The 127663-nt window shown below is 40.9% G+C and overlaps 1 long non-coding RNA gene across 1 annotated transcript; it reads right to left on the bottom strand.

The window, feature by feature from the left end:
• Positions 1 to 7759: 7759 nt before the first annotated feature.
• LOC134550571 (uncharacterized) lies at positions 7760 to 92374 on the bottom strand. Its single transcript, XR_010080359.1, has 3 exons — positions 91391 to 92374; positions 10584 to 10699; positions 7760 to 7878 (listed from the first exon to the last, which is right to left on the bottom strand). It is a non-coding gene; the product is annotated as an uncharacterized LOC134550571 (long non-coding RNA).
• Between the last annotated feature and the right edge of the window lie 35289 nt (positions 92375 to 127663).

The following is a 127663-nucleotide window of genomic DNA, read 5'->3' as shown; positions in this document are numbered from 1 at the left end:
CAAGCTGAGTTGAGACACTTCAATACATACCCAGCTATGAGTATGGACACTGATGAGAAAGTTTATGTGTGCCTACTCGCATTCATTTCATTCGAGTAGACACTTAGCTCATTCAAAAATACAGCTGGCATGATAAGCCTTTGAGAGTACAAAATACATATGAGGGTGTTCAGTTTTCAGTCAGGGTTATGCCATTTTTAATGGCCATATCCTTACCCTGTCTGGTGCATTTATTCATTTTTGTGCCAAACTAGATTCAATGATTTTCATCATTTTTTTTCACCTCTGTTGACATTGTCTGACAAGACTGTTCAGACTCAGACTGCTTAGGAAAAATAAACTTTGGTGCCAGATTTTGAGCCATCAGCAGTGTTCACTCTCATCTTTATTCTATTATTCTGTTGCAAAGGAACTTTCAGCTCAGGAGCCACAATGGAAAGAAAACAACTCCAGCGCTTTTTTTTTTTTCCTTCTCCTTTTTTCCATCTTGTGATCTTAACCCAGCTGGTGAGGGAGAAAATTCCCATGTGAGGCATGTGGGTGGAGCACAATTGTGTAAGCTCCATGCTTGCAAAGTGCTTGGCATGGATCCGCTCACTGGCTTTGTTTTCCATGGCCGGACACAGAGGGAAGCCACATTCAGCACATTAACAGCTGCCACCTGTTGCTCTGTTCTACTTCAGAGGAACCCTGAGGCTGAGGAATCTCACTGTGCTCTGGCCCTTGATCTCCAGGGAAGACTGATATATCTGGGATGTGCATTTGTCCCCACATTTTCCTTGCTTTTGCAAGACATGATGCTGGTGGGTTTGGGAGTCCAGATGGAGAAGAGGTCCTTGGAGCAATTTGAGCTGTGCTTTGGTGCAAGTCACTGGGAAGGACTTTCAAGCTCCATTTGATGTGGTTCTCCTGAAGACAAACTCTTCTTGGTTAATTCATTGCAATCAGAAATTTCCCTGCCACAGGCTACCCCAAAGATCCTAATTATGTCAAGCCTAAGTACAAGGAACAGCAAGAAAATGCAAAAAGAATTTACTAACCTTGTCATTGACATTTATAGGACCATCACCAGATTTCTCCCCTCTGTGCAGCACAGCTTAAATTGATCTCCATTCCTATGCACTTTCCTGTTCATATGTAAAGCACAAGGAGAAAAAAAAAAACCCAGCGTATCACTAATACAGCTAATTCTCAGTATCTTGAAGCAATTGACACAAGTACATGAATTAACTCATCACTTTATATCACATACTTGAGGCAAATGTGCTATTTGGAGTACCTCTTAGTAAGAATAAGCAATTTAAGATCCATTAGTATTTGGAATATTCTGTTTCATTAAAACCACAGCCATCCCTAAATGCAGACGAGCAGAGAGAAGCTATCAGCGTCGTGGTTGTACTAGACAAACTTAAAAACACTTTCTGTTACAGGGTACTGTGAAAAGGTTTTATTACAAATACAAGCCAGACCTCAGGTTTCCAAAAAGGGGTTCTCTTACCTTCGGTTGAAGTTTCTCATAGCTTTCATAGGTTTGAAAATTATAATGTGAGCTGGAGGGAGACAGCAATTCTGGTGAACAGATTTTAAGCTTTTAATATAATACCAGAGTAGTTTTGCAAAACACTATCTGCTACTTGCATACCAAAATTCATTCCCCCTTATAATGGCCTCAGAGCCTAAGATTATGGGAGAGCTGAAATTATTTTTCAAAATGATAAATACCAAAATTTCCAAATAAATCAGGGCCCCTTTGCCCTGGGCTTGACCTGTGGAGCTTTAAGATCAAATCAGTTTCACTCATGATACTGTGTGCTAAGAAGTTTTATAAATAATATAAAAGCAGTGGCTTCAGATTTTAATTAGACTTGTAACAAATCTATAGCACATTAAACAAAATATATATTTCAATGATTTTTTAAAACGTTTACTGTACAGACCAAGGAAAGAATCCTGGAAAACTTCTGGAAAAAAAAGAAGGTTCTTTTTTCCTCAGTTCAGTCACATTCAACCCTCAAGAAGTTCCTCAACTTTAAAAAGCTATTTTTGTCTAAGCCATAAAGGTAGAAGAGTTACAGAAGTCACAGGAACTGCTGGAAAAACTAAATCCTTTCACTGTGCTGCCTAATTTAGTGTTAAGTCTTTCCCAAATGTTGAAATACACTTTTATGGCCACAGACCTTACCATTAATACAAAACTAGACTGCGTGCAGGTAGCGGCCGTCAACTGAATGAGAGATGGGCTCTATTTCACTGCTGAGGGAGGAACCCTTGGGTCCTGCCTTCCACCCTCCAGCAGGGGCCCACTCCAACCTTCCCAGGAGCCACTGATTTAGGAGAAGCTGCCATCCAGAAAAGGAACTGGTCAATGCATCAAGGCACAAAAATGCATCTGTGTTGACAACATGATGCTACTGGGTCAAAAGATTGTGTCTCAAAAGATTGTTGCTGCACAACATTCTTCCCTTGGAAGACAAATCACTTCCTGATTGACAAAATTTACATGATAAGACCTCATGTCCTGGTGAAATAGCAAGGGCTAAACTGAAGTCACTGTTACACTGGCTGACAGGCTTGTAGAATATGTCAAAAAGAGTGGGTGTCCTGGCTAGGCACATTAAGAGTGTGCAATGTATCCCATGACTACTCTATATCCATCGTGTGGCTCAGGCCAGGGCTAGATTGACTCCAAGAGATTCAAAAGCTAGTTTCTATAATCAAACAAAGGCACTGAATTCTGGTGAATCAGGATTAGTGTTCTGCAGCTGTAGGGGAGATACTTTATAATTAAGCTAGCACCCTCCAGCAGATCTCAGTTGGAGGTACCGGCAGTCTCAGGCAAAAACTGGTTTGAAATCAGCCTTGCTTCCGGCTGAATAGCTCTGCTGGTGAAGAAAAGTCTGTGTGTTTCTATGGCTCCCACACAGCCCACCTAGAATACCTTATAATGTGGACCTAATACATCTTTATTTTATTGCTTTTCATTTCTCTGCAAATTTATGATTGTGGGGGAAAAAAAAAAAAAAAAAAAAAAAAAAAAAAAAAAAAAAAAAAAAAAAAAAAGGTCTATTTAATTTACAAGAGTGGCTTCAAAGTTAACCATAAATTTTCTGCTCAAATACATGGACACAGTGGAAAATGATCCTTAAATGGCAGAGCAGAAGCCGGGTTAAATCTGAAATTCCTATGGTGTTCACTTTTCTAGGTTAAAAATCCATGTACAGAGGTAATAACTAGGTAGATCCTTGTCAGGAAGAAGACCTGGCCTGGCTGGATTGCAGTAAGTTTGCAAAAACCATTGGCCTAAAATCTGAGGCTAAGTAGGATCTTCCATCTGACTCATAAGCATTCCACATCAACATCTCTGATAAATGTCTCGAGCATCTGAACACAGAAATAGTACCAAGGGTACTTCCCTCACAGCTGAATCAAGCTGTGACAACAGATCCTGAAAGTGGTTATTTCTATAATATTTTCTCTTGTAATTTTTAGTTGTTTGTTTGTTTGTTTGTTTTTGTTTTGGGTGTTTTGTTTTTTTTTTTTCTTGTTTTTGTTTTGGTTTAATTTCTACTTGTACAGGGAGAAGGGCGAAGTACTTTCATGTTGAACAGGTTTCAGGGCAGTTGGTTGTTTATTTCCCTGAAGCTATGTAGCGTTTCTGCATCAGGGTGAGACTGAGGTTTGTGTCAGGCAAATTCCATGGTGACGTTATTCTTAAAATCATGTCTGCTGTTAGTTTACCCTGGCTGACAGAAATGACCCCCTTTCCCATCCCTGCATTCCTGCACAATCCGGCCAGCAAGAGCTGAAATTTGATAGCACACACAGGTATAAATTTAGTCAACTGTTGGATTTTGGCACTTTCTTGGCCACAACCTGTGGAGTCCATGAGCCTGAAATGAGAGTGATAGAGCAGCTTGCCATTCTTAGAGCTCTTAATTTAGACTCTGTAAAATCAAGTGCACCTTACCTTGTTGCTTCACACTTGGTTCAGATTTGAAAGAGATTTTGGCAACTCTAAGAGCCATGGAACATTTTAAAGTGATTAATAAGACTGCACACTTAGAGCAAAGGATGACTCCTGCAGGACTCAGCCTACATTTCATATTAGCATCAGATAACAATTCATTTAAGTAAAGTACATAACTAGCAGATTTTTCCTCTGCATCCATAACAAAGTCTAAACAGCAGGAATAATAACAAAGTGCTTAAACATGCAATATTTTCAGAACAAAACAGATTAAAAGAAACAGTCTCTTAAAGAAAACAAACCTATGAATATTATAAGTCTCTGCTTAGGTCTCCAAACCACGATTGTGCCTGTCTAAACACGTGCAACATTAAGCTGTCTTTTCATTATCCCATGATCTCAGCTGCCTCAGTGACACGTACCCTTCCCACTTGCTCTCATCCTGAAGGGCCCGTCCCCTGTATGTCTCAGTGCCATTGACACAGGAGACTGTGCTTCTTCAGGCCCCTCCCAGGGCTCTGGGTATCAAGGTGTCACAGCCAAGCCTCACAGTCGTCTCTGGTGCTGTAACCCTGTCACCCTGGAGCTGACTCGGTGCCAGCCCGTGTCCGGCAGGTCCCCAGCGGCGCCGCTGCCCAGGCAGAGCAGGGGGATCCTGTTCCCTCACAGATGGCCTGTGCTGCTGTGTGCAGCCAAGGGACGTGTACCACTAAAAGGCAGGATGTTTGGCTGGAGGCTTGCAGGCTGGTACAGCCTGATCAGGCTGGGCAGTGCCACACACGTTTGAGCTGTTTGCAAGGATCGCTGCTGTGGATCTGAGATGGAGGCTGGCCCTCCCTTCTGTGACCTGTTACAGCTGTGTTGACGCATTGCCTTTTCCCATTTTTACGTCCTCAGCGTCTTTATTGAGAAAACACCTCTGTCGGTTTCCATGCCATCTGTGTAGTTTATAATTTTTCCTCTTCTAATGCATTTCTTTGCCGTAATTTTTGATAAATTTTCTCCCTTGCTTGTCTATGTTTTTTACCAGGGAAACCCTATGAAGACAGTCCTAGCCACTAGAGGCAAAGCTGTCCTTGTTTCCTTAGAGCAGAAAGCTGCCTGTGCTCACACTGGAAAAGACTGTTTCGTCAGAAATCCATTGTTGCTTTTGTGTCTCATATAGCATTTCTCTTTCTTCCCTTTGGGAACAGCAGGCACAATCAGCAGTTTTTTGGCCACAGACCTGTGCAGCCCATGGGCCTGAAGGAGACGAATAGAGCAGCTTGCAATTTCTAGAGCTCCTGTTTTAGACTCTCTCCAAACTCAAGTGGACTTTCTTACTTTGTCACTTCACACTCAGTTTTGAAAGAGATTTTGGCAAGATATCTTGCATTCCCCTCACTGTGTGTGAGGAAGTGAAAACACTTACTGTGATAACAGCACTGCCTTACCCAAACAGGCCAACAGGGAACTCTGAGCTAGTCAAACTGCTGAGGTTGAAACAGATTTATGAAAATATCTGTATTTATTTATTTGTATATATATTTCCCATCCTCATTTCCCCCCACCTCTGGTAAGATGATATTCATGCAAGTCTATTCCTTTGTTGCATTTTTGCCTCACTTCCTGTCAAATTATTTCATTTTATTTAGCTTCACCTGTCAAAATACATGAGCTAATTCTCTCTGTGATGACCTGCCGCTGCTTCTTAGTCTCCAGTGACAGGACGCAGCAACTGCATGCCTGCAAAGCCTGTGCCATGGAAATCACCTGGGCATCACACACAAGCAGAGAAGACAAACCCAGACTGAAATGTCTTGAACCACCTTAGCTCTACTCTCAGGTGCTGCCAAACAAGAAACCTCCCCTGCCCACAAATATGGTCCTTTCACACCTTTCATCTCTGGGTTGCCAAATATTTATGTGTAGAGTTTAATACAACAAATACCACCATCTCTCTGAGTTTATCCCTCACCTAAAACATCCTCTGGGGAGACTTGTGGAGGGTTTTTTTTTTTTTTTTGGGGGGGCGGGGGGGGGGGGGGCATGAAACAACATTCTGGTATAATGCAATATGTTCTGAAACAATTTCTTATTCTTTGAATTGACTGCATGCTACCTGACCAACAGCAGCTGCAAAGGAAGGAACTCTGTAATTCTATGTATTTTTTTGTCATTTTTACGGCTTTGATGCTGATAGTTATAATTTGTCTGACTTCTCAATCAATGTGCCGAACTACCATGGCCCCATGCCACCTTCCAGCACAGGAAGCCCTTGCTTGGCCAGTCTCATGGCTGTCCAGCAAGTCATTACTTGCACTGGGAGTGGTGAAATGCAAAGCCAGAGTACCTTGAGTAAACAGATCCTTCTTTCATCTCCTCTACAGAAGTGGGTGAGTGAGAATTGGTGTTACACAAGGCTGCGTTGATGCTGTTCAAAGTGATGATTTTTACCCTTAATGTTATACTGAGGGAACCCATGTGGTGGCCAGTGATTGATTACCTTCACAAAGCTCATTTTCACTCAGCAGTGGTGACTTTCAGAAGGGTGATAATAACAGATATCATTGCCTAAGTTCTCTCTCACAGGTTTTCCACTGTCCCGTGGAAATCAAAAGGTGATTAATTCCTCTAACAGCTTTTGTGGTACTCTGGAAAAGTTGACATAAATTGGAAGATACCGCATATTTACCTTTAGGAGCCAAAGCCCATTAGGGGTTTTTAATAATGGAAGCTGAGGATACTACACCAGCAAAGAACTGCAAGCATGTCTGTAAAGAAATAGGAACAATACTGTCAGCAGGGATGCAGGACATCCACAGGACCAGGAATGAACAGGAAGCCTATGTCTACCTGTGAGCTTGTGTGCTTGAAGAAAAAGAATCAGAGCTAGAGGCTTTGGAAGGATGCTTGTCTGGCCTTGGAGAGGCAGGTTACATAACCTGAATAAGAAAAAAATAGATGGTTCATATTACCTGTTAAAATAGGGAAATGCTCCTCTTCGGGAGTTTTAGCTGAGGTTCTTCCAAGCATGAACCTGCTTAAAAAAGGACAAAACATGCAGATTGCCAGACATGCCAAAGGCGTGAAGGAAACACCTGCTGGGGGCAGTTTGTCAGGAGTGAACCATCCTCTATGCCAAAGGCCCTGTGGTGGCCGAGGCAGGTGCATGGCCCTGTCTAAGGGGGTCAGATTAGCAGCTCGCTCCTCCTCACAAGCGGTACCAACCACAGAGGCAGCAGTGCTGGGTGAGGGCACTGCTATCCCTCATCCTCTCTGGCTTCCATGCGAGCAGCAGCAGCTGTTCCACCCCCTGCCCCTGGTGCTTGCCTGAGCGGCGCCTCATGGGGTGCACAGTGTCAGTAGGAAATGGAAGTAATGAGCCTCAATTAAGCAGCTCCCCATACAGCCATGGATGAACTTGTCCCAGCAAGAGTACCCAGGCCCAGGGGCTCTGCAGGGTGGTTTTGTGATGTGCAGCTGGTTCAAAGCCATTTGTGGAACGCTGAATATTCCTCCTCCCTGTGGGACACACTTGCCCTTTTGAGTACCACGCACATGGGGTGGAGTCAAAGGGGGACACAAAACAGAAGATATGAATGCCATCCTTTTTATATAGGCCTGTTTTTATACGTGCCTATTTACCAAGGAGTAAGAATAGACAAAGGGGGGAAAGGTCTCCACTTTCATAAAAATCATGAAGGCTTTAGCTGACATAACACTGGTTTGCTCCTGAAACAACATTTGGGCACCATTTAGCTTTGCTGTCATTACTGTTAATGTAGGACAACACTTACCTTCACTGAGAGAGCCAGCACATTTTGTGTCTTTTCTTCTTCCCAAGTGAGTCTTCAGTGTGGGATTTACATGATGGCCAGAAACTTATGCAGCCTTTTCCCAGCGGGATATTTCTGCAGTAATATACAGATCTGAAAAGATAAACCATTTATTCCCATGAAAAGTACTTAGGGAGTAAAAAAAAAAGAAGAAAAAAATCTTGTTACATTACATTTGGTATGTTGTTTTGTTTTGTTTTTTCTCCAGCTTTTGTCATATGAACTGTGCCCCTAAACTTCCAGCCATGATGGAAAGGCAACACCAGCCTCCGCTGTCTCTGAAGTTAGGCCACAGAAACTGTGCTTATTTCTTTCAGGGAAGCAATGCTGCTTTCAGCAGATTTCACACTTTTTGCAAAGTGTGAGTCACTAAGTTGACTTTTGCTAAAAGAGCATACAGCGTTTGCAGAACTGTACACATATAAGCTTGTACTCAGTGATTAGAGGAGCAACATTGTTCACTGCAGAACAACATTCAGCTGGACAACTGCATGATAAAAGGACTTGGGGGTAGCGGATTTTGGAGTGGGTTTGGGCAGAAGGTGAACCCCTTGCATGGTGGCATTCAAAGGAGATGAGAAGTTTAATTAATTCGAGGGGTCCAGGTATTTTAGGAAAGGTTTGTACTGACTGACAGTAGGACAATGTTTGCATAATTGCCCAAGCATGCGGCCTTTGAATAATAATAATATTGCTGTTCTCTGAGATACACTTTGTTTTCAGAAGTGACCTGATATCAGCAGAAGCAAAAGACTCAATTTCACAGTTACTTCGAAACAAAAATAATTATGGGAGTGCATGCAGAAATTAAAATTTATTACTGGCAATTTGTGCTAAGAAACTAAACATGCCCTAAAGCTAGACAATTTCAACCATTTCAGATTGGTTATCCTCTCTGTATCACTATTTAGGCCTGAGATCTCCTCTTCGTCTGCTCTAATCCCATTCTTTCGCTGTCTTCCATCATGCTAGAGATATTCTAGGTCTTAGACAATGTGTATATCCAATAAATGTAATTAAAATGTAGCTACAACTATCTTTTTCATTTTCCTTATCACAAAAAAGAATTACATATTGAACCCTAACAAACTTTATGGATGTGTTTCTCATTTTGAGTCTTGTGCAGTGAATCCGCTGAAGACAAATAGGATAATTTCCCACGAATACAGCAAACACTGGTACAAATAATACAGCAGCATTAAAAAAACCCCACACATTTAAAAATTGCAGGAATGTGAGAATCACTTTGACTGAAGAGGTGCAACCCCCCAAATCACTGAGAAACCTACTCATCACCTTTCAAGCTTCCTGACAACACCACCCAAAGAAAGAGAAGCTTCTTTTCTCTGTTCTATCTGTATTTTGAGCTGCCTAGAAAACAATAACTACAACTTATCTTTCCATACATTTGGTCCTTCCAAAGAGAGCAAACCAGCAAATGGCCACACTAACCATTGTTAAGCCCTGTTAAGCCATTTTGGGGGGATCACCACCAGAGGCTCCTGTGATTTATTTGTTCACCTTATTTGACAAAACTCATCAGCAAAGTATTTCTGAAAGAATGACAGAGCATCTTTTTCTGGTGCTGTAAGTAGGAAAGCAAACCCAGGTACCAGAGCTCTGTGCCTGTTCGCTTTCCTTTAGTGAGTAGTAGTAGCACCACAAGTCCTGGCAGGCTTGGAGAGTGTCACCAAAGTGTCCATTAGGCAGTGGGGAAGGATCTGACAGTGACTTACAGCTGGAGGGAGTGAGAGAGCCCACATTTACCTCGAGTGCTGAGCAATCAGGGCAGATGTGTACCGTAATCCGTGTCTTTGCACAGCTATCTTCTTGGCCACATTCAGTTCCCACTGACACTTCCTGGGCTCCCACCACTGTGACCAAGGGTGGAATGTGCACCTTCTCCACTCCTATTCTGTCCCTATGAAGAACTGCAGATGATGCTGCCCTCTGCCTCAAGGCTGAGGGCCAGTCTGCTGATGCCATTTATGCCATCAACATCATCAAGGAGGAAAATGTTGCAGTAGGTCTGCCCAAACATTTAGTGTGAGGTACCCTGCCAATCAGCTGCTCGGCTTGGTTCCATTCCAAATCAGCTGGTAGGAAATGAGGGAAAAAGAAAAGTACTTGGCAATGAAGCCTAGCATTTTTTCCTCTCCTCTGCATTCCTCACCCACCTTCATTTCATAGCTTTGCTTCAAAGAGCTGAAGAGAAGAAAAAATGGTTTGAATCTAAAGCTATTTTTGATAATGTAAATGCACGACCATTTAAACTTTCAGGAATTCAAACCTGCAATTTCAATATGGAATTATGCCAATCACATTTTCTATCTGGATAATTAATTTTTAGCAAATCCTAAATAAGGATGACACAGGACCACCTAATGGAAAGACACCGCCCTTTCCTCCATGGTTTATTACTATCCTCTGGTCCAAACTGAAGTGAGCTTATGTTCTCAGTTTGTCTCTTGCTGTAAGAAATAGTTTTCCTTTAGAAAAAGGCTCAGAAGTGGTCTGAGGATCTCACTCATTTATTTCTCCTAGGAAATACATTCTCTTTTGGTCTCCTCAGAGGGATGTGTCTTTGTAGGCAGGTTCAGAACTGCCAGGGGAGGGGAAAACCAATCATTTCCAGCTTCATGATCATGGTTTCAAGAATCATCTTGGCTGGGCACTAGCATTAGTCTCTGTATATGTGTCTGAGGGAGGATAGGTTCTCAAAATAAGTAAAAGGCAAATTCAAAGAAGAAAGTAATCTCTTCTTCATCCTCAGTGCATAGGACAAGAAAGGGGTTTACCTGCAGCTAGATGTGTTCAGCAAAGTTCTGTTTGAATCTTCTCAGAATCCCTGAGGAAAACTGCCTGATGAAGTGTGGAGTGCCTGTTGGTCGAGGTGCTTGCCAAGGCACTGTTCCTGGGGAGATGCAGATATTAAGGACAGAAAAAACAACCTCTTGGTAGACATCCCACCCCTGTGAATGACAAAAACATTTTACTCACACCAGGTTTTTTTTGGTTCTGAGATCTTCTAGCACTGAGAGCAGTGACAGAATATCTTGGTTATTCCTGCCACATGTCCCATGAGAGTACACCAAAGGCAGGAAAGAAAACAGACTCAGAAAACGTAGCCTCAGAGCATGAAAAATGGAAAATAAAGATATGCTGATGGCATGTGAGCCATCCTTCAGTCTCCAGGTGAAATCCTGGGCCTTTGCAGGCATGCAGACAGCTTCTGGGTGTGCCTGACACCGGAACAGCCGGTAGCACAACCAGCCAGTGTATCATCCAGACAACTCAGAGGTCTCATAAACTTTATGAGCTATTATCCAGCAACACCTGATAATTAAAAACTAATATGCTGCAAGTAACATGGAGAACAGCTGACAAAGTCCAGGGATAAAGACACCAGCTAAAAAAATGAACACAGCGGGCTGCGAGAGGCTGGAATGAGACAGGCTCCACGTGAACCGGTGGCTGCCAGAGTTGCATTCGTACGCTGAGAACTTCACATTTTAGTGCCCTTTTAGAGAAACTGAAAATATCCACTAACCCTGAGAACAAACATATCATTTTAAAGCAGAATAGGCCTGTAAGACTTTTTAACACTTGTTCGTTGATTATATTAATGCCAGAATATATTAAAGAAGTGCAATATAAATTTGATTTTAATTGTTTTGTACACACGCCAGTGAAAAGGAACTGATTGGATACAGTTCACAGGCAGTATGTTAATACGTTATTTTCATATGATGATAGCTTTGCATAATCTTTCTTTTTCCAAGATTTAGAAGAACCTGTTGTTAACCAAAGCACAGGAGAGAGGAAGAATACAATTTACATAAAATCGGCTACCCTACACATTAATTAGTAATGTGGCTGAGCGGAAGGTGTGTTCACTTAGTAGAAAGTACACTTTATAATTTATACACCAGCTGTTTCAGTGCTTTCTAGTCCATTTTCTTCCCTGCCTGCCTCTAATGAAATCGTGTTACCGGAGAATTGACTGGGGTGAATTGAGATTTTAATCCCATTGACGCTTCTCTATGGAAAGGCACACTGGTGGGAACTTTTAATGGAAGGTCTGTAATCAGAAGACACTTGTATTCAGTCCCCCACTATAATGACTCTCATCAAATGTTAAAGCCCAGGCAGTGTGCAGAAGGCTAGAATTTCAAGGTTTTTGACCAACCCCATTTGAGGCATTCCTCTGGGAGTGTGTGATTACTCAAGTTTAGCAGTTTATTGCCTCATCTTTCAATATCCAGTGAAGCACAAAATTCTCATCTAGGTTGCTCTTTTTACTTAAAGAACAGGCCAAAATAGACTGCAGAGCTACTAGCACTGTCATTGAGGTTAATTCTTGCTTCTCATTTAACAGGAGATCAATGAAAAAGCTTTAAAATATTAGAACACAAATGCTGCTTCGTCTCTAAAATTGCTTGGCAGCCTTTGTAAAAATTCTAGTTTGCACCACACTTTTCCCACACATGCTCACATTTATTTATTACCAATTGCTTTTTTAAAGCTAAGAGTAACATTAATTGAGAGGTAATGCTATTCTGCAAAGAAGGATGTAAACATGTATTAAAATCCAGCAGAGCGAACAGTTTTCCTATTCCCCAAACTTTGCAGTCAAGAAAAGTACAGTCATTAAAAGAGAGGTGGTCAAAAAGCAAGCTGAACTGGGAGTTAATGGGACTCATTATGTCGGCAGCATGTTAGTAATGTCTCCTTCTCTACCAGAAAAACAAGCAGAAATAGACACAGAAAAGCAAAACCCTCTTAAACAAATGCCTGTTAAAATCCCTGTGAGGAGAATGCATTTGCTCTGAACAGACACAAACACATCAATTAATACAGTGGAAGCCACTTATACAAATACATGTTAAGAAATAAACTGAAAAAATGAAGGAACGTCTGACAAAAGATGTCAGATGCTGTTGAAAGGAATAAATATATTTAAAAGACAACATATTTTTCAAATGCAGCAAGTCAAAATAGAAGGAATAATAGGAAGAATGCCTCTGAAGAATTAATGTTAAATAATAAAAAAAACCCCTTTCCTTTCCTTCTTCTTTTCCTCCTACCCAAAAAAGGAATCAAGATGAGAGTTTCTTTAATAAGCATTTCTCTGGCAACTTAATGAATACATTTGAATGATTTTCCCTATTCCCTGTTCCTTTCTTATTGAATTGGTCAGACAAAGGTCTAATTTGGGAGGTATTTTACTTAAAGGAGCTCTTTCTTTCTGATACTTCTTTTGGGCCAGCATGGGTTCAGGATTTTCCACTCCTTATGCAATTCACTCCCTCTGGTCCCCTTCTTATTTCAGTTATTTAAAAAAAAAGTTAGGATCCACTTGCTATTAGAGGTTCCTTTTTTATGGCTTCGAATCTGAATAGGTGCCTACATTCTCACATTCCCTGCAGAATTCATGGCAGTTATTGTATATGTGCTATAATTCATACAGGAAGGATCACAATGCAGCTTTTCACCAGAATATGTTTGTGTTCACTTTTCAGGGGTTGTTGAATGCTTATTTAATTTCGGGGTTTAAATTAATCTGTATTAGATTTTTTTTTCTGTCTGCAAGTGCCTTTCAGGAGGTCCTTCTTTAAACTTTTAGACTTTCCACTCAAATTTGATGGATTACAGCATTCCAATTTGAAGGGAACATCCAAATGTAAGATTCCTTTAGAGTTTCTCTAGCAAGTAATGAATGCCTTTTGTTATATCAACCCTAATTTTTCCAGGCTCTCTCCTGCTTCATTTTACCAGCCTCTTGTCCACTTCTTTGGGAGTTTTCTCACTCTTCACCCTGGCAAGCCAACCTCTGTGCCCAACCAGTGGTGTACTGGTGTCTCTCAGGGGTACCGATCCGTACATCAGTGACCTGCGTGCTCCACAGGCAATAATTTATCTCCTCAGCACCTATATTAGGCATGGAATATTACATCAGTCTGGCAGAGAGAAAGCTGAAACAGGGACAAGCAACTGAGTCACCCAAGGGCACTCAGAGAATTTACTCGAGGGCCAGAAATCTCATCAGGCTCTCATTTCCTAAACAGAGATAGTACTGAATAAGTTTCCTAAGTGGTCCTATTCCACCAAAACGAGCAAAATACTAATTCAGACATTCTGACGTTGTGCCTAACCACAAAATACCAGCATCTTACTATGTGGGCTATCTTTTCTACCTCTCCAGAAGAAAACAGCTTAGCAACTAATAAGAAAGGCCATTAAAACCGGATTAAGTTTGAGGAAATGTGAGAGATTTTTTTTTTTGTAAGGGGCAAGGAGGCTCCTGGGCACAGACTAGCACTCCACACTCACCTTTCTTATTGAAGCTGACCTAGTTATTAACTCTCCATTTTGAAAAGGACACACCAAAGAAAACGTGGAGACTGTTGTGAGATAAGAGCTGGTCAGAGGGGAAAGGAAAAGATGCATCAGCACAATAAAATAATTGGCCAGGCAGCAGCATTGCTGGAAAGGACTGAAAGAAGCCCTGGATCATGAATGGATCAATGAATCAGCAATATTGTTACTAAAACTAGAGAGTGAGAAGATTGCAAGGTGTAAATACAGTTGTCATGTAAGAAAGGAAGGGGAGAAGGAAAATATGTTACCAAAAAAACCCAAAACCAGAAACAAAACAAAAACCAACCAACCAAACAAAAACTTCAAAGAGCCAAGGATAGAAAGCACATCTAATCTTTCAGGCCTCTCCAGCACCATCTCTCTAGGATTTTTATAGCATCTTTCTGCCCTTAGGTAGGTGTTGGTTAGGGGCAATCAGGATCACCAGACAAGGGCTACAGAGAGGGTGAAGAACTCTCTTTTCTGATTAGAATTCAATCATAGGCATCTGCTAATTGCACAATTTCTGTAGTGCCTTCTAAATCTGTCACAGATTAATCTGAGCACATACTTATTCTAAAAGATCGAAAGCTATACATCCAAATATTTTGTTTTGAAAACAAGAAACCCTCAATTTTTTGTTTCCAACCAGTTTATGTTTCTTCACGCTGCTTGCTTCTGGTGGTTTCTTTTTGGCCACATGGAATATGGCAAATTTTCCCTGGAATAAAGACAGCAAAACCCCAAATGTGGTGGAGACAGAAGATATAAAGAACTCAAATGACGGAAATGTGTCTGTCTTAAGCTGGTTCTTCTGACCGTTACTAAGGCATGACTACCCAACTGCTATTTGAGCTGCAAAATAGAGCAAAGAGTCATAGGAATAACAAGACCTTCTCCCTCTAAAATACATTTGCACAGCACTTAACACAGTGAGCCCTGGTCTTCAGTGATACAATGGTAATGACTGTCAATAACACTGTTTATGGACATTTTCTCTTTTCAACAACATAAGGGTGCTTTTCTAATCCACAAAGGTTATAAACTTGAACTATTGCACTATTTCTAGGGGCAGAAGTGAGACCAGAGACCAGGCAGATGAAATGTGTCCTTTGTGATTCATCTGCTCACTGCCACCACCACCTTCTTTCTGCAGTGAAGCCATAAGGAGGGGATCATCAGTGCTTACTTAACTCAAATGTAAATACATATAGCAGCTTCTGGAGGCCCAAGCAATAATCCCATTCAGAAAGACATAAAAATTGGTATGACTGGGAAGTGTAAGCCATCTACACTTCCTGTATAAGGCAGCTTTAGGGCAATTTAACAGGAGAGGTACAGCTCTTGTTCTGTGAAAAATCAACCTAAGATAAACTAGGAAGACAACACAGACATCTATGGTAGGAGACAATCCCACGAGTCCCAGGGGATAGTCCAGCCAGACTGATGCAGCACAGGTCTTCCCCTACCCAGCCTAGAGCAATAGAGTCCGTGGCATTCATGAATTTTTTGGTTTCTGTTAATTTCTAGTAGTTTAATACACCATATGTCTTTTCCCCCAGAGCAGGCTGCCTTCCACAGCATGGTCCTAAGGAAAGGACGAAGAAAAAAATCCAAATCTAGTAGTGCCTTTCAGAGAGAAAAGGCAAGTCAGTCACAGAAGAAAGAAATGTCATTGAAATTTTGTTGTGTTGAATCACTTAAATGAGATCATAAGCTACTATAATATATTGATTTTTTTGCATTTCCTGGGAGGATGGCATTTGAAGGAGACACGGTGCTTACTATTTGCTTTTAGGCATTATTTAACACCAAGTTTTATTCTTCCATGTAAAAACTGAATTGTGTGCCAGTCACTTGATGAGCATACTTTTGCAATATCCACAGGGATACAAAATGGTCATACAGCTCAGAGCTCCATAATGTGCAGTAGGTTTTCTTATAAATTCATGTGACCTACAGAAAACGTTTTTATATGTGAATATCTTCAAAAGATTGATCTAGTTTCCCTTAATATTTTATGACCATGTATGTTTAACAGGGAAGATGCTTATAGTGACAGTATTTTATACCCTTTAATTACACAGTAAATATTCCAAATGCAACTCCATGGCTTGTTACAGGAAACAGCAACAGCAGTGGCAGTTACAAAAGTGAATGAAGCAAGGAACAGGTTATTCATTGCCTGCACAGAACAGAAGACACCCTACCACATAGTCAGTGGAGAAGAAGAAACCATTTTCTTTGAACTTTCAATAATGAAGATGCCCATGCAAGTCAAACACATAGCATAGCAAGTTTCAACTGCTCAGGCTTTTCCCCAGGAGTCTTAGTACCAAAAATATCCATTTTCTGCAACAGTGTTAGTCCAGAGCTTCATGATTTGGTTGGCTTTCAGCAAAGGGTGTTCCTTTACCTGAGCAACACAGCCAAAAGAGGATGAAATGCACGTGTTGTTATTTTCCACATGAATCACTGACACAGTGACTTAATTTTCAAAGAGGATGGAAAAGCAACACTACGGAATCTAGCAATATGGGCAAGGGAATATGAATTTGCAAAGACCTAAAGAATAACCCTTCTGCAGATAGTGACTAGTGCAGGAAAAATCTGATGGCTGATGTTTTGGACCACATGACCTGCAATCATGAATTCACAAAATTACATGCACTGGAGATTTTTATAGCTCTCAGCTGGTAGAGTAGGATAGATAACTTCCAGAAAGGTCTATTTGCCCCAGTACTCCCAAATACATTCAATTTCTTGTTGCTTTTGGGGAAAAAAAAAAAAAAAAAAAAAAAAAAAAAAAAAAAAAAAAAAAAAAAAGAGAGAGAGAGAGAGCTGAAATTGAGTCTTTTGAGAACTTCAGCAAAACTGTATGCAGAATCACTATCCCAAAGTTGAATGTGATCTAATGGGAAAGAAAAAAAATTAAACATCATCAGTTAGCCAAAAGGTAGTTAACCTGTTGAAGGAGAGTTATGTAGAATCACACCCCATTGCAAAGAGACCCCACTGCTCTTGATATTATATCTGTCCCCAGCTGATCTGGGGGATGATCTGATTGCCAGAAAAGCCTTTTGGGTTTTGTCCCTGCAGCCTGGTCTGTGCCAAAGTGAGACTGGCCCCCCCCTGCAGGATGGCTGTGGCAGTTCTGACAGGAAATCTGTGCCCATGTAAATGCTTTCTGTGCCTCCCCCATGGGCCCAGCTGCTGTGCCTGGGGAGTCACCTGGAGCTGACACACCAGAAGCACCAGCATCACATTTTCCACAGGAAGCTGTTCTTTGTGCCCAGATATTTCCTGCTGAGCTCAGCCCTCCTGCAGAAAGCAGTGGCTAATGGAACCAGCTCCTGGGAGAGGGACAGGGTGCAGACTGCTCTCCCAGGAGGTGCCACAGCAGGAGTGGCTCCCAGCAAGCGCCCAAGCGGCGCTGGGCTCGCGTAGCGCCACGCAAGCCTGAAGTGTGTGCTTACACACAGGGCCACGACCGCGGCGTAGGAACCGAGCTACTGTTACATGTTTACACTGGACGGAAAGGGGATCCACATATGTTCGTCTGATAGTCGTTAAACAGGGATTTGACTGCAGATCTTCTGGGAGAAATCTAGCAGGAAAGAGCTGAGTATCTGCCTCAGTCTTGGCATGCAATAGTGCAGCTCCATTACCATTAGGGAACTGGCATATGTCTGGAATTAGGCACACTGGCAATCAAGCCACTTCTTTACAAATAACTAAGAAAAGAGAACAAACTGTTTGTTATCAAATTGATTCAGGCATCTGGGACACAGTGGGTGAATACTATTGATTATTTTCATTCAGGTTTTAAAGTGAATTTACTTTGGCCGACTGCTCTCCTTTCATATTTACTTACCATGAACATTCAAGTGATCAAGTTTTACATGCACAGATGTGACCTTGACCAAGTCCTGTTACCCCTTTGTGCTTCCATTTCCTCCTTTTCTCTCACCTGTCTCAATTACAAACTCAAATACATTGCATCTATCAAGATCTACACCTTAATTTAAGCACATTGGGCCCTGTCTTCTCTGGGTTCACTCCACACAACTCTAATAGAAATCAAAATAAAATAAATTGCTCAAAATGCATTTCCAAGTCTCATATATGAATGATGTTAGTGGAAAAGGAATTTGAAATTCAAAGATGACATTTGAGCCAGATGCACTTGCTTTCTCACTCATCCAAACACATAACCCATCTGCCCAGTGGTGGTGAGGCCATGCTACTCAGTCTGGGCTACTTGAATCAAATTACTTCCCAGTGGGATCAAAAAAATAGGAAAAAAACATTCACAAAAGACTGACAAACTTAAAGCCAGCATCTTGTGATCCACACAGAAAAATTTCAAGAACAGAAAAAAACTTAACTAGTTTTATCTGATATGTTACTTGAACATTATATGTTCAGTTGCACCTCAGTGCTTTTTTAAACTTCTTGAGCAGATAGTTTATAAAAAGAAGTAAAAAACTATAATAAAAAGCCTTTTTTTTATTCATTTTTTTGTGATTACACATGCATGTGGCCTCTAGGTCCCTTGGTTACAAAGAGTTGAATGTGTATGATTTTTGCCTCCTTTCTTCTTTGGCTCCATATTTTTCCACACATTTACATTTTCCAAACATTCCACACAGGAATTAAATAGCTCTGAGATCTCTCCCTCAGCCAGCTTTGCTGAGGCTCTACAAGAGGGTCAGGAATGAGTAGAGAGTAACCCACAGGGAACATACCTGTAGAATCCATATTTCCCAGGAGCTCTGGCTGTGGCCTTGCAGAAGCAGTTCTGCCAAGGGCACAGGGGCAGCACCAGTGCCAAGCACAGTTCTGTTGCCATAGGTGTGGGATGTCAAGCACTGGTATCATTCTTACAGCAAAGCTGCCATCTGCAGCATCCCTCCTCACCACTGGAAAGGTAAGAGGGAGTGGAGATGCAGAGAAAAACAGTAGCTTATGCCTCTTATGGAGCACCAAAAATGTGCTTTTGGGTAGCCCAAAGGGTAAAAGCCCTTCTGCAAAGCAGAGAAGTCCTTGAGCACCCATTCCTTGCCACTTACCACTTCCAGTAGACAGTCAGTTCAGCCTCCTAGACCACAAACCCCAGGGTTAGAGAGAACACAAAGTCCTGAAGGGTGTCTGTCCTGTATTATTTAAACCCTCTACTAACAAGGGCCAGATTCTCAGCTACTGTAAATTGAGAGCTCAAGGCAGGTAAACTTAAACCAGCTGAGGATGGTTTAACCAATACAACTTCTGAGTGCATCTAATCAATAATGAAAAGGAGAGAGAAATGTGCTTGGTTTTGGGGACATATTTGGTTTGTTTGCCTGGGTTCTGTGTTAGCTTTTTCTTGGAGTTTTTCTTTTAGGAAGGAGAAGTGAGATGAGAGGAATTGTGTTTGGCCTGCTTGGGAGTTGCAGAGCTAAAGCTGGGAAGCAATGCAAAAGAGCACTTTAATAAGTAGGGAGTGCCAAATGAAATGCTGGTTTTTCTACTGTGGATGAAGAAAGCTAAATACAATATTCACGTTACTTCAGTTTCTTCCATTGCTCCAGACAAAACCATTGCCAAGACAAAATAACCTCTTCTGCTATTGCATATACTCTTCTTGTGCAGTTATTTGTACTAGCCAAACAGAAAGAAATTAATCCCATTTTGAGCGCTGAATGTGTGGCTAGAGATTTCATTATATTGTTACCATTTGGGATAAATATGCAGGAAGAAAAGAACTAGTCTGCCAGCATTTCAAACTGAAATGTACATTTAAAATTTAGCTCATGATTTCCAGTGCCATTGTGAGGTTTTTTCCCCATGTTTCACCCTGGAGGCATCATGTTGGGAGTTTAGCAGGCAGGATGCTGCCATGACTTATACCTCATCAGATCAAAGGCATTGCATGGAGTGCCAGGGACGGATATGATTCCTTGGACTAATTTTATTATTATAACTCCACTGACTTCAGGGCGTTACACCAATGATGAATTTGGCTCATCATACGGCAAATGAAGCTTAACATCTTTTGTTCCAAGTCTTCCTCTCTATCCACCTCCTCTGCTACCACCTGCTATTACTCTTTGGGTATGTTTACACCACATATTGCAAACAGCCATGAGCAAGCTCTGCCCACGCTCCAATCTGACAGAAGCCATGTGATTGCACTGGCACCAAGCCTGAGCTAATAATCCCTCATGAGAAGGATTTTTTCAGTGAATAGCACGAGCACGATGAGTGTATATCTATCCATACAGTATCAACATGCCCAAAGACTAATCTATGCTGGAAATCTCTTTACAGGTCTGGAATCTTCTTCCCTCTTTCTTTTTCCCATGCCCTATAAAAAGATCTTGTACCTGCGCTCATAATTCCCACAGTCGGAAAAATGCTCCAGAGTGCTACAGAGAATTGCTGTCTTCACTTGTTGGTGCAGGGCCCTTCAGTAATGCTCAGTCCTAGGTACTGAGCTTTCCTCTCTACCAGTTTAAACAGAGTTTTCACCCAAGGAGCTGACGAAACAATCCTACATCCTACTGCATTTTCTTCCCTTTCTTTCCACTGCTGCACTAGTTTCCTTGGCCTTCTACACCAGCATCACTAAGGCTTGCTGATGGTGCCCCTCCTGCACATGGCTCATCCTCCTCTTTGCAGCAATACCTATTGAATTTCCTGGGTTCTTATTTGGCAGCTCCATCTTTTGTTTTCCATGGCAAAGCATTCCTTGGGGTCTCACTGCTCCACCATATCCCTGCCTTGCACTGTGGTGAGGACAAATCTGTAAACACCATGGCTGGGCCTCCACAGTTGGAAGGAAACATGCAGACCCAAGGCCTTGTGGTGTCTGTGAGGAAGAATCACATCATTTTCATCTCTTGAAATTTATTTCCTCCAATGTAGGAGCAGCTGGATGCTTCATATTTTCAAACAATTGAAAGCTACCTAAATTTTTACTTTACTTTTATTATCAGTTCAAATGAATGGCCACAGACCAAGAAATTTCAAGTCATAATCCCACTCCTTGATGGTTTCCTACACAACATTCAGTCACACACTCCTGAGTCAGACACTTTGGATTGCTCTGCAGGTACACAGAAGCAGAATAACAGACCTCTCATGGCTTCAGCACCTTTACTTATAAATTCAGGCTGTGCACATACATTCCCATTTCTCTGCATTGCTCAGTAATATGAAATTCTTTCTTCTATCCCAAGTACAAGGTGGAACCAGGAAACAGTTCCAGGCCAAGAGACGCTTATTTTAAAATCAATTATTTGCATTATTTTTCGCATCAATGGAAGCCAAAAGAGAAGCCACTACTGGTTTTCCATGGGCTTTACATTTACTGATAGTTCTGTAAAAATTTGGCCTGTAAAGAAAATATCCCAAATTAAACAGAAATTAAAAGCAAAAGCATGTGGCTCAAGAAAAAAGAGTCAAGTCAAGTGTGTAGAAGCACATCAAGAAGATAGAAATAAGATAAACATTTTACTTTCCTCAAAACCAGCAATGAAAATATTCTGAAAATTAACAATTTTTGTGTGTTTTCACGGTCACATTTACTATCCTTTCAACATCTCTGTCAATATTAAATGGTTTTAAGTCCAGAGGATCCAGTATCCCTCCATCTTTCTTCAAATCTGAGACTGCTAATGAAAGACCTTGTAAAAGTTATGTGGAGTTTGTATTGGCAAAGGATTACAGAGATACCTTTCCAGAGCTTAGCAGTAGCTCATGAATTGTCCATTGATGCAGCCAAAGGGAGCCAGAGAATCCAAATATCACTCCACACTCTACAACTTGCATTTTTTCCCATGGACTTCTGTTTCCAGTGAACAGCTCCACTTCTCAGTGATGAAGAAAAATTATTTAAAAGCCACTTGATCTGCGTTGTCTCCATTCAAAAAGAATCTAACCTGATTTATTGTTCCTCAAATGGCTGAAACACGACTTTGCTTAATGTCATTAAAAACCTGATATCTGCACCCAGCCCTAATAAAAGCATCGGGAACATGGTAGTAACCTACCCATGGAAGGAAAATGAAGCTGTCATTTTTCAATATAATTAAACCTGGTTTCAAAAATCCAAAGGTCTGTAATATGAATTACACTAATTACTTCTTGTGGTTTAAACATTGATTCCAATGTTAAATTTAATGGACTTAATGGATGTTGCTTTTCCCATCAGACTAGTGGCCAATGTTTGTCTTGTTTCTTGACCACTTATCGATTTCTGTTGACCCTTTAAACATATTACAATCGGCGGCCTGCTCATTCTTCGTGCATGAGAGTACTACTATTACTTTCCGTGGATAATCCCAGCTTCCATGTAACCTGTCTCTCAGAGTTATTTTTGGCAGCCAAAAGCACACATTCCCCAGGATACAGAAAAAGAGATCATTGGACTAAATTTTCAGAAATGTGCAAGCAATTAATTTTGCCTGGGCAGTATGTGAAATCCAAACAAACATTAGGAAATAGCGAAACGTGCAAAAATTCACAGAGCTGAAGTGCTGCTGTTTGCTGCACACCAGTCCCTTTCCTGCATGGCTTCATTGCTGAGCAGAGTCAAAACAGAGAAGCAGGTATGCTGAACCTTGTTCTGAACTCCAACTGGTGTTGGAATCAGAAGCTGTTGGAATCCACAGAAAAAACTTTGGAACCAGGCTCCCTCTTGAATTTTCTGCTCACCCGGAAAACACTAAATGGAGTGCTCGGGTTGAACAAATAAGAAATACATTACAAATAATAAACTGTGGGCTTTCTGTTGACTTAATGACAGAACCCCCACAGATTTCAAGGAGAGTCAGATGAGACACATTTCATGTGAGATCAATGGGAGAAAAGGACCAGCTCTGTTTCTGGGCTCACACCCAAGAGACACTCTGAATATTTGATGCTTTGATTCTCTTCAGGAGCTGGAATTTATCAATGTTGTATCCATGCAAGATGATGTGGCTTGTTCTACTGTTAAGAACACAAACAAAGCCCAAGTTAGATCACAAAGTGTGCCTTCATATGAATTTTTAAGGTTCCACTTGGGAGAGAAGGCCTAACCCTGAAGATCCAGGTGAAAACAATGAGAAGTGCTGGTTTCTTCATATCATGGGAAATAAGGCCATTTTCAAATAAGTCCATAAATAAAGAATTCAGGAGAGGATTTTCAAAGTACCTTGTGTTGAAAATCTTGGTCTCCTAATATATCATAGTTGCTGAGGGCATCCAAGGCTAAGGTTGAAACAACAGCAGAATGCTTGTTTTCCCACCAAACAGTTTTTACATCTGTTTTCCACAGACAAGGGGACACTGATACCAAAAAGGTACCTTGAGATATTTGCACCATTTCTTTTTCTGCAGCAGAAACTCTAGATGGTACATGAGAGGTAATCGATAAGACTGGAAGAGAAGTCTACAGATATTTATAAATTCAGTCTATCAGGACACCCACAGCTGCAGTGAAGTCAAGTAGAAGAGTTTGCCATGAACTGCTATGTGTGGCTCAGGACAACAAAATTATTACACATTTATGTATGCCAGTCTTGTTACAGTTGTGATGTCAACGGGAAATCATCATTCAGCAAAATGATCTTCCTCTTTCTCTGTTTGTGGTACATTCCTGAGCAAAGTTGTGATGCTGTATTTGTCACTGGCTTTGCCTGAAACTGTAACTTGTCAGAGTCCAGGACATCCCTCTGGCCACCCTGGAGGGTTTGGAGACTGGACAGGGGGGTCTGGGATCTGTACAAGGAGGTCAGTCAGCCTCCAGCCTCACACAGAGCCCAGGAGGACACTGCCTCTGATCCCTGGCCATGGGAGTGAATGCCCACATTGTATGAAGAATCACAAGCTGAGAGAATTCAAAATAAGTGGTAGTTTATCACAGAGTGTAAATGTAGAATCTAGGATTTTTAGTATATGGGCTTGAAGAGGCAAGATGGAGGAATTGGGGAGTGGTCCTGTCCTCCTTGTTCTTGTTCTTTTCCCCCATTTTCTGCTGAGTTGTATCACAAGGATTGGTTTAGAGTAGAAATGACATGTTAACATAGTATTGGTAAAATTCTGTGAATAAAAAGTATGTTTTGGACGGTGGTTGGGTCAGATAAATGTACAAAAGGTCCGGGACTCTCTGATCCGCCCAGTCCGCCGCGTGTCCTGCTCTGCTGGGGATGCCTTTCAGAGCTGAGAAAGAACTGAGATAATGAAGAATAAACAACCTTGGAAACATGCACTGGTGGACTCAGCTTGTCTTCTCTGGCTCCGGTGTGGAATTCTTAGGGCTAGAGAAGACGAAAAACCTTATTACCTCGGGGAACAGCAACCCTGAAGAGACTCCCAGGGAACAGCAACCTTGGGAGAAAACCTTATTACCCCAGAGAACAGCAACCCTGAGGAGAATCTCAGGGAACAGCAACCCTGAGAGTAACTGGTATGATTTTTAAAAGAATAGCATTAACACCGAGGAATCCTGCCAGAACCCAAAAGACTATTTCTATCCATGGCCTAAAACATCTGTGCATAAATAAAAAATATATATAATCCATATGTGGATTGAGAGATTTGATAGAGTCAAAACACACAGCTCTAGGAAAACCTTGTTATGTTAAGGGCCAAGTAATCAGCATGTATAAACTTGCGTGATTTCACTGACACCAGCAGTGCTCTGCCGATTCACATCAGCTGAGGAGCCTCATCTCATAAGTAAATTTTTCTTTCTGTATGGGAATTCACTCAGCCCAGAATTAAAGAGTATAACATAATCCTTAAGGAAAAGGGAGAAGATTTTTGGAGAGGTAATTTAATTCTTTCAATTTAGGAATTCAAGTCAAATTAGAAGACACTGAGGATTTCCTACGCAGATCCTACTCAATAGGGAAAACTTTTCTAGATGTTTAGAAAGGCCTTTGGACTGAACTGCCATCACTGGCCTCCTGGCCAGGGTCTAATGAGAGGAGACAGAGCATGACCTATCATGTCTCAGAGTTTGACTGAATGGTGACTTTTGGCAAGTATGTACTGGCATGTGCAGCTCCTATGTAAACTATGCAGTTTTATGATTGCATAAAACCTTTTTATAGCCAGAAGATATTTGAGTTCATAACATGTGCCTTTCCAGACTAGATAGTAACTTAATTCTTGATTATTTTCTATCTCAATATCAAGATGCGAAGATGACAGGTTAACAAATCCTTCTCCTTTCTGAGGTATCTGTAAGAAAATAATTAAGCAATGAAGTAGCTGGAGAAAATGGTCCTGTAGTCATCATTACTGGACACAGCCCAAAGTCAAACATACCCAGCCACGAAAATTCCACTCTTTTTTGACACTGGATGAGGAGGATACATTGGTTTCATTACTCACTGAACTTTCCTTCATTCTAGCACGTACTGACTCCTGCCACTACCTTGCTTTTCAAAACTCAGATAATCTTCTAAGCAAATCATGCAGCTCCATGGGTTTAACCTTCCTTTTCCCCACCTCAGAGCTACATGTTTTAACCAGACCATGGACTTGCCTGGAGTCTTTTCTCTGGGAGGGCAGCAATCCCTCATCCCTGCCAGATCTCCTGCTCAGGGGAGCAGTTCTGGTGCTCATGACCACCTCTTCATGGGTGAATCCAATTCCCATATTACTTCCTCCCCATTAGAACTGCAGACAGGTGCCCAGGAAAAGGAATGCTTGAGCATTCACTTAAGCCCATTCTGAAGTAAAATACATCCCATGGAATAATGTTATTTGCTTTGAGAGGACAGACATTTGATGTGCTCACAGCTAATGGGTACGGTGCAGGCAGCTGAGACGGGGCCCAGGAAATGCTGTGGCAGGACTCCCAGCCCTGCCAGTATTCCAGGAACTACTTGGAGTCAGAGCCCTGCAACTTTCTCACTTTTGTCTTACTAAGGCAAAGTAACTAATACCATGTTTTCTCATCTCCTCGGGCATGAGGGAGGACAGATTCTTTAAAATAATGATTTTAATTCACAGTACTTAAAAATAGGCTCTTAACTGTATATGCTGGCATCTAAATAAAAGCAGCCTGACTTTGAGAGGTGCTAAGCATTTGCACCTCCTAGCAATGTGTACACGAGCTGTTTTAAAGATCTCCAAAGATACAGATTTTCTTCCTTGCCAATACCATTTCTCTCTCCTTCAATATAATTTATAGGCCATCCATTTTGACATTACATCAAATTAACACTAAAAACACACCTACCACTTTGGATAGAGCTTTTGAGAACTCACTCTTCCCAATGCATGAGGCAGGATGCCTACTTTGTGTTACAGACAAGTTCACATTTAACTTTGAACATTTGCACGACTCATGGAGAATTCATTTTGACTTCTGTGTTGTCCTGAACAATGACATTTTCCTGAATCGGGGACAAAGAAAGTCATTGGAAAAGCAGTGACAGCCGAATAGATCATGTTTATGCAGTTTAGCAGGGGCATCTGTTTCTCTAAATGAAACCCCAAAAGAAAAATAATAACCAAGAAAAAAGTTGTTCACTAAGATTTGAAAAAAATATAACCAACCAAAACCAGAAAAATTTCTCCTGGCTCCTCCAGAAAAATTTGCCTATGGAGTTAGGAATGCTAAAGAAAAGGGAGAGTGCATTGCTGTGAACTTGTCTGTGATTTTATATCTCTTCAATTCGGTAATTTTCAAGTAGTGTTGATTTAGCAGTTTCAATTTCATTCAGAAGAGGCTAAACAATGTTAGATGTTGAAGTCTTCCTTTCAGGTTTGCTTTACAATTCACTATTGCTCTTTCTACTCTTAAGCCTGTGCTCCGATATATAACCAGTTATATATTCCTTATTAAAATGTACAATGTTTCAGAAAATTGAAATAGTTTTCGAAATTGTCCCCCATTGGTAATTCTGCATTTGATTGTCAAAAATGTTAATCTTTTCCCAGGCCTGAAATTATGAGCCAGCTTTATTGGTCAAAGGCCATAATAATTTGAGCTCTTATTTTATAAACTCATTTCTGCCGAGTGATATCCTGATAGGAGCAAGAATAATAAATCACAAACATGTCCCCCAAGATTGCATTGTAAATGTCAAACTAGACAGGAAATTGTAATTAAAGAAAGGAAATTGCTACAAAGAAGCACTTGATTTTAAAATGAGCTAAGCACAGAATTTTCTAAGCATTTAATTATAGACCAATTTCAACTGACTGCTTTGCTTTTGCAGTCATATTTCTTATTATAACTCTTCTACATAATAACCAAATCTCCGTGCTTACACTGGCCAGGAGCATTACTACATAACACTGCATAAGCACAAGGATTACCAACTTTACAGGAACCATTATCATGTTTTAGTGTGATGGACAGCAATATCAGATTTTCAAATCAGTGACAATTTGATTTTAACTCAGCAACCGAGTGGATATCTTTTCATAACAGCAACTGCACCTTTTGGCACCTCACTCTTAAACAAGCAGCAGGACCAGTTCTGAAACACCTGGACTGCCAAACGCCTGGATGAGTGAATAATGTGGTCAGGGACAGACTCCACCATCACAAAAAAGTCCCTGTGATCCACAAAGGCTGCTGTGGTTCCTATCAATGCAGACAGAGCCTTTCAGTGCCATGAAGAAAAGGTGCTATTCACTTCCCCTCCAATGCATATAAGTCAGAAAAGAAAGGATTTAGGGAAGAAAACAATATGTTCTAGTAGCACTAGTCTAGCAAACCACTTAAATATATGGGTTGTTGTGCACTGAGCAACTCAGGGCAGCCTTTTTGAGCCCTAAATTCCGCTATTGACCCTTTGTTTTTTACTGATCTTCTGTTTCAAGAGAGTCAACAGGCCTTAAAACCTTTTTTTTCCCCCCATCATCTCAGCCAGACCCAGGAGTTAATCCTCATCTTCCCAACCATCTTTTTCTGCTTCTTGTCAATACCCCAGTGGTATAAGTGGTAAGACTGAAATGCACAGTTCTCTTTTTCTTTAGCATAGCCTGAAACTTTATCGAAAGTAAAATATACTCTATACCAGCACACTGTATCTTTTTTGATTTGGAAAGACAGATATGCAGAAAAACTTTTCTACAAGACTGAAGCTGGAGAAAATCCTGTTACACTGAATCCTCATTAGGACCAAGCAAAATTCACTGAATACTTGACACTGCATATTTCCAGCTAGTAAGGAATAAATCAAGATGCAGATGGGATCATTTGCACCCATAAGCTGACTGCAATAGAAATATTATGCTGCTGCAGGAGCAAGATGAAATTGGATAAAGCCTAGTCAACTGGCAAATACTTACCAACCACAGAATTTACTTGTTGCCTTGTGAATCAATATAATGACCTAGAATTCAACTACTCAAACATTTAGGAGAGCAAGGTTAATAGAAGCATTCTGATCTTTTACTTTCCTAGGGAATAAAACCCATTAGACTGGATGAAAAGAGTGTCACAACAGAAACAACATTTTCTTCAAAGTGTGGATATGTAATTGTAGTGTAATGCAGCCATTATTTGGCACACGGTCTAAAGACCCCTCAACCTAAGTATAACATGCAAAGGAGCACAATCTGTGTCTCTGATAAAATAGATATCCTGCTGTCCAGCACACCTTGCTTTCAGATTTCATCAGCAACCAGAAGTCGAGTGGAATGAGTGGACACAGAGACACTGCTCATCTCAAAGGGAAAATTATGCTAGTTGGCTGGAAAGAGGTGTAAAGAAACTGAGCCCATCAAAAAGATGTGTCTTGGCAAGAGAAGACACAAAAAAACCCCAAAAAACACAAAAAACCCACCAAAATCGGTGTGAAAAAAGGAGCAAATGTTTTGAGGTTGCTTTTCTTGGGAAGAACTATTGAATTCAAACTAAATGAAGATGTTGTGGGTCAACTACTGTGCATCATCTGTGGGACAGGATTGTATGAAAAGTAGAGAATGATGCATCTGTGGATAGGTAGGTGCTAAAAGAATAGGATAAAAGTAAGAGGAACCAATAGATGAAGGGTAAGTTATTGTGAGAGTCTCTGTGGAGACTAGGAGGATATAGATTGAGAAGACCAAAAGGTCCCATAAGGAAGCAGAACCTTTGACAAAAAGATTCCATGGAGAGATGGGAAACACAAAAGGAAAAATGAAGCAGTAGGTGTAATGAAACAAAAAGAGAACAGGTCCTATCCTTTGGTAAGCCATGGTGCCAGCCAGCAGGGCACATGGCAGGGTCAGCAGGAATGACAGGTTGTGACTGAACAAACCCACTCTTTGCTGGAGTCAGTGCATTGCTCACATGCTGAATCTGAGTGTTGGCATAACACATCGAACAACAGTGAGTGATACAGAGGCCACAAAACTTACTTTTGGGTCAGGGTGAATAAATATGTATCTGTTTTAATTGTCCATGATGTGAAGTGACAGGGACTGCAGAGGAGCTGAGGAAAAGGAGGATGAAGATGATGTTGTGATTGAATAAACAGCACAGAAAATAATCATGTCTAATAAAACATGCTCTTACCAGAACACCTGCTTCATACACAGTTTTCCTAATTATTTCCTATTTCTGTTTTCCTTCGTGGTTATGGCTTTTCCACAGAAGTGGCATTACTTACACTATGCTGTAGTTCTCTCAAGTTAGTCTGAAACCAAGAAGAGAGTGGCAGTTTTTTGCAAAATCATAAATGAAGCATCCTAAAATTACTGAATTACTTTGTAGAGCATTTTATTGCCGGCAGAGAAAGGCTGCCCTGGCCAAGCTGTAGCCTGTGTTCAACAGGGCTCAGCCACACTATGGGATTTTACCAGCATTAGGGTCTGGGTGTTGATGAGTTTAGGGCCAACAGTTGGATGCTGCTTCAGATAAGGCTTCCTTCGGCTAAATCCAGCATTTTTGTCATTTCAGCTAATTGCTATTACTTTTTTTTCTTAGGCATTTCTCATTTCCCCTCTACTTGCATTTATATTTTATATCTTCCTGTGGTAAATTTGACCTAAGTCTCCTTTTATATATATATATTTTTTTTTTTTTTTTCCCAGGAGGTGATTACATGTGCTTAATTCAGGCAATACTGTGAATACAACAATTTCATTGCTTACTAGCAGTGGCAGCAGGGCTCAAAACAGGCACGAGCAGTGCTGGGGATGGCAAGCAGAGGAATTCTGGCTGGGGGAATGATGGCACAGAGGATTCACACCGACCAAAAATGGGGCTTTTCTAAGGGCAGGAGCTTCTTTTTGCCCACCCTTGCCTCTTGTACTCCAACACCAGCCACCCTGTGCAGCTCTGCCACCTGATGAGCATCTTATCTCTTTGGAAAGCAATATTTCCTGATTACTGGTGAGCTTCTAGTGGCACGGACAAATTTATTTTGGGGAAAAAGAAATACAGTCTGGCATCCCACTCTTGAAAGGCTACTCACCTCACGCAAGGTTTCCATAACAGTAAGGTCAGGAAAGCAACACATCTCTTTGACAGGAAGATAGCACAATACATTTTCTAGCTCTATTACACCGTCTCCATGCAATCTGGACACGGCACTTCATGACTCGTTTGCCTCAGTTTCTCATTTATAAAAATGAAGACAGAAATCCTTCTTGCCTGTTTGGGCTCTGAGCTCCTGGGTACAGGCACAGGCTCAAATGAGGTTTTACAGCACACAGCCCAGCAGGAGCTATGTCTTACTAAAGGCCTTCTTCCATTTTAATACAAACTGGAAACTTGTGTTACTGAAACACTATTTACATTTGTCACAGCACTCATTAAGTTGTTAGAAATATCAGGCAAGACTATTAGTTAAAAAATTTGCAACCAGCACCTTAATAGCAATATATGTCAAAAGGGGGAGATGTTTAAAGTGTCTCTCAAGCACTTCAGGAGGAACTCTCTTTCTACTGCCCACGTGGAGCACTCTCCCTCCCCCCTCCTTGCCCGCGTGCTGGGATGAGCTGGGGTCACCAGACAAACACATATTTATGTTTCAGCTTAAAAAAATGGCATTTCTTTATAACCTGCAGTCTTAGGTACTTGTCATCAGGAAAGCCTGCTCACAGGGGAAGGATCCCAAATTACCTGGCAGGTATGGCTAACACAGCCCAGGGAGTTACTGGCTGCTGCAGGCTGTTGTGAATGTGCAGAGTCAAGGCAGAGACACAGTAACATATAAAATGTGTATGTACACACACACACAAAATGAGGGCATTTAAAAAGCCAATGCAACACAAAAGCTTCTTCCAGTGCACAGGGAAGGGAATTGCTTTGTTTATTGCCATCACTGCCCCTGTGAATCACAGCCCATATCATTGGAGCAGAGGAAAGGCCACGGCTTCAATTCCTCAGCAAAGTCCCATATCAGAACAGTCAAAATTTCAGACAAAGCAAAAATTCCAACGAATGAAAATATCTAACTATATCAAAGTAACTTCTTAGGATATAGTCCCAGTGCTTCCTTTCAACCAAACACTTTTTATCCCATGAAAGCACTTCAGCCTTATAGAAATGAAACATAACGATAATTTTACAAACATCATGATCAAATCAGCTTGTTCCCACTTTTTTTTTGAGGCTGCTAAGTCTCTATTTTCCATCATGAAGCCTGTAGTGCTCTGTCACTTGTCAAATGCTGTGTCACAAAATATTTTAAAACCCATTTTGCCTTTCCTGAGTTCCTTTTCTTTCTTAATCAGTAACAGAAATAATCAAACTGGTGAGCAAGGCCTGGCTTTTTTAATAGTTCCAGTAAGTCCCTACCAGTGATAAAAAATTAGGGTAAAATTTTGTGTTAAAGCATCAGTTCACACCATAGAGAGATAAGACCTGGGACAGACACTTGGCATAGACAGATCCATAGATTTTGTAGACTAAGTGCTGAAATCACACAGAAGGAAATGCTGTCTTATGAGAGGCTTGTGGGATTTAGACATTAGGAGGAAAATCTTTGCTGTGGGGGGGGTGAGGCATTGGCACAGGTTTCCCAGAGAAGCTGTGGCTACCCTTGTGTTGAAGGCCAGACTGGATGGAACTTTGAGAACCTGTAGGTAGGATAAGATAGTGGAAGGTGTCCCTGCCCATGGCAGGGGGTTATAATCAGATGATTTTTCAACCCAAACCATGCTATAATTCTATGACTTATCCAGGATACCCTGGGAAGCAGGTGCATAACCAGCAGATTCATTAATGCCCTCATTAATGCCAATCTAAGTTATTGAATAGCCCTTATTGTTTCACTTCTATTACTTTTTTCCATGACATGGCTTTATTCTGTGAGTTAAAGTCTCCAGACCCACAGGCTGGAAAGTCACATCACTGTGGTCAGCGGGATATGGACATAATTATCATCTGGGTTATCCCCCACCATCACTAGGGGGAAAATGTGTCATGTGTGTCTCTTTTCTTAGCGGGGGATAGTTGTTTCTGCCATCCTATTTTGAACATTAAATGTCAAGAAATCTAGAAGATCCCAAGCCTGTAAGGGAAATCGCAGTCAGGGTACAGGGAAGCTAGCTCAAGTCTTGAAAGTTCTTTTTCACAAAGCTACTGAGCTCAACTAGACATGAAAAAAAAATCTTGGAGATGATGCTGCCTACATATGCCATAAACAGATGTAGAGTTGGATTTTGTCCACATAGCATGAACATTTAAAACTCAGTAGAGGCAGGATATGCAAACAAAGAGAGAAGCTTTGTGTATTCACTCATACATTGACTTATAAAACTCAAGCTGATGGGTCATAAAAATATTTGAAGATGTTTACATGAAAATTTCACTTTGCTTGCAGCAGTTTCAGCAGCATGTTCTCCCAATAGACTGTATTATTAAGACAACCTTTTTTCACAATGAGCTGCAAAATGACAGTGCCAATTCTCGAATGTCTAGGCTGGTTATGCAGTGTGAGAAGGCTTCATAATCACTGCTCACTTGTTCTTTCTACATAGAATAAAGAAAAATTTGGTATACTCTCTGGCCATAGTAGTAAATAGGCTGGACAAGCCAGTGTTTCCCACCAGTGTGTCCTCATCCTGTAACAATCAAGCAACAGAAGAGTCCTAGCTACTGCCATAGCCCTTCTCAGGAGTCCCTGAAAAGGCACTTCAGTTTCTCAAAAAGGACAGAAGCTGTGCAGCTAAGCATGAATCAAAATGACCATTTTAAAAATACCAATTTCTTATTTTCTTTTCATTCCAGACATGAATGAAGAATCAGAAATGTGAATCTTCCCTAGGACAGATATTTCTAAAAAACTCCCCTTTGGAGAACCCCATCTCATGTACACACGAGCTTGTGGGGATCATGGCAGAGTGTGGGTGGCAGCTCAGCCCTACTGGAGGTTTGGAAGCCAAGGCAGCTCATAGCCCACGAGCCAGGGGGACTGAGGCCATGGAGAGTTTGGGATATGTGCAACTCCACAACCCCAGCAGAGGGAAGGCAGTCTGGGGAGGTCGGCAAACCTCCAGGCAGCCTTTTGGTGACCCCAGGAGTTTGTCAGGAGCTGCTCAGCATGTCAGGCTTTGGCAAAGTGGGGTGGGCGTGTTTGCAGACCAGGAATAATCCCCTAGAACCAGCCTTTTCTAAAGGGAACCCCTCTCCCAGAGCTTCTTTGAGACCCAGGGCCCCAAATGCCCTGCTGTAATCACCATTTCCTGGCCATTCTGCATCATGTTCTGAGCTTTTCCTCATGCTGGAAAGAGAAGCTTTCCTGAGGAGCTTGATAAGGGCCCAGGAGCTGTGGCTGCTCCCTTGGACTGTCCTGTCCTGGGCAACCCCAACAAGAGTCTCATGTCTCACACTGAACGGCCCAGGTTTCACAGTGCCTTCTGTCAGGTCTATAAACACCAGAGAGAGCAGATGTTGCCCAAAATGCACACCTCATCTACACAGAAAAATTCAAAATGAAACCTCCAAGATGCCAGCGCCAGCAGTGATATGCATATCACTAGATACAATCCTGACTATTCCTACAATTAATGAACTGGGAAAATTACAGGTAAAATAAAAATGACTGTGTGAAAAAGACCTTGAAATACATGAAACAGACAATGAGTTTTTTCTACTTTTTATTTCTCTTTCCTTCCCTTCCCTCACTACAGCTTTACGCATAATTGTTTGGTCAGTTTGTTCTTCCCTGAAACTTTTACTGAAATGGATTAGGTAAACCATGCTCTGAAACAGATTGAAAATGGAAAATATGTAAATATATAGCATATAACTTATAAAACTGTATATATATGTGTGTGGGTGGGTGCTGGAATAAAAAAGCGACTGTTACTTGCTGGTAGAACAACATATCAACAACTGTTGGAGCTGACTTGAAGGTTAAATATTAGGAAGGAATCCAATTTCTCTTGTCTATTCAGCTCAGCGGTGTGTTAGATTGCGGTTGGAGTGTGCTTATGGAGTGTGGGATATGAAGTAGGCTAATCAATCCCTGCTGCTTCATTCTCAGGTTCTTCTTATATCAGGTCCCTGCCCTCAGGCAGCCTTCAGCTTTCCAAAAGCCAATTCCATACAAATAAAAATTGCGACCTGCAGCTAGAGGGTGAAGCTGAGTTTCCCCCTTGTGATTAATCTCTTCTTGGGTGGCTTTCAGGGGAAAAAAGAAAAAAGGAAAGGAAAAAAAAAAATAAAAAAGGAAAGGGAAAAAAAAAAGGAAAGAGAAAAACCACGCATGCTGCAGCCCTGTGAGTTTTCCTATTGAATGAGCCCAGTGCTCTGGAGCCAGCTTATCAAATGAAAGAATTCATTTTTTTAACAGTGCCTCGTGTTGACATTGAGAAAATGAGCTATCAAACACTATGATTAAACTTCAGCTGCCATAATTGTCGTCCGAACAACTGCATGGTGGAACTGAAAAGAATTTTTTTTTAACCAGCTCTATATGGTTCACCAGTAATACTCAGTTTAAAAGGTTGTTGCTGCTAGCAAGAGAAACAAGGCTTGAAATTAACTTTTTCCAATCCATAGACAAAATTAAACATAGGTATTTGAGTCACACAAACAACAGGTAAATCAGATGTGCTTTAAATTTCATTTTTAGTCATTTTATCTGCTGTGGGGTAGCTCCAGGGTATTAAAATATGTGAGCATTTTCTTGTTTGACTGCATCTGACTGGATAGGTCCTGCCTTTTATTTTGAGAAAGGCAGACAGACAGACAAGAAGCAGCACAAGGAAGGGTGCCTTAAATACTCAATTTGGTGCAAGAAGGGGTAGATGGAAGGGAATCTAAGATTTGTGGAATGCTTTCCCTGCAACCTCAAGATTTAATATTAGCAGGGGACAATCTAAACCACAATTGCCCCACTGAATGCAATTATTGCTCAGCCTCCTTTTGGGCCTGGATTAGTGCAGTCCTTAACTTGAGGCTTATGGGGATGCTGAGTATTTTATATTACTAAGTATTCTATATTAATTCTCAGCAATGTTTTTACATACATCCTCAAGGGACTGTGGCTCCTCAAGGAGGCTGAAGTCCTTCAGGGAGGGCTATTAAAGGCAGGATACCTCTGTAATCCTTTGGGAAATGAGCTGTTGCACAATTAAAATCTCTGTTTAACTTTGTTAAAAAAAAAATAAATAAAACAGTACAGTCCAGCGAACATGAAGGAAATAATGACAGGGAGTAACTGAGAGCCAAGTTAGGAGGATATAAATGAAATTTCCTTGCCACTTATCCGAGGAGCCTCGGCGCTCTTTCCCGAAGGGAGGGGTGCGCAGGATGGGGACGGTGCTGTAAACCGGGGTGCGGATGAAGTGCCGGGAAGCCGGGATGAAGGGTTTGCATCCCCAGCAGTGCTGCAGCCCCTGTAAGCGGCCGTGCCGCCGCTAGGTGTCCGCGCCGGCCCCGCGGGGACCAGCCCGCTCTCGGCATCGCCCTCCGGCTCGCCGCTCCTCCCATCGCGTTCACATCGCATCCTTCGGGGAACAGAAAGGGTTTGGTTCCCCCCTCCATTTACACCCCACTCTACCTAATCAAGCAAGTATTTTTGCGAAGCCAATTATACAACCTGATTGGCGCTCCGTTTCCTGAACATAATGGAAGTAACATTTTGAAATAACAATTACATTTTCATCATTTTTAGAGCCTCGCAAGCTCTGATCTTCACTTTATCCCTTTCCAGGAGTAAAACTGATAACGTCAAGGGCTTGCTGGGGATTCTCAGGGGTTGAGGCTCTTGCTTGCAAACCGATTTCATGATCTGAAGAGATCAGCTGGAGGAGCAGTGAGGTGCAAGATGACTTAGACATGGGTAAGAGTTAGAAGCTGAGCTGGAGAGATAGGAACAGATTCCAGAAAAACAAGCTAAGCAACAGACTGGATGTTGTTCATGAAAAATAACACGAGTCTACAAAGCTAGGTAATGACAACTGCTCCATGAAATAATAATAATAAATAAATTAAATTAAATTAAAATAATGACAATAATGATAATAATGATGATGATGATGATAATAGAATTTACAGGTGTAAAACTAAGAAAACTGAAGTCACTCAGATCTGTTACTTTCATGACACTTTCAGCAGCTTTTTTATCGACCTAGTTCTGGATGGTTCCCACCTGCTGGACTGCACACACAAAGTGATTATTGTAGGGTTGCTTATACATGCTGAGCTGCATTCCCATGTTTGCTATTTGTAGGGTCACTCAGACATGTTGTCTGGATCATGACTATTTTCAAGAACACTGGGCCACTGGAAAGGACTTATTTAGCCAAAGCAACTGCCAAGATATCTGTGTCAGAAACAAAGATATTAAAAAGGTACTGGAAACCAAATTCTGGGCCAAGCTGAAGAAGAACTAGGCAACACATTATTCACTCATCATAAGCAAAGTTATAATCAATTAAGAAAACAGAGTCTGACACTGCAATACTCTTAGCTTAAGGAAACCAAATAAAAGATCATAGCTTCTTTTAAAAGCTTATTTTTAAATCTTGCTATAAATAAGAGGTATAAACACATCCTTTCAGCTAGGTTTTGGGTGAACTGTCAGATCTATTTGCTGCTGTGCGGAAAGCTAAATTAGCTTTTGAGATGAGTCTTTCCTAAAAGGCCTTGGAATTCTCTTTTATCCCTCATTTCCTACATTTGAAATATTTTGATTTGAAAAATCTAGTCTGGTGTTCCTATAATAAACTTAACAATTCCAAATAAATGAACCTGATATGGTCCCTTTTAGTTAAGGACACAACTTTTATCTTACTCTAGAGGGAAGGTTATTGAATACCACTGCAAATGCCTTCCAGGCAGTATTGGAGATGGGGTAAACATAGTGCACCTGGAGGTTGTTTTGGTTTTAAGCTGCTCTTTGACTAGAAGGAAAATGTGAAGTTTGGATTAGCTGGCGAAGAGAATGGGAATCCCTTGCCCCTCTGCATTTGGAAACTGTTCCTGCGGGCATCAGCCTGCCAGGCTTTTCTCTAGGTGACAGAAGTGCTGGGCTTTAGCACCCACATTGTGCTAAAACACCAATAAAATTGTGACAAACTGACAAAAGCAGGTCAATTCACAGCTCAGGCTGACACCACTTTTTCAGCCCATATTGGTCGATTACCAATCAAATTTCAGGTACAGAGGAGAGAGTCGAAGAAAAAGACAGCATTAAGACACATCAAGATATGACAATCACAGCTCCCTTAGGGACCCAGGCAGCTCCACCTCTTCTCTATTTTTTGGCAGCCTCACCACTGCAGGTACGTGTGTGACAGCTGCTGGGAGAAACTCCTGGCAACACCCACAAACCAGGCACCTTACAGACCCCCCACTCAGACAGAAGTGAGCCTGCAGAGGAGATCCAGGCACAGGTTGTGAGGCCGGGAATGCCAGGACCAGGTTTCTGAGACAACAGGGTTGTGGGGGGCCCTGTGCTCATAACCTCCCCAGGCACCCTCTGGAATGAGAGCTATTAAGTCAGTGCCTGAGGATCTGTCATATGTGGGGCTGTTTTTCCTTCCATCCTTTCCCACAATCCCAAAGAAAGGCAACCACTCACACCGCAGAGTGTCTCTGCTTTTAAGCTGGCATACTCACCCACTGGTAGTTCTTTTTACACTGTGTTCAAACTTTGGTTAAATTAATACTCTACAGTAAAAACCAGAGCTAATCATATCATTGCTGCACGAGAATAGCTGTGACTGACAACCTTTCTGAAAACACAAGCCCGTGACTCAGTGCACACAAGACAATTTGTGAAGGGCAGAATGAAAACTGCCTCAAAAATAATGTCAAGGTAGAAGAGGAAAAATAATACACAGGATAAGAGAGGCAGAAATCTCCCTTAGCCCCCAAATATCATCTATTCTCCCACTACAGATTTTTCAGAGGAAAGAAGGATGCTACATCCTCCCTTTCAAATTTAACTGTGCTCCTATGCATTTTTACTTTTAATGCTTTTTTTTGCCTCACATTTGCTGTGTTGCCTACAGAGAAATTACTTGTATTCATAAAGTATCTTTTCTCCTTTTGCATTATCAGACTCAACTGTCTGTCTTGGCCCTATGAGCTTCTCTTTCTCAAAAGTGTAAGAGTGAGGGCTGGGCCTTGGCACTGAGGAGCAGCCCTGGATCTCTGAGTCCAGCCTGAGTATTGCAGGGTTAACATCACATGAATGTACTTTCTGAAACATGTCACACAATATGGCTGCTGCTATAAAGTAATAACAAATAAATCCAAGCAGTCTTTTGCCTTTTTAAGGGAAAAATAAAACAAAAGTTAAACAACTCCCCTCAATTAAACAATGACTAAAACTCATAGCAGCTTCCTTCATCCAAGCCCAAGGCAAAGTTCAGAAAAGTAGCTTGCTTAATGCAAGGGACAAGATTTACTTATCCTTCCTTCCCTGACTCATGCAAGCAACTCAATCATCAAACCTCTTCCTTTCCACAATGAATTAGTTTGGCAATAGTTGTGGGAAATAAACCTTTATATTGCTTAACCTGATTTCTGAACCAAGTATCTTCACTGGGAGCAACCGTTGTAAAAAAAACCCAGAAGTTAACCTGTTTCCCCCCAAGCTTTCAGTGGTGCTTATGCTGATATTTCTACCAAAATATCAAGCAAAATTCATCTCAGCTCACAAAGAAAAGCGATAATTAGCACTTATATTTTCTTCTATCTCTTTCAGAAAAGCTGAAGCAGATGGAGTCACCATCCCTATAAGAGAGTCCAAGGTCTGGGAGAGGGAGTCTGGGAAATACATCAAATAAAATAGATGGAAAGTTCTCATGAAGGCAATTCAGGCTGCTTGCTGCCACCAGAGACTTCTCATGCTCCAGAAGCTGAGCACAGAGTGGAAAACCAGCAGGTGACTCCTTCCAGAGAAAGCAGAGACATGGATGAAGACCTAAAGAGCCAGACCTACAATTTTTTCGGTGGTATTTACTCTAGGAGTTCCAGGAATTAATTGTGATTACAAATAGTCCTTTTGATACTACTTGGCAGGTATAAATGTAAGGTGAGTCAGTTATTATCTCATAGCTGAACAAATAGCTGAACCAGAAAAAGGTACTAAAGACATAGGCCCAAGTGCTCTGACAGTGTATGTAATGGCAGAACTGGGTTTTGCAGAATTCCACCCGTTTACAGGAGCTGTGTCTAGATGTTCCCGTCCAAGTGGTTTTCCATGGTCAAGAGCCTATTAGGTTTCTATTATAATTGCAGTTGGTAGCATTGCCAACTCCTGATGATGCCTGACGTTTCAGCATTAAAGCAATTCTAGTTGCTTTAAATTTTGCCAAATATTACCAGTTCTGGCTATGTATCACTGTGATGAAACTGTTACCAAACCCAGGTGTCCCTTCCAATGATGACATTAAAGGCAAATACACTGCTTGGCCTTTGTTCAATACATATATATGCTTATCCCCCCCAGTTTCATTTCTGTTTGGTTTCTACCACCCAACTGCAGTGTTACACTCTTTCCACTACAGAAATTTTGCAATTTAGCAGAAGGAGAAAAGGAGGGGATGTCCCACTGTTAAGATGGTGGGTCTTGCTGCCCACTGAAGGGGATTAGGTATCGATCTGCTCCTTATCAATTCTCCTCACACTGGAAGGACTCTGCACCTTATCTTTCCAGTTGGGCTGGATTCCCTCATTTGATCACTGGAGGGAAACCTAGACATGGCCAAGGGGTGGAATCAAGGGGTGGAAAACAAGAACATCTGGTCCTGGTTAGTTGAGGACTGCAGTAAGGCACATCTCAACAGGAGCAGGGTGTCAGGGCCCTTAGCAGACTGTTCATCAGCAATGATTCACTAAGCTGTGTTAATTGAGAGAAATTACAACATACCTGTTAAAAGATCCTCGTGATTGGTTCTGCTATTAGGTAGGCACAATCCCTTAGTTTTGCAAAAGTGTTCTACAGCTCTTATGTGTTTGACTTCATTTTCAAGGGGAGAAGATAAAAATAGATAGGCTGCTAAAACAGATTTTATAATAAACTATTATTCTATAAAGTAATTGTAGAGATTATTAGAGATGATGATTACTTTGCGATTCTATCTAGAGAAACTATCAAGGCCTGTCAGCCTGCTTGATGGGACAGAATTTACACCCTTTTTTGGGAACCATCCAGTATAATGGCTGTGTCAAGTCCAGAGGAAGGCAGGCAGACGTGTGACTTGTTAGCCACAAAAGTCTGACTACCTTTTTAATTTGGACCAGACCACTGATGGTGTAAATTGACATAGCTCCAGTGATGCAAAGTTTCAGGGAGGTTTGAAACAGTGCTACTTCCTGTCCCTTCATCCCAGTGGGGCTGTGCTTACATCCACTGAAGATGTGGAGATTTACTTTAAAACATGCATGACACATCATTTCCTGGAAATAGTTCCCTTTCAATTTGGGAATTTGAAAAAAAACTATCCAAAACCCTCAAAAGGGAAAAGAAAACAAGGGGTGAAGAAAAATTACTTAATTCAGTGATATGACACATAGTGATAAAAGATATCTTCAAAAATGCTTGAGTGGAATTTATAAATAGATAAATCAGACAAATACATTGACTAAGGTATAGTTAACACAGTAATCCGAAATTTCCTGGAGACTTAATGAGTTTGCAGCTACAACTTCTGCACCAAGCACAGGGGACATAATCAGAATAAAAACTGACACAGAGCTCAAAATCATTTGAATTATCTCTTTTACTTACATTAGCTAGAAAAACAGTAAACAATCAATGGCAAATAAGAAGTACAGTCAGGCAAATCAGTGGGGAGCAGCCAAGGCTGGGTCATACAGTACACTGAGAGAGAACTTGACCTTTGGAATTGAAATATAGACATTTTAAGCTCCAGTGGAATGTATCAAAATGGCCTTTTTCAACTTAAATGCATAAAAGGTCAAGGGGAGGTCATATTTGGCTTTGGGTTCATCAGCATAGAGCATATCCCTGCTCTTTCTTTATTCATTCTCATTTTAAAAAAAGGGGTTTCAAACCTCTCTGGCATGGCATAAATATTCATTCTCCCAGGCCAGATTTTCAGTTGGTGTAAAACAGGATAACCACATTGAAATAACAAACCTCTGCCAATCTATATCATCTCAGAATCTGGCCATCCTGTTCACATACTTTTAAGATACAGAAATGGCAATTTTGAAACTTTTCCTGGAGCAAATGCTTCCAACAATAATGATGCATGTTGAAATTTGAGACTCTGACATTTAAATTGTCTGGGGTTTTCTTTGAAAGGCATGGCAGGAGGCATCCTCCAGAAGAGCCAAGGAGAGAGTAAATACCGCAACAATCTACTTTACTGCTTCTCTGTGTGTTTGCCCTTCAATAGCAGATTTAAGGCTTTTTCAATGTTCCCACAATTCTCTTCAGATGGGAAAGAACTTTTCTGTTCCCTTATAAATTGCTTTGAGGACAAAAAAACAAAAGGGCCACTCGCAAATGGCACTGGCACATGAGCACAGCGAGGAGAGACACAGTAGATGCAGCAGGACTATGCATCCATAGCAGGGCACCATCCTCATTCTCCTAGCAAAACGATTAATTACTCAGAAACTAGATGAATGAGCCACCATCCAAAGTCAAGTGGCCATCTTAAAGAAACAAGCATCCACAGTTACTAATTTAAGTATCTATCTCCTTTCTAAAGGAGACTTTTCACATACTACTCTCTTAGTGCACTAAGATAATTTCTAATATATTGGTAAAGAAAACTTGCCTCTCATTTTTAGAACAGAGGATCCATTTGAAGAAATAAAATAATATCAAACTTCTGCAGCCCTGAATAACTATTTTTACCCTAAAATGGATAATAAATAGGAGTTTCTCTTTCTTTATTTGCATTCTGAAGAGTTCAGAAGACATTATTCAACAATGTTCAGAGGTTCTTGGGGAAAACATGGCTCACCCCAGGTGGCACTGGTTTTCATGTGACATTTCTTAGTCTTTATCCAGTTTCACTTCTGTCCCTCAGCATGCAGGAGAATCAACACAACACAGTCAATATTGCTCCATATTGAGAGACAATTCCAAGGAAGAGAATCTCATTTTATATTTTATTTGTCTGTAATATGCTTATCCTTAAACGAACATTTTAGACACAGATTCCAAATTATGCATTCATTGGAAAGATTAACTCTGATTAACAAATTCATGCTAAACAACTGTGTTTAATTGGATTTTTGTAAGTAGCTAAATGTGAATGCTCCTCAGTTCTTCTATGTGGAAAACAAAACAAAAACTAATTTTAAAATATTTAATGAGGAACAATCTCTGTGTTGCTGACCTATCTTCACTGGTGATGAACCCTTCCTCCCTGTATTCCCCTGCATGCAAAGTTCCCCTAATCTAGTCCTAATAATGGTTAAAGTTATCTGTCTAATCAAACTAATTAGCACTGGTGAACAGAGACATAATCATAATAGAAAGCAAATGCCAGTTTTACAAAATGAAAACGCCATATGTGCAGTAATTAGTGAACCACACACACTTTTTATAAATCATATTTATTAGTTCGTAAACAAATCAAATCCTAAATGAAATGAACGTTACCATTACCAAACACCAATGAATAAACAGATAAAATGACTGGCCCTGCTGGGTGTGTTGTACAAAGAGCTGGGGAAGGGTACCCCTCTCCTCTCAAAGTTCCCTTGGAGGTGTTTATGGCTTTTTACAGAGGACTCTGTCCTCTTCTTTAAGTCACAGCATGGATGTATTAGCTGACCTAGGGAAGCTGCATTTTGGTCATATGGGCTGTTCTTGACTGAAGACCAGATGGTCATAAATTAGTATATTCAGGCTACATCCATGATGACAAATGCAGTACTAATAAGTACTCTAATAATGTTCTACAGCATACCAGGTTTCACCAGAAATTTAATGTGGATTTTGTTACCTTGCATAAATGATGATATAATATAAACTATATTTAATGGCAACACCCGTCCAGCAGAAGCACTCTTTCAGCTGCCTTCAGACTCAACATACACAGGGCTCTTTTATACCTCAGACACAGAGCTTAAATACAAAGAATTGGAACAGCCCAGACACACAGTGTTGGAAGCTCAGCCTGAACAATCTGACTCAATACCCACAGGAAGACTTACTTAAAATTAAGAAGGTTTGTAATAAATACCACATATTATTATGTATCTGATCACAATTATCTTTCCTTGCCACAGGGAATACTGGCAGCAGAAAAAATTATGAACAGAGAGATTTTTGAAGGTACAAAAACTACTTCATTCCTCTAACTGTTAAAATAATCTAATGGTTGAGACCTCTTTTTACATTAAGTGCTCATCAGTTTAATCGATCCTGGATATTTCCAAATTTTGGAAAGAAACCAGCTTTCTTTTCTATAGTTTGGCTGAAAAACACTGCAGACTCTGGTCTTTTGGGTTCTTGAGCCATTTTGCACTTGATAAAACGAAGCCTTTGACTCTCATATCTTCTGCAGACCGGATCAGATCAGATCGTGAATGTTCCTATGTCTTCAGATACACAGATTTGAGTTTGAGCTTAGTTGCATCCTCCTTTCCAAGCTGGTCCTATGATATGGTGAATCAATGTTGGGAATGGGTGTGCACATTCTGCTCTGAGGTCATGGCACAATATGTTCTAGAATCGTCACCTTTTGAGGTGAGAACACAGCGGGAACTTGGGAAGCAGAAGCACAAACCAAGTTTTCTGTCAGTGGCAAGTCATACTATTCTCTTTGGTGCTCATTCTGAAAACATTAATTGGAGTGGATATTTAATGTGACTCTCCTGTAGTTTGTACACCAAGCGCTCAAACTAATCTCACCCTGCCCCAGCAATTCCAATGTACTCTGTTACAATGTCTGAAACATTAACAGTGAATTAATTATAATTGTGCAGTGGCGCCTGGCCACTTTGCTTTCTGTCTAGTTTATCCTTATTTTAGACTAAAGAAAACAACAATGAAAGAACAAACACACAATAAAATCTGTGCAGGAGATAGAAAGCAGAGTATCCCCATCTTGGTTCCCCTCTTGGCCATACCCCCATCTGGGCAGGAATCATGCCTTTTACATTTAAAAGTGCAATGCAGAGACAGCAGACCCAAAGCTGCAAGCATGCTGTGCATTTAAATTTGATCCCTTTTTTGTTTGTTTATTTTCCTGTACTTCTTCAGTTTGGACAGGAAGTTTAAGCATTGCAATAAAGAAACAAAGGCCATTTCATTGTATATTTGGCCTGGCCAAGAATAAGAGGTAATACCAATATTGTGAAAAAGCCTGAGCAGGAAGGGTTTTTGCACACAGCAGCCGAAATGAACCCACACAATCATCTGAATAGCTCTGGATTTTTCAAAACACCAACCACACATGGTTGAAAATAGTCACCCAAGATTCCACAAAACAATAATGAAATTGCCTTTCAAATTATTATATTTTGAAATAATAGTAACACAACAGCTTTCTCCCTTTAGTTTCTCTCTTCTGAGCTCCTTGGGCACTTTTATTTATTCACACTTTCAAGCAAAGGTTTCATAAAATATTTAGTTTCCAAGACGTGGAATTCTAGAACCTCTCCCCAAAAGCCATTACAGTCCTGGGATAAAAATCCCAAAAGGTTGACAACCATGCAAAGTCCATGGACACCTCCCAGCTCAGATTGACTCCAATGATTGGCAGAAAATCCGTATGAGACAGCTTGAAAGGCCTCACAAGGGGGGGAATTTTACACTCTGATACCAGCAGGACCTAAGGATAATCCTAGCTTTGTGGGAAGAATTCACTTTAAAAAAAATTTTCTCCCTCAGATAGGGTGAGTTGAGTCTGTTTGTCATGGAGCAGAAAAGTAGCAGAAGGGAAAGGGAGGAAATACCTATGACATGCCAGTGAAAAGGAGGTGTGGGGAGCCTCTCTGAAGGAAGCAGAAACCAAGTCATTCTCACAAATACCTGTGGGCTCCAGCCTGTCAAGCCCCTCCACAGCACTCAAATGCTATCAACCTTCTATTATACTGCTTCAGGAGGGCAATTTTGGCCTCATCACTGTGCAGAAGGCCTAAAGCAACTTGAACTCCCACTGGAAGTGCAAAATCATAAAATAGGATGCCCAGCCAGAACTGTGATGGTTCAGCAGGGCCAGTCCTGCTCCTGATAAAGTCCAATGGGGATTTTTTGGTGAGTAAAGGGAGCAGGCACAGTGGAGATACCTGACTCTGCTACAGCCTGATGAGCGACCACAAGAGGCACTGAAAATACTTGTGTAAACTTAAATAGATATTAACTCTTGGATTAACTAAATGGAATTCATGGCAGCTTCACATTAAAGCTGGTAGATATCAGTGATCTGACCCTAGCATTGTAAACAGCAAGACAGAGCTTTAATTTGCTTGTTCTTTGAAGACTGGCCTTTTAGCATTCTAATAAAGCAGAAGACTAATCTACACAGGATAAACTACAGTACGTTTTAAGTAATTATACTCCATGGTTAAACAGTCCTTACTGCAGGACAAAGACCAAAAAGATTAGTTCATGCTAAATATTTCTCTTAAGTGATGTTGTTTTCCCCTCCTAATTTGGTTTTCTTACAACAAACTTCGCCTTCACAATTATTCCCTTGATTACAGTAAGAGTGCCAACATAATTTAGTATTTGGGGCTGGTACACAGAGCCTGGCAAAAACCTGACTCAAGCAAGTTTTGCTGCAGATTGGAGATTCGGCTTACTGCACAGAAAGCAGTTTTCTATATGAAAACTATTAAACTATATGAAGAGTAATTAAAAGCATCAATTAAGGATGTGAAATACAAATAATTTTATATTAGCCAGAAAACTTATTCTGACATACTAAAATGGGTGCTTTAAAGAAACTGCAGTGAGTGTGGGCTGCCACTTATTCAGAGCTCTAAATACTGCCAAGTTGTGTCTAAATGTATCATTTGATGCAGTATTTATAGGAAAATAATTTATTCTAACAATTTAAATTAGCGTAATACACTGTCACTATGTTCATTTGTATGGAGATGCCCAGAAGTGCCACTGCTGTGCTGGCAGTTATTTTTAATTCTGCAAACAACCATGTCTTCCTATGCATGGAAAGACACAACCAGACATTTTCTATTCTCCAGCTTTCCCAGGCCAGGAAAAAAAAAGGGCATCAGTGTTGTGAGTTGCCCCCATACTTCGTCTTGTTTTCCTGAAATAATTCATTTTTACTATGAAATAGTAACCACAACTATATATAACGGCTCTGTGGCAGAAATTTCTTGGTTTATACATTGTTATTTAGCTTTCTACTATGAAAAGTTACTACAGAAGGTTGGATTCCCTCCTTTCAGCAGAGCTACATTCAGAAAACTTTGCACCGGTCTTTGGCAGAATGCAACAAAACAGTTACCCACTATCTGGCATGTAACTGTTTAAGAAGGTTATAAATGACATTTTTACAGAAAACAAGAGTTAGAACAAATTTTAGTTAAGCTAGCCTCGCTATTAGTTGCTGCTATTCTCTAAAATCTGGTTCTGCATGACAAGATGTTACCTACTCATATTGCTGGCACCAACACAATCCTGGGGAGAAAGATGCACAAAAGAAAATTCTGGATCACTTCATTGCAAAACAAGAATAACCTCTCTTAGCATGTGTGTACAGCATTGGGAGACAAAGAGCTGCTGCTGGAAAGAGCAGGACACCAGTTGTGTTCTGGCACTCACCCTTTGCTAGGGTTCTACTGAACAAAATAAGTTGTCTTTAGCTTGTCTTTGAAAATGAAAATCCTCACTAAAACAAAGAATTCAGAAAACAAAGAATTCAGAAAACAAAGAATTCTTTATGGCAATGAAGCAAAATACTTGTTTTTTGTTTTTGTGGTTGTTGGGGGTTTTTTTTGTGGTTTTGTTTTTGGTTTTGGTTTTTTGGTTTTTTTGGGGTTTTTTTGGTTTGGTTGTTGTTGTTGTTGTTGTTGTTGTTGTTGTTGTTGTTGTTGTTGTTGACACCCTCCATTTGTACCAAAAGACAAAATAGCAATAGCCTGATACACGCACCAAAAGAGGAAGATTACAATACAAAAATATGGGTGCACTGAAGGATTGGTCCTGCAACATACAGCATCACATCCACAGAATGGTTTAAGGATTTGTAATCAATCTATGCAGAAAAGCTTTCCATAAAGTTTTTAACACTTGGTGTGTCTCAAGGTATGGTTTGTGGGGTCTTGTGAACTAAGAAATTACTCAAGGAGGAAATATATATAAAGTATTCCCTCATCTTCATGAGGGAGAACAAATGTTGGGGACCACATACTTCACCCATGGGTGTTTAATAACAGAGAAGAAAGGAAAAAGTAGTAACATCTCTGCTTTTTAAGATAAATGCACAGCTTTCCAAGTGCAAGGTTACACACAGACTTGTAGTCCAATCTGAAGTTTCAGATGAATTACAGCAAACACGTGGTGACAAGCTAGTTCGAGAGTTTTAATTCAAATTTAATTCAATTTAATTCACCTGCTTCTTCACAGCTCACTTTCCCTTTGCACCTACATGTACTGGTGGGCACCTACTTATTCCTCATTTTTACTACATGAACATCCTTGCTTTAAAAAGCCTTTCTCTCACATGCTGAGTTTAACCCTTTACAACACCTACTGTAGCTGTGTACCAAGATGTTGTTGTAAGAAAATTGGGTTATAAAAAGGATAAAATCCCTTTGTCAGCTCATCAAAGGGACAATCCAAATTGTGAACCCAAGCCCTAACCTACCTTTACTCAAATCACAGTAGCAGCAAAGTCCTTCTAATGCAAATCACAATCAATTGTATTAAAATATATTTTAAAAACACACATGGTGGATCACCTGAAGAATAGTAGTCCCAGCTCATTTGTATTTTTAAGCAAGATTTGATGGTACATCTTTCATCCAGAAAAATAATATGTTAACCGAACCTGCCACCTAATCCCTAAGAGTCTCATTTTGATTGTACAAAAATAATTTAGGGAACCTAACAGTTTAAAACTGTCTTTTCTGGTGCCTAAGTGCTTCATTTTAATAGATATTAGCTGTTAAAGATACTCATTTTAACAACGACATTTACAGCTTTAACCAGTCTATCATTGAGCACAGTGCATCACTTAGCAGGATAGCACTGTTTAAAAAATAATCTACTTGCTTTAATGTATATTGGAGTATATTAGTTGATGTTGAATTAGGTCATTTTAACCCTTCAGCATTTTTCAGGAGCATGAATACATTTTAGACCCTTTTAGTTCAAAATTGCACTAAAAGATACTTCTACACTATCAAATTATTCACTTACGTCTCCCCTTCCATTTAAATTCCTTTCCATTAATTCCTTTCAATTAATTAAGCCTTACAACATCATTGCAAAGTGTTTGAGAGCTACCATTGCCCAGTTTGAAGTTTCAGGCCATATCCATTTGAGATGGATGGAATAACTCCCCCTGCTTTGAAGCAGGCCAAAGAGCTGGGCTTTTTCATATCACAGAGAAGACTCCCATCAATTTTGCAGGGACTGGGTCAAGACACAGATGACTGAACCAAAGCCACACACTGCCACATGACATCATAAACCTTCTGAGACATCACAGATGTACAGATTCCTGCATATCTGTAACCACAGCCCTGCCCTCCTTTTGAAACAAAATCATGGGACAGCGGATGATGAAGAAAATGCCAACAGGCTGTATAAACATGCAGTGGAAATCTAAGAAGCTGATTCCTCCTTTGTTGCTAAAGGCAGAAGAACTGCCATGTTAGATCAAACAGCAAATCCAATTAACACAGTATCCTCTCTCTCATGGTGGCCAGCTCTCAGGAAATGATACCAGAATTATGTTATGCCATTTCAGTTTCTTAAAACCAAAAATTCAAACAACTTTCTGAGCCAGACCTTAAATCCAGGTCAAGTACTTTTAACCAAACCTGCAGCCTGTTCAGGCCCATCTCCATTCCTGCTCAAAATGGAGGCTTAGGATATGAAATGAGGGAATGAGTCCCTGAATAAGACAGAGTCTTGGCCCTACTTGGAAGGAAGTATTTACAGGAGGTGATCTGCTGACTCTCTAGCACCCGCAGGGATAGTCATAGTGTCTCCAGAAGCAACCGATGGCAGCTATGGCGCTCCTGTACAAGGCTGTGCCTCTCCATTCCCACTGAATTCTTGCAGGCACTGGAGTTGCTGCCCTCCCCAGGGGCAGATGTCCAGCCCTGTGGGACACTCTGAAGCAGCCTGCGGAGGCCGGGAAGACGTTCCTGCCCCAAAGCCCCCCCTACACCAATGTTGGCTGCCGTGGAGCTGCTGACGGGAGGCATCCCACATGATTTCCAAGCAGATGAATTACAGCAAACACGTGGTGACAAGCTAGTTTGAGAGGTTTAATTCACACAATTAAATTACTGCAAACCGTGGGCTCACCGTGGTTTGCAGGCCCCATGGGGCAGCCACTTTCCAGTAACATCCACACGGGCACGTGTGGAACAAGGGCACGGCGGGATGCAGGGCCGCACGCGCGCCGCTGGCTCCCGCTCGCACCCCTTTGAGATGGCTGAGGAAAACTGCCCTGAAACACCACCATGCCACTAATTTATGTGGTGGAATAAATATTTTCTTCTCTGTTTTCTCTCTTTGCTTAATAATTCAGAAAATTCTCCTTGCTTTCCCAGCTGCTGCTGAGCAATAACTAGCTATTTTTAGAGAGCTAATCACTGCAACTCCACAATATTTCTTCTGAGTAGTAAAAACTCATTTGCCCTTGCTTAAACTAAGGCAGTTTGCTGTGTAGATATTGTCAGGGCTCCCATTTTCCAGTGAGCTTTACTTTGACTATATAGCCACTGAATTTCTCTGCCATTTTAGTTTTCCAGTAATGGGAGTGGCCCAGACATTAGGTAAGGGAATGTTCTTCCACAGATTCTTGTGGCTATTTTATATTTGACCCTCTTGCTATATAGTCATGTTCTATAGATTTTAATGGCTGTGATGTTCAGATTTCACTGCATTGTTTAGGACTTGGGATAAAGAAGCTCTCTGGATGGGGGATATCCTTTGCCCATGTAAACTGTGACAAAGGTGCCCAAAAATTTTTAATATCACATGTCATGTTTAATATCACATGTTCCTAATGAGGAACACAGTATAAACAGTGGTTTAAATACAGGTGTCCAAAACCTATTAGATGAATAGTTAAAATCAGACTTCTATTGTTTTGTCTAGCACATTGCATTTCTTCAGAGGTTCTCAGGTGTGAACCTCTGCAGAAGAGCCAGAGTCCACAGAGTTATTTTTCCTTAGTAACTAGAGGTTAATAAAGACATTTTTTAGGTACAGAATTAAAAAGAGATTTTAAAAAATCGCCTTATCCTGAAAATGATGTTACACTATGTACAAAATTCGGGTTTGTCACATGGGTGCAATCACATATGAAAAGATACTTTATCAAGCTCTGTCGAGAAAGAATGTCCTGTTATAAGAGCACATGCTTCCTTTTATCATCTGGTAAATCATCTCTGCTTTCCTGAATAGCAACAGATTTAAGTGTCTGAATTAGAAGTTCTAATGCTAATTAAGTTCAATTTATTTTGTCTAGGGCTACCTGAAACAAGATGCAAATGCATACAGCAAATGACTGCTTGGGCAGAATCTGCAGAATATCTGCAGAATAAAATGCTAGCCAGCTGAAGGGATACAATTAAGACAAAAAGAACTTGGGGGTACTTTTTCCTTCAGTATGCCATGCAAAATTAAACAGGAAATGGGTTTATATTTCCACCAAAAAGCTGAGTATAGCCCCAGCTAACACATCCATTAGTATTCAGAGGGTTTTAACAAGATTAGAGCTCTCTGCAAGAGAGGCTGGACAGCCATGGATGGGGCTGGATAAAAGAGGTAGGCATTGTCCTCCTATGGAATGCTGAAGAGTTGCTCATAGGAGCTACAGTTCTCTTTGTGAATAGGAATAAATCACCAGAATGGATCATGCAGGAGAACAACAAAGCTATGGGCAAAAGAATATGCCAACAACTGGAAAATTAAAGCACTCTTTGCAAAATAGTATCATAAAGTTCCATGTGTGTGTGTCTTTGTGAAAATGTGTGTCACGTGTAATGTAAATGTGTGAAGTTCTGCTGAATAGATACAAAATTTATTGGGTAAATATATCTGGGTGTTAATTATAAGAAGTTTGTACTATCAAAAGCAGCATGTGCTAAAGAATGTCAGGGACATCACTCCAGGTGTATTAAACCATTGACAAATTGCCAGCTTTTGGGCTAATAACTTTGAATAGACTTGTTTTAGATACAGGGTGTGGTACTGGGTTGCTGTCCTAAGGGGCTGATATCAGACACTACACTCTGAATGTCCCTGTACCTCATCAGGGCAAGGTGCTAAAAACAAAACACATCCAAGACTGACAACTCAGTTTCTGAAGTGTTTGCATTCAGTCCATGCAATTTCCACCCATGTGTGAGAGGGAATGTCCAGGGTGCACAGCTAACAAATGAACACCCTCTCAACAGCCTGTAACATGTCACAGAGCAGAAGACTTCAGGTTAATATGAGATCGTGCAACTTCTGCTTTTGTTTCCCATATGGGTTTTTGCAAGAGAAAGAAAAACAAAAGAGCTGAGAACTGACCACAAGGGATGTCCATGTATCTCTACTAATGGAGCAGCATGGGGACAGGCCATTTCATCCATCTAGCAAGCAAGCTTGAAATCTCAGCCTTACTGACAGCGATCTGGGGTCAGTCACTCTGCTGTGTTTCTCCTCATCCCTTGCCTACTTAGGTAATGAGACATTAACACAGATATTCCCCAAACTGATTATTTGCTTGATGAACAGCATGAACAAAAGCAATCTGTGTGATTCTCTCCCAAAAATCAACTAATGACTTACTGACTTCCTTTCATGGGGATTTCTTGCACAGGCAGCAAGAGCCATTTGAGTCACTCAGCAGTAGGAATGTATCTCACTCTTTCTTGGACCACTTTCTACCAAAACCACACCAAAGCTCTTTCCTTTTGCATTATCTGACAGTGGGATCAGGACTGCCTCCCACCACAGTCCTTCATCTGAGAAACTTTTTGGTTCTGGGATCTTGTAACAGATTTTCCAGGAGCAGAAGCTTGTGTGAATCTGCAGCTCAGACTTCCAAATTCCTCAACATTAGCACACACAGCCCTGTTGATTTGTGTCCCTCCAGTTGTGACACCAAGGTTGCTAATGTGGTCATTCCTGTAGAACTCATACCCGATTAGCCAAGAGAACAGATGTGTTATTTCTAAAATTTGCATTCCCCATTTCCACCTGTGAGAATAATGCCATCAGCTTGCCCATTACTTGTGGAGATTTGAGCTTGAACTCCAGACCCAAATCCTTTTACAAGAGCTAGGTTTAACTAATCAGTAGTGCACTCTGCAAAAATACAACTAAACTGGAGTTGGAGAAAACATCTGTCTCTGATGCACGCCATTGTGATGCTTTATGCCAGTTTGCATCAGTCAGGCTTGCAATTTAACTCTGTTTCGCGGGGTTTTTTTACATGCATCAAAAGGTTTGTCATTTTTCTGTGATTTAGGTAAAGGTAGGTTAGGTAATAAAATTCTGTGGGCTGGCAAGCACTGAAGCAAACCCCAGCTTTTAGCTTTATGTTCCCAGATGCCTACATTTCCAGTGGGTAGTCTGTCATATGTCTAAAGAAAATGAATGCTAATGAAATAGAAAGTGGTGAAAAGCTGCTATAATGGTAGAAAGTTTCTCAGCTAATAGAACAGGTTCTGATAGAGGCAATTGATAAAGGTTTCCCAGAGCTCTAAAAAATAATTACTTAAATATTTATATGAGCAAAGATTGGAGAACTGAGGGTGGAAAGAGTGCACCCATTTGCAAGTCTGCTGTAGAAGGGATCTTCTGGAGGCTACCTAATGCACGCTCTCACTGCCCTGTGAGTTTCCAGGGGAAAACTCTTCCTCTATCCCCAGCTCAGAAGCCAGCTTGCTGCTGAGACACACTTCTGTATTACGTTAGGGACAGAGTAATAGATTTTGAACTATATCTCTTCAATGGAAATCCTTCTGTCCCCCCAGCTGGAAGGCAAAAGTATTATGTCTGCTTCAGCCCAAAACTGTCATCACATAGGAACTGACCCCAGACTTTTCAGAAAATTCATATATTCCGTCAGCCTTTTTTCTTAAAATGTCACATTCTTCCACTCTTAAACATTTCACTAAATGCAGGAGCCACAGGGGGCAATACGTTGACTTTGGCAAAGCCAAGCTGGGGTTAAAGCCCTAGAGCCAATTCAAATCAACAAAACTGTTTCCATTACACTAAGGGGATGGCAATGGGGAGGGAAAATTGCATCTATTTTGCCAATGCTTTTCCTAATTTTTTTTTAATTGAAAACTTGAAAATCTGACTCATTTTCATAACTGACATACACATGAGCATATGGTTAAAAGAGAGTCAACTTTCCAATCAACCCTGCAGGTCTCCAGAGGTCTGCCACCTTCAGCCAGTAGTTTTTGGAAGATGATGTTTCATTAGTGGATCAAATCCAGACTTGAACTTGAATCCAGCTGGCACACACAAGGCCCTCAAGCTGACAAGCTGTTCCTTGGAGCGTTAGCAATTCTTTCCTCTCCTGCCCTAGCTTTAAAGCCAGCCATTGGCAGTGTGATGGACTGTTTCACCATGGTATTTCACAATGATGCCGTAACACCCAGGTTTCTGAATGGGAGCGCATGGAGCTCCAGGGAATTCTGCATCAAAACTCAGCCTGAGCAGTTATTGATAAGCATTTTCATGAGTGAGTCAGGCCCCCATATCCTCTGGGAGCAGGGAACTCCGATGTGCTGCCCTATCCTCCCCCTCTCATTTGGGGGCCTGCTGAATCCTTCTCCTTTCCTCTCCAAATGCCAGCTCTGACTTTTTTCTCAGCTCCTTGACCAGTTTCATTCTGAAAAGCCTCTGTCATCTGGTGTCAAAGTTCACATGTGGATACTGCCCCAGGCAGCTAATAGCTGTTAACCTTCCTCCCTTCTCACACCCTGCTCAAGTGCTCATTTATGACTAGGCAGATCTTATCACAGAATCATAGAATAAGCTGAGTTGAAAGGGACTCACAAGGATCATGGAGTGCAGCTCCTGGCCCTGCACAGGACATGCTCAGGAGTCACACCGTGTGCCTGAGGGCATTGTCCAAACACTTTTTGAGCTCTGTCAGGCTGGTGCTGTGCCCACTGCCCTGGAGGGCTGTCCCAGCACCCAAACACCCTCTGGGTGAGGAACCTTTATGTTCAGGAGACAGATTGGTCTTACTTCATTGCTTGTGAAGCTCCACACCTCTCACTACCTTCAGTAAAGAATAAAATAGACTGAAGAAAAAAAATCTATTTTTTCCACATATTTGGTTTACAAATCACAAAAGTCCTTGCTTTTAAGTACAACAATATATAAATTGTGATGGCCTGTCCTCAAGGTACCACACTGTGTGCATCAGTCATAAAGAAGAGCTTACTCTAACAGAAAGTCACCCCTTGAATGCTTGCAGGGTTTCTTGCCTTAAAATGATGGCACTTCCTGCACTCTGATAACGAAAATGCTGGATTAGAACTGAGATTCAGTTTCTGGTGATAATTGTCCAGTGCCGACCGCCTTCTAGGTCAGCATCTGCCTTCACACTCAAAAAGCAATTCACACAAACACTGGCTTACTCACTGGTAGTGAAGAAGCATTTCATGAACTTTGAAAGTAAAGACAAGAGCTCCAGGGTTTCAGTCTGGGTTCAAAATTTATGATGTTTTCTGTGCATCACAGTGCAAGGGTGTGTAAGCCAGTCTTAATGGAAAAGCTTTGGTGGCATTCTAGTTAGCTTTGATTTAAAGCTTAATTTAGGCCCTGAAAAGGGTTAGTGCATCTTTACAGCCATCTTGTAACTCTCCAAGAGTCCTGCCATGAAGTTAGCCAAGCCCACATTTCAACACGGCAGGGTCACTTTCAGATCAAAGAGGTACTCAGACAACTACCAAAACCCACTGAGAAAAGCCTTACACCTTGTCCAGAACCTACCAAAAAGGAGGTAGGTCATTCACATTACTATTCAAGTGCATTCAAAGGATGTGTAATGAAATAACATGTCGTATACACATACATATATATACATATATATATATAGAGAGAGAGAGAGTCAGTCATGATGTTAAATGAAAACCAAAATTCTAGGTTGGAAGTGGATCTAACTAAATATTTAAAATTCAATATTAGAGCTGAAAGAATAATTGGCAGCAAATAATTCTCACATGAATTTAGCTTCTTTTTCGGCTTGTGGAATGTCTGCATACAGATTGCCAGTTCCTCAGATTTGATCATTACTTTAAATGAGTCTCACTGTTATAGTGTAATTCTTTCCCTGTGTAGGTCAATGGAGAGGAGTCTCCAGTGCATTCCTGACACTTTGCATCTGAAGCCTGAGCTGCAGATGTATTGCTCTGACCCACAGTTTGACATGTGTGTCCTCTTTGAAAATCTGAGCGTGCCAGTGCAGCACTTCATTTTTACAGGCAGTGGTGTGGGTGAAAGCTGACCACTAAAGTACGAAGAAAAAGCAAATAATAAGCAGAAAAGTATGGCAGAAAGGTGCTCACTTTTAAATATTACCAGACCCTCAACACTGGCAGAAAGGGCTGAAGAGGGCTTTTTGCTCTCCTTAGTATAAGCACCTCCAACAATAGCTCTTAGTTCAAAGTAGAAGATACAATTTACTGGAATCAGTACCAAACCCCAAGTATTCCTGCAGCTGGGATGGAAGAAGCACGTTGAGGGCCAAAGGGATAGAAATGAACACACTTTGCAGAAAAGTTAGCTGAAGGCCTGGGGGACAGCCTGCAGAGAGGAGTGAGCAGTGTCCCTTGCAGCCAATACAGCTGGTGGCCCACAGGGCTGCACTTGCAGCCAGCTCTGAGCTGGCCTGTGTCTGCAGGGATGTAGCCAGCAGGACCAGGGAGGTGATGATTCCTCTCTCAGTCAGCACTGTCAAGTCTGTACCTGGAGTCTGATGTCCTGAGCTCCATTGCACCAAAAATAATGCTTATTGCAGCAAGTAAAGTAATGGCCAGCAGTATGACTGGAGAGCTGGGAAACCGTAAGGTGAGGAGCAGCTGAAGCAATTGGGTTTGCTCACTCCAAAGAAGAGAAAGTGAAACAGAGATGTTATTTCTCTACAGTAACCTAACAAGTTGTACAAAAAATGGAGTCAGATTCTCCTTGGAACTGCACAGCAATGACACAAGGGGCTACGGACACGAGCTACGACTTGGGAAAACTCCATTGGATGTTTGGGAAAGCCTTGTCTCCTTCGGGGTGGAAACCACAGGAGCAGGTGGTGCAGAGGCACTGTGGAGTGTCTGTCCTTGGAGACAGCGCAGACCGCTGCTCTCACCAGACGTGCTCGGCATAGGAGGGGAGACTGCTGGACCTCTGGAGGACCCTTCCTACCTATGCGCTTCTGTGATTCCCTGATACTCCAATAAATATTTTTCCAGTCCTTGGAGCAAGTCCAAAATATTTTTACACTCTCAGTCTGTATTTCTGTAAGAACGTAAAGATTTTTATAGCGATTTCTGCCTATGAAGAGATTTGGAATATTAAAATCCAGCCCTACAGAGATAGATTAGTGGCAAAATGAAGGCAACAAAACCAAAGGTGCAAAATTCCTTAATGGTCGGGGTCTCTGTGAGCATATCTCAGCTCAGCACGACTGACTTATGGTCACCCTGATTTACACCAGTAGAGAGCTCTGCACTGAATCTTAAGGCTGCATAAATGAATGTTTCACAGTTAACATAACCTCATATATAGTGCAGCTGATTTAAAGACATCTAAAGCGTGCTGTCTTTCTCACTGTTGTACCATGGTAGGAACCTATGTGCACCTCCTGCCATCTCTGACTCACAATATTGTTGTGTCTGATGCAGAACTATTAGGTACTGAAATAAACCTCTGCTTTTAATGACTAAAAGTCATGCAAGAGGATGCTGGATTGGAAAGCCAGCAGAAAAGCCCTAGGCAGTTTGAGAATTCAGATTCAAATTATTTAGTTATCTCTAGTCCTCTTAGATATCTATAAATATCTACACTCCACAGGGTGCTCATGCAATTTCTGATGATTTACCAGACTGAAGCCACCTCCTCAACTGTAGGTTAGAGTGGTAACTCCTTGATATCGATGAAAAGGCAAGGGACTTAGTTATGAAGGTAATTTTTCAACTGAACAGTTAACTGGAGGGCACCGCAGAATGAGTTTAGCTCTCTTTTGTCTCACAAATTTTGCAATCAAATAATATAAACTTGAACAAAGCCATTAAGGAGACCTCTTTTTCCTGGATGCTATGGAAAAAAATTAACTAACTTCATAAGGTAAAAAATTAGAACATTTTCATTAACACAAAATGTTCTTTTTAATTAGGATTTTGCAAGCTAAGTCTCCTAATGAATAAAGGAATGAAACTTCAAAATGATTTGAATTGCTTATTTTTTTTTCTTCTCACTGAGAAGAACAAATGTAACTTTTTGTGAAATATCTTCAGTTTCTAATTGGGACTTTTTAATTAACTATTTAATGTCTGGGGTTTTCACCAGCCTTTAAAAATACATATGAGATGACCGCTCTCTGAAATAATCCTCAAGAGCTCTGAGTGCTTTGAGAACACAGTGCAAACTGTGCTGAGACACATGTGGTGGGCAGAGCTACAGGCAGCTTACTGCGACAGAAAATGGGTCCAAAACATCTCCAGGGAATATTTTTCCCTTTTTAAGGAAGCAGCTACAGGGCACAAAGGCTAATGAATACAGGATACACATTTATTGGGGAGACCCATATAAACATGGAAGCTGCTGTGGCGTGGCTGGTTTCCTGCTGGGCCCACAATCTGGAAGGTGCCAAGAGAGGCCAGAGAGCTTTAACAGGGATGTGAAGGAGGGCAGCAGCCACAGCGCCAACACAGGCTGGCTGTGCCACAGGATGGAGCCCTGCCTGGTGTCACATGGCCAGCAGGAACATGACAAACCACAAGCAAACATGAAGCAAATTGGCCCAGCTGAACACTTCACATGTGGACACAGCTGGCAGGACCTGGCCAGAGCAGAGAAGGTGTGGAGGGTGGTGCCCACCTCTCCCAACACACAGCGGTGTCTCTGCAGGGCCAGGGTGAGCAGACCAAGCCACAGGCATGGCTCAGCCCTGCACCAGCCCAGCCTGCAGGCACCAGGGAGGTGCTCGGTGCCACCACCCACTACGGGCAGGGCAGCACCTTCCCCAGCACTTCCAGCCCCACAGATCTCTGCCCATGACACATCCAGAGCCAGCAGGCTGATTTCCAAGGAAACACAAGTCAACGGGCAGTGATAGGAAACCTCACCCTGAAATGTCAACAGAAAAGCATAAACTATGAGTTTTCAGTGAAAGGAAAGAAGTTGTCGAAAGCTGGCAGACTTAACAGATCATGGTGCAATAGGGATGAGGTGCTGCTTTTGACCTACTGGTCTGGCTGCCTTGCTGTAACAGCTTCAGAAACCTTTTACACGGGCTAATAGAACCACATTACTGCATGCTGTGCCAGAACAGTCTATAAAACCAATTGCCAGACAGCATCATTAATCAGAGAAGTGCACTTGATCCACAGAGATAGGAAGCTTGAGCAGATGGACTAAGACAGAACATTGTGATAAAAAAGACAGGTCAAAGCAAAGTTGTGGGAAAGGGCCTGAACATTTGCAGAACTACTAAAATCTGGGGTTTTTTCCAAAAGAAAACATTAGCAAGAACAATGTTCAATCAATTATAACTGTAATGCATGGGTAGCTGCTTGTTACTGCTCACTGCTCATGGACTTCAGCCTGACTACACTCTTGTGTTTGTAACGCTAGGTTTTTTTCTATGCATTAAAATCTCAACAGTACCCCTCTAGCTCAAGATATGAAGAAACCTGGGATTTTAAGGCTAGGATGATACTTACATTAATGCCCATCAAAGCACAAATGAGGTCTGTTAATTCCTTTTGTTCTTAGGTGAGATATGCCCAGGTCTTTTTGCACTAAGTGTGGAAACACACACACACTTGTGTTCAGCAAAGAGCTGTGTGTGTTTAGAAGGCAGCCACCCTTCCTAAAGGAGTAATCCTGGTCTCAGCATATGGGAGGGAGGGAGAAAAAACCCAAAAATATTTTAATAAACGGGATACTGGAAAGCAAAGATATACTGAAGGCAAAGGTTATGATAAAACAGAGGTTTTGGTCAGATGTCTTAATCTATTTACACAGCAGGAGGCTTTCAACAAACTGCATTGCACGATTAGAAAAGAATTAGCACATTCTGAAAACACACATTAACATTCAGGAACAGAGAGCAAACACCACACACATCATTTGTACCAAGTACCCAGCACTAAAAGCAAAATCTAAATAGTATTTGATGTCATGGTGGCCACACGCTAAAATAGGACAGAACAGAATTGTTCCAGCCAGGAGGGACCAAAAAAGATTATCTGCTCCCACTATCCCTGTATAGCATAGTAAGATATGAAGTTGAGGGGTGGGAAGGCCCATACAGGGTCTGTCTGAAACTGAAAACATAGATGTCTTAAGACTGTGTAGAAATTACTGAATAACCACAACGCAGCAGGTCTTAAAGAATGTCAGAGTATGCTTTAACAGATTGGAATGAGTTAAGGATATATTGCACATACTGGTATCCAGGTAAGAATACACGCACACATATAAGAGTTCATTAGACAATTAGAAAATATGTTAAATTTGGAAGATAAAGTCAGGTCACATTCAATGTTTGCAGATATAATCTATTTAACTTAAGAGTTCAATCACTTAAATAAATGTCTGAAGATTCAGATCTGGAAGACAGTAATGCTGAGTGCAGTCCCAGAAAGAACAATCACTCTAGTTTCCTGCAGACTAGAAGACTGGGCAAATCCTAGTGCTAGAATTAAATTTAGAAAAAATTATTTACAGGTATTTTTTGGGGTGGTTTTTTTTTTTTTTTTTTTTTTTTTTTTTTTTTTTTTTTTTTTTGGATACCCACTGTTTTACATGATCCGCTTCAGACTAGAAGCACATGAGACACTATTTCATGTGAGGCATTGGATGTGATCATGTTACCCCAGATAAGACCTTGTTTCCTATTTGTCTCATGCCATCCTTGGGCCAGGGAGAGATATGCAAGACAGACTTGGGAGAGGTTTTGTCCCATTCTTTCTGCAGCACAATGTTATGTATTTATGAACAGCTGACCTGAGGTGAGGAGAAACTGCCCCACACATGCAGAACTTGGCAGCTCAGGGGTGCTGGAAAGGCAGATGTAGGAAGCAAAGTGCCAGTCTTACACTATAGGTACTTCTGGGTGTCAGGGAGTATTTCTCTTTTTTCCTTCTTTCATTTTGTCTTTTGTTTACTTTTGTGCGTGTCCTGAAGGCTGGGTGCTTTTCAAAAAATACAAACCCCTCTCCCCAGAGAGCACACCACCCGTAGCACGGTGCAGCACAGTGCTGGCTGCACAACCCTTTTTGTATTCCTTGTGCACTGGGCAGGGATTTTTTCATTTCATGCATCATCCATAACTTGCCGCAGCAATTCCAAAAATCTCTACCACGCTCACATGAATACGAATAATTTAAATTCACATTTTTGCTTTTGGAAATTTATCATCATAGAAGTCAGGCTCATAAAGCAACTGTATTTCTGAAATTTCTTACAGAATAATCAAGTGGTGGCACTGCCCAACTGAAAAGCACCAACTCATTGGTATCATACAGGCACTTTAAGCTATGACTCCATCTCACAAGGTCAGCTGCTGACATGTCACTACCATTAGTCTTCACTCTACTAGGTTTTCTTTGATCCTTCTTAACTTAGACTAATTTCATAAGCCGTTAAAAAAAAGAGTACAGGGAGGTGCATTTTCTCTGCCAATGGCCAGTAGCAAATGTTTTGGACACAAAATGTTTCTGTGGACATCTACTGAAGAATTGGCCTTAAGCCGATATTACTCCTCAGCCCCCATTAGAGTCCTCCGGGTTTTGGCCAAAGGACAAAATATTGCATTTCTTAAGCATAATTGTTAATACAGGTGTTTAATCCTCCCTGACATTAGAGAAATTATTTGCTTTCAGAAAAAGCAAAGCAAATTATAACTCTGCCATAAGCAATGTGTCCAATAGTTTCTCAATTTTAAATTAATTTGCCTTTGAGAAGCAAGCATTTCCTACCACGGGACCTTACCAAGGCCCCACATCTGTCCCTGACCCTACAACTGCCTCACAGCACAGGGGTTATGCAAGAATGAGGTCTCAGGTTTGCCCTGTAAAATAGTTTTTGTGATTAGGAAAACTCCCTTTCTCATCACCTGTTCCTGGTTTACATTCAACTGAGTGCTTCCACACCCAACAGTGCTTACAGGGAAAAAAAAAATAGAGAGAGAGGAACCAGTAGAGAGAAGAAGGGAAGAAATTGCAATGTTTTTTCTGTAGAGCTCACCCTGGCAGAGGGTCTGCTTGGGATTCCAGCAGCTGGGCACTCCAGCTCCCCAAAAGATGCTAAAGAAGTCTGCCCAAACACTTAAAGCAATCTTGTAATTACACACAGAGTGTTTAAGCCAACCAGCTTAAAGTTGAATTCAAGCAAAGTCTCCACTGGAAACGAAAGACATGCACTTCTAAGATTTTCAGAAAGACAGGCAACATTTTTAGGACCTACCCAACTGAAAACTTCAATCAAGTTTGAATGCTGTTATTTCTTTCTTCAATTCTAGAATGAAAAAATCTGATGTTTTTCCAGATACCAGCCTGCTGATGGAAGTGGTGGGGTATCCTTGGGTACAATTCCACGTGGTGTGCCCCAAAGGGGTTTGTCGCAAAGCACACTGCAACTCCTTCCAGCCAGGCACCAAGGCTGCCTGCTGCCTCAAGGAGTTTTATCTAAAAATAGAAGCTGCTTAAGAAAAATGACCACCTCTTTAGAAGAACAGTCAGTTTCTCTCTGAATCAATTTAAGCCTGGGCACATCAATGAGATAGAGCTTGACCTAAAGAGCTCCACAGAGATCAAGACCTAAGGTAAAGGTGTTCCAGTAATATGGAAGGAGATAAGGAGGCTATGGGCCTGATCCAAAGGCCACTAGGGCAGTGGCAAGCTTTAATGTTGATGAAAATGGGCTTTGGAACAGGCCATGCTTGAGAAAAGAGCACTCTTTATTATAAAAATAAGCAGCCATTAGATATGGACTAGATATGGAAGTTACAGGAAATTCTTTGTAGACAAAACTTCCCTCCATTTTTCTCATCATCTCAGCAAAGCATTGGGCCATTTGGCTCCATAAATGAGCAGGAACCAGGTTGCACCCAGTGAGCACCCAAGGATGAGAAGCACATTTGCCAAAGCTTTTTCTGTAGCTGGAACACGGTTGGACACTGGTACAGCTGTGCTTTGCTGCATCTTTAGGTGTTTCTTCAGCACAGCTGGGCACCCAGTCAGCAGCACTGCCCACCCAAATTGCTGCATACATTGACTTTGCATGAGGAATCCATTCCCCACTCACAGGGAGCAGTGATGGTTTGATTAACGAGAGAGGAGCTAGGCAGTGGTAGAAAACACTAAAGTTTCAGCCACCCCACCCCACAGCTGCTGCTTGCCAGTAGTTACAAAGTCATTTTTGACTCAGGTATATTCCTCACTAAATGGGGAGAGAATGCAAATGTTTGGCAATATGTAAAAAATACACCCGTAATTCTCACCCTCTCTGGCCTGTGCTGAATATTCCTCACTGAAGCTGTTAAACTGATAAGGTTATTCACTGACAAGATATGAAAGAGCAAATGCTCTGTAATTGAATACCATATGCCTCACCACAAATAAAAATAACACAGTTGTCTCAGAGATAAAATAAAGGCTGTAGTAAGAGAGTACTGTTAAACGGTGCTAAAACAATGAGGAGAGGGAATATGCAACTCACCCAGCTGGCTGTAATATAATTGGCTCGTTAGGGAAAAGTGCACACATGGACACATGAAGGGAACAGGAGATCACAAAACAGTGACCCACGGACCAGCGTGGACTTTGGGCACAGCTCACTAACAGCGCTGCTGAAATGAGGGGGTTGATGCTGGGACAGAAAGTACTGAGAACCCTGGAAATGGGAGCACATAGCTGTATCCAGCTGGCCCCTCCTGACCTCCCTGTGCCAGCCAAGGCATGCTGCTCCTCTGTGAGCCTGGCAGCAGCCACGCCTCGCCGTGAGAAAACCGCGCTGTGCTCTCTGACGCGGCAGATGCAGTTTGCCTTAAAGTATTAGACAGGCATTATATTGATCACTGCTTAGTATTTGTAGGTCTACAAAATGTCCAAGGAGACACAGGAAAGTTTAGAGACTTTTAATTTGCTGTACCAAAGCTTTTCTGATGGTCCCAGAAGATTACACACTTATGAACAAGGGCAGCAACTATAAAAGCTTATTGTTTGCACTCAGCCAAACTTCATGGATTTTTTAAGTATGACAAAAGAGAAAATGAGTTACACAGATTTTCAATAACTTGAACACCAATCTCTGCTGTCCAAAGGGAATTACTCCAGAGCTCTTTCTTTGTCTACCTTGGCCTGGCTTTAAGGGTTTATCCTTGTAAACGACATCAGTAGTTACAGTTAACAGGCCCAAATGAAGCTGTGGGGCTGAGATCCCTCTTGTCCTGATGTGCCAGGTGCTCCAGGGAGAAGACTAAAGATAGCAAGAGGAACTTTGTCAAGGTAGGCTCCGTGTAGAAGATAGGAGCAAGCACTGTGCATGGCCCTTCCCTTCGCTTCAATGACACTTGAGAGGTAGCAGGAGGATTCTCTCATTGGAGGGCAATGGCACAAAGTGAGATTAAGGCAGAAACCCATTTTGCTTTTTACATGTTCAGCTAAAGAACAAGGTCAAAGACATAAGGTATTAAAACTTTTAATTAAGTGACATTGGAATTATTTGCTTGCTCTTGGATTACGTAGATGCAATACAGCCTGAAAGCTGCTGTTTGACATTGCCCATGATTTCTGCTCCTCTTTGATGGGGTTACACAGTAAATTTTCAATTTTCAGGTACAGACTTGCCATAGCTTCTGAGAGGCATGATACTCCTAAAATCTTACCCACTTTCTGGTCTACTGAAGTGGCACAAAGGCACCAAAGCCATAAAAAAGGAAAATATTACTGCAATACAAACTAATGTGGCTACAGAAAAGAGAGCTGAAAACTGAGGAGAGAGATAAGGCAAGTACAGATATTTTCTTTGAAAACAATGGGTCACAGAAGGATCCTGAGCAGTCCCTATGCAATGGACCACAAGTAGAACCTTTTTTTTTTGGCAATACTGATACAGGCACAAGTACATCAAGTAGCTCTGAACGGCTAGATTTGTCCATGGCATGTAGCCCTAGGACCATCCATCCACCATTCAAATGTATGTGGTGGAGCAGAAGCAGACTCCACAGTCAGGAAACAGAGCATAAAATGCATGGCCACGGTAAGAATCAAACTAAGATGTGATTTAAAAAGAAAAAAAATGGAGTAGTGTTTTGCTTTCTGAGTGCTCTGCTTTATTTTTATTTGTTTTTATGCTCCTGTAAGTAAAATCAACAACTTCTTTTTCCCCAATAAACTGAAATTTTGCAGACCATTAATCCATAATATGGACAAAAGGCTTCGGGTGCGAGTGAAACAAAATGAAAAATGGTCAGTCTGTTTCTTCCAGGAAAAACTGATACTTCACATGAGCAGTAAAGATTTTCCAACAAGCAGCAGCACACACATTTCAGTGCAGACCCACAGTGAGTAGAGGGTAATGGCTGTGAATATCATTTATGCGCACTTAACTACCATTTAGTTAATGTTTATGCAGCATTTTGAAAATGTAAAGTGCTGTAAAGATGCCAAATGTTATTATTATTAACAATCCAAGTGATAAATATGACTCCAAATTCTCTACTTTATCCTTGTCCCTCATGTCAAAGGAGTGTTTGCACATACAATAAGCACAGCGATTCAGCAAGACACTCACAGTGTTTGTGGTACTCTAAGTGCATGAGTTTTACACCTAAGGGAATAAAGGACCAGCTGACTTCTCCCTAGTCTTACTGAGTGTTACACACAAACCCCCAACCCCTCAAATTATGATGGAAGATGATGTTAAAATCCTGCTTTTAAAAAGATGGGGTTATAGCTTTGCTGTAACATTTAAAAGCCTAGTTGGAAAGGGAAAGAGGTCAATATGTTTTAATAAAATGTTTTCCTTGCAATGAATGTAAAAGATGGCACAGGAAAGGACTTAAAGCCAGCAATATGTGGGTATATGCTATCTGCCATGGTCCCACTGCACCTCCCACCACAGCAGTATGGACCACTGCTGGCTGTCCAGATTCAGAGCATACAAGCCCCCTGATCTGTGTCTCCTTACATCTTCACTTTGGCCCTCAGAGGAGGCCATCAGTCACAGAGGCCGATGTCACAGAAACAATTATCCCCTCAGTAATTTTTCCATTTCCCTAAACCACTTCTCTTTTATTTGTACCTGCAGCCCCATGACAAAATGTTGGACAGGAGCCACTCCAAAAGCCACGGAGTTTCCAAGACACAGGTCCACCATGAGTGCTTGCCACCATGGTGGATTGCTCTTATTGCTCTAGACCTCAGCAGGAAAAATAATCCATGAGCCAGGGCCTTTGATCTCTCCTTTTATCCTCAGAAATGAACCTACTGGTGCTCTCAGAGAAGTGGCTGTTATTTCAAGGAGGCGATCAGTTTGTGAAGAAGTGATAAGGGAATTTTTGTTCCATATGGGTTTTTTTCAGGTTTGGAACAGCCTTTGTGATTGCAACAGCTGCACCACTGAGGCTAAACATTAAGTTACTTCTCTGAGTGAATCGTCTACCATTCCTCTTATTGAAAAGCCAAAAAAGCGAGACAGATTTCTAAATGAAGGTCTTTTAAATATCTTCATTCTCTTCAACAAACTGCATTTTCACTAGTTCAGCTCCCATTCCAGTGTTCTGTTACATTGGTTGGATGCTGAACTCTTGGATGCTCAGTCCAGACTTTGTGACTGGGGACACAGGCAGAGAACACATGGCTCAATACACCCTTTGAAGGCTTTCTCCAAGACTTAAAAAAACTATCTTATTTTAAAAAAAGGAAAATGAGGGAAAAAAATCCCACAGAGACAGCCTGATCTTCTACTTTCTCACACTGGTTTAAATCAAGAATAACCCCATGGACTTTGTAGGACTTGCACAAGTATAAAACTGCTAGAAATGAAAGGTTCACATTTCCTAACTGCAGCAGTTGGCTGGGTTTTCTTTAAATAGCTTCATTAATAAATACTTTGAAAAAGGGAAAAAAAAAGTGCTCTTCCTCCCCCAATACTAATTGCTAGTGCTCAGATTTAATCTTCAGCATTTATTGTGCTTCACCAAATCCCTAATAATCACCCCAGAAGACTCCTTAACATTGTTGTATAATGGGAAACAAGGGCAGGGTATTACTTTTTCATGTACAAAGATGTTTCATCAGGAGGCCAGATTTCTTCTATGCAGCTAAAGTACATAGAGCCTGACACTTTTAATTTCTTCCGTAATTGTGTCACAAGAGGGGTTTATGTCACTGTGCCTCTTTGCTGAATTCCAAGAGGCTCAATGCTATTCCCATGGTCATTCCCTCCTGCCTCTACTTTAAAATAATGAAGATTTGGGCTGAAATAAATTTGAAGATATCAAATAAGGACCCCTTGAGTTCCAGGGAAAGAAAATAAAGCAGCTTTTATTAAACTTGTTATGAGACCTTTCATGACCACTATTCTCGCTGTTCTCTTTGCTCAAAGCCTTTAGAGAATGGTCTCACTTTAGCCTAAACTCAGCTTTTTCTCAGCTCTCTAAGCCTCTGTAAAATTGAAGGACATTCACTCCAACACACGCCTTTAATAACTCAGTATGATTTAAACTTTCAATCTGCATTCCTGATTTCTGTAATAATTGAAAGGAATGCATTAGCAGCAGAAAAAAACCCCACTTTTGCTTCATAAACTTTACCTTCATTGCCTCAGATTTTCAGTAGTTCTCAATATGTAAGTTTAATGGCGTGACCCTAACAAGAAACGATCAGCAAATGAAACGAACCAGTGTGTAGCTGCTCCACACGGCTACAAGTGTCAGCTGTGGCCTGCCTGCCATTAATTTTATTGTAACTCATTTCTTCAGGTTGAGTACAGCACGATTTAATGTTCCCATTCTCCCATTCCTGTTCTGCATGACAAATTGTTTTAATAAACATAAACCGGGTAATAATAAAGTAATAATAAGCCTAGCACTCACCTTATATCACTGCAGTTAAATTCTCCCACAAGCCAGCGCTGGTTACAGTGACAATTACAGTCGGGCCAATCCGCAGCCAGGCAAGCACAATGGACAGATTTAATATCGTTTGTAAATATGATTAGTGTGCTGTCATGTTATTGCAGCCTGGTATTTACATTTCTCTCTGGGGTTATTCACTACACCAAATCAACATTAAATAGTGCTCCCTTCTCTTTCCCTTAAATCAAATATACCTTTCTTTGTGCTCCACTCAGAAGTTAATGAAGAAAATGGCATCGATTGTTAATATTCAGGGATCAATCAGTGCTTTACATACCTCTTTTTTTTTTTTTTTAATAGATGTACGTCTGTCTATATAAACCTGGAAGATTTCTTTTGAAATTCATAATCTCCCTGCTACCTCCTCCCCCTCCATACACACCCTTTAACATCAATGTTCGTCTGCTGACTCTCTTATGAAAAATGTTCAAATAATGAATGGCTGTTGTTTACAGAAGTAATTTCATGCTACATTTCCATTATTGCCTGGATTTGTTTAGCTTCTCAAGCTTCCCCATTTCCCTGCAATGAACTTTTAAGGAAATATAACCAGCTTTCACTGTTTATGCCATTATGTTTATAATAGAAGCTGCTCTCATTTGTGACATATTGCAACACTTCGTAACTGTGTGCAAATAAGCATCCTTAAACTTGTTAAGGTCAATTAATCATTGTACAAAAGCTTTTTTAGCCAGGACTTCCACCAGCATAAATCCAGCCACGTAGCAGGGTAATGAAAGGGCTCTAGCGTGGACTCGGGTCCTACATGGCACAATTGTGTGCTTCAGATGTTAATAAAACTGCCTGCAGATGACACAGGCCTTTTTCTCCAAAGTTATTTGGCTCCTGCAGTCAGGCAGCACAGGTTGAATACCCGCAGCCCCAATCAAGAACAGATAAAAATTTATAATGACTTCAACGACCAATTCCCACCAACCCCAAAAATATTCTAAAGCCACTTTTTCCACAACGAAAACAAGGAATCGAGCCGTAGGACATCCTGCTGAGTTTGGCCCCACGTCATTTCACTGGACAGGATTCAACACATGGAACACACCGCAACAAGCTCCTATTTTCAGACATCACAGAGGACACCATCAAAGGAGAGCGCGCTGCTGTCGGCGGCACCAACCCTGGCTGCTCAGGCACGTGGATGGTGTGCCAGCCTGGAGCCCCGGCCTCCTCCCGCTGCTGTGTTCACTGCTCCGGGAGGAAGGGGTCCCTGGGGACAGCAGTGATGGCACCTGGGCCTCAGAGCCACCTGGCACAAACACTGAGGATGGAAAGGGCGCTTCCTAATTAGCAGCAACCTTCTCCATGCAGCCATGGCACACACGGGCTTGCTCTTGCTCTTCGTGCAGTTAAGAAAGAGGAAATATTCACGTGGTTTTTATTTATGCTTCCATTTTCAACAGAGAGGTTCTCATCTCCTGCACTTTTGACAGAATTAAGACCTATGTCTGAAATTTAAGACATGCCTTAATCAGGCTCAATAGGTTTTCTGCATGCCCCAGGCTTACTGATGTCATGGTGCCTGGGTGCATGTAAAATAAGCCTGCTCTGTGTCACTGGACTTGGTCTGATATGTAAAAACAATGACTATGAACACTCACAACAACCTAATTTAAACTTCAATAGTAAAATTCAGTGAAATATTTACTACTAATGGAGAATTAAAAAATATAGGATACCAGTTTATGAGGGTGGCCATGTGCAGGCACATACTTTATGCATTCACTAGCTTTTAACTTGCACTTACTTTTCCATGCAAATAGAAGCATAGAGCTCCACGTTAGAAATCTACCCCACGGGAAGTCTAAAATGCATGACAAAGACGGGTACTGAGGTATCTGTAATAATTACAAAGCTGACTCACACTTTGTTGTTTAGTGCCAGTTAACTATCCCATGCTACAAGTTTAAGTCAAGAAGGGAAAGCAAAGATTTAAAGAAAGCATTATCAGTCAGTCAGAGAGCATAGCTATTTTGTGGAGGATGTAGATAATCTGGAGACCAAAGCAGGACTTTTTTAAAAGACCTATCTGTAGTTGTTGCTTTATTGAAAATGATAGATTTAAGAATGTGGCTCCTGTGGTCACCCAGAGGGCATAGATCTGACTTATTGTGACTTGCTGATATTCTTTATTTAGAAGAGCCAAATGTCACAGCAAAATATTTCTGCTGAAAAGTGTATTTTCTGCATTTTCCTATCAAAGCTCAGTAAGGTGACAGCTGAAGAGGGGTGTCTGTACATGTGTAGAAAAAAAAGAGGGGGAAGAACTGGGGTGTTACTAAACACAAGATCACAGTACTCAAAACATCCTAGTGAGATCAGAAGAATTGTGAAGCATACCGAGGTGGTACTCCAGCTATTCATTAACTGCCTCTATCAGCTGGCCCGGAGATTAGAGCTTAATGCAATGGTGAAGTGTCCATATCACAGTAGCCATGGAGGAATAGCGAGATGTAATGAAACTGAATAGCTAGCCATTGAAAGTTGAAAAATATATTGATTTTTCAGTGCTTGATCACCCAGGAGGCTTTATCAGGTATGAATACTTGGGAACCATCTGCTAACTCTGTAATGGTATTTTAGGATTTGTGACAAACTCCAGCAAAATAAAACTGCATGTTAGAAAATAACACATAGTGAAGCTTGCTTCTCTGCAATACATTCCACTGCTCCACATCTGCTTTTCTCATTCCTGCCTTTTAATTGTTCTCAAATTAGCTATAGCTAATGTGTGAGTACAAATTAAAATTGGTACATGGATTGAATTTCTCCCCACCTTTCACACCAACGACAGCTCAGACATTTATAGCCGCATTTATCTCTACATCAGCTTGCATTACGTGCGTGGTAAAGATTCCTCTCCTCCCCAAAGGAAGTCAGCAAGACCCCAGTTATTGTATTTAGCTATTGAACCTCCTTGTCAACATTTCTTAGCATTCATTTGTGAAAGTCAAAGAACAAAACCGAACAGGAACAGGCTTGGAGGCACAATATCTACATATTGTCTGATGTAAATAACACTCCTAGACATGATTGGCATTCTCCAAACAACAATCATTGTTATTGAAATGTGCCTCTATTCCCCTTGTTTTAATACTGAGAATGATTATGAAATCTCTTTGGGTACGATAAATCAGCTGAAAGATGTAATAACATGTTTCAGCTGTTGGAATGGATGTTTGATTACAGCTCTGAGGGTTTTTTCCTCATCTGGTTGCTAGTTTAAGTCTTAAACCATTCTCTGATTTAACAAAAAATATATTCCATATATCAACAGCAAATACACATTCTTGTTTACAGTGTGGGTAACTGAGAAGGAATCGAGCTGCATTTTAACAATACAGGGAAAATATTTTTCCATTACAGTTATGGTTAAAACAGTAAGTTAAGCTGTTGTTTGAAATGATATTTAGTAAACACTTAACATGTAAGTAAAAATAGAAAAGATAAAAAAGGCAGGAGGTGAGAAGGACAGAAAGGAGACTTTAGTCTGGCCATATTTGATTTCTATACATAGAGAAGAAAAATTCCACATCTCTTCTGCTGCCTCCCTCCATGATTCTGCAAGCATCTCTTTGAGTAAGTGGTAGCAGAATTAATTTGCTCCGAAATGGTGAAGTGTAAGTGGAGGAAAATTGTTTCCCCCTGATTTTACACTATAGTGGCAACACACAAAAGATGAAGGAAGTCAGACCGCACCACACAGCGGCAGCGAGAGCGAGGCAGCTGGACAGAGGCTTTTGAAGGATCTGAGAATCTGTGTGCAGCAAAGGCAGCGCAGCTTCTCCAGCTCACTCTCCCAGAAAAGATTCTGGCAAATAATGCCTTTCCCTCGAGTGTATTTTGTGGAGGAGAATAGGTGAAGAAAAAAAAACAACTATGGGAAACAAAAAGATTAGTACGTGGGTGGTTTCCCTTCCCAATCAACTTTCCTTCCCGTCCTGTGGGGCTGCCCCTGTCCTGATAAGCACACTGTGGAGGCTGTAAGGACATCCCTTGACGTTCTCCCAAAATTTGCAGAGCCAAAGAGGCAACTGCATTCAAGACTGGTGGTGGGAAAATTCAGAGACATTTGGGCCTTCCCGAGGTCTTTAGAACTGCTCAGTGATGTCTTGCCAACATTTCAACAAGAGAATTCCCCCTTGGCCTATGATAAACTCAGTGCCCCAACCGTGCATTTGCTTGCCAAGAGGAGGGGCAAGGGGCAAGAAAACCATTCAAGCATTTTCCCATTTAAATGAAAACACTTTCTCATCATTGTAATCAAGAAAAAAGGCTGTCCTACTGTGAGAGAAACCTTACACCCATTTGGGTGGAACTGCACACACTCTATCTCCCTGCAGGAAAGAGAATTGCATTTGTAAGGAGAAATCATGGTCTGGGTAGCAAGACATCCACCTAGGATGGAGTAAGCAAAGTCTCAGGCACTTCTCTTAGGGTGCCAGAAACACTTGAACCTAGAAAACAGTCAGGGGTAGCTGTTAAGGGCAAGTCTAAGGTGACATTCACATGAGCAGAGGTCCCCAGGGTGTACTACAATCGGACACATGCTGGCAGCTCAGGTCCCACCCACAGGGAGACACAGACAGGTTTCCTATTCCCTTTGCCTCCTTGGTTTATCGTGCAGCCTGACCCTACTCTTGGAATAGGCAGGCTTCTAAACTAGGACACACAACGCACTCTTCCCTAAAGACACTAGAACCGTGAAGAAAATATTTCTAATGTTCAATGGAATTACAGAATACCTTTAAAACCTTACTCATCGCTTAATTCACTCCCCTCTTTCTGACCTTTATTCAAGGGGAAAACTGCCAACTGCACAAAATCCTGCCAGCTCCAAGGAGCTTAATTGTGCAGATTACGGTCTGTTTGTAACACAGATTATTGAAACACACTTGGACCCTTCACAGCCCGACGTTTGATTCAGTAATAGGTTCTGCATTAGATAAAGGAGATTTGTTTTGATCCTCTCCTTGCAGATGTAGAGTGCCCTACACCTTTTTTGTTCCAGATTCCATCATCCATGACCTCTTTGCATAAGTGAAGGAGCCACAATAGGCTGCTCCATACTGTAACTCCCAGATCCCCACTTTTGGATGTGCAAGAAAGGCAGGAAGAAATTTAGTTCATGGTTTATATGGTAGCCTAAGGAAAAAAAAAATTCACATCTTAGTCTATAAAGAACACATTTCTCGGAGAGATTCAGGCACTGTGTGGCACAAAAGCTAACCATGGCCATATTAGAAAGCAGAGCACAGTATTTTTAAAACAGAAAAAAGTGAGACTTGCCTTTTGAATTTCAGCAAATGAGGTGTAACAGAGTCAGAATGGAAAACCTATCCTCAAAATACATAAAGTTAAATAATTTCCTTAGGTTCAATTTTTTTCTCTCTTTCCCTGGCTAAAAATTTAATGAGAAAGTAATCTCCTTACCCCATTAAAAATCTTGAAAGAAGTTAAGGCATTTTATTTGCCACCTGTTAGAAAAACACAGCAATCACCTTGATTTTCTAGCTATCATATGGTGGTTACAAATCAATCTTCCCTGCCTCAGAACCAAGGCCTGCTCCACAGCCAGCCATCATAAATCCAGGGACTGGATGGGAATGCCAGGCATCTTCATTCTTCAGCTTCCTGTGCTTCAACAGTTGGATTTGATGACCTTAAAGGTCTTTTCCAATTTTAATGTTTCTATGATTCCCACTATTAGTATAATTAACGAATAATGAGTTTTTCTTCAAACACTATCCAATATGTGTTTTGTGAGGCTATTGCTTATACTTCACTGCCCTTAAAACAGGAGGGGAGATGAGTGGAGACACCAGAGTTGTGGCCATTAATGCCAGCCAAGTGTTCAGGACTGAGGGCGGTCACTTGAAGCTCAACTTGCACACAGCGACTCTGCTGTGGCTTCTCCCCTCGTTTACAGCCTTATAAAGAAGGTAGGAGGTGGCAACAGCTTTTTTCCCTGTGCTTTTAGTTGCCTGATAAAAGTATTTTCCTCCATAATCTCTGCACAGCACCAAACTAAAAGCGCAGAGTACACTTTTAATTTGAACACACACTCGTAGCTGTGTGCCATTTCCTTGCTGCAGTATTGTTGATGAGCAGTTGTATGTGGAACAAATTGAAGAAAGCCACACACTAATTTCCTAAATGTACTTTCTTTTTTCTCCAATGGTAAGGAAGTGATGAGTTTTAGATCAGAAAAAACATCTATCTGCATCTCAGTGAACTGAAAATGCAGAAAGTAAACTCCTGCAGCTTTCAGAAGTACTCAAGAGCGGCACAAAAGTACTAAGCTCTTCAAATTTTATGATATAACTAAATGGAGTCAGCAAAATGAGAGGATGACAAGGACAGAGGAACACAAAAACACACCTGAACTACTGTGATAAATGAAAATAACAACTTCTTGTTTTAACAAAACAATGCTGGTCCTGTGATACATACCATTAGCTGGCATAGTACTTTTATTATATTTCAGCAAAAATTGTGCATAATTGGCAGCTCCCTACTTGTCCAGTTCTTGGCAGCAATGCTACCTCTCATAGTCAGCACAGTTGTGCTTCTCTTAGTGAAAAATCGAGGGGGCAGCAGAAGCAATTATTTCTCTTACTGTGTTGTACCTTTCTGCTATGAGACACCAACTCACACTGGGCATGCATTTAAGGAAACCAACTTCTACAAATTTTATTTTCAGTCACAAAGAATGCTACAGTCATCTGAAAGCCCATGAAACTCTGTTTCAATAGAACCAGGATTGCCAACATTTCTAAATTAGCTCCAGTGGAAGAAGCTCAGTGGTGTGCAGATGGGTGGAGGAACTCATAAAGTTATCTCACTTCTGGAGCTCTGTAAAACAACTTGATAGTGTTGGTTTAATGCTCAAGTTTTACTGCATACCTGTAAATGTAGATTTGGGGTAATAAAGTGTGTTTGCTGAATGCTCACAGTACCTGGGTAATTTTACAGCTGTGGAGCTGTGCATCCACATACCCTTAGTTCAACACAGATGCAGTTTTCCAGAGGAATTCTCACTTTAGTTCATTGTTTTTAAATTTCAGCAGAACCTCATCTTTGCTCCTTTAGGTCAGCAGGTTTCTCTAGAAGAGACTGCTTTGCCCATCATGCTGTTAATAACTTCCTTAAAGAATTTTCTTGCTTTGAGCCACCCCTGCTGATCTACAGAACATTTAAGGGAGGTCTGTGCCTATTGGTGCAGGACAGGGGGTACTACTGGGTTTTCCTCACTTCTGGCTGACAAGTTACTTCTAAAAGCAGATGCAGTGCTTCAGCTGTTTTACTGGGTATGTAACTGCTGTCTTTGAGTTCTTACACCACTGCAATCTGAAAAAAGGGACTTCTGTGAATATAAATTAAGAGGGCAGGATGGGTAAGTTGCATGAAAACAATGAGGTAATACTGTCCTTCAAAAAAGATCCAGTCAAGCTTGTCTGCTTAGCTGTCTCTGGACATCAGCAATGTGCAGACAAAGCTGGTGTCTGTTCTCTCTCAGTGCTATGTTTAGCCCACTGATGAAGCAACTGAGTTTAGGCCTCTACAAAATGTTATGTACCACCCCAATCAGAACCTGAAAGTGAAAGGAATCCCCTTGAAAGGATAAAGCATCCACCATCCCTACACTGCCATGGGAACCCTTTCTGGAGATGCACTCAATCTGATTTGAAAGCACTATGTGTCAAATGGGTACCAGTTAAAAAGTTCAGAACTTTTAGGAAATTATGTATTTGTGATATTTGCGAACAGTGAAACCTCATCAAGGCCTTGGAGCTCCAAGACCTAAGGAGTATATTGCTTTGCACATACACCTACAAACTCACACTGCTGCAATGTGGTTACTAGCACAATGAGCGGCCACAAGGGGGTTGGAAAACATAATAACCATTACACCACAAAATCAGAATCAAGGATTTTACAACAAAGTGCCTGGAATTCAAAATCATCATCTGCAATAGAATATTTTCCCAAGTTTTCTTGCAAGGTATCCTAATTTGGTAGGATACTTCAAAAAGCATATTTCAAAGTGGAAGGAGTGAGTGTTAATCCCTGCCGACAGCAGAACAGTAATTTTCACTGTGTAGGTGATATGCCAGTAGCAAAAAGGGCTCTTAGAGACAGACTTTCAAGTTGCCTCCATATTTCACATGTAAATAAACTTTTTCTTCAAATGTTCAATAGTGATAATTTTGTGAAAATTCTGGGTTAGTTGCCAGCTCATGAGAGCAGTCCAGAATTCCTCCTCCTAAACAAGAATTTTAATAATTCTTACATAATGAAAAATATCTCTTATGTGAAACTAAATGGTCATACAACTCTCACTCAGTCTGATAAAACCAGAAGACTATCAAATATTGGAAAATACATAAAAGCATTTTTCTTCTTTTATGTTATTCCTGTGAAATAATTTGGGTTCCAATTCAACAAAATGTTCTGCATTCTTATCCTCGTTTATAAGGTTCTGTTTGCCTTACAGCTACGTAAAGAAATGTAAAATATCACAAATTAGAATGGTAATATTCTATAATAAAATAGTGGTATAAATAATGAGACATCAAACAGAAACAGTTTTTTCTTCTTCAGAATTTTTTTTGAGGTTCTATATTTTTCCAGTCCCAAATCTGCATAAAAACAATTTTCAAAATCTTAAAAGTGTTCATAACTAAAAATTAGAAGGCTACTCAATTTGATTATTTTGATCAAATATATTGTTTCAACAACTTTGGAACGTTTGACTCCCACTTGACCACAAATTTATGTGTTTTCTAATCTGTTTTTGAACCTAAAATCAGAATATTTTGTACCAAAGTATACAAACATATGTCTGATATTTTCAAGAGCTTGAAACCATTTAAGTAGAATAATTTCATAAAAATTAATTTACTCCTCAAAAATCCCACTAGCTTGGACAAACCACAGGAGCTGGGAAAGTATACCAGTTATACCAGTATACCAGCTATAACAGATCATAGAGAGCAATTAAGACCCAGGTTAGATTCCCTGAAGCAATTTGTAAATAAACATCCACGTGTTCAGTCTGGGTCCCTCACTACAAGAAAGACATTGAGGTGCTGGAGAGAGTCCAAAAAAGAACAATGGAACTGGGAAGGTTCTGGAACACAAGTCCTGTGAGGAGCAGCTGAGGGAGCTGGGAGTCCATTCAGCCTGGAGAAAAGGAGGCTCAAAGAGAAACCAAGCCATCCTAGCCATGATCATGTTTAAACTCTGTTTACAGCTGACATAGCACCAAAACATTGACCATTTCTCAACACCAGATGATTTGGAAGCTATGCTATGTTCCAAAACATAATGCTTTCCCTCTTCTCATTATTGGCATCCCCATCATCACACTCTTAAATAAGAGTTTTACTAACAGAAATAGACTTCTACTGAATAAAAACAAGCAGACACTATTCTTCGTAAATACTAAAAAAAACTAAATAACAAGCTTCTTTCCATACAGGTCAGCTACATGAAATTTATTATGAGACCTCAAAAGTTTTGCAGAATGAGAAAAAAGTTACATGAAAATTAACTCCCTAAAGTAAACAATCTACATAAAACTTGTAGCAGAGTATAAAAGAAATATGCACATACATTTTTATGAACAGTGTGATTAGGTTTTCTTCTGACCAATTAGAGATACTCAGAAAAAAATATCAGGAAAACTATTCAATGGTATTTTCTACCACTTTTGACCACTTTTAGTTACACATAATTCAGAAACAAAGAAATTTACATTAGCCCTTATCTCTTGCATTGGTATTTCTGACTCTTTTTGTCTATGTTAAAACTACATGCTCTTTTAAATTTTTTTTCATAAAATTTATTTCCTATTTGTATGGGAAAACTCCATCTGCCCCAAGTATTTATGTTGTGTAGTCTGTGAACAAAGATTTAAATGTCTGAAGGTCTTCAAGAAAATCTATTACTTTACACTTAAAGGTTAGATTTGAAAATTTTCAACATCTACCTCTTTTGCATTTCTGTTGGAATTTCTGGATGTCTGAAGCAAGCTTGTTAAAACTACTTGCCAACTACCTTTTGAAAAACTGACTTTCTGATTAATAGAGCTGTTTCACCAGTCTTGCCCATTCAACTAACATTTTCCTTACTTATGCCCATCATTTCCTGTACCTATAACTCAAAACGTTTTGCCCTACAGTTTGAGCCTCAGAATCCTCTGACAAAGATGGGTGCTGTATCCAATTGTATCTAAATAAAATGGACTTCATTTGGATAGGAAAAACCCCCTAATTCTATAATTAGAATATATCTCAATACAAGTGATGTGTTTTCTAGAAGCACTGGAAGATGGGGCTTGTTAAATGCATTCCAGCACTTCTCCCTCTTATCCTGGTTTTGCAGTGAGTCACAACAGAGGTGGTTTCAGCTAATTTGGGAGAAGCCAGAGCTGCAGTACTGGATGTTATCCTCCTTGGATGACCCAGACCAACATCAATTCCCTTCCTGATCACTGCTATACCTTACTCAATAAGGGTAAGGACTTATGAAGTTCTTGTTTCTAAAAGTGACAGCACCTAACCTCATCGCAGAGAGAAAACCCAAAGACCGAGTAAGTCACTGTGCCCCACTGAGAGGCCACAGTGGGAAAAGAGAGCAACCTCTTCACCTGCCATGTCCACAGATGCTCAAGGTACTTCTCATTTTGATTAGCCAAGTCCACGCACAACTGAGCAAGTTAGAGTGTTATTGCTCTAATTATTCCATTCCTTTTCTTTGCCTTTTCCTGCCTCCCTCACCCCTGGGCTCTTTAAAGAAAGACTCCCAGAGCTTCCATTCAAGTGGACTGAAAACAGTGTCAGTGGGGGCTGACTTCTGCAGCACGGGTTGCTGTCACCAGTGACCTATTCATCAGCACCAGCACCAGCCTGGCTTTGTCTTCTGCTCTGCTAAACAAACTGATGGCAGACTCAGTTCTGCTGCAGAAATATTGTGAATTAAACAAAGCACAAAGGGAGCAGGCAGCAGGGTTGAAACATTTAGTGGAAATAGGAGAGCTGGTCAATAAAAGGGGATGGAGACTGGATCAAAAGGGGATGACTTACAATGGGACATGGACTAAAAAGGGGTGTGCACTATCCTGCAGGTCAAAAATGACAAAACATTGTGGTCCTGAAGCTGTCACCTTCTGCACAGTAGGGAGGGATCCAGGAGCAAGGAGAAATGCAAAGCTAGCAACCCCATATATAGGAAATGTACAAAAGAAAAAAAAAAAACATAAAGGGTCAAATTCTAGGGTGCTTGAAACAAGCTGAGACCACTGATTTGCATGAACAAAACAGAATAAATGTTTAGAGGAAGTACTGGAAAGAAAAAGAAACAAAGGATGATAAGGAAGAGCGAGATTTTGGCTTAGGGGTTCATCTCAGACTTGGGACAGCTGGCTCGGTTTCAGGACTCTGCCATGTGTTTCCTGTGGGCATTTAATCTCTGCAATTCAGTCCCCATCAGGGAAGAAATACTTAAGGGAAAGATATGACACGTATTTTGTCTGGAGAGTCCCCTAAGTTCAGCCATATTCATGTAAAAGCAAAATGGTTTGTTGAAATGGAAAGATGTTAAAAAATGCTTTATTTTGAATTTTTCTATTTTGGAGGCATTTAAATGGATCACATTTACTCTTAAATAAGTTTTCAAAGCATTAAACTTCCATTCACACCTTTCTATCATTTTCTACCTTTGAGGTTCTGAATACAAATATCTGACTGGTGTCCAGTGAATACAGATATCTGAATGCTAGCCAGAGATTTTCTTCTTCACTCTTTTTCTGTTTTTCCTGCTTTACCTTCTGCTCTTGTGTCAGGTTCCAAAATGCCTTCTCTTCTGGAGAAGGTTAGAGGAGATGAGAACCAATAAAATTGTAATGCCTGTGGCTTTCCAAAAAATAAGTTAAAACATTAATGATATTTGAGAAAAGTAATTTCCTCAGCTTAAAGGGGTTTGGCACATTTTCAGTGAAAAGGGGGATTTTTTTTTCTTCCTTTTTTCCTTCATGTAATTTAATTTAATTTAAATATATTTTCCTCCTTAATGTTTCACAGAAAGAAAGAAGCCCAAAAGAGTAAAATAGGTAGAGAAAAAAGATTATTATTGGATATTAAAAGACCCACATGCATACCAGCTATGCTTTTTTTCCCCTTGGAAAACTGAAATGAAACTCTTTTGCCATACTGTCTTGGGTTATGTAACCAAAAAAAAAGTGTATTCTATTTCAACTGTTGAAACCAGTTGGGGAGATGTTTTCTTTCCTTTATCTCTTGTAACTCCAGGGAGGAGGGGAGTAGATGCCTTCTGTTAATGGGCCAGCTGTTAAAACCAGGGGACCATTGTTCCTTATCTCTTCCACTACCCATCCTCTCTCCAGGGGGATATCTGCTGTTAATGGGCCATTAAGGCTCACCACATGACTGATAAAATTAAATCATTCCATTGTGAGATGCTCCACTGAGTGGGAGGAGCCAAGCATTCCTAACTGGATAAAACCTGAGATTGAGAACAGCAGGGCATCCTTTTTTCCACTGGATCCTCAGAGGAACACTGTACTCATCTCACCGCCACTTCAGGATCATCTCTGCTCAAACAGAACTACATCTGTGATCATTTCTACTCCAACAGAACCACATCTGTCACTCCAGGCGGACTTATTTTGGACTGCTTCCAACACCCTGGCTGACAGGGTGTCAGGTTGTATTCCTGACTCCGTCAGGGTTTTCTAGGACTTTGTTTGCTTGTTTGTTTGTTTGCACTTTTAATATTCCTAGTAATGAACTGTTACACCTATGTCCATATTTTTGCCTGTAAGCTCCTAATTGCAAAATTGTAATAATTTGGAGGAAGGGGGTTTTGCATTCTCCATTCCAAGGGAAACTCCAGTTTTCCCTGACAGACACCTGTCTTTCCAAACCAAGACACATACACGTCATGAGAAAATGCATCTGTTTAAACTCTGGTCTATATGACCAACCTTGATAATCCTAACAGAGGGTTATGGATCCTGAAAATGGATTGCTATATCTGTTGCTGAGGTGACTCCAGCCAGAGAAGAACACATCTTGGCTGCCTTGAGGTAGTAAACCACTTTCCTCTGTCATGGTAAAAATAAGGAAGGTTGGTTCTTAAGATGCGTGCCATCAATAAATAGATGTCCTGGATAATATGGAAAACCTGCCTGTGTCCTTAACACTTGTTCATGGATGGCACAAAATTCACTGCCCCATGGATGAGGTGAGAGTTGTCAGAGCTGCCCAAGTGTGCCCAGAAAATACCCAAGCTGCCCAATCATCAGCTGCTCCTAACTATGGTAGTTCCACAGAAACCAATTCCCAGATCTATCCTTGGAGCTTAAATGCTGGCCACCCAGCTGACAGTCTAGCAAGTAATAAAATAACTCAAACAGGTCAAGTTACCAACTCAGAAACAGTGAGGAGGTTTTTTGCTTCATGCCACGGAGAGGAAAATTTCCAGTCTTCATTCAGAATTGGCTATCATTATTAAATGCACACATGGATGGGCTTTTTGGCCTGATATAAATGACTTAAAGCTGTGATTCAAATAGGTCTATAAAGTGCTTCTATGATGTTCCTCTCCCTTCTTTTTTCCTTTTTTTTTTTTTTTTTTTGAAACTGTCTCTGCTCCACTGTTCTTTGTAGAGATAAGCCCTTGAAAATCATCCTTCTTAAGGTGTAAACTTGGTGACTGTACATTATAGTAAAACATTTGATTTGTTATAGGCTAGAAAAATAGAGAAGTTGAAATCTCTTCATGGTGTATTAAAGGTCACACAATTATAATAAAATCTTGCTCCAGCAGCTCCAGTCACAGACAAAATCAGTCTCAAATTTCCAGCGAACAATGAAGTCCCTACAGAGTTTCAGCTTCCCCAGGAATTCAGGGTATCTCAGGCTGTGTTGATTTTAAGAGTGTCCTGAATGCCTATCATAAAAAATGTGTTACTCAACACAGTCACAGCTCTTTTGGGGTCCTCTGATTGAAGAAAATGCTTTTTATTTGGGGCGTGGCACTTTTCTGATTCCAGGAAACCAAAGAGCAGCAAGCTCTGCTCAGTTTGGGTGAGACACCACGAGCTTAAGTGTAATATCCTTGCATGTCACACATCAAAATAAAATAATAGTAATACAGAACAAAAAACGACATCCTCACAATACAAGCTAATCTTCCTGCTTCCCATCAAGCAAACCATATTGACAACTGACAATAGGCAATTAATAGATTAATGAGTATAGCTCTTATCTGTCTACATTATGAGTTTATCTGGTTGTAACAGGATGAACACAACACGGGCCTGTGCTCACAGGAGTGATGCCCCAGTAGAAATGAGATCATTGCAGCAAGATATGAATGCAGTATTTTGATTACCAGGTATCACTCAATGGAACAGAACTCCCACACTCACACTTCATTCTATACATTTTTAAATAATTCAAGGGCAAAGCACAGAATATTATTTGCTAGACAGAGAATTAGAGGGAAAGGTTTTACAAAAGCAGGTGAGATTAGGTTTTGATCCAGGGTTAAGACTACTGCCTCTGGTACACACAGAATCTGTTAAGATAGTTGGTGGAAAGTAAAAAAAACCTTTCCACCTAAAACTGAGACTAAACTCAGTGATATCTGCAATGCTGAATAATAAAATAAACTTTTAAAATCCTTTGATAACCCAAATAAAAAAATAAAGCACACAAACTAGTTTTTCAACGGTTTTAACTCAAAAAAATGGGGCTGATTCTGGCAGTGGTAAGTTTACTCATACCCTGGATAAATTGATAAATTTGATCTACAGAAGTACAGAGGTGCACTGGAGAATGCTGTGCTTCAAGTGAAACCTGTGGGAAAGAAGATTTTCCAAAGGACCTAGGTAGGAAGGTGAACAAGGTATGAATTTGGGGATCCAGAGAACCATTATCTTGATTGCATTGACATTTTCTCCCTTGAACACTTGCCAGTATTTCCCGAGCTCTGTTCTTACTTGTTCCCTGTCTTCACCACAGAAGGAAGCCAGATTTACTTCTCTCGTGCCCAGAGCCAAGTTCTGCCCATTCTCCCTTGCTTGTATAATCTAAGTTTTCTCAAGGGGTCCATTTGTACAGATAAGGTGAATTTGCCCTTGATAGCACTGTAAAGTTTCAAAGCAAATATTGTGATGGTTTTTGTGGGTTGGCAAGCACAATCTGCAATTTGCTGTTTGGAAATTGCTGTCCTGCTCCAGAATTATACAGGCTTTCACAATAACTAATGGCGTGAGGCAAACACAGCAGGATTGTTGTATGTTGATCATTCTATGCAATTTTGCTTGTAGGCAGTTTATTTGGTTTCTTTCAGAGTCCAGGGAAGCCACAAGAAAAGCACCAGTGGAGTGAATTTTGGATCAAACTTGATGTTATTCCCTTGTAGTACACTAGACAAGAAAAGAGAGATTTATTCTGATTTGAACTGAGCCTCTGTTTGGAAACAAAGCTGCAGTCCTGATGATGACAGTCCCCTGGGAATGTGGCATGGAAGTTCAAGGTACTGCTGTCCCAGCTACTCACTACCAGCCCTTGCAGGGCAGCCTGTGGCTTTGCATCCCCACATCAGGGCACAGCATCAGGGCTGCTGGTCGGTAATTCCAGCAGCAAAGCAGGGAATAGCTGCAGACAGGAGCATTTAAACCACAAAAGGAAAAATCGCCAAAAGGCATTTCAAACTTTCCTCACACCTGGACCTCTGCCGTTTTAAACTACTGCCATGGAAAGGGGCTCAAAAGCTACTTCTGCATTTGTCTGTTTGGATGACAAAAAGAGCTATATGAGCGCAGAGAAATATGGAGTTGTTATATACTGCACTGAAGAGGGAATTCGGTTTGTGTCTCATTTTTAAGAGCTAATATTCTTTTATCTGATCAAATGATAAACAGCATTGGTAAATCAAGTTTTGATGGCATATGTATTTGCAAACAAAGCTTTATATTCAACCTTTTCTAAGATGATCCCACAAATCTGTGTTGATATCCTCTGTGGTCACATTTTTTAAGAGCTTGAAAAATAGAACAGCCTCCCATGCACTGCTTTAAACCATGTACATGCACTTCTACATTTCCTAATTGAATGGGACCTTCTAGGCATGCAGTGAAAAGCAGCTTTGGAAAATCTGTGTAGAGAGGGACAGAATGTTTTCCAAACGCTGATTTAATTCTGTACTTGGGTATTCTATTCCACAGGAAAACAAACTTAAACTCCCCTACTAAGAACTGCAATGTGTCACTCAAACACATCCCTCATGCTTCAGGGATGACAGGTTCATGGATGCCTCCCAGAGCACCCTGCTACACTGAGCTGAAGCTCCTGGGCCCTCTGAAAGGAAATGTACAGACAGGATGGCACAAAAACTGTGAGCTACCACACTTCTCTTAAACACTCTCCTTCCACAGGCACTGCCTCCCATCGTTTTAGCTGGATGCCTCAGGTCTAGTCTGGTATCACAGCCTTGTCACCATGCTTTGTCATTCCTCTTTACAGGGTTTCAGGAACCCTGGAATGCTGGAAGGCACAAAACCAGCTGTACTATCCTCTGGGTAAACCAAGCCATGAGTGTTTAACAAAGCTTGGTACATTTGCTCCTTATCTTAAGGGGTGAGAAGTCCCAGGCGTTTCCCCCCATCATTTCTGGAAAAACTTCAGTTTTATGGATCAATCTGAGACCTACTGTTTGTGGTTTCCGGGGAGAACTGGTGACAGAAATATCAAGAAACATCCCCTGCCTGCCTTACTGGGAGATGCATTGAGATTAGAGGATAGGAAACCAGTTTGAGCAGAGTGATTGTGACTCACTAGTTTCTTTGATGCCACGATATGATGCCAAAGAGGTCACTGAGGAATTTTGGTGCCTATGGAGAAAAAACTGGCACAGAGGAGAACAGCCTTTGGCATAAAACAACAGCCTTTTCACATAAAATTGCTTCAGTTCTTTAGGCAGGTGATGCCTACTTGTAAAATTTTCTATACAGAGAACTTAAAAAAAAAATCTCCTCAGCCTGTGTTTGAATGTGTGGACAAAACTGCTTCAATAGGGAGCAAGGGAAAGAAAAACAATGGTCAAGAGCAACACTGCTGACTGTTAATAGACAACAGCTTCTCTTGACATAAAATGGTGCCGCTCCACCGAGGTCAGGGGAAGAAGCAATGTTTTATCTTCGCTAAAGAATATCTGGACATAACTGTTTCTCACTTTTATATTGTAATTAATACTTTAACATTCTTAAACATTTTCCTATGAAGCAGTTAATGAAGCAATGCTTGGATCTTTGAACACATTTACAGCCATTATTAAGATATAGGAAAAAGTAAGGTCCTTTAAGAAATGAAGCAACAGGAGCCATTAACCAAAACAAAGAGATCACAAGACGTGTTGAGCAGCAATCGAACCAAATGGCTACCTTCCAAACTGACATTGCAAGGCTGAAACAGGGGGGACAAAGGATTTCAGACACACTTAGGCTGGGGGAGAAGACAAACCCAAAATAACAGACAGGTACAGACAAGAATGTTGGCTCAGGGATGCTTAAGATCAGATAGCAAACACATTAACCATAGAATCTTTCCTGTGCTCAGGAAAGGCAATGGAACCATGTTTGTTCTTTACAAATAAACAGGATTACAGCAAACCAAATTTGATATTAATTCTCTCCTTTTACTATTGATCCCTGCTGCTTTCCCCAGTCTGGAAAACTCACTGTCAATTTAGCTCAAAAGGACAGCACAACACAAAAGAATCAGAAGCCATTTGAAGAAAGCTACACACACATGCTCCCCTCTCCCCATCAAAGCACAGCTCTGTTCTTCCAGCTTCTTTGGCCCTCTGTTTTACTCTGTAAAATGGAAATAATGTGGCAGAAAAGAGTGAGAGTCACAGATCATGAACCCACTCGGTGAGCTCTGGGAGAAGGAGCTCCCCTTCTGCCCTTCAGCATTTTTACGTCTGCAGTACCTCCCTTGCGGTAAGAGCTACCTACATGGGGAATATCTGGGTTAGTTCTATGCACAGAAGATACTCCCACTCAAAATATTTGTGGAATACCACCAGTTTCAGATGTGTGGCTGAGGAACCTCAATTAGAACAGAGGAGGTTTTAAACTCCTTTAAATACAAAGCTCTTTACAAATATCAGACTTTGTGACATGACATCAGCTGTGAATGTAAAACGACATAGGGATGTGTTTTCCTGCAACAACAAAAATTTAAAGATCAAATACCTTCTCTTCAGATTCCCCATACTGATTTCTGAAAATCTAATGAAACACAATGTATGTTTGCAAAGCAGAACATTTGCATATGCTTCATTAATTAGTTTGGCAAGGCCTCCACTACCAAAGGTGCATGTATTTTTACACAGGCTTCAGCAATCTGCCTTCAAGCTTTCAATATTCATGTTTCTTCACTATTTGTGCTCTCTATCACTGCATTATATCTATAGCTATGTATATAGATATACTTTTAATGGATCTTGGAATTTGTCCTCCTGCTAGGATTTATAAAATTATCCTTCCAGAAAAACTTCCATGAACTTGACTGGAATAGGAAGGGTGGTGCCCTCTTTTCCTTTTCTTGGAGCTCCATCTCCAGCAATGCTGTCTGTGTAATCTTGGCATCACATCTCACACTAAGCTCATGATGAGCTGAATTTTCAGTAGAACTGGCTGTGAATTTTCAGATGAAACAACTTCTCATTGGAATACAACAGCTTGTTCAAACAGAATGTTTTGGGCTTTGAAAACCTTCCAGCTCAGGGAAGTTGTCAAAGCCCAAACACAGACAGGGATGTCTTATAAATCTGCTCGTGGGGCTCCTAAATCAACATTCTTTGGCAAGGGAGTGATGGACTTCCTAAGTTTACTGTGACACCTGAGGAGCTGCTTTCTCCTGGTTTGAACAGAACCAGGAATAAGAAACAGCTGTTTTTCTGAAACCAGTGTTTCTGAATTTCCTTTCCATCTCCAATTCCCTGTTTTTACATCTCACTCCACACCCAAACATCCCAACAGAGGTCTTCTGGCAACACAGAAATGTTTAGTACCACCTTCTCTGGCCCAGTGTACTGAGAGTAGTAAGGGGACTACAGGGAGGAGAGGGGAAACACTGAGAAGAGTGATGAAGCAGCAGGCTCTGGAGCCTTCACACAGACTTACCTGGCTGATGAAGCCCTGGACTGGCTTGAGAGCTTTTTCCAACTAGCTCCAGCCCAGCTTTCACTTTGGGTTTTACTGCTGGAAAAAGCTATCTAATGCCAGTCACTTGTGGCAGTACTTCACAAGAATGATCTAGAACATCCAAAAGTAACAGATGGGAAAATCCACATAAATTATTATAATGCTTTAAACTCTGAAAGCAAAGGGCACATCTTCATGCAGAACTTGTCCTGTCTCTCCTCAAATAATAACGACATGCTAAAAAGTCTTCCTACACATTAGAAAAATAAGGGGAAATGGGAAAGATATCAGAAAGGAAATGCAAAACCTAAGAGGGTTGGAGAATTGCCTTCTTTATTTTTACACAATTATCTTCACCTTTTCACAAACATAAATATACCCTCATGTACCTTTTTGTGGTACTTGAGCCCCTAGTAATCATCAAACACGCATTAAGTGTTTATGAAGCAAGGAGCAACTTTCTCAAGTCTTATGCGCTCCCTCTAAGAACTCCACGTCCATTCAGTGGAGGCAGAGGCAAGGGCTGGACCACATGCTAGAACATAACATGGTTTACCTCATAAACTGCACTGCACCTCCTGAAAACCAGGTACCCCTCGGCCTCAATCCTGCCCACTGTGCACTGTGTGCAGCCATTAAATAAAGCCCCCAGCGTTTTACTGAGGTTGGACAATCACACTGGACAACATAACAGGATCAATGCAGGAGATGAGGATAAAGACCAAACAGCCCTGGAGATGTCCTGGTGAAGACAAGTAAACAACAGGCCTCCATAGAGAAGGGGGACAGAAAACTCCAATCACACTGAAATTTATCAAAGCTTAAAGCTGTTTACAATAATGGCTAAGGGAGAACGATTCATTTCAAACCAGGCCAAATTGAGGAAAAGAACCTTGATGCACGCACCAATTTTGTTTCTCAAAGTCAAGAATTGCCTAATCAATAGTAGTGCTAAAAGGAGATGGGCACTCTCAGGGGTACCATTACAAAGAATTGCACTGGATTTTAGCCACCTGGCTCCCAATTGCTTTAATAGCTGTCACATGGCTAAAACACAGGCTAAAGCTTTAAAAGTTTACCTCTTGGTCTTCCTGAGCATCCACTGCTGTCGGGTGGCAAATGCAGGGCAGCAGGAGGGATTTACTCCTGTATTGACCAGTATTAGAACATGCCCAAGAATTTGCACTGCTGCTGCTGCAAGTGTCACTTACTGGGTGAGAAAAGGTAAAGCAGGAGAGGGTAAAAGGGGTGAATGAGAGAAAGTGAAAGAAACTGTACTTAACCCTTCCCCTGTTGATGTGCTGATAGCAGCCTGCATCAGGTACTCACATTGCTGGCCTAATCCAATCAGCACCCCCCCTTCCATTAGCTAAAAATAAACTGGCACTTTTTAGGTAATGCTCTGACTGCTCCCCCCATTCCAAACTGTGCTCCAAATATTAATGGAAAACCTTCAAGGAGCTGAAGGCTTTAAATCAAATAAAGAAGCAGACACAAGGAGAAAAATTTAATCAGAGCAGAAAGGGTTGGATTAGACAGGAACTGTTTTTCCCCAATTGTCACCAGCACTGAACTTCACAGGAGCAATAGCTCGAAAGATCGAAGGAGGCAGACAAAAGAGAAGAGGAAGGAGGGGTTTCTCTCATGATAAGAAGGAAAGGTGGCATCATGTCAACAACATCAGGGCTTGACTTGGTTCCTGGGCCTGCTCATGGTCATCTATGGGATAGTGAGTAACCCCATTCCTTCCTCAGACAGCTTCCACAGCTTCAGAGCCTTCCAGGGGTGAGCAGGGAAATGGGAGTTGGCCTTGGCAGCAGCCTCCTCTCAAGAAGTCACCTTATGGTGAGGGTTTCATAGAACATGGAAATACCCAGCAAGATCCACCACCCTTTGAAAGGAAGTGGGTGATACTCAGTGAATCACAACTCAAGGTGGAAGGAACCTTAAAGATCACTAGACCAGGTTATTCAGAATGCTGTGCAACCTTGGTCACCTCCAGGGATGGGATAGCCACAATTTATCTGGGAAAATTTTTCCAGTGCTTCACTGCTTCGACAGTAAATACTTTCTTCCTAATATCTGACCTAGACCTACTCTCTCCTAGTTTGAAGCCTTTCCTCCCTGTCCTATCACTCCCTGCCACTGGGAAAAATCAATTTTCACCCTTCTTGTAAGTCCGCATTTAAGTACTGGAAAGATACTATAAGGTCTCCCCAAATATTGTCATGAAGAACAACAAATCAAAAGGTTTCTATGTTGAAGTTGTTGGGCAAAGGGGATAAAGAAAATAAGTAAATCAAGGAACATAAAGAACCCAAAGTAACTGAAAATACTGCCATCAATACTAGAACAAAAGCTAAATTTGAAGTTAGGATGACTAAGAAAATAATTTAAAAAATAGGATTTGTGTACTATCAACACTCCTGCTACCCATTTGGAGGACTGAACATCTAAAGTTTAGAAGGCTAATGGTTAGATACTGGTTAGGAGAGAAGAAGGGGAATGACAAGATATTTCCCAAAATACTAGATAACTGTTATGGGCATCCAAAAACTAGGAATTATCTTTATATATATATATATATGAGTTTGAATATATTTCATAGTATGGTTCATTTTCATTGAGCCCTACGTATATTATATATACTTTAGAATAGTTATTTTGAAAAAAAAAAAACAAAAAACCAAACATAATGTCCTGAGGTAAAGCAAACAGTAGGAAAAAAATGAGAGCACTGAGATTTCTATTGAAATAAAGGACAGAAAGCTGATAAGGTGTTGTTACCTGCAGGTCTGACCCAGAACCCATTAATTTGATAAGCTTTGAATCTACCTACAAGAGTAGGGTCATGAGCCCAAGAGCATTGGTCAGTGCTACTGTTACTGTGGCTTTTGCAGTATCTCTCTTCATAGACATTAGAGCCAAACTACATCAGTTCCCCTCAGCTGAGCTGGATTGGCACTTTGGAAATCCTAGTGCACAGGAAATGTTTAAATCCTCACATTTGAGGGGTAAGAGCAGCATACAGCCCAGCTATTGGATAAATACAGCTCAAGAAAAATAAAGGAAGTAGAACTGGCAGGAAAAGAAGAAACAATGAGTAATAAATGAAAAGGGAAATGAAGCAGGAAAAAAGATACAGCAAGGAAGGGAGACTAGGAAAGACTATGGGAAACTGGGGAGGGCAGGAACTAAATTAATCAAAACCAAGAAAGAACTGGGGAAATGGAGACACTGAAAAAAACAGGGGAGCACTTGAAGTCACAAAGTGAAAACAAGCAAGAGACAACAGAAGGAAATAGTGAGGCAATGAGAGAGAGAAAGAAAAGGAAGGGGGAAAGGTGTGAAAAGCTGAAAATGGCAAGATGTAGGAGAGAAAATGGGAGAGAGGAAAAGGGAGGGAAAGAGAAGGAATTGTGCAGGCAAAGGACCAAAAGAGGAGAACAATCCTAGGGAGCCTGCTGTGGTGGGTCGCAGAGGAGTTCACAAGCCCATGCACTCCAACTATTTCTTTTTGATTCTGTGTCATTGTCAGGCTTCAGACTGCAGCTGCAAATTGTTTGTCTGGCAGTTCTGGTAGGTTTGATTCAATAACTCCTGTAAGAGGGCAGGCAGGATATCAATGCTGCTTTATTGCCTTTTTCTCTGCCTACAATAGCAATCCTCCAGTTATACAGTATTATAAAGTGCCATCACTGGGGGTTGTATCTCAGCATAGTCACATCTCATCTTCCTGGGCTATAGTAAGCCGGGAAAGGTAGAAGTCTGAAACTACATGAGCTTTGTGAAAGGATTAACATTGAGGCCTAAAGATTGGCATCAGGGACAGGCACTGAGCAAACAGAACCTCACCTCCCAAGGACTGCAAGGGGAGCTGGGGACACCCTGCTGGATCAGCTCCACCAAAGTACACTTGGTAATCGAGGTCAAGCCTCACTCCAGCCACTAGTGGACAAAGCATTAACACTCCAGAACATTGTAACCACAGCTGGGGACAGAGAAAATACCGTGCGTGGTCCTGGCAGTTGGGTAACTTTTCATGCCTCTCTCCACATCCTTGGGATATGAGCTCTCTAAAAGCAACCATGCAGTGACATCTAACATAAGATTGGACTGACTGACACGTACCTAGCATTTGTCCTCCTGGAAGTTCGTTCCTTCAGGCTGTGGGGGGTGTACCTCTGCAGTCTGACACAGAGAAATTTCTCCAGCCTTGAGTGTTCATGACCTGTCAATAAAAAGAGGCTTTCAGTTATACAATGTCATCACATAGTACCTTTTACAAACACTAAATTCGGGTTAAAAATGTCACAGCAAAATAGGAAAACCACCACACAGAAAAATGCCCGTAAGGCATTTTATTTGTATGTCTTGAAAAAAAAAAAAAAAACCCCAGAAAAATTTCTGACACATTTTTCTGGTTTAAGCCACACAAATCATTCTCATTCAGGCCTGGTCATTACAAATATTGGGAGTACCTGAAAAGAAAGAGACCAATTTAATCTGCTTAAACTTTGACTCTCATATACGCACATATCGAAATCCCTGTTTCATTATAAAAACCATAGATGGATGCCTTTAAGATTGGGTCTAGAAATCATTGTGAATTTACACTGCAGTTTATTCCATATATTTCCATCCTTTTGAGTCACACTGTTCAGCCTCCTACTTATTCTTAATAGATTAATTTGCAATTGCTCCCTCGACATTTCAGCCTTTCATGATAGAGAGCAATTCCTCTCATTTCACTCATCAAGGCTCCATATAATAATGAAAGTTCCCATAGGTCACCTCTGTCATGCCTTATTTCCTTAACCCCTTTAGCCTTCCACCCTGATAAGCGTTCTTAAACCTAGAGCTGTCTGGGTTATGGCAAAAGTAAAATTTCTCCTGTAAGTGATTCTGTATTGCATCAGTTTTATAGAAATGTGACCAGTAACCATGTGATTTCAATTCTCCAACTCCTTTACATTGTCATAATATCCTATTTGTTTTTCCCAAGCAGTTATACACACAAAACTGCTGGGATTCTTCTCTAATAACCTCGGGTCTCTTTTTTCTTCGGTGCACTGAATAATAAGAATTCTGCTGTGGTTCACTAGCTCTAGACCTTCTGTTATAGCCACTAAAAAATCCAAATCATCCTCATCTGGGTGAGAATTGCTTCTTATTTGTTTGCTTAATCTTTGCATTAGGCAGAATAATCAATGTCTGGTATTTTAGTTGTTACAATATTTCAGAATAAAACTGATAGGCAAGATTCTGAGCTGCCACATATTGTCATGTCCCTAACAGCACTTCACTGGTCCAGCTTCACACACTAAATAGATGCTTAAAAAAAAACCCTGGAGAGCACAGCGCCAGTTTGAATTTTCCAGTTGCTCCTTATGACCAGTAGCTGTTTTCCAAGCTGTGGCCCTGCTCTGTGATTTACATGATGTAAGGGAAAGTCATGACACAGCCTGCAGGCAAACAAGCAGGCTCTGGGTGCAAGTGAGGGGTAGCTGGAAGTGTCCAAAAGTAGCCCTGTTCTCTGAAGAAATCCACATTAAACCAACAAACCATGGCATTTATTTAAAGAATGATTTTACATTGCATTGTATTCCAAGTTGTCCCTTCTTTTGTGTAATCTGTCCGTTCAACAGGAGACAAAATATTTCTGACCAGCAACGTGGTGCTAAATAAAACAGCTGCCATTCCCACACACAGCTTTGAGGGCTGTGCATCTTTAGGGGGAGGATAAAACAGTTATCTCAAAGCAATTCAGTGCTGATTGGGTTGGGGATAATTTTCCGGCAACTAAGAATGGAACTGACACCAAAAAATCATTTCAAATAGCTGTGGAGGAGTCACAGGATAGCAACACCTCCTGGTCTCTAGAGACATAGAATTGATTTGAACTGGTCTACCACTTAAATGGAGAAAAGCTATTATCCCATCACTAATCTCTTGAGCCATTCAGTCCCACTTGAAGCAATTTTTTCTTCAATAAGCTATTTTACATATTTCACTTAGTCCCCAATCTACAGGAGAAGCTTATCACGTGATTTGTTTAAAAAGATAAATACCTCTACCCTTCTCATTTCTGCTTATTCTGGGGTTTGTTGCTAATATGACAGAACTATTAAACACGTTCTTCCTCTTCTCTCCTTATGGAGTCCTGCTTTTCTTCCTACCATTCCCAAAATAAGACAACTTCTCATTGGTTTTTGGAAGAAGACGCAGCCTAGAAGCATGTGTTCTAGATTTTTTTTCCACACAAATGTAGATTTATTGCCCTCAACCATCATAGCAGCCATAAGTACAATGCTGATATCTACTCCATACTCAAGAAGGGTAAAATCCAGGATTTGCAGTGCAAAACCACAGAATTGCTAATGCATTTTTGCAAAAGCAATCTTATTTTTTGTTTGTACATTCATGGCCAAAAGATGGATGCAGTGCCCACAAGTTTGCAAAGATGCTGTAATTAGTAAGAGTGTCTCAAAAATTAGGTCTTTGGTGCCTGAAACCAGGGAGAACAGAGCTGCAGTTTGGTAGTAGGGCCACACTGGCCCAGCAGGAGAATTCTTTGTGAAAAGAAATCAAACACACGTTCACGTTCAAACCTCTCAGCTTCTCCCACTGTTTTCCCACTATTTTGTGCACTCAGAGGAGCCTGTTTTGTCTACTTCATGCTTTCTCTTCATTAAGCATCTCCTCTGTAGTTTCTCCCAGCACTGAATTTACTCAGCCCTCCTCCATCACTCCCAGAATTGGAATCTGTGCCTTTGAAAAACCTTCGTTTTCAGGCAGTTCATTTCAGCTCCTGCTCACCTCACAGGTTACACTGCTGGAGCAGCACTGCTTTGATACTGTTCCTCTGGCAGCAATTAGAATCAAATCAGCACCAGGCTGTTTATAAAAAGCGATGTTGCTGTAATGACACTATCAATTCTTCCAAACATTGTAGCTATTTATCAAGTGATTACAGCAGAGTAACTTACTCCAGGTTTACTAGCCTATTTTCCATTGGAACTTAAAAGGTTTTACTGCCTCAAGTATGCCACTTGGACTGCTAATAATTTCAATTTTATTACATTATCATATTTCTTAGATTTATTTCTAGGTTTTGCATAAGATTCAAATTGTTACCCAGTTTATAAAATAATGTGAGTTTATCTTGGTCAAAAATCACATTAGGATAATTATCTTGCCCTTTTGGCAGATAATTCTGTTTGTAATATATTGAAAATGCTTATTTTTTGTCTTCCTAGCCCCTCGTTCTTGCAGAAGAGGCTATTTTTTTCCTTACAAAGGCAACTCCATCTCCCTCTCAGTCAAGAGCTGTCAGGTCTCCTCTTTTTACCCTCTCCATTAAGGGGAAATCAAACAAAAGGTGCCTGCTCCTGTCTTCCACTTCCCCAAAGCAGCAAGATGTGGATAACACTGTAACCTGCCAAATTAAAGACAATTTAGTCAGATACTAAATACTTGCTAAAACTCCCCAATTATCAGAAAGATGTTACTTGTCCAGTTTTACAAGAAAGTTGCAGCACCTAAGGCTGCATTAAGCAAATCACACCTGACCGTCTGGTCGGGGTCTCTGACCCTGGAATGTCTGAAAAGCCACCTATGATCTCCATCATCAGTACTTTGATGAACTGAAATTAAGATTTTTTTTCAGTTTAGAGGATATTTTAATACTTAAAAAGCACAAATATACAATTAGATGAAGCCTCTAGCATTCTGGGGTTTTTTTTTGGATTTTGGTTTGGAGATTTTATTTTTTTTTTGGGGGGGGGGAGGGGGGTAGATTTCTTGTGAAAAAAAAATCAAAATATCACCTATTTAGGAGGAAAAAAATCAGATTTGGGGAATACTAAGTGTCAAATTGTATTTAGAATGCGTGGGGTTTCCTATGTACCTATACAGCATTACTATAAAATAAGAATTTACACTGACGTTTTAAGTTGATGTAAGAATTAGTAAAATAAAATAAAATAGCTCCATCTACTTTATTATGGGCATATACAGCCTAGTACTGATGGAAGGGGCTTGTTTATAAAATAAAATGAGTGGCATTCTGATGTAGAAAAAGTTAGCAATATCCTGAGTGCAGAATAAGTTAAAGGAGGATTTTTCAATACTTCTAATATGCTAAATTCTAATATGCTAATTCTAAATTTCATTGATTCTAGTTCTATCATGCACTCATGACAGAAGTACCAATAAACAAATACTGGGTAATATTCAAAAGGTTTTGAGGTATGATGTTGAAATATGTACCTTTTTTTGAGCAAAATATATTATGCAGCCTAGGAGCTTTACAAAAGCATTTCTCTCTCTGTGTTTTTTCCTACTTTATGTCTAAGAGCCCAGGAAGCTATAGAGTGTATCCCACCTTTTTTCTGCTTTAATGTAGGCAGAGAAAAAGAAGCAATCCAAAATTGGACAACACCTAATTCCCAAAACAGAGGTGAAACCAACTTTGCTTTAAACATTTGGTCCGCGCTCCAGTTTGGTATTAAAGTGAAGATCAGTTTTCACATTTGTGTCTTATTTCTGATGACAATACTATGGAATGTATGCAGCCGGAAAATCGTGCATTTCTGGAGAGGAAACATCTACCTTTGTCATTCCCTGTTGCTCAGAACCCAGGTGACATTAAATCCCCACTGTGCCGGGGAGCCAGCAGCGTGGGGACAACCCGCACACGGCAGCAGCCAGCTACGAGAGAAGCAGCTTGGGCTCCCTCCAGTGAGAACAGGTTCAGTTCTGTGGATTTCAGCAGAGTCACAGGGAAATTGCACCAGCAATTTGTATAAATCACAATGTAGACGAGTTGGCAAAAAAAATTTGGGTGCTTTGCATACTCCGTATCGGAACATTTTTTTCTCTTGTAATGACACAGTGAGGAAGGTGATGATCATAAATATGGAGTGTATCACCCTGTCCCTTTAACTCCCTCCTTACTGCTTTTGCAACATAATACATGCCTCTCAAATAAACTAAACATGTGACATATAAATTCAGTTCATGCTTTTTGGGGGTTATCAAAATCCTGAGAAACCACAACGCTGAAAATCATTTGTCAAAACGTTCTGGGATGAAGTAGTTAAGCTGTCATCAACAGCTTAAACACTGTTTATTTGAATATGTAAAGCAACTTTTTGAAAAAAACAAAAGTACAGAGTCTGTTGATCAGAGTTCTTTCTCCACATGTCTTAATTCTGCTTCCCTGATCTCCTGGGAGAAAAAAAACCCACCAAACTTCAAATGAAGTGCAAAGGCATTGACACCCTCAGCGAAGAAAGCACACTACTCCACTGACACAACTGATGTGACAAAGTATGGCAATGGTATTAGCATGGCACTACAGGATTATTACTCCACAGTGCCCATTATTTGAAATGGAGTTACTCAGTGCTTACCACAAAACAGCAAGCAGCATTTTGCAGTAACACAATAAATAACCCATGTCATCTCTGTATCTACACCTTTTACAGGAGCAAATACATAGCCAATCTAAAAACAAATCTAAAAGTGCTATAATAATGCTGGAATGACATGCCTCTTAAGCTGTTTACAGCTGACAGACTAAGTGAAATGGTTTGACAAGGGAGAACACAGTATGTGTTGACAGCCTTGCTTAGTTCATATTTGAAAGGCAAAATTAAAGTCATACTTTTACAAGGTGCAGGGTTCTGCTCACCTGAAGGACATTCTCTTAAGCAAGGCATGGTATTAAGCCTCTGCCATCCTCCTCCTCCTATCTCCCATTTTTATGTGTAGGCTACTAAGTGGCACACCTCAAAAACCAGTCCTGACTGCCTATCTCAGTAATTGCTTGTGAAAACGTATCATTTAGAAAAGTATGGAGAAAGTAACAGTGAGAACAGCCATAAATGTTCACCCTCCATAATTTAGAGGAGCACAGCAACATATGGGCAGCATTTGGCTTTTCTTACAGCAGGCAGCACTGTCAAGAAAGAGCAAACAAAGGCTGAGTACAAATCTCCTCTGTCCAGGGACACTTTTCACTTGATTACATGAGAGAAAAACATAAAGACACAGTGAATCCTAAAATATAGCGAAATGAGAGCTAAGATAGGTCAGAGGAATGGGCTGCAGACAGGCACTAGGAAAATCAGAGCTGTTTGTCAGGACTTAGCTCTAAGGCAGAGGGAAGCTCAAAGGACAAATGCTAGCCAAAAAATGGGCTCTCACTTCCTACCTCATCCTTACTGAACACATTGGCTGACAGCAACCAGAGGTGGTCAGCAACTTTTGTGGTAGTCAGTGAGAATAATTTGGTGGACTCAGGCCAGCTACTTTCGAAGAGGTTTCTTCACAGCAAAAGTTCCCACTCTTACTTGGCCCCTCACTGTTAGAGGCCATGGGAGGGTATAAACGTTTTTCTTCCCTCCCACTCAGAGTCTCTGTTAGCATAGGGCAGGTGGCCCTGAGGAGGGAAGAGCCAACACCTGCTATTCCTTTTCTGTGGATAAGCCCAGAGTTCAGCTGCTGCAATGCCAGTCAGTCCAGCTCTTTTAATGAGCCCTGTAATTGGTGAAAATGAGCCCAAAGTGGCCAAATGAAATCATCTTGATGAGGGGAACTATCAGGAAAGCATTAGGGAAGTTGTGCATTTGGAGGCATAGGATGGCATTGCCTTTACATTGGACTGACTCTACCAGCCGGGCCAAACAGAACCAAGGAGCCTGGCTGCTGGCAGCACCTGCCTTACAGGTGAGTACAGAGCTGTATCCAAGTGCAGCCTCAGCCCAGACTTCCTATTAAGTGGTTCCAAACAGTTCCAGTCTCCATGTTTGGAGCCCACTGGCAGATCACAAAGAGGGATGCACAAAACTTCTGGTTGAAGCCGCGGTTCAGGAATGGGGATGGTGTGGAGTGAGTGGAAGTGTTTTTTCAAACTAATGGAAGTTTTGCCTACATATTTCTTCTCCCACATGAAGGTCATCAAATGTTCATGTGCCAAATGTTAAAATTGATGCCATCCTAATGAACTCTGAAAACATTTTCCTGTCAAAGCAAATAGAACAAGTTGACATCACTGATCCCAGCATCGACCAAAGAGGAAAAACAAACAAACCATCAGTTAAAAAAACAGAGAGGTTTTTGTGCTTTAAGTTCAAAGATGTGAGTCCAGCAGGGCAATGACAAAGGGGAGCACAGTGCAGATGACAAAAGGGTTATAGTGACTACAAAGGAAGTCAGTCCTGAGAAAAAAAATTGCCTCAGCATCAAGGTCAGGAATATCTGGGCTCCCCCTGCTCCTCGTGTGTGGCACACGAGATGCCCTGTGTCTGAGCTGTGCTGGGTTATTACCTGTAACATGTGCCACAGGCTAGGACCTGAGTGGAGAGTGAAACCTAGAACTAAGCCCTATCAGAAGTCGCAGAATGATTACTCTTAAAAGCAAGCCAGCAGCTCTCAACTTGTCCACCAAGAAACTTTTTTCTCTCCTACTTAACTGCCTGAACTTGCAGCCTTCTCTTCCTCCATCTCCCAGGGGATCTCCCGAATTGTCTATCCAAGTATAAACCATGGAATGGCTACCCTGCTACAACTGGATGCAAGTACAAAGCTATGCGGCTAAATTGGGGTTTGGGAAATCCAAAGACATTTCTTCCTTCTAACATATGATTCCTCTATGTCCCTTGGCAAACCCGTGAAATCATTCCACATGGGAAATAACCATTTCTTTCTCCTTTGCCTCTCCTGCTTGTTCAGAAATTTGGGACAGAGCTCATCTTGCTGTGCACTGTTTCTAGCAAAGAAATGTCAGACCGCAGCCTCTCTAGGTAGCTTGGTGTGGTCAGTATACAACTAATTAAAGCTAATTTTACCATTCCCACAGCACAGAGGAAAAGACAGACTTTCTGCAGAGTGCACAGTGGGTATGCAAGCCTGGTGAAAGCAGATAGGTGCCAAGAACTGATGTAGTCCCAATATTAATATTTCTCTTCAGGTTTTTTGGGCATTTTGTGAAGGGGATTTTTCACAGTAACTGCTGTAGCATACAGGTCCTGTTGAAAAGTACAGCATTAAATCTGGGAGTAATGGCAGAGGAACCAGACCAGAATTGAAAGGATGATACATATTTTGTTGTCCTTACATCAAAAATATTTCCATTTTATGTACTGTTTTAATTTCCAGTTCTCCTATGCCCACCCTGTGCCATAACCCAGGTTTTTTGAACTGAAAGGCATCATCTCAGCTCCCATTTCTCCAAAAGTCACTTCTAATCTCAGTCACTCTCCAGCCCTGTAGTTTTCCTTCTCCTTGACAAGCCTGACCACTTAAATTTCTGTCAGCTCAGACAACATTTGCCCACACCCCTTTCTGTTCCTATCTCATTTCTTCTCCTTCCAGTTTTTGTGATGCCATCTTACAATTATGCCAGCACACAGAGCATGCAGCAGTAGACATATAGATCCTGACTGCATTCAGAAAAGGGGAAAGGTCGAAGTGAATAACATCCCATGTATGAATGATTTCCTTGCTTGCTATACTACAGTGAGCTGTGCTTTCATAGACTGTGATGGATGTGAGTTATGGGTCACTCCCTCACTTGTGAAAATAAATGTACATTTGCCAATTGTTATACTGTATATTACAAAATTCTATTGTTTAAGATTTATGCACTTAGTAGACCAATCACACAAACAATACAGGTACAGCACAACAGCTCTGCTACCAGGGTTTTTTTTCCCATTAAGACAGACAGAAACACAATCACCCTTAGCCATAAAGTGGTGCTGCATTATCCAGAGGGGGACATTTTATGGACAACAAGTTTATCACATCCAGAATTTGACCTGGGTGCAGTAGACTTAGCATGTGTTAAGTAATGCTTAAGTGATTTGCTGAAGTGGCCTAATAGCACAAAACACTCCTGGCTCTATTTGCTTATAGATACATTTCAAGTCACTCATTGAAGTCTGTAGTGCCCTAAATGGTCTGGACCCAGTTACTTAAGAGATATCATCTCTCCTCATAAATTTTATGTGGTAATTGAGAACTACCAGTTGGTTTCTTTTCCTGGGTGGACAGTGGGATGTCTAAAATAGGAGATACATGAGCCTGGAACCTGTCCTCATCAGCCTTTGGACACAACAGTGCTCCAGAGGACTATTTCAAGGAGAAATATGAAGCTGGTCTCTTTCGTGTGGCAAACATCAGTTCATGTCTTGAATGATCTTTTACATCATGTATGTTAGAAAGGGAGCCTGGCTGAGGCTGGCCACATGTTCAGAAAAGCTGTTCCAGAAATCTCTTTCCCTTTCTCCTGTAACCACAGAACCAGTGCAAAAGTGCAAAATTTGCACTCTTGCACGCACCACATGTGCCACAAGGTCTGAGCTGTCTTTGCATCCAGGTAATGTCACCAGAGAGACTGGAAACCCTTGCTGATCCCACCTCCTGAAGGGTCCTGGCTTACCTTAGCTAACAAGAGTGTGTCCTGACCACCTGTATTTTATTTACAACCACGTGCTCCATTTCAGGTTCACTGTCACTGGCAGGAGCTGCTGAAGCACTGGATGCCCTTATCTGCTTTCTTCAGGGAAACAGATACATAAAATACATAAGATAGCAAGGTTTTAAGATTAAATGCTACAAACACAGATTAAATTACATTATCTTCATTCCTTTAAGGAACTCCTTTCCATGGCATTCTAATCCAAGTTTCCAAAATGATTCCTACTTCCATTCACATTTAGAAACATTTCAAACGCAGCAAAGAGGGAATGCATTAGTGGACAGACCTGGGCACATGAAGTTCAGGCCTGCCCTCCAGCCATTCCTGAACCTCAGCTGAGCCCATCCAGGCAGGGCTGCACAGGCCTCTCCAGGGGAGAGCCAGAGGGGCCCCCAGCAGTGGGGAAAGCTGATCATGGCACAACCTCTTCTCAAAACCAAAATACTGACACTTAGGATAATCAAGAATGAAAGCATTGCCTTCATCTTGGTTTCCATGATGCCAGCAGAGACTGTCTGGTCACCTTCTTGAGGGAAAGCTTGATTCAGGAAGGTAGCCCGGATGAAAAGGAGCCAAGAAAGGCAAATAGCCACCCACAAGCTAACAGCCTCAGTGGGTTGTTCTGCTGTTTGCTTTAGTTCACTGGCTTAAAAGGGTCAGCAACCCTCATCCTGAGGACCCTGTTAGTGAAGTAGCTTTGAGCAAAACATATAATTAACCTTTGGAATTCACTGTATCAGGATATCATTGAGGAAGCATATGAGAAAGATTTTAGTTTTTTAAAAAAGGAATGTATGTAGGCAACTCTAAAGACACAAATATCTGGGTTTTTACTACAGAAAATTCACTGGTTGCAGCCACCAAACACTGTGCTTCTGAGAATCAAGAATAAACAAAACCATGCACTAGTAATAATTCTTCACTCGCTAAATGGTAGGTGAATAAAATGGGCAAAACCAGTAAGAAGAACCCAGACTGCTCAGAGTCTTCAGAAAGTGCCACTCACAGAGGCAGGAATATAAACTACAGTTGGTGAATGGATACTTGACCTATTCCATCATGTCAAATTTTGTGTCCAGCTCTTTCCTTCACATTCACTTACATTCTAGCTCCCATGTGATGGCCTTTCATAACCTTAGAACAATTAACCAAATGCACATAAACCCAGGCTGACCACAAAGACGTAACAGGCAAGTTGAAAGCAATATACATCCAGAGAAGGTTTTAAAGAATCAGGAAACAACCAAAAACATTTTGTTTTACTGTGCAGGAGACTCACATGGCTTCTGCTAAGAAAGACCCAACTAACAAACCTGCCTGAGAATGGCATCCTTCAAGTGACTTCTATTACATTTAAAAAAACTGTAAAATCCCTGGGTTAGAGGGACAGAGCAGCAGACAGGAGACATGAGATGCCTGGAATGCACTGACATTTGGAGTACTTTGAAGCAGTAAGACACAACTCTCAGTGCAGGGAAGTTCTGAAATGTGCAGCACATGCTGAACCATCAGCATTCTGGCAGCAAGACTGTGTGAAAAGGATCTGTACAGACAGGATGCCACAAATTCTCCCATTTTGTTACCAGTAGTATAAGAAAAATCAAGACAACACAGCTTTGGCACTACTGAGTGAACTTATCAGAGAGGTAGAAATCGTATATCGTTAGAAAACTAGTGTCATGTAACTGACTACCAGGCATTCACAGGGCTCTCTCCTCATCCTGTATCCCTTCACATTCATCAGTCCATTCCAGCTTTGAACAGGTAAACCTTTAGATTTGATCCAAAGGATGTTCACAAGCTAAAAAATAAATAAATTGTAGTTTTGACTTTAACTCTGCTCAATTCAAAGCCAAAATGTGGTTGTGTGTAGTGGTGTGGAAAAACAACAAACCTTAACAAAAGCCCCTACAGCCCCATGAAACAGAGAAAGGGAAACTATGCTGTGAGTTCTGATATTAATAAAAACACAAATGGATTGATTCTAGAGAATTTATTGAATAAAATTTAGTTAGGGTCCTTTTGTTTTGTTTGGACTATTGCACACTACTTAATTTTTATGAGCTTGATTATGCCTTTAAGGCACATTCCAGCAGAGGGCTGAGGTGGAAAACCCTCTCCAGAGAGGAAGCAGCAGAAGGAAAAGCCTCTGGGATGTGCAGGAGTTCAGCTAATCCTTTCTAGGCATGTGTTCAGCATTACCTACTTGCAGCTTTTGCACTTCCCAGTGGAAAAGCAAATCTGTGTGCCAGTGGCTAGGAAGTTTCTGCCTCCTTCAGCCCTCTGTGCTCAGGTATGAGAGGAGGTTGATTTAAATCCCCCGTCAAGCCTAACATCTGCTGGCTTTTTTGTGAACAAGTTATTCTACTTTGGGACCTGTCACCCTGGTTTTTCTGAGTTTTTCTAAAGCTTTCTGCTTTGTTCATGAGATGGAGTCAGCCTTTTAGTTTCTGCACAGTATTAGGAGTCAGTTTTTCAGTTTCTCATGCCTTGGAACATAAACAAACCTTCTTGTTTCTGTTCACTGTCTTTTGTTTACATATTTTCTAGCCTGAAATAATGTTGATTGACAGCTGATCTGGCCAGTGGGGTCAAGGGGTAGTAACCCCAGCAGCCAATCCACAACCAGACCCACAAATGTATAAAAATTAAAGAAATAAACATCCTCACTCTCTTTTTGGGGAGCAGCTCTTGCACTGCAAACCTCTTGCCTCCGCATTGTCATTTTGTGTGTCTGTTGACACAGGGACCCAGTCCCATCACCAAACCCTGGAACTTCTCAGGAAGGATGGAGATGATGTACCTCCAGTATTTCATGGCAGTCAACCCTGGCAAGTTCATAAAAACTCTACATTTCTCACTCTAGAGAATGTATTAGGACTTAAAACATTGATAGTATTTAACTCAGACCTAAGAATGAACTGGTCCTCTCACCTGCCCAGGAGACCAAGTTGTAACTTACACCGAGGGTCTGAAGGTCTTTGACCCCAAGGCTCCTGTACCTCAAACTCTTGATGAGCAGGTGCTGCTCCTTCCACTTCACTTGCCAACTAAGAGGACTGTTCACTTCCTCAGCACAACAAGCTTGAAGCAAATGGAAAGAAAACCCACTAGAAATGGCACAAAACATCGTTCATAGTGTTTGAGATCCTTGAAACAGCTTCAAAGCAAATTCCACCAGGTGCTAAAGCAATTCCAATTCCTCAAATGCAGCTTCCTTCCCTTTAGTGCTCTTGCATATTGAAATGTGCATGCATGTTTCCAGCAATTCGAGTCCTTGCTTTAATCCATGAATGCAAAAACATTTCCTTCCGACTCACTTTGAGAAAGAATTTTGGAGTCCTAAAATGCACTGTGCACCTCCTGGCCAACCCAGGGCCTGCCATCATAGTCCCTGCAGCAAACAACCAGCCTGGCAGCAGCTACCATGCAGCCCTTCTGGGGAGAGGTGTTAGTCCTTTTTCCTGGGAGGGGCTGCAGCCACAAGCCACTTTCTGGAGCGGTCCAGGTGTCAGCTCAGCTTCTCCAGAGCAGCTCCCTTCAGCTGCTGAAGGCTGCCTGACCCTCTAGTTAGGGCACAGTTCCTTGAGTCAGCTCCTTGAGGTGACCATGCGGAGCTTGTGGTGGGAGGGCGGCAGAGGGACAGACCTACTGCTTGTGTTCCTGGACTGCTCCAGCTGAGCTGCTCCACATCCTCCCCTGCCTCTTGCCTGTGTATATAGCAGCTGTGTGTGTTGGGCATTCAGTCCATGTTTTCCTTCCTTTTGCCCCCATCTTCCCTCTACTTTGTGTCCCAGCTGAATATTGTATTACAACGTGTGTTCAGATAGGTAAAAAAAGTCAGCCTTGGCAGATCAGTGGGGAAATTCAACCTGAATTTAGAAACAAACTCAGAATGTATGAGAAATGCCCATATTTACTGTTGATTCCTACAAATCCTTTCCTGTCCTGCCGACAGGGGTGGGCAGCACCCCGAATCCCAGTGCCCTGCTGGGGATCAGTCTCACAGCGCTGCCACCCAGGAGGGCTCCTCCCAGGTGAGGGATAAAGGAGCAGCAGGACTGATACTGTGGCTAATGTGGCGCAAGGTTCCCTCGGCACAACGTGCCCCAGCTAATGAACGCGCTGCCCCAAGTGCAAACAAGCCAGGAAAGGTTCTGTTTCCAAAGCAAATGTATTGCACTTCAATGGAGACTTTTTCCCCCCTAAAAAGTTTTAATATACACACTAAATTAAGCTTGAGAAAAGGGGACATTTCATCTTTAATCTATTTACTTCTGAATATTTAACATACAATTCTGGCACCAATCACCAGATTTAACTGGAAAATTACTCACTAATCTGTTTGCTTATTTGGAATAATTGGGTAGGCTGCCAGGGAAGAGGATTTCCTACCCTGTTTAATATCTCAGTTAGTAGTCCAATTTCAGCTTGGCGGCATAATTACTCTGACAGAGCTGTAGCCACAGGGCCTGTGAGTGGGGCTGCTTTTTAAACCGTAAATTATGGAGGATTAGCATTTATGAATTTTAAATCAGGGCTGTGGTAGGAGACACTAAAGCTGCTTAGAGCTTGCAAACCACTACATTCAATCACCAGTCATTAACACATTCCTTCCCAGGACTTTCTTCAATCACATTTAATAAAAAGGTATTTTTCTAATTTGCTTTAAATTATTGTGACTCTGTGTCTCCAGTGTAGCACCATGGATAGGGAGATGCATTTTCCAGGCAAAAAAAAAGCACCACAATTTAATTTGACCCTGATTTACTCCCACATAAGATGTTAAAGGGGCTATCTCTTCTGCTCAAGCCCTACCATTTCTTCTATCAGATGGATAAGATGTGGTTTGATCCCCACTAAAACAATTTTAAAAAATTAAAAACTGCTGAAAATCAGAGCAGCAATGTGGCTGATTGGCAGAGATCTGAACTCTGCCGTCCCCATAGCTCTGGAGCTTTGGCTTGTGAGCTCTCCACTGTTGTGTTTGCCTGTCAGGCTCATGATGAATCATTATGGGGTAAATCCTTCCTTTGATGTAGGCATGTAACTTCTTTTAAGGCCAATGAGAGTTATGTACATGCACTGAGGGCAGAATATTTCATGCCCCGAAGAAGTCTTAGGGAAAAAACCTGCCAAAAATCACACCGCTTTGAACTTCGAAGTTGCTCCACTTGGGAGTCTAAAGAGCTCTGAAGCCCTAAGACATGCATCCAAATGCAAATGCTGAGCCCTTCTTACTCCTAAACATGTGCATCTCTCCCTCTGTGAGCCTACATTTCAGCAAGAGGCTTGAGTTAGTCCTTCACATGACCCTTTCCAAAACCAAAGACAAACACCGGAAACCTATGATTTTTACACAGAGAGTTTTCCTACATTAAATTATATGTTATATTATAAATTTTATGTTAATAAAAATTCATAGATATGGAGATCCTCCTACCACAAAACAGAAGAAATGAGTGAAAGTTATATGCAATCAAATAAGAAAAGGGGAAAAAAGGTGGCAAATTGGACAGAGCAAGAATTGATCCAGCACCTGTCACTAAAACCTGATGAAAACACAGTTTAAAAAGGAGCCTAAGTGAACTCCTCCCACAGTATCCCCCTGCAATTAGCCCAGAAACTCAGAAGAGCTCTGTGCTCTCAAAGCCAGCTCTGGGAAGGGGCAGACGGAATTCCCTGGATTGCTCAGCCATGCGGATTTGTACACCCTCCCCAGAGTCACTCAGCACTGACCTCTGACACAAGCAGGATACCAGCTGATGATGCATTACGCTGCAATCAACAGTGCTATTCACTGAAGCAACCAGATGATTTAAGATTCCCAAACCTCATTGAAAGTCCCTGGAAATTAGGCACTTTGAAAAGTGGACACTTTTGAAAATGCCTTTTAATCTCCTAAATTACTCATGCTTTTGAAAACTTTGCTCATGCTAAGTACTTTGGGGGCCTCAGTCAGTGAAAGCTAAACTGAAAGACGCTAAGGAAGGACCATTAACACAGAGCCCTGCTCGGCCCTTATCTCCCCTCTATCCTCCCGGCAACAATAGACAGAAGGAAAACTGAGCTCTTGGCAACACCAGCCCTGTGCCAAGAATTAGTCTGACAGAGTGGTAGGTCCCCAGACCCTATTAAGGCTACTCAGACAGATGAATTTGTTTCCCTATTGCATCCTGAGTAGGCTTTTTCTAGCTAAACTCCTTCCTCTGAAGGCTGAGTGGTACCACTGCTTCTCCCCAAACTGCAAGAAAGATGCAGTCTTTGCTGCCACAGGATGAACAATTTGATCACTCCTTGAACAGTGCAAACTGTCCATGTCTCTGGAACCAGCTCCATGTATTGCTCCTCCTTCTAACCTCTCTTGGCCTCCACATAGCTGGAAAGCATTTCCTAGTTCTGCTTTCTAATTGCACCACAAAATCTTCACTGATTATTTTGTGTTCCCTCTGTGAGTACACATACAACACAGGGGCAAATATTCCAAGAGCAGGGGAGAAGCAGCACCCTCTGTTTAGCATTCAGAGTCTGAGAGGTGCTTCTGAGTAATTTTTGCCCCTTTGAGGAGCAGTTAAGGGCAAGGTATGAGCATGCACAGGGGACCAGGATGAAATCCTCCTCAGACTAAATATATGAGACTTATTAAGTGCTGCTTGTCTAGATCATGAATTGAGATTTCAGGAGATGGCAAGGCTTTGATGTGGAGCTGCGTCTGAGCCTGGTGTGTGTCAGGACTCACCTGGTCCCTAACAAACCAGAGCAGTGCCCAGCCTCTATAAGGGCTATTCTTTGCCTGAGCCCAGAGTTCAGTGACCCACCCACACCTTATTTAAAACACCTCTTCAAACACACTCATCCGTATCATCTATCACGCTGTTGGAGGGGACAGAGGCACATTACAAGGAACTGGGGAAAAAAGCCATTTCAGTCACTGTGCATTGTTTGGAAAAGCACCAAACAGCAGGACATTCCCCAAAGGGCTGTTCGAGCTGGCTTTGGGAGCGTTGCTGTGATCTCTGCAGAGACAACATAAGGGCTACAACGGAGGCCAGATTCAAACCCCTGACAATCAAAGTCTGAAAGGAAAAAAACCCAAATGATTTAGACTCAACTCCTACACAGCATTTCTAAGAAGCTTCAATCCCTCAGCATTTGGGCAAAGAGATAGAGCACTTTCTTATTCCCCTCTGTACTGTGCAGTTGCTTCAAAATGTTTGCTGCAGCCAGAAGTTAAATTTTAGTCCTCATAAATCAAAGGAAGTGGAATATCCTCTACATTTAATGTCTACATTTCTTATCCCACAAGGTTTTTCTCTATGGCCCTGAAGGTACCTTAAAACTTTCAAAAGGAGAAAAAACTTCTTCTCCCAAGGCAAGGGGCAGGGGAAGAAGTTGCACCATATATATATACACACACACACACACGCACACACACACGACTGATAAAACTTTGACTTTGAACTCTCTCTTCAGTAGGCTTAATATGCTTCCTCTGCCTGAGAAATGTATAATGTATAAAGCAATCCTGCCTGCCTCCTTGCCAAAGCCACCTGAACAATCTCCTTTCATTGGCCATGGGGCTTTACAAGCAGCTCCTCTGTACAACCAGGTGTCTCAGCATATGGCCTCCTTTTCTGCCACTGCAGATAGAAGCATTTTAGACCTTTTATAACTTTAAAAGGCTGATTGCTGGCAGCCAGAGCCACCCCCTCTGAAACCGGAGAGGATCCACTATTGTTCTGAGTCCCTTTCAATACTGTAACAAGACTAGATCCTTCTCACCTTGATCAGGAGAATGGTCAATGAGATGCTGTGGATAATAAAGCCCCTAAAATAATTAAGAGCTGCATTTGTTCTTAGCTGGTTATACTGACTATGGTATCAGTAGCAAAACTGCAAAAATCCTCCAGCATGCATTGTTTAGTTGTGAAGGGAATGATGGACAGTAAATTGGTGATTGCCACTAGCAACTCCATGTTCTTTTTCCTGAAGGAAAAATAAAAGGCTGCTGCATGAAGACTGGTAGCTATGAGCTACATGTAGTGCAATACTTCACAGGCTCAGAACCTGTATAATTCCTCAGTTTTGCAAACTGTAGCCTTTTGGCACTAGCAAGAAGGGAGATGAGCTCTCATGCTGCTGCTCTAAATGAGGACGAGCCAGTTTAGGTCATCCCACCCATCCAGAGCAGCAGGCCTCAGTGGCGAGGGAAGACAGGTTAAATCCTTCTGCAGAATTCCAAACACAGAATCATTCAGAGCACTTTATCACCAGCAACTCTACAGACCACCACAGTGTGCTGGCCTCCCAAGTCCTGCTTCATCATGCTGTGAAACCAGGTGTTTCCCATTGGTTTTTATCACACTTTTGGTCTCATTGCACATGGTGAAATTGCTGTCTCAAAATGATGCAGCATGCTCAATATTGTGCCATAACCTTTCAGTTCATGTGTGAATTTCCCTTACTTCCATGAAGCCATGAACCTGATGAACGCCAGCTGGGACTATTTTCATTATTGCTAAGGGGATAGCTAACAAGTCAAAGCACATAAGCCATTTCTCATGTGTAGCTTGATATACCTGTATACAGTAAGAGGGAATAATCCCATAAAGCCCAAGTTTCAAAATAATTCTCTCATTGGAAAACACACGGGACCCATCACTGAAAAATATACTGGTCAGGATTGTCGATCTGCAGGAATTCAGCGAGACAAGAGATCAATGAGCATGCCACCTAATCACACCCTGGGCTGCAAAAGCCTCAGCACTGTCCTGAAAGCACTGGAGTCACAGGAGAGGTTTTACTGTGGTTTGGCTGTGCCTGTTGCATGACGGAAAAGGGAGGCCAAAGCTGGTGTGAATCCTGGGAGGACAACCAAACAAAGTTAGAACGAGACCAGATACCTCTGCACAGGGTCACATCTCAGATGCACCTTATTGAAATGTTAAAACTCTTCAGGACACCTTTGTATCACCGTAAGTGGTTCAATGCACCTCTCTGCTTCCTGGTTTAACCTGAGGAGAAGCTACTGAGGCAGGGACAAGGGGCGCCAGTTCAGAGAATCTCACACAGAGAGATGCTGCAGTAAAAGTCTTTGAGCTACATTTTCAACAAAAGGCTTAGTGCATATATTTAGGACATTGGACTCTGCAAGAAATTCACAAGTTTTTACCATGCTTAGATGGAAAAAACACTTCAGCTGCAAAAACAATATCTCCTGCATGTACCTCCTTCTAGATAACAGACAATTTCTCCCACAGGCAAGCTGAGAGAACTATAAGGTCTTTTTTCCCTTGCCAATGTCTGCCAGCTGGTACCAACCCAGACACTCCTAGGCTCTGGAAATACACTACAGAAGGAACTGTTCCTATGGGAAGTGGAGTGCAGAGTATATAAGTAAATGAGGTCCTCTGGAGGGGTCCCACTCGAGCATCACTCCCTTAGTGTCAGAAGAAGGCAGGACACTCTTTCTGCTCTTCCTAAATATTCTGCTATTAGTAAGAATATCTTACTATTGTAAGTAAGAATATCTAATATTGTAAAACTCAAAAAATCCTCCCTTCATCTTCCAACCTTCAAAACGCATAAAGTTTTAAGAATGAAACTTCTAGATTGCAGATTAAAACTGATTTATCACACCAAAAGGATCCTGAGTCAGATCCATAGTCAGCATGACTGACTTCAGTGCAGTAGACTGATTTCTACTGCCTGAGGATCTGCTCTTCCACAGTTAGTGACATCTCAATTTCCTTTTTAATAAGCAACAGGCCCTGTTATAATGGGATATATGGAAGGAGATATGTAAAAGCTTATAATGTGAAAATTGATTATCATGTACTTCAGACTATTTCCTGCTGTGCCCTTTGTTTTGGTATGCATGTTTCATTTCATAACTCCGAGCTGTTCACCGTCTCTGAACTACGCTATGAAATACATTAATTATCTCATTATCTTTGGGGCAAAACCTTCAGCCCTTCTTAAAAACCATATTCACTCAAAACCTTCTTTGGGTTCATTAGGGATTCTGAGTGTGATGAGAGAGGACAGGACTGCAGATACATCAGAGCACATACCAGATATGATTTTGGTTCTGTATGGGCTTCCATCACTTCAAAAATAAAAACAAAAATAAAACCAAAATCACAGCTCAGGGTAGGTTTAGCTTTTGTTTAAAAAGGTTCAAAATAAAATTGCTCTCAAGTTCCCAACTCATATGGCAGTGTGAACCCATAAGAACTTTTCAAGGCTTAGTAATAAACTTCAAAAATAAAGGAGGAGAAGGGAAATGACAAGTAACTTTACTAATACCCTTACCACAAGGTGCCACAGAAATATGGCAATGTCAGCATCCTGAATTAGCCACTATATCAGAAAAAAATAATATAATGCTTTTATTTTCATAAATAAATCTTAATTAAGAAAATGTCTTCTCAAAGCATAAAGTAGAGGAAGGTAGAAAAAAAATCTCCACAAAAACCTGTGTCACACACTCTCACACTTTGAATTTAGGATCCGGTTGGGGTCATTTTGTAAAGAAAATAATGTTCCAGGCCCATCACAATTTGTGAAAGTCAGGTTAGAGTAAAAGCAAAATTCCCCATCGTCCTCACAAGATTTCTCGCCCTGTTCTTTTGTGAATACGCTAGAATGGGTGATGGATGGGAGGCTGCCCCTTTCTAGAGTCCTTGCTGTGTTTTGTGATAACTCATTATATTTCTTTCTTTACAAATAGCCCCATTAATGCTCCAGAATTGAAGAGAAGCATAAAGCTTGAAACATCCCACTCCCATTCCGGTGGAGCTAGAGATATTGTTTCACGAATTACAGAGCTGCCAAAACCTGATTTATCCAAGTGAAGCCTCCAAAGCTGCATCACAGATATTTATTTATTTATTTGGGATTGTAACAGAAAATACTTTTTACTGAGATAAGGATGATATAACCTAGCTACAGCTTTATTTAAATTGAATTATGTCTCTTTTATATTTCTTCAACAATATGGTTAATGGAAATGCTTTAGTCCTTGTTTTTTGGAGGCTGAACTAAAAACCTTATTAAACCGTTTATAGAAAATTTACAAAACATAAGAGAGTCAAGCTCTTTTAAAGTCTCTATGGCCTCAAAACCTTATATATTCTGAGATTAGATGTCACTCTTAGTCAGATGATTCTAAACAAGACTACTATAATCCTCTCTGTTATGGAGATATTTATTTTTGTCTGAAAAACTTCAAAGCAGGCCGTGACAGATAATCAAAATCAAAATTTGCATTCCAATGAGAATTTCTTTTTAATAAAGAAGAATAATTCTCATAGTTCCTCTGTGAAGGAGAACTGAGCTCACTTCAAGTTTGGGGGGTTTGGGGCCTGAGGTTTTTGCTGGTTTTTTAATATCTCCCATTTGTCATTATTCAGTAAAGTTTTTGCAACTTCTGGGAAGAAATGCTGCACCAAGTCAAGAAATACAGCAATGAAACCCAAGAACTGCATTTTTCTTCAGAATTTTTCCTCAGAATGAAAAACAACCAGGGATCACCATCAAGATGTAGTTCTACAACTGCCTCCCAGGGTGAATTCTCAACAAGGTTTTCTGTGGGGAACTGAAACCAGCTTTCAATGGAAGCTAAGAATGCCTGGGCAGGGAATGAACCTGCTTTTCCTTGTGTGCATGCTTTTTTGAATATGTTTCTATATTTCCTTTTTGCATTGGTACTGGCAATGGGGAGCTCTGTCTGTGGAGAAGGACCTCAGTGTGTCAAACACTGCATTGCACCAAAATTTCTGATTCTTTAAAGACATTTGGATGCATCTCCTCAGGGCCACCTGAAGACACCTTGCATCCTTACAGACTAGATGTGCTCAGCCAGGGCTGCTACAAGTCACCTGGGGCTGCTAAAACAGTGATATTGTCTTATGTACCCCGTTCCCTCTGGTAAACTTTTGGGAAGGAGAGACATTTGGCAGCAAATGCAGTGGAATCCCTGAGAGCCAAGACCACTGCTGGCTGGCTCTTTATAGGGGCTGTGCACAGTTAAAGGAAGATGCTTTTCTATTTCCAGGTAAAGCACCAGCCTGAACCTTGCTGTAGCACAGATCTCTTTGTCCTTTCAGAGTACTGCTGTTTCCTTCCCTTCAATATTATTAACAAAAAATGAAATACCCAGAACCAATAATACACTTAAATCTGTTCATAGAACTATACTGGAGCTTCTAGATCCCCAGCTTCCACCAATAATGCTGAAATGGTGGTACCACTCCCCTTTCTTTCCCTCTAATGCCACTTCAGTTGCCCTTCTCTCCTCCCAGGGACACATTCAGATAAAAATGTCTGCATGTCTCACAGGTAGAAATGTTGAGATTTTGTCTGCCTGTTAATGGCTCACAGAAACACACAATTTGCAGACCCTGAATCATCAGTTTCTTCAGTTACTTATTTACACCAAAAGTTGGCTCTTCTTTAGAAAGAGTTTCCCGTGTGGAAATCAAGGCCAGCTGCAGCAGGAAGAGGGAAAAGCAGCACAATAAGCAAGGGTGGTCCAGCAAACCTACAACACTTGCCAAGAGCTCCGGAAAGGGCCGCACAGAAACACCCCTCCATAGAAATAACCTCAGGCTCCCACTTACTGTCACTGGGGCTTTATGTCAGAGGAATCCACTTCATCCCCTGGGAAATGAAAGGCAGAGCAGGACGAGGTGCCAAGAAACTAGGTTCTGTCTGGTGGGACTTTCTGAAGAAGCAGAACAGCTATTTACATTTGTGTGGTGTAAGTCAAAGAGGCAACAGGCACCTGACCACAGCATCTTGGCAGCCCAAAGTGGCCATGCAACACCTCGCTAAGATACAGCTTTTTCTGGCTGCTATCACAGGGGCCTGGAGAGCAATCTTTGCTCTCAACACCTCTCCCCATCGCAGGCTTTTGTAGTCCCCTGGATGCAAAGCTGATTTTGTACCTCCTTTGTTATGTAAATGAGACGCTAAAACACTTCTCAGATCCTCTAAGGCAAAAGGGCCTGTAAACTACAAAATCTCACTTCTGTGTAGGGCTGGTCAGCTGCTCTGTGCAATCCCTTTCCAATTTGCTGGGATTTATTTTTACATTTCCTTTTGAGGCAATGCATCCTGGTCCACATAGGTTTTCATTCACTGTTGCACAATTGCTTTGTTCACACCTCTGTTTATTTATTACTTGTTTTATTAGTGGTCATTCCAGAACAGCACTGTGTTGAAACACATACGAAGGAAACCTAAAAAATAAAAACAGACTGCACATTACATGGACTACTTTGATATTCTTATCTCATCCCATTTAAGTACAGTTCTTGAAAGTGAAGGAGAGTAGTAGGAGTCTATCTCAGTTAAATGTTAGCTTTGCTCATTTAATGATGCAATGGGCACACTTGTCTGTGTTCACTTAAATCTTGTTTGATACCAATTAAGCCTTTAAAAAATCCATTAATAGTCTGAAGGTCCCTCAAACTCACTTTTCAATTTATTTTGAAAAGACTCAAAGTTGGATAAAACTGAAAAAATCTGCCAAAGATTCAGTGAAAAGGGGATGATTTGGGAAAAATGGTAGTTTTAGTAATGATAAACCTCTGCATACTTTTAAAGTATGGCTCTAAATCTGTCTCTATCCTCTTTACATCTTTAACTTTATCCTACGTAATGCACTGAGCACAATTTTCTTCTTGGAACTATCTCTTATAATTGAAACTTTCTTAAAGAGCTACTGAGGAAGAACAGTCAAGATTCCAAAATGTGAATTCTTTTTCCTTGGATACACCATCTCCATTTCAGATCTTACATCTGGGGCCCATTCAGCGTCAGCCTTCATTTTGATGGGAATGCATAGCCAAGATATTTGGAAGAGCAGAAGAAGAAAGAATATTTCCTCTTCCACTTTGCAATCACACTACCTCGTAGATCATCAAGACTTTTTTCCATGCCTTGCTGAGACATAATTTTTGAGGCCATTTACTCCTTTGGTACGAAGGCTTGCTTTCACTTTTGTCTTTTTATGACAAAACAAAAAGATTACAATAACAAGACCCAATGCCTGCAGCTTGCCTTGGTTTGTTTCAAGTTTTTTGAGTTTTGTTTCTGAAACTCCCACAGGTCCTAATTCCTGCTGAATAAGAGCATGCTTACATCTTACTTGCAAAAGAACACCACAAGATTGGCTTGAAAAAAACAACATAGGCTAAAGCAGAGACTATTTTTGCTGAGAGCTGACAGAGCACACCCTTGGGACAGCAGGACCCTGGTGGCCAGCGTGGCAGACATCGAGCAGAACAACAACCACTTTTGGGGAGCTGCCCTGACAAAGCTTCAAGTGGCACCAGGGTACCTATTATGGCTGCTCCTCTATTTCTAAGCAAAATTATATCAAACACACAGAAAAGACAGCCAATAATGAGAAACTTGCAGCTGTTCTCGAAGAAAGACTTTTTTTATTGTACCCCAATCCAAAATACTTTAAACCAGTTTTATCAATAGCGATAAATCAGTACGATGATATGATGTCTCTTTAATCTTTTCTAAAACAAAATTTTTTGAACTTTTGAGCATGGCCTTCCCAAATGGGTTAGGTCTTCTAAGACAGCATCAAACCTTCTTTTCCTTGCTTCCCATGTCAGCCCGAATCCCAATAGTTATGAAGCATAAAAAAAGTTCAAAGTAAAATATAAATTACCATCCCCTTCAAACACAAGTAGAAGTCTTATTAAGTCTCTAGTGCTTGAATCACGTCCCATGTCTGTTCTTTAGACCTTTCTTCCTTTGTGAGGCATAAATGGACACATCTTATTGATTTTCTTTCAACCTGGATCACCTCGATTGCTGTGAATATGGCAGACAAATCCAACTCATTCTCCCGCAGGGAACGAGGAAGAATGCAGACGAGAAGCTGGGGAAAGTCTTCTCACAGTGGGATACCAGGAGTCATTACGCAAAAAAACCAAGTCTAACTGCTTGTAATTCCAAGACCTTTTTCTTTTCAGCTTCTTCAAAAAAATTCTTTTTTTTTTTTTTAATGCTGAGAGCTCTTTCTTAAATTTTTTATGAATATCATTTTGGCTACCATATCAATTTCTGAGGGTGTTTTTGTTTAAAAAGAGGAGTATCAAATAGGCCAGCAGTGGCTGCAAACCCTGATAAATACGGGTAGTTAATGATGAGTGACTGTAAACAGACACTGGTCAGAAAGAGAAAGTCAGAATCAGAGAAAGCATTGTTTGAAGCTTGACAAAAAAGCTGGTTAAAACTTTTTCCTTCTAACTTGGCTCCACTTTGTATTTTTTTTTTATCATTTATAGACTTACTTTTCTAAGGACAATTGTATGAAATGAAAGGAAGTGTAAAAGTAGAAAGATTTCTGTGCCTTACACCAAACCACTTACTGTACATGAAAAAGGGATTTACTGAATCAATTTAGTTGTGTAGGGTTTTTTAAATCAAGTGAATGATTTCAGTGGAGTGGAAAAAGGTGGCAAGAATGTGCAGCAACCCAAGCTTTGCTCCTAAAAGCAACAAAAAAGACACAATTGAAATGCAGTGGGACCTCTGTGGATGAATTAGACAGACTGTGTACAGACACTTCGCAGTGACAATCTGCTTCTGAAAAGGATATATTAAGTGCTAACTGCACTGAGGACGTAAATTGAAGACACGATATCCAAGGACTAATTTCAAAGCACTTCTCCTTGTTAAATGAATTGCTGAAAGAGCAGGGTTTAAAAGACTTCGTTTTGTGTTAAAGGATTTGAGCTACACCTATCAGCAGAGAGCACCAGCAAACCAATGCTAACATGATAAACCCACCATCGTCTGATTACCATCCCCTCCTAATACCATCACAGCTGTAATGAGTCCAGTTTCTCCAGTGGTTCTCAACACCCCCTGCAAAGCACTCTGCCCCTGCCTTCAGCCTCCATCACATAAAATTCTTGTCACTTTTATAGTATAGTGGAAAGCTCTAGGTCATTAGTTTAACCACATAAAATTTTAGAAAGCAAGACCATCAGCAGCAGGCTCTTAATCCTTTTTAATGGCACGTTTAGGCATCAGTAACTATATTTTCAGTAATTTAAAATGAGTTTTGAACAACATAAAATGGAAGATGCAAAAGAAATTGAAACTTTCTTGACATACAGATTTTATATTGGCCTCAAATCACATCATTTCACAATGTAATTCTGATATCCATATGGACAGAGCTTGGGGATATCTCAGAATAATGCTTCCCACAAATATCCACCCAAGTACGTGATGCTGTCAGTCAGAACTCTCCCAGCAGGCTAGCACTAAGCCCTGCATCACCTGCATGCTCTCCCTTTCTGTGAACACTGAATGCAGCCACTGATGAGAAGGTCCACGGGAGCACTGAGGGCAGACAAAACTCTGCAAACAGCACGTGTAAATATTTCTATGACAGACACCACACTGCTCACAGCATAGTGCTTAAAAAAAGAACCAGGAGATAGATATGATGAACAGAAAGGTATAATTAGGCAGGAAGCCTGTTTTCTGGATTCACAAAAATACCAAAAGGAATCTCAAGAACTAAAGTTATAATTCCCTAAGAGCCAAAAGACCAGAGTCTGCAAAATAGTATTTTTAACAGGAAGTTGGCATCCTTTCTAATAGCCCAGTAGACCATGCACTGGTCAGACATGTGTAAAGGCATAGCCAGGCTTTCTTTCACCTCAGACTTCTTGTATAACCTTGAACACATCCTTTATCTCCTCAGTACATCATTTCCTCTAAGTACACATGAATATTGTAAGGTGTTATTCAAATATCGTAGTAGTGGGAATTATACAATAATCTAATAGAGTAATTTCAAGATTGGCTGTTCAGAAGAATTTAGACATATTTCCCCCTGTTTTAATTTTTAATAGAGACAGTAAAAGCAATGCATACAACTTGTAAGATCCAGCTATAGCACCTGGTAAAAGAATCCAGATGTTCTCACTTCCAACAGCATCATTAAGCATGAGGCTGATGTGAAATATTTATAATGAAGGTGAATCATAGCCCACAGAGGAGGAATCTAGGGCTGTATCTTCTACCAGCATCAAGCACAAAAATGCAAATACACTGAACAAATACTGCATTAAGTTTCAAATCACACGTTCTATGTCTTACAAAGTAAGACACAATTTAGTCCTGATGCAGGTGACAGATGGTAGCAGGAGACCACCAGTTTGGAACAAAGTGTAAAAAATTGGATTTTAAAGGAAGCACACCCAACAGCCCCGGATGCAGAAGCTCATGGCTGTGTGACCCCTTGGGCCAGGGAGCACCCTTTTCCCTGTCACAGCAAAGGACATGATGAAAACCCTTTCTCAAATTTACAAGTTTCTTCTTAAAATTGCTTCAGTTCTTTGTGGCAGTCACTCTCACTAAGGCTGTTCTGAGGATTAAAAATCATCTTATTTACAGGCCATTTTATTCATGCTTAATTCATTCCTGTACCAGCACTGACCTCTAACTTAAACTGCTCTCATCAGCTCCCAGCTTTTGTCCTACAACTGAACAAGGCAAGGTATATGGTCTCATTTTAAAGATTAAACTCTCCCTGTGTTACTTCCAAACGCAGATAATCCTTAAACATACGAAGACACAACTGTTTCATTGCTCCATTTTTTACAAGATTATTCAATATTTTCTTAATCTCTACTGGCAAGACTTCCCCTTATGTTACAAAGAACCATTTCAACCACTTCCACTGCCCTATCATGTTGGCAGTTCTTGACATTGACATATCTGTCTCTCATTTCCAGTCCATGAGCTGACAGTAGAAATATTATGAGCCTAATGATAAAAAAATCTTATTCTCAGTGCAGGTAGCACAGCAAAGCAGAGAACATACAGGTACTAACTGCCTCCCAATACTGCATTTGGCTGACTTATTTCACTTCCTAAACCATTCAATAAGCTGAAATACCATCACGTCCACATTATCCGAGTCCTTCAGCTTTTCTTGGAGAACAGTAATCCAGAGTTTCTGCTGCCCCAGTGATGCATAACATCATCAGAAGCACCTTTGTGTGAAAGCAGTTAACACTGTTCATGATTCATAAACCTTCCATAAATTGAGACCAATGTCTTCACTCCTCATGGGCAGATCTAAGTATATCTGTCCAAGAGTAGGAGTCTGTATAAAAGACTGAGTTACTTATCATGGTTCCATCATCCATACTTTAAAAACAACACTAATTTAGAAGATTGACCAATGACGACTTCTATAAACACGTATCATAAACCATGTGATCACAGAAGAAAGAAAATCCATAATGCCACCCACATACCCACCAGCACATTAATGAAAAGGAAACAAAAGAAGGTCACCTATAAGCTCTGAAAGATGCTTAAGACAGTCTTCATCCTAAAAAATTCCTAAGAACTGGGACTAGACTTTAGCATCAGGTCAAAGTTCGATATCCTCAATTTTTAAAGCGAGTCTACAACCAAGCATGATGGCACTCGTGCAATCACAGTATCATTAAGGCTGTAAAAGAGCTCTAAGACCATCAAGTCCAGTCATTAGCCTAACTCTGTCAAATCTACCACTAAACCATATCTACCACTAAACCATGTCCCTAAGCTCCACATCTACGTGGTTTTTATTGAAGACTTTCAGAGATGGTATCAGTACCACCTCCCTGGGTACCTGCTCCAGTGCTTGACCACCCTTTCAGTAAAGAATTTTTTTGTAATATCCAATCTAAACATTTCCTGGTACAACATGAGGTTCTTTCCTCTTGTCTGTCTGCTTGTTATGAGGAACAAAAGACCAAACCCACCTTTGGTCTTTCAGGCAGTTGTAGAGAGTAATAAGGTCTTCCCCCAACCCTCCTTTTCTCAAGACTAAATAACACTTAGCTGGGAGGGACGTGGGATTATTTAGTCTTGAGAAAAGGAGTAAAAATGTATAAAAAAGGAGTAGAAAAAAGGAGTATAAAACTTGTGCTTCAGAGTCTTCACCCTTCAATTACTCTGTTAATGGCAAATACATATTTAGCTGCTTTGTTAAATGAACTGTAAGTCTGAAAAACAGAGGAACTTCAGCTTCCTTTGTTAATGTTAGCTGTAATTTAAGAACTTATAATGGACTGGACTGAATATCTAGAAACTGTTAAAAGCAGATATACTTTCTTAATTTCTTTAAACAACCCACATTTTAAAAACTGGTGCCCGTGGTCAGCTGCAAAGTAGGAAGTGTTGTTTAGCATGGAGGCTGGTATTGAAGAAACCTAGGAGGCCAAGAAGATTGGCTAGGCAGAGATCTAGAATCCAGGGGTTTTTGTTATAACAGAGATGCTCTGTGAGAAGAAATAGCTCTGCTCTTTGACATCACTTTTGATATCTCTTTTTGGACCTTTTTGCAGCTTTTTAGTGACTGTTCATTTACTTTTATTGGCATGCCTGCTTCTTCTGCTCCCAATTCTGAGTTTTTATCTCTGCTAATATCGTTTATTTTTTCTCAAATGCTTGACCTGAGACATGATCCTTGAGAGTGATGTAAAGACACCAGTCAGCTTTAGTTGATACCAAATTACACACCAGAAACTAGACCTTTCATGGGAAAGAGAATAAGAAAATAGGTGGAAGCTGCCTCTAGAGACTGTCTAGTCTGCTCCTGCTTTGCCCACTGCAGAATCAGCTAGAGCATTATTCAGGGCTGTTTCCAGTTGGGGTTTGATCATCTACAAGGATGGAAACTCAGCAACCTATCTGGGCAACCTGTGCCAGTGCACACTTCTCACAGTAAGAGTTTTGATGTGAAAATGGATTATCTTGTATTTATATTCATACACATTGGGTTTTGTCCTATCATTTAGCACCATGAGAAGGTTGTGTCTCTGTTGTCTTTGCACCCTCTCATCAGATATTTATATACATTGGGAAGATCCTCTTGAGCCTTCTCTTCTTTAGGTTAGGCAACCCCAGCTCTCCCTCACATCAGATGCTCTGGTGTTTGGCCCTTTGCTGTGCAAACTGCTGCATCTGTTGACTACTAATCACTGTCTGTACTTGAAGTTAATTTTATTATAAAATCATTTGAATTATAATCAAACCTAATATTATATCAGTGCCTTATATAAATGGATCAGAAAATTGAAGGATTAGCAACTGAAATTTTGTCTCTGTTCACATCTTCATTAAGCTATCCTAGACTAGCTCAGACTATGCCAGTTCAGAAACTGAAGAATTTTGTAAGTTGTCATCTGTCCCAGTCATTAAAAGCTAACAATTATCATCACACACATCTTCAGGATTTCAAGCACCTTGTCTTGTCTCCAGTAACAAATTGCTTATCTGCTTGGCACAACAGTGGTCCTGAAGAGCTGATACTCACTGAAGTGGAGAAGTACGTGGTGCATTAGACTGTGCTCCAGTTCCTTTCTCCCTGGCACTGATAAAAGTTCTGCTGGGCTTTATTAGTTCCCACACACCTCTGTGATACCCCACACGCTGAAGAACAGTGAAGATCTACAGTCAATAATAGCAATTTACCATGGCCCAGCCCTCAACCCTACAAAAAATCCATTCTGGGACTCTGCTCCCCCTCCTCAGGCAGCACTTAGTGCATCTCACTGACACAAAACACCAGTTAAGTGCTTTCTGCTTCCAACAAGAAACTTGCTGCTCAGTTCAGAGAACTATCAGAATCCACCTAAGCTTACTTGGAAAACCTGGATAGACTTATTAACGTAAGAACAGCTCAAGCAGGACTCTTCCAGCATGAACTGAGATATAGTGTCTTGCTTATGTACTCTTGCAAACCCCAGACTATCATCACTAAGCCTCTGAAGTAGATACTTATGTAGAAAGCTGAGAAGAAAGGCAGGTTTTGGTGATTAACTGAGTAACCATGGCATGAACTAAGCACTGCTTTCTGTAAAGTTGCTCACGAGAGAGAGCAAATAAGAGCTGCCTGGAAAATATTGATAAAAAATTGTCTGAATTTTGTGATTTGTCATCACAGTACTATTTCATAAAATGGCATAATTTCAAAAAACTTCTTGCTACCACTTTTTTCCCCTGCTGGAAACCAGGTCTTTGGGATGCAGAGCACTGCAGGGATGCATGAAAACCTTGCAGTTGCTGTTTGATATGGATGCTTTTAAGGGGTGCCATTGCTGCTCGTGCCCGTCAGGAAAGTATTTTTTTCCAAAAGCATCAGTGTTCCACCTTTCATAAAACAATCAGAGCATGGTTCAAGCCAATCCTTCTGCTTAGTTTTGGGAGAGTCCTCTTTGGCTTGCTTTCTACTGATTCAGCATAAAAAATTATTTCTGGAAAATGAAACAACTCTTGCAGAAGATACCTAAGGGTCTCCAGCTGCATGGCAAGTGCAGTTAAAGTAATCAATACATCATTCAAAACAGAATATGAATGATTTGGATTCTATATAGGTAAGCATGCAGCAAAGGAGGTGAAACAGTTATAGCTACCCCTTTTGTCTCTAAGTTTTCGAGCTTTTTAAAAATTTGTGGAAGCTCTAACATTCTTACTCTTGACTTTGAGATTGTTTCACTTATTGTTTTCTTCCTTACCATGTCTCATCTACTTTAGATCGTCCCCAAACAAAGAACTGCTCTTTCAAAATCTACTTTTTATCCTATTGCACATTCTCCAAACTGCTCTGTACTGATTGGATACGAGCAACCACTAATTACTGGGCCCTTGTTCAAAGTAAGGCATGATATTTTGTCATCATGTCCAGTAAAGACCAGGTGGTTTTTCACCTATAAATGCCACAACCAATTTGGGCATGCACATCATGGGTAGTTAAAGGGAGAAAAAGGTGTATAATGTGAGTTTTCAGGCATGGAATTCACCTCCTTTGAAGTCTCCTGCTACTTACCTCTGGCCTTCTGCTGCCCCGAATCTTCCTGATTCCATGATGCATGAAGCTATTTATCTGTAAGTGATCTTTCTAAAGAATTACATTATCAAAATACAGGATAAAAAAGTTCACCACTCTATTCTTCCAGTGAAGTTGTGCAGCTCCCCATCTCAGCAGGAACTGAATGATGTCCTTCAGATTTCTACAGGTATTTATACGCACATGCAGACACATGCACCCTCCTGCCCTCGGATGGTGTTACAGTGAAGAGGGCAGTACAAATTAATTTCTGTTTCATTTTGGCTGAAAACACTTGGCTGGAGTTTACTCTGGTGTCTGGATGGTTGTTGGATCTTAACTCGACAGGAAGAGCAGATTGTGTTATTGACCTCAACATTAATTAGGTGTTCTGTGCACTGATAGACTAGGAGAGGCAAATAAGATTTCCAGCTTCTTATATTTCACTAGAGGGTGAAGGCAACCAGAATATAAAGGACAGAGTACACAGCTAATTTCAATCCTAATGTCAGTTTGGTGTGTGTCTTTTCCTACCTATGGCAAAACAAAAACGCATTCTTAGTACAGTAAGAGCAATCATAATTACAATTAAAAGTGTAATTACAGCAGCATAAAATATTTTTTGGAATTCATTTTGTGTCAGTTTTTTTATGAGTTTCAAAATGAGATAAAATTTCCCCCATATACTTTGTTATTTCCCCAGTTCTAAAAAATCTTTATTAATTACATTGATTAGCTAATCAATACTCATTATATTCCTATTAGGAATAGAAGTCTTATATCCACAGGAGAAAATGAGTTAGAGTGACTTAGATCCTACTAGATAAAGAAACATCAATGTTCTTTGTGCTTGAGTCAAAGTGAGAGGTCCTGCTGCCAGCCTCATGCTCAGACGGCAAGGCCAGGCATGACTATATCTCTGTGAAACATTATACCAGGAAATATCATTTTTCTTTATCCTTCTACATATCTCTTATTGACCAATTCCATCTTGGGTTTCTAAAACTACATCTAATTGCTACATTTAATTACTTTTCTTTTATCCACTTAACTTCATATTATTCCCCCCATCCCCTGCAAATTAGGAATAGAAATCCCTAGATACACAGACACCCCCAGGATCTGTAAAGTTTTAAACTGCAAAACATGTTCCAAACCTAAACAATAGGTTAAAAATCATTTTAAAAATAAGCTATCTTACAATAAATGATAAAACTGTTTTCTACAGAATCTGAAAGAATGGACTGTATAAATTATTTGTGTGAAAACAGTGGCATTTCCGAATGTAAGGCTTAGAGCCCTGTGAAGGAATTCTAAAAATTAAACAAAGGAAACCATTTTTTAAAAGAGATAGGTCTCAGTGGGATTTATTAATGCACATCTTTCAGAGATATTCTTACTTATCCAATGCAAGCAGTAGGTTAGCATGGACTTCCAAATTATATTTAATTGGACAATTATTCAAAGTGAAAAACCCAACACAGTAAACTAAGGAGGTCTTTAATAAACACCTTGTCTCTTCAAGAAAAAACAGGGAAGTCATTTACTGACCCAAGAGGCACAATTTTGTCTTTGGTAAATTTATTTTAAAGTAATTGCCAACTTCAGGAGTAACAATTTTTTAAAGAGGAACATGGTGCTCTGAGGCAGAATAATAAATTGATCTGTGCCCTGTATGACGGCCTAATCACATTAGAAAGATGTACATGTGGTTGTCTGAGGCAAATAGAGGATGTACATCACCTGGTCTGTGAACCCACTAAGGCTCCTTTAATGATATATCGCTTTCCCTCTCTCCAGATCAGGACTGAATTAGAGGGAAAAGACAATTGATAAAATGATAACTTACGCAAGGGCTTTACAGCTCTGCCTTTCTGTTCGTGTCCAACAGAAGTGTTCCCCTACAGAAGTCCTCTGCAGTCCCCAGATTTTCAATAACCTGCCTTCTGCCAACCAGTATTCCAACACCAGGAATGAGATACGTGTTAACGGCATCACCTTTGAAGAGCCACGGCCTCCTCATGAAACTCAAATGCTCTGAAACTCACTGTGATTAATAGCAAATTAAAAGCACAAATCAATATTTAAAACATAATGTTCCTTCAGCTCAGCTGGAGAACAGCTCTGCTAGAACTACAACCCTGTCCTCCCTCTGGCAGGATACTCTTTCCAGATCCAATGGTCTTTGATGCCCAGACTTAAAGGCTGACCCACACGCAGGTCAAGGGCAGACCACACCTCTGCAGGCACAGTTTGCACATCTGCAGTGCTGACAGAGAAATTGTTGTGAGGAAACAACTCCAAGAATCATCCCTGAAACTCCTCAGTGAAAGTAATACTTCCTTGCATGCATTATTATACCAGGAAATTTCCATGTCCAAAGTCTTTTCTCTTTGTCAAGGTCATTCTGGGCATTGGGACAGCATTGCTGAATAGTGTGCCTCGGTGAATTCCTCTCCGTTTCTGATGAGAAGGCTGGGTCTCCTGCAGTGCAGATCCCGATAAGAGATTTATTTGTGGAGACTGGAAGATGGTGCCTTTAGAGAAGTTAATAAGTTGTTTTCATTTTAGATGCTTTCATTACAAACATTGATAAATCTTAAGGCTAAGAGAGTATGTAAGAGTAATGAGTTGAAGGGCGCCTCAGCTCTTTGGTGATTATCTCTCTCTTTTAGCACATTACCATGGGACATCTGGCTTCCAAATTTGTGCCTCTCCTTCCCAGATCTGAGGACCAGCCTACCAATTATACATTCGCATAGGTTGTAATAAATCAACAGCAGCCAAACTCTGACAAGGTGATGGCTGTTGACAGATAAAAACGATACACATTGTCGTGCTGTTCTCCAAAAACAAACACATGCCTTTATCAGATTCTTTTCTTTTAATCAAAAAATTGCCTCTTTCAACACAGAGTCACCTAATTTCACAGAGGAATTGCACTACACAGGGTTCCCCTGTCTAAACCTGAGCTGCATGTAAAGCCAGGTTTTCAAACAGGCCCTGAATTCACCTCCCACTTCAGTTGAGAAAAAAAAACATTGCTCTGATCCTGGAACAGCCTGGAACCAAAGATCATTAACCTTTTACTCTGAGAAGCAGAGTTCTGTGCAGAATAGAGGACTGAGAAAAAAAAATCCAAGGATATATAAGTCTTGGATTTATTCATAAGCCAAGGAGAGTCTGGATAGTGAATTTTCTTCAATAAAGGAGAGATATATCAAGGTTATATCCAGCAAGTGGATCTGTGTGGTGGGTGCTCCCTGGCCCTCATCCTATGGGTCTCCAAGGAATCGTCTGCAAATGACAGACTCTTCTTGCCTGACTCCAGCCCTCTGAGAGTTTGGTGTCTGTCTAATTTAACCTAATTTTCTGAAGAGAACCAAAAGTAATTCTTTTTAAAAGCAGTACTTATACAGGCAATATGAATGCTGCTTTCCAGGTGTCTTGTGCTCTACAGTGACATCAGGGAACCTTAAGCAGGTTGCTTCCACAAACACCCCAAATTAGGTAGGAAGAATTCCAGTGCCAGTTCCAGTTATAAAACTAATCATCCTCTTACCAAATCCAGAACTAAGTTGTACTCTCTGGATCTGCAGATGCTATCAAGTAATACCAAAAATATGACTTAAGTGATGAACCTTTTACAACAGGCCTTTTTGAATGTTCATAAGCTACATGAACTAGCAAAGATTTGATCACCCAAAAAAAAGAAGGTGGGAAGCAAAGGGCTGTAATAATCCTTGTGGAATTCCTGTTAGCAATTCTCATTTGGGGAATAAGGCTTTATCCCAAAGCTTCCTAGCACATGGTAGCAATTTATCCACTGTCTTATCTTCCCTTAAAGAGACCAGGACTATTTTCACACCAAATGATGTGGAATCTTCCAAAAAGTCAAAGACAGAGGCTATCAAATTCTGCCAAATTCCCCTTGCTAATGAGAAGAATGCAGCATAATCTAGCTAACTAAAATATTTTAATTCCTTCAGAATTTATTGCACATCATGGAAAACAGCATCTCTCAGATATTCTACAGAGCTTTCAAGCAAATAGTCATTTCTACTGAACTGATTGGACAGGAAGGTAGCATGTTACCCTCTAGCTCAGTTTTGTTCTTTGACAATGTTATCTGCGAGAAAGAACTCATCAGACATATGTTTTGAACCCTTTCTTATTGATTTAATCTCTTTACCTTTTTTACCTTCCTTTTTCATTCCATTCCTACTAGTTAGGACTCTGCTTTGACCCTAGAACTGGCAAGTCCCACAGTAATAAAACAGAGATATGCAAACTTACAGGTTAGGCATCTGTTCCCTTTCTGTTAAGTGAATACAATTCCCTTGACATACACACTTCTTATTCTCATTTGTAAGGCTGAAGAACCATTAATTGGGGAAAAACCCGACAGAAATTTAGTCTGTTTTATGATAAATAGCATTCACATTTATTTGACCAATTTACAGAATCAGGTTTTGAAAGTTCAAAATACGTCCTTTGTCTCAGCTCTTGTCTTCTCTCATTTAAAGTTCAGTGCTATGGAAATTACAGCTGCTGCAGTATGTGTAGCTGTTATGTAAGACAGTGAGTTCAGCTTCTTAATATTCAGTCTTACTTTTTAAAAAAATTATGCAACCCAACCCAGGTATGAGTTGTGTTTACAAATGACTTTGTAAGTGAATATTCTTGTAATTAATGTGATTCCAGAAGCTTATTTATTGCAGATTTTTAGCTCTGAAAACATATGCAGTAGTACGAATAATATTAGAATAACAACCTGAGATTTTCAAACAAGTCTGAGGAAATTATTCATCCAACTCACATTGTAATTCTACAAGAATTAGGCAACTGATTCCCTCAGGTTTTATCAAATTTTGAGAAATGCAAGCTGAAAAACAAATAGCAGCTGAATTCAGCAAGATGGGGTACAAGAGGTCTCCCTGGGGAGCTGTACCATCAGTAAGTACTCAGGCTGCCTTCACTGACTCCAGGACACAAATTAGTACTCCTGATGTAAAAAATAGAGCAGAATATGAGACAAAAC

This window comes from Prinia subflava, chromosome 5, assembly GCF_021018805.1.
Source record: "Prinia subflava isolate CZ2003 ecotype Zambia chromosome 5, Cam_Psub_1.2, whole genome shotgun sequence".
NCBI classification, from domain to species: domain Eukaryota; kingdom Metazoa; phylum Chordata; class Aves; order Passeriformes; family Cisticolidae; genus Prinia; species Prinia subflava.
This window is presented reverse-complemented; position numbering and strand designations above follow the sequence as displayed.